Consider the following 131,922-nt stretch of genomic DNA (forward strand, 5'->3'; position numbering starts at 1 on the left):
AAAATCATCCACTTCTAACAATGGAAGGCAAGGGTTCGGCGCTTTTATACTATCAGCACACAAACATACTCACATCTAACACTCCCCTCCCCAACCTCTCAACAGAGTTGAACCATAATTTGGGGTTAAATCAATCTTCAGTGTTTTAATTATTTTATGATTTACCAATCTGCACTAAGTCCCATATTATGATTACATTTCCAATTTTTCTTTTAACTAGCTTGTTATAGATTTAATAGTGCCTTATTTATTTTCATTTGCCTAGTTTTTCTGTACCTATTACTCATTCATCTCCAATTCCACCAGAAGTGTAAGTCTCTTCTCAGTATATTCAAATACTTCAAGTAAGGTATTGATTTAGTTTTTTGCCTGGAGATGTCCCACTTAGAACCCACCATCATCCTTGTCATTCTATTCAATCATACTGCTCTCCAGGCCTACTAAGAAGAGTCAGCTGAGGGTTACCTAAAGTCTTGGGAATTCTCTTTGCCTTTGTCCTGTGGTGGAACTACTGTTTTGTTTTGTTTGATCCCACACCTTCCGCTCTTATTTTGGCCTTGCCACACCACGCAGGCTTCTAGTTCCCCAAATCAGGGACCCAGGGAACTAACCCACGCCTGTGCAGTAGAAGTGCAGAGTCCTGACCGCTGGACCACCAGGGAAGTCTCCTTCACCTTTTAAATTTTTCATTCTTGTTAGAAGACTACACACTCCAATAACTTTCTACAAATGCACATGTGGAAAATAATTTTTAGACTTTGCCCATCTAAAAATGTCTTTATTCTACTTTATGACTGTTTAATGGTCTGACTGGGTACAGAATTATGGATTGAAAATAATTTTCCTACAAAATCTTGTAGCTTTCAACATTGTTATTGAAAACCTCATTCCATTCTGAGTCTAGATCCTTTGTATCTGATTTTGTATCCTTAAGAGTCTCCCCTTTGTTTTAAATGTCATATGCCAGCAGAATATGCCATGAGATGAGCCTTTGGTTCACTTATTGTGCAACTCTAAGACATGGACCCATGAAACTCATGTCCTTTAGTCCTGAGAGGTTTTCTTGTTTTCTCTCTTTAATAATTTCCTCCTTTCATTTTCTTTTGTCTTTTTTTTTCTAGAACTCCTCCATCTGTTGTATGTCAGATCTTATGGAATGAATTTCTTATATAAATAAATTTCTTATATTTGCTATAGTTTATCTCTTTGTCTTTTTGCCCTTTCTGGGGGAAATTTTCTTGACTTTCTCTTACAAACCTGCTATTGCATTTTTAATGTTTGTTATCATATTTTTAATTCCTTAGAGTCTTTCTAAAACTTGTTTATGGGTGCATTATTATCTTTTCTTTCTCTGATTATATAACTTTTATACTTATTTTTTTAGCTTTCTTCTCCTTGAATTTTCTGTCCACTTGGGAGTTCTTTTTTTTTTAAATATTTATATATTTGCTGTGCCAGGTCTTAGTTGAGGCATGCAGGGTCTAGTTCCCTGACCAGGAGTGGAACCCAGGCTCCCTGCACTGGGAGTGTGAAGTCTTAGCTACTAGACCACCAGGAAAGTTCTAGGAGTTTCTTTTTATGTATTCTTGTTAGGTCTCTTTCAAGTTGGAGGACTTCCTTCAATTGTCCAGTGCTCCTTGACTGGCTGTTAATAGTTAGGAGTAAGAAATTAATATATTGATTAGAAACCCTTGTCAGCACACAAGTAGGTCAAACGGTATCACTTTAAACATGTCCCATCCATTTCACTGATCATCCTTCCTAACCTTCTGTATTTTTAAGACTTCTGTTTCAGGCTCTTCACTTCTCAGAGAAGCACACTTTGATCTCACTTAGGAGGGCACTTAGTAAGTCCAGCTGCCTGCATTTAGGGGACTAAGTGGAAGAGGGAGCAGGAGGTCTCACTAATTTGGATGAAGAATTTCACTTCATCCCCTTTCAGCTTGCCTGGAGTCTGAAATCCTAAGTTCCATTAGTTCAGCCTCTAATCATCTGCCAGGACCAAGAAGATGTTTCACTCTAACCATGCTCCCAAGTGCAGGAGGTGATCAAGCAATCCTGCTCTCAACTCTACCTACGTCACCAGTTTCATAGACTCCCGGTGCCTCCAATTCCCAAGACTAGCTGGAATCCACAGTATGAATCAATTTGCTTCTTTAATCTCCATTGCCAGCCTAGATTCTAATTTCCTTGGTCTGGTACTTCCATTATCACTCTTCAATGTGTTTCCTGCTTCCAAAATGATGTCATTATTGTTTCCTCACTCATCTTTGACAGTTTGTGCATTAAAAAAAAAAATCCCTCTATTGCCTTCAGGAAGAAATATGTATATTCAATCTGCCATGTTAAACCACTACTCCTTCTGTGAAACATCACCTTCTCTTTTGTGAGAAACCACTGTTTGGTGCCCTACCTGTATGGTGTTCTTCCCCAATCTTCCTCACTTCCTGACAGAGAAGGGCTCCCCCTCTCTGTTCAGCCTTTAATATGGAGGGCCCTGGGGCTTGCTCCTGGGCATCTACTCTGCTTTACATTCTCTAGATGATCTCACCTGCATCACAGTTACAATACTATCTACAGGAAAAGAGGCTTTAGCTCCCACCCTGACCTTTGCCTAATAGACTTCTCTTGTATATCTCTAGGCATTCCAAATGTAGCAGAATTCTTGATCTCCTACCCAAAACCTGCTACTCCCTAAAAAATGTTCATCTCTTAGTCTTCTGTTTCATTTACTCAAGTCAAAACCTAAGCGTCATCCTTGACTCCTTTTCCTTCACTCCAAGCATGTAAACCATCAAGACTCAGCAAGTCTACTTCCAAAATATATCCAGAATCTCTCTCTTTCTAACACTACTAGTACCATCAAAGTCATCATCTTTTATCTGGCCTCCTACAGTAGCCTCTTAATGGCTCCCCTGCTTCTCTTCCCCTCCTCCTGCTTCCCCCTCTGTCTCCTCCCCACCTACACTGTGTAATCTCTCCACAGTCACTATCTTTCAAAAGGACAGATTATGCCACACCTTGGCTTAAAACCCTCAAAGCCTTCCACTGTACCTATCATAGCTTGGCTTAATAAGGCCTTATATAATTTTACCCTTTCCAATTTCTTTAATCTCATCTCTACTCCTACCTCCCCCCATGCTCTAGCCATATGGGCTTTTCTTAACATGACAAGCTCATGCCTATTTAAAAAATTAATAAACAGAAACCTCAATTAAAATAGAATAGGAGGTCAGAAAGGAGACATTTCATGCCCTGTGACTGTTGTTATTTAGCTGCTAAGTCGTGTCGACTCTTTTGTGACTGTTTGGACTTCTCTGTCCATGGCCAGGCTCCTCCGTCCATGGTATTTTCCAGGCAAAATACTGGAGTGGGTTGCCATTTCTTCCTCCAGGGGATCATCTGACCCAGGGACCGAACCTGAGTCTCCTACACTGGCAGGCAGATTCTTTACCACTGAGCCACCTGGGAAGCCCAGCTATAGCAGGGCCCAACAGGAAGAAGAGGGAGTTCTTACCGGGCATGAATGCAGTCAATAAAAAGCCACAATACTTCAAATTCTCAGTTCCTTCAATGGACTCTGTTTATTATAGTCCTTCCAACTTCCTTTTCCCCTCTCTGTAAGAGTCCTCTAGTGGCATGGAACTTGTATGGCTTGCCATGGATACAGATCCCAAATTGCAAGTCTTTGTTGATTGTGAATAAACCCATTTTTGCTGGAGAAATAACTGGCAGTCTATTTTAGGGCAACACTATCATTGGGTTTTCACAGACTATTTCCTCTCTCTGGAGTGTTTTCCTTCTTGTCACTTAAGCCTCAGCTTAAATGCCAACTTCTCAGACTATCTCTCACCCACCAAGTGTAAGCCAGCTACCAAATGGCTCTATTTGAATCCCTTGCTTTTTCGTCTCTGCCTTGCACTTAGTACTATCTGATTTTTTCCTACTGTACTTATTAACTTAGTTTCTCTCCTAGAATGTACACTCTCCTGGAATACACACTTAATGAGAGCAGGGATCACACCCGTTTTGTTCAGAGCTGTTTTCCTAGCACCTAGAACATTGCCTAGTATGTGGTTGGCACTAAAAACCAGGCCAGGGGAGAGAACATGGAGTAGTTCACCCAGGAGAAAAATCAAGTTTTTAAGTGTTATAAAGAAAGGAGATGATCCATGAAACTTGTGTTAATTAAGCATCAAAAGTTAACATTCTGGTGATCCAGTGGTCAAGAATCTGCCCTGCAACGAAGGGGTTCAATCCCTGGTCAGAGACCTAAGATCCCACATGCCTTGGGGCAAATAAGCCTGAGTGCCACAACTAGAAAGACTTTTTACCGAAAAAGATCCTGCATGATGCAACAAAGATCCCGAATGCTGCAACTAATGCAGCTAAATAAATAAAAAACAAACACAGCTCCTAAAAACAGATGTTAACATTCTCAATAGAAGTGACTCATAAACTACGAACACAATTTGCAAAATTTCTCAAGCCTGCGCTCCTAAACTGTGTACATTTGCTGTGCTTAGTCACTCAGTTGGGTCCCACTCTTTGCGACCCCAGGTACTGCAGCCTCCAGGTTCCTCTGTCCATGGGGATTCTCCAGGCAAGAATACTGGAGTAGGTTGCCATGCCCTCCTCCAGAGGATCTTCCCAACCCAGGGATCAAAGCCAGGTCTCCCGCATTGCAGGCAGATTCTTTACTGATTTGAGCCACCAGGAAAACCCAACTGACATTTGGGGCTGGATAATTATTTATGTGTGTGTGTGTGTGTTTAGGGGGTAAGGCTGTTTTATACATTGTAGGATGTTTAGAAACCTCTCTGATCTTCACCTACTAGATGGCAGTAGCACCTTGCCAGTTGTGACAATCAGAAATGCAAATCTCCCCCTCCCTGCAGCCTCTCCCACCCCGAGACAAAATGTTCACCAGTTAAGAACTACTGTGTTAAAAGAAGTTCCACTGTGCAATGTTCACAAAAGGGTTGTTACTTAGGTCTGCTAAAGGCCTGGCATCCTAGGATCATTCAAAGTGTATGCTTTTTTTTTTTTTTAAATCAGCTTCAGCTAGTGGGAGAGGGCCCATGGCACTGGAACAACAGTGTCAACATTTCCTAAGCAAGTGCTGCTGCTTGGGGAGGTGAAACCTAGGGGGAAATCTGATGAAAAGCATGGTTCTAATGTGTCTTCCCATAGACACTTTATTAGTTGTAAGAAACAAACAACTAAATACAGTGGAGAAAGGAGGTAAAAGCGTAACCATGTGATCAAAATTAATCTCATTTATGGAGAACACGTGAACACCATGTGTCTGCAGAATTAATTCCCTGAGAAGAACACGATGTCACCTACGTGGCTTAACAGCCAAGAATGCAAATCACAGGGAACAATTATACAAACACAAAAATAAGAAAGTTCTCTTTTCTAAAAAGTGGCAGGGAGTACTGTATTCTTCAAAACCATCAGTATTATAAAAGAAAAAGAAAAGCTGCAAGAATTGTTCTGGACTAAAGGAGACTACATGCAACATTGCCCCTAGCTGGGTCCTGTACTGGAGAAAAGAAAATGCTGGAAAGGACATTATTAGGCCAACTGATAAAAATTGAATACAAACTAGGTTGAATACAATGTTGTGATAAAGTAAATGTATGAAGTTGATAACTGTTAGGAAATACACACTTAAGAACTGAGGGATAAAGGGCCATGATAACTGTAACTTATCCTCAAGTATTTCAGGGAAAAAAATTTATATACAATTATATAAGGGAGAAATATCAATAACCTCAGATATGCAGATGACACCACCCTTATGGCAGAAAGTGAAGAACTAAAGAGCCTCTGGATGAAAGTGAAACAGGAGAATGAAAAAGTTGGCTTAAAACTCGACATTCAGAAAACTAAGATCATGGCATCTGGTCCCATCACATCATGGCAAATAGATGGGGAAACAGTGGAAACAGTGTCAGACTTTATTTTTTCAGGCTCCAAAATCACTGCAGATGGTGATTGCAGCCATGAAATTAAAAGACGCTTACTCCTTGGAAGAAAAGTTATGACCAATTTAGACAGCATATTAAAAAACAGAGACATTACTTTGCCAACAAAGGTCCGTTTAGTCAAGGCTATGGTTTATCCAGTAGTCATGTATGGATGTGGGAGTTGGACTATAAAGAAAGCTGAGCGCCGAAGAATTGATGCTTTTGAACTGTGGTGTTGGAGAAGACTCTTGAGAGTCCCTTGGACTGCAAGGAGATCTCATTAGTCCTAAAGATCAGTCCTGGGTGTTCATTGGAAGGACAAATTTTGAAGCTGAAACTCCAATACTTTGGCCACCTGATGCCAAGAGCTGACTCATTTGAAAAGATCCTGATGCTGGGAAAGATTGAGGGCGGGAGGAGAACGGGACGACAGAGGATGAGATGATTGGATGGCATCACCGACTCAATGGACATGAGTTTGGGTAAACTCTGGGAGTTGGTGATGGACAGGGAGAGGCCTGGTGTGCTGCGGTTCATGGGGTGGTAGAGTCGGACACGACTGAGCGACAGAACTGAACTGACACATAGATGGGTAGTTACATACATAAGAAAGAGATTAAGTAAATGAGAAAGCAAATGGGATAAAAGGTTAAGGATGTTTGAATCTGGGTAAAGGGTATACGTGTGCATTCCTTGCGATATTTTTGCTTGCAACTTTTTTGTTTGAAATTATTTTCAAATCAAAAAGTAAAACATTATTTTCAAATCAAAAAATTGGCTTTGGGAAACAATCTGATTGAAATAATCTGGCAGGTTAAGAGGCTGGCAATATTCTTAAGAGACTATTAGTGTTGTGGAAACATCACGGATCTAAAGAAATCTATGTTTAGTCCCGTGTTACTAACTTATGATCCAGAGAAAGTCACCCAAAGCCTCTCTAAGCTTCAGTTCCTCCACCTTAGAGAGCTGTTGGGATGATCAAACGAAAGAACGTGTATATAAAATTCTTTCCTGCTACATGCCACTGCAGAAGAGGAAAGTTTGTTTAACAACAGGCAGGACTAAAGCCATAACTGTCTCTTACGGCAAGCCAGCGGCTCCACCATGTCTTTTCCAAGGCCCTGAGGCCAACTACGGTGTTTAACAGTCTCACCTCTTCAAGGGGGCGGTGAAGGCACCACTTCCCTCTCCAGGTGGATACAGCCGCTGCCCGAGGGCGCAGGCGCCGACTCAGACCACGTGACGGCCTGGCCCTAGCCCCGCCCCCGCCCGGACGTCTTCGCGGGATCGCCCTGGAAATGCATTCTCAGAGGAACCAGCCGCCGCCAATGGGAAGCGAGCGAGTGCCACGAACAGGCCAATAAGGAGGGAGCGGTGCGGGGTTTAAACCTCAGGCGGGGCCGATTCCTCCCGGCGTGCTGCGGAGGAACGGCTGTTGGCCTGTGGTTGATTCAAGCTCCCGGCTGGTCGGGGGCTCCAGTGCTCTCCTCCTCACTGAGCTGCTGCCTGGTGCAGAAGAAGCCATGGCGCTCCGGATCACCAGGGTGAGCTGCGGGTGGTGAGCAGACGCGGCTCTCGTAACTGGCTGCGCCTCCTCTCCCTGTCTCTCCTACCGGAGTTTCCCTGGCAGGAGCGGACCGGGACCGAGATTGGGGGGAAGGATGTGGAGGATGGGCGCCGGCGAGCCCCTAAAGTGGTGGGAGAGCTTGGGGGGCGGACGGTCGGATAGAAGATGAAAAAGGGTAGTGGACAAGCGGGGGAGGGGCAGATGGAGGGTAGACGCGAAACCTTTTGTAAAAAGGCAATGGAAACCCCTGAGCGAGCTCCCACCAACTGCGCAACCACCCACGGGAAGGTGCCTGCAACTGAAGGCTTTTTAGATTTCCTTTCAAATGTAAATTCATGGTATTTTAGGTCCGGCAGGGACTAAGCAGGCGATCCCTCAATAGGTGAAATACAAGGTTCCGGAAGGAAATTGGCTTGTCACAGCCTTAGCGTAGCCCCTGGAACCCTGGTTTTCCCTGGGAACCCATTTACAGTTCGCTTTCCTCCTGAAAGCTTCTGTTTTGCCCCCATTTTAACCCTTGATTACTCTAACCTGGCTGAGCCAGCTCTCAAAGTGGTCTTGATTCTTACAGAACACGAAGATTAGTGCTGAAAATAAGGCGAAGATCAGTATGGCAGGGGCCAAGCGCGTGCCTGTGGCCGCTGTTGCAACATCTAAGCCCGGGCTGAGGCCCCGAACAGCTCTTGGAGACATCGGTAACAAAGTCAGTGAACAACCGCAGGCCAAACTGCCTCTGAAAAAGGTATAACTGTCTCCCTGATTCAACTACTCTGTGAGAATGCCTTCCAGCTGTGACCCGTGATGGAGAAACATTCCATTCTCTCCTTTTCATCCACAGGAAGCAAAAACTTTAGCTTCTGGAAAAGTTACTGCTAAAAAAGTACCAAAACCTCTGGAAAAGGCTCCTGTACCTGTGCCGGAGCCCCAGCCGGAGCCAGAGCCGGAACCCGAGCATGTTAAGGAAGACAAACTTTCCCCCGAGCCTATTTTGGTAAACTTGACTCTACTATTTGAGAACCTGTTGTTTCTTTTCCTTCATTTTACTAATGGATGGCACAGTATTTGAATAAATATAAATAATAGTAATAGTTACAGAGTGCTTAGGAGGTAGGCTCTGCTAAACACTTTGCATGAATTAGCTCACAAAATCTTACTCTCAGCACTGGTATTGTCATCTCTAGCTTTGTAGATAATGGTGTAGAGAAGTATTAAGTTTGAGCAAACAATTCATAGGGTCGTAAAAGGGTCGGACAGGACTTAGCCACTGAACAACAAACTCTCTTTTCTTTTCAAACATTCTTTTGAGTCACTTCTCATCAGTGGCACAAAATTGGGTTCAAACACAGACTATCTGGCTTCAGAATCTGTGCTTTTAATTGTCATACTGCCCCGCCTTTGTTTACTGTATTGAGCTGCCTGGACTAAAGATTTGACTGTATTTGGGTACAAGCCATCTCTGTCTGAAATTTATTGATTGAAACAGATTGTTCTCTTGAGTCCTTTTTTTTTTTAAAAACTCCATAACGTGGCCTTCAAACAATAAGCCTGTAACTTTGGAATTTATATAAGGATGTAAAGCAGAAAACGGAGCTCTTCAGAGTAGGCAAGAAGATGAGTTAACAGCCTCAAAACCAAGAATTTTTAAATTAAATATCAGGCATGTAAATGTATTTACTTCTGTGAGGGAGACTATACCATCTTTGAAAAGGCTGCTTTCCTGAAATTGCAATGAACTCCATTCTTAAGTTTTAATTTTTAAAACTTTATTAAAGCTGGTTGGGCAAAATAGTCATTTTGCCTAGCTCTCTATATCTAAGGGAAGTGGATATGAGGCTATGGCTTTAGTATTGACCTTGTGAACATAGCACAGAAACCTGTAGCATGCACAGTCTTTAATTGGCCATACTGAGCTTTTCATCAAAATCCCATACTGATTGTTGCCTTTGCTTTCCCACCCTCTTTTAACTGATAAGCTTTTCACCCTTCAGAACAGCTCATGCATCAACATTTAAAGCTTTCCCTAATTTTCCAAATTCCACCCTAACTCTCCTCACCCCTACTTTTGTTCCTAGAATCAATTTCTTTTACTTCATTTACTTATTTCTTCTGAATCCAAATCCCCTTGAGGACACCATAAAGCCAGTACTTAACACAAAGCTTGACTTGATGGACGTGCTCAATAACTGTTTGGACAACGGGGTAACTGGAGCTTGAAGAAAATGATTCATGATAACGAAGTCAATTAATCCTTAGTAGTCCGGATAGAACTTGTGTTCTCCTGTGCAGTGGGAAGCAGTCCCTGTTTTGAAATAAAGACTGAAAGCTAACTTGTCATTCACTTGGATTAACTTTACATGACCTTGCTAAACAACGCATTACTAATCAGCTCCCTTTGGAGGAAAGTCTAGATATGAACTTGCTTCCTCTCTGTTTTACCTGTTAGCATGCTCATGATTCTAAATTGGTTCAGTCTAAGTTGGCATCTCACTTTTCATATTATTCACTTCCTGAAGACAAATGGAATAATAGATTTGAGAAGATGAAAATAAACTGCACGTCTATCCGGCAGATAGTCTCTTGAGTTGATACCAATAATCTGTCCATTCTCAGACAGTATGCTCCTTTTTGCAATTATTTCAAAAAGTCTCTCTGTTTCCAGGTCGATACTCCCTCTCCAAGCCCCATGGAAACATCTGGCTGTGCCCCTGCAGAAGAGTATCTGTGTCAGGCTTTCTCAGATGTAATTCTTGCAGTGAGTGATGTGGATGCAGAAGACGGAGCGGATCCAAACCTTTGTAGTGAATATGTAAAAGATATCTATGCTTATCTAAGACAACTTGAGGTCAGTAGTATTAAACCATTGTTTTTTTCTAAACTGCATCTAGTTTGGAGATTTTCCATTAACAGTTTTAAGCAGGATACAAGCAGCGTTTCTTAACAGTAGATTCCACTTTGAAGTTCTTTGCAAAATGTCAAAAGTGGCACCAAATGCCAAGAAGGTGGGATTTGGGGCGTTTTTTTTTTTTGGTGAAAGTCCTAACTGTTGGACTGCCAGGGAATTCCCAATGACAGCTTTATTTGCCATTTTGAATGGGGGAAATTCAAAGTGAAAGATATTACCATGGCTTTTCTAAAGGAAAGTCCACAGATTGAAAGATATTTTATATCCATCACAATTAGGAGTGTTCAGTTCAGTTCAGTCGCTCAGTCATGTCCGACTCTTTGTGCCCCTGTGGACTGAAGCATGCCGGGCCTTCATGTCCATCACCAACTCCCGAATTTTACCCAAACTCATGTCCATTGAGTCAGTGATGCCATCCAACCATCTCCTCCTCTGTCGTCCCCTTCTCTCGCCCTCAATCTTTCTCAGCATCAGGGTCTTTTCCAGAGAGTCAGTTCTTCGCATCAGGTGGCCAAAGTATTGGAGTTTCAGCTTCAGCATCAGTCCTTCCAATGAATATTCAGGACTGATCTCCTTTAGGATGGACTGGTTGGATCTCCTTGCAGTCCAAGGGACTCCCAAGAGTCTTCTCCAACACCACAGTTCAAAAGCATCAGTTTTCTTTATAGTCCAACTCTCACATCCATACATGACTACTGGATAAATCATAGCTTTGACTAGACAGACCTTTGTTGGCAAAGTAATGTCTCTGGTTTTTAATATGCTATCTAAGTTGGTCATAACTTTCCTTCCAAGGAGTAAATGTCTTTTAATTTCATGGCTGCAGTCACCATCTGCAGTGATTTTGGAGCCTAGAAAAATAGTCTGTCACTGTTTCCATAGTTTCCCCATCTATTTGCCATGAAGTGATGGGACCAGATGCCATGATCTTAGTTTTCTGAATGTTGAGCTTTAAGCCAGCTTTTTCACTCTCCTGTTTCACTTTCATCCAGAGGCTCTTTAATTCTTCACTTTGTGCCGGAAGAGTGGTGTCATCTGTATATCTGAGGTAATTGATATTTCTCCCCGCAATCTTGATTCCACCTTGTGCTTCCTCCAGCCCAGCGTTTCTCATGATGTACTCTGCGCATAAGTTAAATAAGCGGGTGACAATATATAGCCTTGACGTACTCCTTTTCCTATTTGGAAAAGGAGTTGTTGTTGTTCCTGTTCCTGTTGTTCCATGTCCAGTTCTAACTTGTTTCTTGACCTGCATACAGGTTTCTCAGGAGGCAGGTCAGGTGGTCTGGTATTCCCATCTCTTTCAGAATTTTCCACAGTTTATTGTGATCCACATAGTCAATACAGCAGAAGTTGATGTTTTTCTGGAACTATCTTTTTCTATGATTCAGCAGATGTTGGCAATTTGATCTCTAGTTCCTCTGCCTTTCCTAAATCCAGCTTGAACATCGGGAAGTTCTCTGTTCATGTACTGGTGTAGCCTTGCTTTTGGACAATTTTTAGCATTACTTTGCTAGTGTATGAGATGAGTGCAATTATGCAGTAGTTTGAACATTCTTTGGGATTGGAATGAAAACTGACCTTTTCCAGTCCTGTGGCCACTGCTGAGTTTTCCGAATTTGCTTGCGTATTGAGTGAAGCACTTTCACAGCATCATCTTTTAGGATTTGAAATAGCTCAACTGGGATTCCATCACCTCCACTAGTTTTGTTCATAGTGATGCTCCCTAAGACCCATTTAACTTCACATTCCAGGATGTCTGGCTCTAGGTGAGTGATCACACCATCGTGTGAAGATCTGGGTCCTGAAGATCTTTTTTGTACAGTTCTTTGTATTCTTGCCACCTCTTCTTAATATCTTCTGCTTCTGTTAGGTTCATACCATTTCTGTCCTTTATTGTGCCTATCTTTGCATGAAATGTTCCCTTGGTATCTCTAATTTTCTTGAAGAGATCTCTAGTCGTTCCCATCTGTTGTTTTCCTCTATTTCTTTGCATTGATGGCTGAGGAAAGGCTTTCTTATCTCTTCTTACTATTCTTTGGAATTCTGCATTCAAGTGGATATATCTTTCCTTTTCTCCTTTGCCTTTCGCTTCTCTTCTTTTCACAGCTATTTGTAAGGCTTCCTCAGACAACCATTTTGCGTTTTTTGCATTTCTTTTCCATGGGGATGGTCTTGATCCTTGTCTCCTGTACAATGTCACGAACCTCCGTCCATAGTTCTTCAGGCACTCTATCAAATCTAATCCCTTGAATCTATTTGTCACTTCCACTGTATAATCGTAATGAATTTGATTTAGGTCATACCTGAATGGTCTAGTGGTTTTCTCTACTTTCTTCAGTTTAAGTCTGAATTTGGCAATAAGGAGTTCATGATCTGAGCCACAGTCAGCTCCCAGTTTGTTTTTGCTGACTGTATAGAGCTTCTCCATCTTTGGCTGCAAAGAATATAATCAGTCTGAATTCATTATTGACCATCTGGTGATGTTCACGTGTAGAGGAGAAGTAATGGAAAAGGCTAATTATCCTTTGCTAGTTTTGTTTTGGTTCAGATAACTAGTCTATTTTAATTTTATGGGCACAATGATAGTGTTTCTCTCAAGAAGGCAGGTCAGTAATCTTAAAAATCAAATTTGTGCACTGCCTTGCGTCAAGTGTCTGATGTTAATTTTGCATAGTCTTACTCTGGACTCCATCTTATTTATTTCATTACTCTTACTTCCCATTCTCATAATTAATTCTTCCTTACTTTTAAATGGCTTTATTTTGTTCATACATTTATAAGCCACCATGAATCATTAAATGGCTTATAAACACATTTTGTTTTACTTTGGTAGCTCATTGTAAATTCTAACAGCATTCTTTAATCACTAGGCTCTCCAACGAAAACTGATAAGTGCTACTGGTTTGTATTAACTGGAACCTTCAGTTCACCTCTGTGCTCATATCATAGGGTTGGTTATAAATTATATATAAATTATATATCATAGTGTTGTGTATGGAGAAGGTGGTAAAAAACCATAGCCCAAACAAGGCATTTTGGGTCAGTGTGGCTTATGAACATGTGATATCTGGGAAATTGTTTTTGTCCAATAAGAATATACTCAAAACTAAAACTTTTGGTCTTCTTCCATTTCATCTCATTTCTGAAACTTTCTATTGGTGTCCTTTGTCCTTTCCCCCAAACAAGGAGGCATTCTGTATGTTAACAACATAAGCAATACAGTTAGCAAATTTACTCAGTTGCTTGTTTATAATGCATTCTATTGTAGTGGCATCATTAATATCTTCAGCAGGCTGTTGCCTGGTTATTTTGGGTATCTCCATCTTCTACAGGATTGTCCTGTAAGACTTTCGCCAGAACCAGCCTTCTCTGAATTTTTTCTCCTTTGTTTTTGTTTTTTATTTATTTGGCTGCTGCTAAGTCGCTTCAGTCGTGTCCAACTCTGTGCAACCCCATAGACGGCAGCCCACCAGGCTTCCCTGTCCCTGGGATTCTCCAGGCAAGAACACTGGAGTGGGTTGCCATTTCCTTCTCCAATGCATGAAAGTAAAAAGTGAAAGTGAAGTCGCTCAGTCGTGTCCGACTCTCAGCGACCCCATGGACCGCAGCCAACCAGGCTCCTCCGTCCATGGATTTTCCAGGCAAGAGTACTGGAGTGGGGTGACTAGGTCTTATTTATAGTGCTCAAGACCTAGTTTCCTGACCAGGGATCAAACCCAGGCCCCCTGCATTGGAAGCAGAGTCCCACCCTCTCGACCACCATGGAAGTCCCTTCTCCCTTGTTTTTAAAGTTAGTGGTCTAACTTAGCAGGTGTGTGTGCTGGATTTTGATGGTTAACTTTTCTTACCCATGCTGTTTGGGGGGTTAAACCTTGAAGCACGTGTGGTAGCATATTAGTTCCAGCTGATCTGGGAGCTGCTACTATTATTTTCTCTTAACTCCGTGAAGCTCAGGGGCTTCCCAGGTGGTGCAATGGTAAAGAATCTGCCTGCCAATGCAGGAGGCACAAGAGATGCAGGTTCGATCCCTAGGTCGGGAGGATCCCCTGCACTAGGAAATGGCAACCTGCTCCAGTATTCTTGGCTAGAAGATCCCATGGACAGAGGACCCTGGTGAGTTATAATCCGTGGGGTTGCAAAGAGTCTGACACAACTGAGCACACACACATAAAGCTCAAGGTTCTGGGTTTGGAGTCTTAAAAAGATCTGAGGTGATAGTACGGTATCTTTATTTGTGAAGGAGGGACAGGATGTGGGCCAGTAGTAGTGATGGTGAATTGGGTATAGTAAGATTTGCCAACATGAAAACCTGTCACACTGTCCTGTTTGACATGTGCTTTCTTTGTTTCTCGGTGATGGAGCTGTTTGCAATGACCAAATGATAATAGAGCTTAGAGCTATTAAAGATTTTAAATGTTCCAGAGCTGTTCTGAGGTGACCAGTTATTTCTGGTCAGAAATGTAACGTGGACTCTTACTTCTTAGGATAATCAGCATTTCTTTTGCAGGAAGAGCAAGCAGTCAAACCAAAATACCTAATGGGTCGTGAAGTCACTGGAAACATGAGAGCCATCCTCATTGACTGGCTAGTGCAAGTTCAAATAAAATTCAGATTACTGCAGGAGACCATGTACATGACTGTTTCCATAATTGATCGGTTCATGCAGGTGAGTGTAATTCAGCAGTTGAGGGTTCTTCCTCTCAGGGTCCTCTCTGAATCATAAGAAACAGACCTTTTCAGCTAAAATCTGTCTTGAGGCATGGGGTGTCTTTGAGATTTTGTTGTGGGAATGTGTCTTTCCTATCTCTCCTTCACAGTTCTGTGCTTCCTTTTTCAAATACCGATAACTTATTCATTGACTTGATATTCCCACTGTAGGATACCTATGTGCCCAAGAAGATGCTGCAGCTGGTTGGAGTCACTGCCATGTTTGTTGCAAGCAAATATGAGGAAATGTACCCTCCAGAAATCGGTGACTTTGCCTTTGTGACTGACAACACCTACACCAAGTTTCAAATCAGACAGATGGAAATGAAGATTCTAAGAGCTTTAAATTTTAGTCTGGGTCGCCCTCTACCCCTGCATTTCCTTCGGAGAGCATCTAAGATTGGAGAGGTACAGGTTTCTTGAAACGTCTGGTATGGAACATTAGGGAATACTGCTGGCCATTGAGATCTAATTCAAGTGCATTATATTTATACCTAACTGCCTGAAGAAGGCATAAAGGTAGTCTTTATTTCCAGTCGGTCTGTGTGTTAATATTATTATTAAAGCCTTTCATGGGCAATTGCATTTGAGAATTTATAGGCAAACAATTGTAGGTACAGTGATGGGCATACTAGTTACTGCCAGTGCAGAATTCTCTGACAGAACCTGTGGGTTTTATTCCAGGTTGATGTTGAGCTACATACCCTGGCCAAATATTTGATGGAACTAACTATGCTGGACTACGATATGGTGCACTTTCCTCCTTCTCAGATTGCAGCGGGAGCTTTTTGCTTAGCACTGAAAGTTCTTGATAATGGTGAATGGGTAAGCTCTGTCCCACAAACTGAGATTATCCTGAGCTTTGAAATTTCACTATTTGCTCAGGATAGAGCTGTTGTCATTAAAGGACAATTCATATAGCTCCTACATATGGCATCTTCTGAGGCAATGATTAGAATATCTTGTGATATTTTCTTAGAATGCTTCCATTTCATTGCCTAATCTCATCTTGCTATACCCCTTTGAGAAAGGCAGAGCAGCTGCTGCTGTTTATAGAGAGAGTAGCTCAAGCAGGTCAAATAACATACCAGAAGTTCATTCATATTCGTTGAGTCAATGAGTATTTCTCTTATATGTCATTTGATAATACTATAGGCCCTAGCAATAGAGTTGTAAATGAGAAAGTCAGCTCCATAACTTGGTCTAGCTTTGGGGTGGAAAATTCGGCAATTACAAAAGTGTAATTAAGTTTGAGCACAGGATCCTAGAGAAGCCACAAAAGAGGAGTAATTGGGGAAGAAAGGGTCTTAAGCTTGTCTTAAATTTCAATTATAATCATATAGAGTATCTACTTCCCTACCTACTTTTGAAGAACATCTAGAAATTTTATGAAAACCCTTGGTGATGAGCATTTTCAACATTAACTTTTGTTTTCTTAGACACCAACTCTACAGCATTACCTGTCATATACTGAAGAATCCCTTCTTGTTGTTATGCAACACCTGGCAAAGAATGTGGTCATGGTGAACCGTGGGCTCACAAAGCACATGGTGAGTCAATCAGTGGTACTATAGGGTGTCGGGGAAAGTGGAAATCATTGAGACTTTATGCCTGCCTGTAAATTCATAGCCTACTTTTTTAAGGAATTGATTTTTAACTGAATATCTGTATCATTGATTCTTATGTTTTCCTCTTTTCCATCATTAACTTCTGTACTTTTCTCTTCCAGACTATCAAGAACAAGTATGCCACATCTAAGCATGCTAAGATCAGCACTCTAGCACAGCTGAATTCTGCACTAGTTCAAGATTTAGCCAAGGCTGTGGCAAAGGTGTAACTTGTGAACTTTGGAATACTATCTGCAAATAAAATTGGCACCATGTGCCATCTGTACATATTATATGTTACATTTATTTACTTTTAATAAAGTTGAAGTTCTTTTTACTTATCCTTTAACTATTTGAATGTGGCTACTTTGCGCTTGAGGATAAAAGTTGTTTTAAAGGTATGGTGGGGATTGCTTAAAAACAGTTTTCAGTTACCTGGGGACCCAACTAATACATACAATTGGTTCTTCTTGGTTTTTGTTTTATATGCCTGGCTTTACTTATGATGATTTACTAAGCTCTTGAAGGCACTTAAAATCTAGATGTACTTTACATGTCATACTGTATGTAAGCCCAAGTCACCTTAAGAAATTCTGCTGCCTAGTTCTACATAAGGAAAAGTCTACCATTTCATTCCTAGTCCTCCTGATTCCTATTTACTCTGGTGGTTGCTACCATAATTCTAAGTAATCTCCTAGTACCACTTTCTTAAATTATCAACTTTAGCTAGTATCAGCATTTTCACTTGGAAAAATAAGAATTTTAATTTATATTCAAAGCCTAGTTTTTGTTCATTAGTTAAGAAAATAAAACACTCCTTAAATATGAAAGTATCTTAAAAACTTTATTTACCCACCTGTTCTTACTGTCCTGTCTCAGTCGCATGTGAAGGATATAAGGAGTTAGGAGTGTATCGATCCATGAATATGTGCATAGACCTGCGTATGTAGTATTATGGGATGTATTAAAAATGGGGTCATTTTGTATACTTAGCAATTCATTTCAACATGGACAGGCCTTACCTGTATTTGGGCATTACAGTCCATTGTATGGATATGTTATAATGTATTTAACCGTCCCTCTGTTTACATTGATTGCTTTTTCTCTTTGTTCCTATAGACAATGCTGTTTAAATGTCATTATATGCCATACTTTCCTTTATGTACATTGACTGAGTTCTCCAAAGAATGTGTGTTCTAAGTTCTGGCCGGTGTAGCCAGCTGACGTTCTCAATGTCATCAGCAATAAATGTACAAAAGTTCTGGTTTTCTCAGCATCTGTGCCTGAACTGAAGCTAATCATTCGCTTTAGTTTCTGTGACTTTTTTTGTGGCAAAAAATACCCTATTTTTTTACTGTCTTAACTTATACTTTTCATGACTAGTTGAATCAATTTTTGTTGTCGTTAACAATTTGTAAAAGCTTTCCCACTTTGTCATTTGCCCTAAATCTGATTATGCTGTTTTTCCCTTGCAGACAGTTTTAAACTTGGGTCTTACTAGATATATATTTTTTGTAGTTGCTTTTAGATTTTCAGTGTTAAGTTCAATTCCATCCCCAAACCATTAATATCTCTTAAATTTCTAAATTTTTCCTGTTAGGTGTGTAAGCCCTCAGTTAAACTTTTTGCATGTGGTATGAGGTAGGACTCTTAACTTGCAGATGGATACCCATTTGTGCCAGTACCATATGTTTAAACCCCCCCTTGGACAATTGAAACGCTAGTTTATTGTTCCCTGATCTACTTTTTCCCTGTGATTAATATAGTTTTACATTAAGTTTATCTGGAAAGATGAGGCTACCACTATTTTTCAAATATTTGTGGGGAAAATTTCAAAGAGGAACTTTGCAGTTACTGATAAGTGCTTTTAAATTTTGACTGAATGTTGTATACATACATATGTGTTAGCTCTGGATAGACTGACATTGTCTTCCATTCAGAAACTTTTCTCCAGTAAGGCTTGTTGCATGCCCTTCACTGCAGTGTTAGAATTTAATTATGTAATTGCTACACTTTTCTTGTCAAGTTAATTGCTGGGTTTAGGCTCTGTTACCCACCCCTATTTTTTATTGCTTTGTGTATTTTTTCTTACCTAGTTGATAGTTTCCTTCATTTTAGTGGTTTTCTAGGTTTTAAATCCCCAAAATTTATTTTTTCAACTACATGGTTTTTAGGTTATTGTTTTAGAATCTCCAAAATAACATTGTGAATCGGTAGATCGCTGTCTTATTCCTGGATTGTACACCTCCTCAGTATTTTTACCATCTAATATTTTTGCTGTTAGTCTGTAAGTGGTCTTTATATTTTAGGTATTTTTCTCTTACTGTTGAGAAAGGCTGTGGAATTTTATTTACTCTTTCAGCTTTTGATAACTTTTAAAAATATTACATTAATTTGAGGTTAATGAATTCTTGCTTACGATATACAGATTTAATCTGCTAGTATTTCATTTAGGAAGTTTTGCGTTTTGTGGGTAATTGGCTCAGTTTTTGTAACCATTTTCTAATTTTTATCTCATCTACCAGCTTTAAGGTGGATTAAAGAGGTTTTCATATTCAAGTGTTATAATTTGAAATCTTTATTCATTTGTTGAAAACTAGCTAAATCAATATGTAAAGTCACCTGGCCTGTGCTTATAGTGGTAGCTTTCTATGGTTTGGTGTTTTTTAATGAATTCCCCTCCTGTATCACCACCACTTTAAAAGAAAATCATCCATTCTAGATTTTCTTAATTATAGCTGTAGAGGTATAGGATATTAGTTAACCTCTTCTGTATTATAGTTATATCTTCTTAGTTCTGATGTTGAATACTTGTGTTTTCTAATCATGCTTGCCTAGAGGGTATTATTGGTGTTTTGAAAGAATCAGTTTTTGGTGTTATCATTTCTACCACCTCTGGTAGTTTTAGCTACCAAATGTTAATTCTCACCGTCTGCTTTTCTCAGTTATTTTCTAGTTAAATACTCAATGTATTTTTAGTAATAAAAGCCTTTGTATATACATTTTCCTCTGAGATAACTCATTTGTAAAGTTCTCTTTTTCATCAATATGGTTTTTAGAATTTCTTTTGTAATCCTTTTTGATCTGGAGATTATTTTACTGCTTATTTTCTTAAGTTTATTGTTTTTTGTCAGACACCTATATGTTGGTGTTTTCTTATTTCATTGGAGAAGTCCGTGTAGTCGTGTCCAGCTCTTTGTGACCCCATGGACTGTACCCCGCCAGGCTCCTCTGTCCATGGGATTCTCCAGGCAAGAATACTGCAGTGGGTTGCATTGCCCTTCTCCAGGGGATCTTTCTGAACCAGGGATCTGAACCCATGTTTCCTGTGTCTCCTGCATTGCAGGCAGATTCTTTACCGTTGAGCCACCCAGAGATGGTCTGTAAAAAGCCTTTTGAAACTTCTATGCGGATTAAGTACATGATTGACTTATGTAGATAGTCAAAAGAAAGGGTTTTATTTCCTAACAGACACAGTTTTAGTGATTGAGGATGATATTCCCTTAAAATACTTCCATCGTGTGTCTAATGTCCTAAGAATTAGGATCCTCCAGAGCTGCAATCTTTTTGTCACACTAAAAAAGTTAACTATTTGGCTGTACCTGGTCTTAGTTGCAGCATGTGGGCTCTTAGTTCCCTAACCAGGGATCAACCCCGGGCCCCTTGCATTGGGAGCAGAGTGTTAACCACTGGACCACCTGGGAATTCCCCGTTTCAATTTTTTTTTTTTTTTTTAAATTTATTGTTATAATCCACCACTGCAGTGGTTCTTAAAGTGTCATCCTCAACCAGCAACAGCAATATCACTTGGGGACATGAAGTGCAAATCAGAATCAGTAACGTGGAGAGGCACCTAGCTATATGTTTTAACCAGTCCTTTCCATGATCCTCATGTATGCTCTTGAGGAAAAGCATTGTATAACCTTTGGCCCAAATTTGGCCTGTGGACTCCTGATGGGCAGCTGCTTAAAAGGATGAGGTTGATGTGAGATACCAGAGACATGCTGGATAAATTAGTTCTGAAACATTGTAAGACATCCCCGACAAAGTACTTAAGTGAAAAAAGAAAACAGTAACTTTCTTGTAAAAGGAAAAATGAAGCAAAATGTTCTTCCAAGGAATTTGGGAGTAGCGAAGGCAATGGCACCCCACTCCAGTACTTTTGCCTAGAAAATCCCATGGACGGAGGAGCCTGGTAGGCTGCAATCCACGGGGTCGCTAGAGTCGGGCACGACTGAGCGACTTCACTTTCACTTTTCACTTTCATGCATTGGAGAAGGAAAAGGCAACCCACTCCAGTGTTCTTGCCTGGAGAATCCCAGGGACAGGAAGCCTGGTGGGCTGCCGTTTCAGGGGTCGCACAGAGTCGGACACGACTAAAGCGACGCAGCAGCAGCAGCAGCAGTGGTGAACTTAACATTTTACATCCTACTATGCCTTTTGCATCTTTTACCAGGAGCAGAATTACTTTGATAATAGGAAAAAGGGTACAGCAGCAGCATTGTGTGAACAAGTTTAACTCTGGAGAAACTAGAGACTCTCCTGTTCAAAGAGCCCCGAGCTGCTTGTGCCACAAAGATCGTGTCACTTATGGGACTGATCATAGTGAAAAACTGCAAACCAATCAGGCATTTATGCCCTGCGTTTTCTCCATTACCTGGTCACTGCTCAGCTAAGCACTGGAGCATTAAATTCAGCTGAGAAAGGTCGATTGTAATCTGTCGGATCAAAAAACTGACACTCGGGGGCACGCAAACCTGTTGCAGCATGTGGGATCTTAGTTATCTAAGCAGGGATCAACCGCCTCTCCCCACAAAAAAGTGAAATAAAAAGTTCGAATCTTAAGCTGAATTTCACACTGAGAGTCTGCACTGCCTCCTGGAGGGCAGTGGGTATCTCTAACTTGGGCCTCTGGTTTCTCTGCCAAACGAGGGGCCTGGACTTACCGAGCCCTGAACAGAACTCTCAAATGCGTTTCTCTACCAGCCTGCCCTCCACACCCATCTTACAGGGCAGCAGATGGAAGGAGAATTCTAAAATGGATCAAGAATCGCTATCCCAGCTCAAAGGCTGAAAGACCGTTGATGTTGGGGTTCTCCCCTCCAGGTCGCAGTGCCACAAGCCTGAGAGTGCCCCCAAATGGCTGCAGCATAGCGCTTAGCCCAGCTGGACAGAGCTGACGGTTAACTTTTACTAGTCGTCTGTAATTGATGCCTTCAAACTGTGGTGCTGGAGAAGACTCATGAAATCTCTTGGACAGGAAGGAGATCAAACCAGTCAACTTGAAGAGAGATCAACCCTGAATATTCACTGGAAATACTGATGCTGAAGCTGAAAGTGGAAAGTGAAAGTCGCTCAGTCGTGTCCGACACTTTGTGACCCCACGGACTAAACATTCCATGGAATTCTCCAGGCCAGAATACTGGAGTGGGTAGCCTTTCCCTTCTCCAGGGGATCTTCCCAACCCAGAGATCCAGGGAATCCCGCATTGCAGGCGGATTCTTTACCGGCTGAGCCATAAGGAAAGCCCAAGTCCATCTGATGCGAACAGAAGACTCACTGGAAAACTCCCTGATGCTGGGAAAGGCTGAGGGCAGAAGAAGAGGGCGTCAGAGGATGAGAAGGCTGGATGGCATCACCCAGGCAATGAACTTGAACTTGGGCAAACTCTGGGAGACAGTGGGGGACAGGGAGGCCTGGCGTGCTGCAGTCCACGGGGTCGCAAAGAGTCAGACACGACTGGGCGACTGAACAACAACTTTAATTACTAAAGCTGGAATAAAAGAAGGTACAGCCGCAACTATGGCAACCAGAGACGGGGGGAGGAAAGGGCGGGGCCATCAGGCGGAAGGGGTGTGACCGCGCGCGAAGACCCTCCGGCTGGTTCCGGGTATCAATTTTGTGGCGGGAAAAACGGTCCCTTCTGTGGTAGAGTCCGCCAGTCCTGAGAAGTAACTCTTCGCGCCCGGAATGGAGACGCAGTACGAGGAGCAAGCCGTCACCAAGCCTGCGGACTCCGGAGGGGAAGGCGGGCCGCCGCAGGTCGCCGGCGCCCAGGCGGCGCGTCCGGAGGACCGCATGACCCTGCTGCTCAGGTTGTTCCCTCTGACCGACTGGGCAGGAGCCAAGTGGGCGTCTTGGCCAAGACTCTTTGCCGAAAATGTCTAGGGTTCTAATTCAGTGTCGGTCGCTTAATGGCTGGCGACTAGAGCATTCACTTAAGCTCTTTAAGCCCCTTTCTTCGTCTTGGAAAAGAGAGGGAAAATGACAGCTTCCTAGCTAAGTTGCCGTGGGAATTAAAAGAGAGATTATGGGGTCAGCGTTTAGCAAAGGGCCTACGGAGCTATAATTAACATCGCCTTTCTTAACCACTCATGCCCTGCGGTCCTGATTTTCAAGCCCTTTGTGGGTTGCATCCAAGCCCAGATTTATACTGGAGGGAGGTTTCTCTGCCCTTCTCTGTTATAGCTATGACCCTTTTCAATCCAGAAGCTGCTTGTTTTGTATTTTCTACCAGGAAGCAATGTCTGTACGTTGCTAAGGAAAAGACTTAATGAGAAAGGTCATCAGTCTTCTACTCCAGTGGGCAACTATGGTCCTGGGCCTTATCCATCCTACTCTTTGTTTCTGTGTGACCCCTCAAGCTGAGATTAATTTTCATGGGTTTAAATGGTTGGGGGAAAAGTTACAAGATGTTAATAACAGGTGAAAATTATATGAAATTAAATTTCAATCTCCTATGTAACGTTTTATTGGAACACAACTTTCAAAGAAAGAGTTGAGTAGTTACAGCAGATACCATGAGTGAGAGTGAGTAAAAGTCATTAAATTGTGTCTGACTCTTTGTAACCTTTATGGACTGTAGTCTGCCAGGCTCCTCTGTCCATGGAATTTTCCAGGCAAGAATACTGGAATGAGTAGCCATTCCCTTTTCCAGAAGTCTTCCCGACCCAGGGATTGAACCTGGGTCTCCTGCTTTGACAGGCAGATTCTTTATCATCTGAGCCACCAGGGAAGCCCACAGTAGGAAGCCTATAGGATCTACTATAGGACTCACAAAGCCTAAAATATTTACTTTCTAGTCCTTTACAGAAAAAAATTTGCAGACCTAAATTATAACAAGGGAATTTTTAAAAAAAATAAGCTTTGTAACTGTATGTATTTCAACTTCATCACTGCTTTGAAAGGCCTCACCTAATAATAAACCTCAGAACCTCACCTTCAAAATTACCCCCCTACAAATGCACAACAGGTTCCTGCAAACGTGGAATCTTATAGCCCAGGTCTTACCCTTCCTTCCCCACTCCCACAGTTTTCCCCTTGCTCCTCACTCATGAAAGTTGCTAGGCAAATTTTTCACCTACAAGGGACTGAATATCTTCTATTAAAGACTCTGTGGGTATGGTTGGAAGTCTCCAGATAGTCATGCTTTTACATGGCTTTCCAACATCCAGCTCTGATTGGTACAAGACTTGGGTAGTTCTTCTTACCCTTAGATTTCATCAAGTGATTGCTCTTAATTTCTTTGGCTTTGGCTTCACTGACAACCAGAGCCCAGACTATTCCATTTGGGGGCAGGTCAGCTTCTTGGAGGCATTTTTGCAACCTCTGGTGCTCCAGAACCACAGGATCAACCTTTGTCTCATGATTATTGAGATATTGTTGCCCAGGAGCTGTTCTGTGGGTTCAAGTGGAATTGATCTGGCTGACTTACCATCAAGAGTCTGTCAAATGGAGTTATATTTACCAAGACTCACCATCCTTTCCTTCAAAATTTTCTCATGGAGGCATGCTGTCACCCATCCTCACGTGACTGATGAACTTCTTTGTATTCTCTCAAAGTCTCACCCCAGTCTTTGGGCCATACACCTAACCCTCTGAGAGTGAGTTGTGGGACCTGTGGGCAGAGATGGGCAACAATGATGGGGATTTAATTAACAATAGTCTCTTAAACAGTATATATAGGAAGAAGTTTAGAAGACACTGAGTGGGAGTTCTTTCCTTTTAACTATTCCCATTCATTTTATCTATGGGCCATCGGACCTGGTGAATTCCTATCCAGAGTTCTCAGAGCTATATAGGAAGTGCTCATATAGTCCAGGGTCAATTCCAAATGACCATAATAGCCACTGTTCACAGCTAGAAGATCCCATGGGTTTCTTGAAGGCATATAAGGGCTTCATCAGCTCCTGAACTGGAACGAGTAACTTTCCTGTATTACTTTCCCCTGTTCCCATCTGTTGTGTATTACACTTAGGAAGAAATGCCCCAAAGAGGTCCTGGCCACCAGACACTATTCTCTCACAAAAGTCCACCTGACTCAACTGGTGAACAGCATTTAGTAAAAAAGGCAGCAGAAACTCTGGGGGTGACATAATAGCCCACTTCCCATTCCTTTGACCTTTGACCAAGTGTGTGGACTTGCCTTCATCTTTTTGTTCTCAGAAAACGCTGATGAACACTACTCACTGATGAAGAAAGACATTCTTTTGTGTAAAAGTCTTTGAAACAGTTCTAAAAAATGAATAAAAATCCTTTTCTACCTACAATATGAAATAATAAAATATTAAAGATATAACATCTCCTTTTCCATCTCAGCTAAAAATGAATTATTGTTTCAGTGCGTCATAAAATGCTATCTTAAAGTCTTAAGAAATTGCCCTTTTCATTTGGAATTTTAAAACAGGGAACTTAAGCTGCGAAGCTTTAAAATTTTGTCTAATGTTCCTTAGCTGCTTAACTAGATCTCAGAGTCACAAAACAAACTCAGAACTGGGGAATTACCAGGTAAATATGAAACACCTAATAAGTAGTTATCATTTTACCCATAGCTCTTCTACCCATTTTTTGTATGATTTTTAAGTAAGTAGAGTCATAGGATGACTAAGAAACTATATAAATTACTTATTTATCCAAGGGTTAGTATCTTTGATATTTTTCTGTATCTCTTAAGAATGTTTCAATCTGTTTGTAACTCATTACTGTGTTTGGGAGTTTACCACTTTGATCTATTTCTTTATGTAGTCTTCTCTTTAAGCTTTATTTCAGTGTGGCCCATTAAAAATAAATTTAAAAATCAAATTTTTAACTTTTCCTTACAGATGCTGTTTTCCTACTGTATTTCATTTTGTGTATTTTTCTGAGGCATAACATCTTGTATGCCTATTTTAAATGAGGCCAACCTGGAAGATCTGTTTTTTAAATATATATTTACTTATTTAGCTGTGCCAAGTCTTAGTTGCCATGTGTGGGAGGGAGCTTTCATTGCAGCATGTGGGATCTAGTTTCCCATCCAGGGATTGAACCTGGGCCCCTTGCATTGGGAGCACTGAGTCTTAACCGCTGGACCACCAGGGAAGTCCCTGGAAGATTTTAGTGCTGTTTATTTATACTCATTTTGTTGCATCAGATTCCAAAAAAGATGAGTTGATTTATCATAGTAATGAATAAAACCTCAATAATTATATAACTCTCTTCTTATCTGTTTTCAGGCTAAGAGCACAGACCAAACAACAACTCTTGGAATATAAGTCAATGGTTGATGCAAGTAAGGATTTCCATTTTCAAATAAGGTTTTATGAGTTTGATGATGAACAGTACTCCAGGGAAAAGATCAATTTTACAATTATTTATCTAGGGAAGTGGGGGTGTTAGGAATTCAGGAAAATTAAGTTCTATTGATTGGAAATTCCTGTAGGCTTAGCTACCATCAACAACTTGAACATTAAATTAGGAGATTAGATGATTGTTGAACAAGTGATCTGAGATCTATACTTTGAGAAACACTGGGTTAATGACATGAGAGCAGAAGGGAGATAGGCATAAAAGTGTGATAGACAATTTTCAATTCTATATAAAAATTTTTAATTTATCTTTTACAATTATTAATCCAAAAATCTCAGGGCCAAGAGAGTAGTTAAATGATGGGTTTAGTCATCTTAAGTAATAAGCACCACCTGATTTATTATAAGCCCTTGGGTCACAAAGATAGATTTTGGTTACTTTTTCTTTCTCTATGAAATAAGCTTATAGAATAAAACCAAATAGTACACTGTGTTGAATCAAGAATTGTGGAAAAGCCTAGGCACCTCATAGATGTTTTAGTTACTTCCCTGAGTCCATGTTTGAACCTCGATAATTTTTGTGGTCTGTTCAAGCTCACTTTAAGGCTACAGATCAGAAGGCATTTCTGGTATGTTTTTCATCCCCATTTTAGGGTTTCTAAAGTCATCTTAGGCAAAAAACAGAACGAAAGAAAACAAAACCTTAAAAAAAGATGGGCCCCCAGCCTCTCTTCTGCTTACCATAGCTAGTAACCATAGGAGTTAGGAAGTGAATCAGACCTTACTGGCTCTAAAGTCATGTCCCTTTTGTAACATCAATAATGCCTATATAAGAATATATATTATCTATAAAGTACTTATATTTATATATATATAAGTATATATGTATTACAATCACTTTGCTGTATACCTGAAACTAACACAACATTGTAAATCAACTATAATTCGATTAAAAAATGCTTACCTCAAAGATGATCAGTAGGTCACTGTCCTTCCCCTGGAGGAATTAATGGTGTCCTTCTTTCCAAAGCCTGTGTTCCTTTTATTAAACAAATTATATTTATCTTAGAGAAGAGAAGTAGGACTTGTCTAATCCTTTTACTGGCATGAGAGCCCACATAATACATAAAAAAGTATAACTGATGTTAGACGATGAGGTGTAGGGGAAAAGCTATTCAAAATTTGAACCACTGAGGAATTATCTCTAGAGGTAATCATGCAATCATAGTTGAATGAATGGATGCTAGGAATGGAGATATGGTGTTGAACAAGGCTGACTTTATCCTCATGGAGCTTAAATTCTATGTAGCAAAACAGGTAAGTAAAGAGACTTGAGATAATTATGAGGTGAAGTAAATGTGAGATGAAGGAAATAATGATATGATAAGAGGGAAGGGCTACTTTAGATACAGTAATCAGAGATGGATTCTTCAAGAAGATGACCTTAGAGCTAAAATCCAAGTGATAAGAATCTGCCTCCTCTTGCAGTTCTTGTTTGCCCTGTATAGCTAATTTTAAAGGAGTTGTGACATCTGAAAACTTGAGTAGATTTAATAGTCTGCACTCTAGAATTTCTACAGCTAAAGGAGAGGACCGATTGCTATGGCTTCCTGGTGGCTCAGATGGTAAAGAATCTGCCTGCAATGCAGGAGACCTGGGTTCGAACCTTAGGTTGGGAAGATCCCATGGAGAAAGGAATGGCAACCCACTTCAGTGTTCTTGACTGAAGCATTCCATGGACAGAGGGCTTAGTCCATGGGGTCAAAAAGGATGGGACATGACTGAGCTCCTAACACACACATAAGAAGTTAGGTTTTAGTTTTGAAGAGAAGATATGTATCTAAAATTGATTAGTTTTTACCACTAAAAAATACTGAGACTTTATTGCTTGAAGGCTTTTTTTTTTTTTTTTTTACAATAAGTGCATCTATTTTGAGGGTATAATTGGATGAGTTTTTTGTTGTGATGTTGTTTTAAAGATTTGTTTATTTTTTGGCTGTGGTGAGTCTTCATTGCTGCACACTGGCTTTCTCAAATTGTGGCAAGTGGGGGCTCGTCTCTAGTTGTGGTGTGCAAGCTTCTCATTGCGGCAGCTTTTCTTGTTTCAAAGCATGGATTCTAGGTGCGCGGGCTTCAGGAGTTGCAGCACATGGGCTCAGTTAGTTGTGGCTCCTGGGCTCTAGAGCATAGACTCAATAATTGTCACACAGGTTTAGTTGCTCCACATGTGGGATCCTCTCGAACCAGAGTTCAGACTGATATCCCTTAGCTTACAAGGAGGATTCTTAACCACTGGATCACCAGGGAAGCCCAGTTTGATGAGTTTTGACAAATATATACATCTCTTTTGGAGAAGGCAATGGCACCCCACTCCAGTACTCCTGCCTGGAAAATCCCATGGATGGAGGAGCCTGGTGGGCTGCAGTCCATGGGGTCGATGAGGGTCGGACACAACTGAGCGACTTCACTTTCACTTTTCACTTTCATGCATTGGAGAAGGAAATGGCAACCCACTCCAGTGTTCTTGCCTGGAGAATCCCAGGGACAGGGGAGCCTGGTGGGCTGCCGTCTATGGGGTCGCACAGAGTCGGACACGACTGAAGTGACTTACATCTCTTTAATCAAGATCACCACTAAAATCAAAGATGTAAATAGAAAGAGACTCTCACAGACTTAGAAGATCAACTTATTTGATGTGTGACTAGTACAACTATTTTACTTTAGTTTTACTTTAGTTGTACTACTCATATATCAAATGCTTCAGCCACCATGTGGCTGGTGGCTACCATATTGGACAGTGCAGATATTAAGCATTTCATTTATCACAGAACAGTGCTTTTGGACAGCACTGTTCTAGAATTTGATGTAAATGTATTTATATGGTGGTTTTGTTTTTTTTCCAACATCTTTCTTTTGTGACTTAATTCACGCAACAAAATTCACCATTTTAAAATGTACAATTCAGTAACTTTTAGTATTATTTACAATGTTGTGTAACCATTACCACTATCTAATTGCAGAACATTTGCAGTACTCTATAGATCAGATCAGATCAGATCAGTCGCTCAGTTGTGTCCGACTCTTTGCACCCCATGAATCGCAGCACGCCAGGCTTCCCTGTCCATCACCAACTCCCGGAGTTCACCCAGACTTACATCCATCGAGTCGGTGATGCCATCCAGCCATCTCATCCTCTGTCGTCCCCTTCTCCTCTTACCCCCAATCCCTCCCAGCATCAGAGTCTTTTCCAATGAGTCAACTCTTCGCATGAGGTGGCCAAAGTACTGGAGTTTCAGCTTTAGCATCAGTCCTTCCAAAGAAATCCCAGGGCTGATCTCCTTCAGAATGGACTGGTTGGATCTCCTTGCAGTCCAAGGGACTCTCAAGAGTCTTCTCCATCACCACAGTTCAAAAACATCAATTCTTCGGCACTCAGCCTTCTTCACAGTCCAACTCTCACATCCATACATGACCACAGGAAAAACCATAGCCTTGACTAGATGAACCTTTGTTGGCAAAGTAATGTCTCTGCTTTTGAATATGCTATCTAGGTTGGTCATAACTTTCCTTCCAAGGAGTAAGCGTCTTTTAATTTCATGGCTGCAGTCACCATCTGCAGTGATTTTGGAGCCCAGAAAAATAAAGTCTGACACTGTTTCCACTGTTTCCCCATTTATTTCCCATGAAGTGATGGGACTGGATGCCATGATCTTCGTTTTCTGAATGTTGAGCTTTAAGCCAACTTTTTCACTCTCCACTTTCACTTTCATCAAGAGGCTTTTTAGTTCCTCTTCACTTTCTGCCATAAGGGTGGTGTCATCTGCATATCTGAGGTTATTGATATTTCTCCCGGCAATCTTGATTCCAGCTTGTGTTTCTTCCAGCCCAGCGTTTCTCATGATGTACTCTGCATATAAGTTAAATAAACAGGGTGACAATATACAGCCTTGACGTACTGCTTTTCCTATTTGGAACCAGTCTGTTGTTCCATGTCCAGTTCTAACTGTTGCTTCCTAACCTGCATACAAATTTCTCAAGAGGCGGATCAGGCCCCAGACCTGTCAGTAGTCACTCCCAAAGGGTCTGGCTACTTTTTGCACAGTGTAGCATTTTTGTGATTCATCCATGCTCTTTTGTTTCAGTAATACATTCCTTTTTATTGTGAAGTACATTTTATGATGACTGCACCACGATTTGTTAATCCATTTACCTGTTGATGAACATTTGAATTGTTTCCAGTGTTTGCCCCTCATAAATAAAGCTGCTATGGACAGTTGTCATTTGTATATATTTTTGTGGACATTTGCTTTCATTTCTCTTGGTTAAATACCTAAAAGTGAAATTTCAAGGTGATATGGTAAGTGTATGTTTAACTTTTTAAGCAACTACCAAACTGCTAAAATAATTATACCATTATGGCAGATTCCTCCCCAGCAGTGTATGAGATTTCCAGTTACTCAATATCTTCTCCAAAACTTTGTACTGTCAGTCTTTTTAAATTTTAGCCACTCTAGTAAGTATGTAGTGATATATTTATGTGGTTTTAATTTATATTTTCCTAATAACTAATGTTGTTGATCATCTTTTCATGTCTTATTGGTAGTTTACTTTTTTGAAGTGTCCTTTCAAATCTTTGCCCATTTTTGGTTAGATTGTTAGTCTTACTGAGTTTGAGTTTCAATTAAAGGTGAAAATATTATATATTCTCTTAAACATTCACTTCAAAAAATAAATACAGTCCTGTTTCAGATGAATAAATATATATATATGTGTGTGTGTGTGTGTGTGTGTGTGTGTGTATATATATATATGGTAGAAATTTTCTCCTAGTTTTTTTGCTTTTTTATTTTCTTAACAGTGTCTTTTCAGGAGCAGAAGGCACTAATTTTTATGAAGTGTTGTTTTTTTACTGTTTTTCTTTTGTGATTTGTGGTTTTTGAGTTCTAAGAAACTGACTACTTCAAGGCTGCAGAGATTTTCTCCTGTGTATGTTCTAGAAGTCTTAAAGTTTTAAGTTCAGCATTCAGTGCTGTGATTCATCTTGGGTTAAGTTTTGTGTATATAGTGTGAGCTAAGTAAGGGTCAAGACTCATTTTTTTCGTGTGTGACCCATTGTATATGTGTAGGTCTATTTCTGGACTTGTTCTTCTGTTGCTTTGAGTAATTTGTTTGCCTTTACAATGGTCCCACACTGTTCCGATTACTGTAGCTTTATAGTAAGTCTAGATTATCAGCCACTATAAGTCCTTCAAGTTCATTCTTTGTCAAAATTGTTTTTACTGTTCTCAGTCCTTTATTTTTCTATATGCATTTTAAAATCAGCTTGTCAATTTCTGGGATTTTGAGTGGGACTATGGTAGCTCAGCTGGTAAAGAATCCACCTGCACTGCAGGAGACCCCGGTTCGATCCCTGGGTCAGGAAGATCCCCTGGAGGAGGACATGGCAACACACACTAGTATTTTTGCCTGGAGAATCCCCATGGAGGAGCCTGTTGGGCTACGGTCCAGGGGGTCACAAAGAGTCAGACCCGACTGAGCCACTAAGCACAACACAGCACGTAGATCAGTATGGGTGAGTTCGTTATATTAGCAGTTGTTATATTAGCCATGATTCTCCCAGTACGTATAGGTAGTATATCTTTCCATTTTACTGTTTGATGGTGTTTAGTGTAGAGGTCATACATACATGTATTTTGTTAAATTTATCCTTAATTATTTTGTGTTTTTGGATGTAATTTTACATATATTTAAAAATTTTTATATATAGACATAGTTTCTATATTTTTACATTGATCTTGATTTTTTTACTCTCTTTTTGTATCATTCTAATCTGTGCTGTCTAATATGTTAGTCACTAGCTCCATGTGACCACTGAACACTTGAAATATGGTCATTCCTCATTGAGAAGGACTAAATGTAAAATATGAACAGAAGGAGAGATTGTGAACTATTTCAACAGTAATTCTAAATGGCTTACATGTTAAAGTGACAATATTTTGGATCTACTGGGTTAAATAAGCTATATTAAAATTAATTTCACTTGTTTCTTTACTTTTGTAATGTGGAAACTAGAAATTTTAAATTACATATTTGGTTTGCATTTGTGGCTCACATTATATTTTTGTTGGACAATGCTTTTCTGAAATATTACTAACTTCAAAAATTTATTTATTTGTAGATGAAGAAAAGACTCCAGAACAAATCATGCAGGAAAAGCAAATTGAAGCGTATGTCTTAATTTTAAATTTTTAGTTGTGGTTTTTACAGATTTAATAATATTATCCATCTTATAATATTGTCTTTCTGTTTCCTTTCTTTGTTTTTCCACGTAATTTGTCATGCACATGTTGAGAAGTTACTGATGTGGGATGTCGACTTAGATGCACACGAGTGAGCTACCACTAACAAGATATTTATCAAAGTAACTCAGTGGGAGTCAGGTTACCAAATCCGGAAATGTGTCAGTATGGGATCCTGTAGAATACTATTATTTAGTTAACAGGCATTTTACTTTCTTCAAAGATTTACTTTAAACCTTTATTCCAGTAGTTACTTTATCTGACATTGCTGACATTCTTTGGTTCATGCTTCTTTGGCAGTAAAATTGAAGAACTAGAAAATGAAGTTGAAGAGGCAAAAACTGCTTTTGAAATGAAAAAGCTTGCGTTAGACAGGTAATTATTACATTTTAAGTATGCAAGATGGGTATGGCTCAGGGTGGGGTGTGTGTGTGCTAAGTCGGTTCAGTCATGTCCAGCTCTTTGCTACCCTATGGAGCCCACTAGGCTCCTCTGTCCATGGGATTCTCTAGGCAAGAATACTGGAGCAGGTTGCCATGCCCTCCTTCAGGGGATCTTCTCGAGCCAGGGATTGAACTGGAATCTCTTATGTCTCCTGCTTTGGCAGGTGGGTTCTTTATCACTAGTCTGAATTAATCAAAATGATGATTAGTTGATGGTCCCACAAATTTTGAGCCCTGAGAGAAAAGTTACATCATTAATGTTTTCATTTGAAGAAGTTACATAAGACAGTGTTAATAAGAAAATGTCAATCAAGACAATAGAAGTGTGAGGTTAAATCACATTCGGTGTTTGAAAGGATTATACGATTTATTTTTGGTTGTGCTAGGTCTTAGTCGTGGGACGAAGAATCTTTAGTTGTAGCATGTGGGATTTAGTTCCCCAGCCAGGAATTGAACCCAGGCCCCTGCATTGGGAGCTTGGAGTCTTAGCTACTGGGCCACCAGGGAAGTCTCATATTTATTCCAGTAACTCTTAATGGAGTAAGGGAATTGTCATTGAGTTTAAATGTATTTTTAATTTTAGACTTTGGATCTATATTTTAGAATTCATTCACCAAATATTTGAGCGCTTACTGTGTCAGAGCTTTGTGCTGGACGCTGGTATACAGCTGTCAGTAAGACAAATGTAGTCTCTATTATAGACTTGTGATCTGAATTAATAATCTCAATTCAATGAATGACTCTAATTGTCTTTCCCTTGTATTTCTGACCTTCCCAGATACATTTACTTATATTTAATTGAAAATAGTTAAAGTCCTTTTAATTACTTCTAGCAGTGAACTTTTTCCCCTCATTTAATGTGCTGGCTCATTATATAGATGATATTTTTTGACTAAGATCAGAGCTATTAAGATATCCTCTTTAATGAAATGACTAATATTGCTGAGCTTATTGCCTTTTTATTATTATTTACTAGCTATTGAATTTAAAAACAAATTATAGTGCTTGCTTATACATAGACATATTTTAAAGTTTATAGTCGAGTATGGCTTTGTATTCCCTAACTCTACCTAATTTGAGCCTGCTGATCTGTATGCCTTTTTTCCTTCTTCCAGTTTTATTGAGATATAACTGACATACAGCAGTGTATAAGTTTGGGCTTCCCTTGGCAGCTCAGTGGCAAAGAATCCGCCAGCCAATGCAGAAGGCATGGATTCAATCCCTGGGTCAGGAATATCCCCTGGAGAAAGGAAGTAGTAATCCACTCCAGTATTCTTGCCTGGAAAATCTCATAGACATAGGAGCCTGGCAGGCTACAGTCCATGGGGTCACAAAAGAGTCGGACACAACTTAGCGGCTAAACAATAACTGTATAAGTTTAAGGTGTAGAACGTGTTTTGACTTACATGCATCCTGAAATGATCATCACAGTAGGTTTAGTGAACATCAACCATCTCATATAGATAAAAAATTTAAAAAATAGAAAAAAAAATCTTTTCTTGTGAGAATTTTTAGATTTATTCTCCTAACTTTCATATGTAACTTATAGCAATGTTAATTATATTTTATCATATTGTGCATTACATTTTGTAGTGCCTTATTGCTTCCTCCCAGCCCTGCACCTAGGTGGATGGTTTAGAGAGCAAGTTCAGGCAGGGTGTCAGGTCAGCTCAGCCCCTCTGCCTGCCCATGCACAGCCACATGTAACAGCCCCCTCCCTCTTGGTGCTACTTCATGTTTCTATGACTGACTTATCAAATTATTTCCCATATAATACTGTTTAAAAACCTACTTTTGTTTTATGTTACATTTAAATAGAAATCAATCCATGTTGTATTTTTAAATATTCTTTTCACTGTACCATAAATGTTACCCATGTTTTATAATGGATTTTTTTCCTCTATAGGATGCAACTTTCAACTGCACTTAAAAAACACCTGGAGAAGGTTGACATCAAGACTAGGTATGTTTTTTTTTTTGTTTTATGTTTTCTGGATTTGGTAAGGATGGCAGTAAGGGAGATCACATAATGATTAGTTCCATGAATTTTTTTTTTTAATTGTCTGTCACTGTTGACCACCTTTATCTGGGAAATAAGAAAAGTAGGCTCGTCTCATCATTACAAACTTTATAGTCCTACTGACATCCTGTTCCAAATGGATGGGACCCTGAGAATCAATGGAGGTTTTACCCAGATGATCTATAATTTTGAAGGAAGCTTTTGAAAGTTAACTTTTGTTTGGTACTTACTGTAAGACAAGAACAATGCTATCTCATTTAAGCCAACAATAACCCAATGAGGTAGGAAATATACTCCTCATTTTTCATGGGCAGAAATGAGCAACTTATATAATTTGCCAAGGAATATAAAATAAAGACTCTGGCATTCAAGGTCATCTGTGATCCGATCCTAAGACGGGAAGCTGGCAACCCACATATAACAAGCCTCCCAAAGGATGGTGGCACTAGGAAATACGAGAACCGCTCTTCTTGCCCAGTCTTATTTCTGCCCTTTTACTCCGGCTGTACCAAACTGCTTGTTAGGTAGTCTTCATAATTACACTTGACCCTTGGACAGCATGGGTTTGAACTGCTTGAGTCCACTTCTATGCAGGTGTTTTGTGTTTGTTTGTTTTCAATAAATATAGTACCTGTATTTTCATTTTACAGATCTTTAAGTATGGGGGAAAGTTTGTATTTATTTAGAGGTCACGGTATGTGGAATCAGTGAACTGGGGTTTGATCCAGACTGTTTCAGCTTTCTGTCCTCGGGTGAGCCATTTAATTCCTGTGTTTTTGAGGCAGAGGTAGCAGTGCTGTGCACTGTGTGGACAGTTGGTAACTAACCACCCACTCTACCTGCATTCTTCAAGGATCAACTGTACTTTTCCATCCTTTAAGACTCAGGGTTTCCTTGTTCTACCCTTTCCACAACTCTTACACAATCCATTACTGATTCTAATGAAGTCATAACGATGGTTGTGGATTTATTTTTTTCCCCCATAAGATTCTTTCCTCTTTGAAAACAGGTACTGTGTTTTATTCTATTTTATAATCTTGGTGCCTGGCACAATCTTGACATGAAGTAGTCTCTCAGAAATACTTGTTGAAGAAATGGGGAATAAAAGCAGTTGATTTAGTGAAACTGTTCTGTCTGATATAGTTAGATACATGTCATTATACATTTGTCAAAATGCATAGAATGTACAACATCAAGAGTGAACCCTAGTGTAAACTCTGGACTTTGGATGATAATGATGTGTCAGTGCAGGTTCATCATTTATAACAGATGGGCTACTCTGGTGGGGGAGGCTGTGCAAGTGTGGGGCCAGAGGATGTACAGGTTTCCCTTCCACTTGGTTTTGCCCTGAACCTAAAACTGGTCTAAAAACTAACATCCAGGGACTTCCCTAGTGGAACTGCTGCTGCTAAGTCACTTCAGTCATGTCTGACTCTGTTCGATCCCATAGACGGCAGCCCACCAGGCTCCCCCGTCCCTGGGATTCTCCAGGCAAGAACATTGAAGTGGGTTGCCATTTCCTTCTCCAATGCATGAAAGTGAAAAGTGAAAGTCAAGTCGCTCAGTCGTATCCGACTCTTAGCGACCCCATGGACTGCAGCCTACCAGGCTTCTCCGTCCATAGGATTTTCCAGGCAAAGGTACTGGAGTGGGGTGCCATTGCCTTCTCCATCCCTAGTGGAACAGTGACTAAGAATTTGCACTCCCTATGCAGGGGGCCTGGGTTTGATCCTTGGTCAGGGATCTGGATCCCATGTGCCTCAACTAAAGGTTCCACATGCTACAATGAGGATGGAAGATCCTGTGTACCGAAACTAAGACCCAGCACAGCCAAGTTAATTGATTTTTAAAAAATCCTAAAGTCCATTTCCAAAAAAAACACTATGTATTAGCAAGTTATTAGGGTTTTTTTCTCCCTAAGTATGAGATTTTTAGAAATGTTCCTGGGGACTTCCTTTGCAGTCCAGTAGTTAAGACTCTATGTTTTCACTGCAGAAGACACTGGTTCAATCCTTGGTCAGGGAACTAAGATCCTGCATGCTATGGGGTATGGCCAAGAAAAAAAAAAAAAGAAATGTTCCTACATGCTTAAATTTTATATTCTTTGTTGTCTATGAGCAAAAATTTTTCTAGGGAAATGCATCAGAAATTTAGTTTACACCAAACTTTTCTAGACTTATTTTGTTAAACAATGACTATATTGAAGTGTACATTGGATATAATGAAAGTATATATATACTGATTTCTTAATTAATGAAAATTTTTAAACTTAATAAATCATATTTTTTATTCCTTTTCAGTGTGCTCATGGATAACATGAAACAAATACTAAATCTGAATAAATTAATAATGAAATCACAGCAGGTAATTTTGAACATAAAGCTGCTTATGCATTCTCATGATTTCAGTAACACATTCTTGCTGGTAACTGTATGTGACTAAATAGGATTGCCCAAAGACTGGTATGTTTGGAATTCAGTATCCTTAAGTTTTCTCTCTTTTCATAGTTTCATTATTTCTAATTATCTGCTTATCATTTAAGCTACTCTTTCTTTCCCTTTTGTTATGTAAAAATAGAGGAATTGAAAACTGAAGCTCTAGAAAATATGAATAGATAAAATTCAATGATTTCAATATTATAGGTGTATTCTTAGGTTATGTGCCTTAATCTTTTTATTTCTAATAACAGGAAACTTGGGATTTGGAGGAAAAATTGCTTGATGTTAGAAAGAAGAGATTGCGTATGTAGAACACTTTTTGGCTCTTTTTTTCGAGAACACATTTTTCACTTAATACGAAGATCTCCCAATCACTGAAAATTTTAATTTTCAAATTTTCTTAAAACTTTGGACGTGGCAATTTAAAGAGTAGTATACAGAGTGCAATTTGTTTGATCCATTGTTTTAGAACTTTAAATCACAAAAATTAATACTTTCTCAGTGGGGGTAAAATATCAAGTGATACAGAAAAGTATAATGTGAAAGCCATACCTCCTTGTGTGAGCACCATTAGATATACATCATTTCAGGCCTTTTTCCACATTCACGTTAACATTTATAATTTCTTTTAATTATTTATTTATTTTGTTTTTTGCGAGGAGTTTTCACTGACTGTGGTGAGCAGAGGCTATATTCTTTGTTGCAGTACTTCACTTCTTATTGTGGTGGCTTCTCTTGTGGAGCACAGGCCCTAGGTGTCAACGCTTCAGTAGCTGCAGCACACAGGCTCAGTACTTGTGGTGCTAGGGCTTAGTTACCCCACGACATGTGGAATCCTCCCAGACCTGGGATCAAACCCATGTCCCCTGCATGGCAAGCAGATTCCTGGGGAAGTCCATACATAATTTTATTTTTTTGGTACATAATTTTTAAATGATCACTTGATACATAAGGTTCTATAGTTTAACTTAACATGAGATGGCTTTTTGTATTGAAATTATTGAAATGTTTTATTGAAATCTATTTCAGAGAGAACTAAGGCTAGTTCTACATATTCTCTATAAAGAATTTGAAAACAAACATATACATAAGGAAAATGTTTTATTTTATCAAGAGATAATCAATCTTCAGTGCTTTTTATTTATAAAATTGGCATAATTTTATTCTGTAGTACTCTTTTCATTTAACAGTTATAGGCATGATTTATTATTTTAAAATACTATGTATATTTCCCTTTTAAAAATTATTGATTTATTTTTATTATTTTTGGCTGTGCTGGGTCTTCACTGCTGCACGGACTTTTCTCTAGCTGTGGCAAGCGAGGGCTACTCTTAGTTGCCATGCCGGGCTTCTCATTGCAGTGGCTTCTTTTGTGGAGCAGAGCCTCTAGGGCACAGGGGCTTCAGTAGTTTGGGCACATGGGCTCAGTAGTTGCAGTGCCTGGGCTCTAGAGCACAGATTCAATATTTGTGGCACATGGACTTATTTTCTTCCACGGCACATGGGATCTTCCTGGATCAGGGATCGAACTTTTGTCTCCTGCATTGGCAGGTGGATTCTTTACCACTGAGCCACCAGGGAAGCCCCTAGATTTGCCTTTTGTAAGTAATCTCAGGGTCAGAAGTAGTCCTGTCACCTGTCTAATCACTCTTTGCTTTTTTTTCCATTGCATTCCAACCTACTTTAGATACATCAGTGTCAAGGAACTGAGCTCCTGAGATATACCCATTTATATTTTTAAATACTGTCTGTCCCCAACTTACGATGTTTCAACTTACAGTTTTTTTACTTTATGATGATATGCATTCGGTAGAAACTGAATTCAGATTTTGAATTTTGCTTTTTTCCTGGGCTCATTATAGTCTCTCATGTGATGCCAGGCAGCAGCAGCCAAGTGATCATGAGAATAAACCACCAATACATTTACAACTATTTTTCACTTTTAGTATTCAATAAATTACATGAGATATTTAATATATTGTTATAAAGCAGGCTTTGTGTTAAGTGGTTTTGCCCAATTGCAGGCTAATGGAAGTGTTCCAAGCATGTTTAAGGCAGGCTAGACTAAGCTGTGATGTTTGGTGGATTAGGTACATTTTTGCCTTAGGATATTTTCAACTGAGGATGAAAGGAAGATCTCTAGTGTAATTCTTAGAATATTTCAGGAACAACAAAAAAAATGGTTGATGATATTTATCCCTGGAGAAGGGGATCTTACCTTTCCTTGAAAATTTATTAATATGTAATTTTTGTAAATTAAGGGGGGGGAGCATTTCCTTACTTATATCACCTATTTTTTGGCAACCCAGAGGAAGTCCTCTGACATGATGCCATGGCAGACATTTGTAGACAGTATCATTGTCATGCATGCACACTTGAACATCTCAAACAGGGCATTGCCAAGTATGAAATTAAAATATTGGTGTTTTGCACCAGAGAAATCATTTCATGTCAGAATGGAACTGCAACCTAAAATGCATATTAAAATTTTTCTCTTGACTGAAATAATGAGGAACTGTTCTGCTTCATAAGCTTTCAAGATTCTTGTTTATAGGAGCTGTCATATATAGTATATTGCTTTATTTTTAATCCAACAGAATTAAAACAAGCTTCAGAAAGAAAGCTTTTAGAAATACAGACTGAAAAGAACAAACAGAAAGATGATTTGGATAGTATGGAAAATTCAGACAAAATAAAGGCCATACAACAAAACCTGGAGACAGAGATACAGATTACTACAGTTATTCAACATGTGTTCCAGGTAATGTTTATATAAAGTGGGAAGAGGGATAAAGAACTTTTAAAAAAGCGATTAATTCTATTGTTTTCAGGCTTCATATTTTTATATATAACTGAATTAACTCAGTATCATTGAGCTGCAGTTTTTCAAAGACTAATGACCAGAATTTTCATTAATTATAACCCTAATCAGTCCTCCATTGCCTACCACAAAAATAATCTTCACCTTTGTCAAAGTCTTGGAACTTTGCAAGGGCTGAGAATTAAGCTCTTTAACCTCTTGTCAAAATAATGCATGTTACTTACAATTTAATTGTTTTTCACTGCAGAAATGCAAAATGAACTCTGAACCATAACGGTAATCTTTTTCCTTTAGGAAACACTGCAAATATCCTTCCTTAAGAGGTAAAAACTATTCACAAAAACTGGCAAAGTAGAAAAATTGTTATAAACATTGTAAATATTTCCCTAGCATTATGGCGATCAAGGTTGAAGCCTTACTGAAAATAGAAATAAAGATACAAGAATGTATTTACTGTTTTTTCCCATCATCACAGAGTAAATGTTCACACCTACTTCTGTAAATATTTGATAAATGAAAGATGACTTTTTAAAAATACTGCTGAGAACTTTAATTTTAAAACAATTTTTTTTTTTTTTTTAATTACAGAACCTCATTTTGGGGAGTAAAGTCAACTGGGCAGAGGATCCTGCCCTCAAGGAAACTGTTCTGCAGCTTGAGAAGAATCTCACAATGATCTAACAGGAATTCTAGTTTGATATTTTTTGTTTCTGTTTTTAATGTCATTTAAATAGAAATTTCAAGTGAAATGCTTTTCAGTGTTTTTGGAACGATTCTAATACTGCAATTATTTTTTTTAGCTTGAGTTAAGTGTTACATGGAATCTATTGTTTTAAATATAATAAAGTGACTGGCATAGTCTAAACCTGAACATCTTAGCCTTGGAAGGGTCCCAAAAGACATCTAGTCCAGCCTTCTACTGAATATGGACATTTTTTCTACAGCATTCCTGGAAATCTCAGCTCCCATTTGTAATACTTCTGTGTATTTGTTTATCAACAAAATATTAGAAAGTTAGAAAAGCATATCCACACACATCTTTGTTTTTTTTTTCAACTGTCAACTGTATTTTATTCAGGTAAATCTCATTTTGGTTCAACTCACTACAGATTTTTTTTTTTTTTTTTGCCTTTTTTAAAAAATCGAGGGGACTTCCCTGGTGTTCCAATGGCTGAGACTCCATGCTCCCAGTGCAGGGGGCCGAGGTTCAGTTCCTGGTCAGGGAACTACATCCCACATGGCTGCAGTGAAGAGTGTGCATGCCACAGCTGAAGATCCCGCATGTGGCAGCTACGACCAGGTGCAGCCAAATAAGCAGTTTTTGTAAAAAAATTTAAAAACTGAGATATAATTGATACCTAACACTGTGTAAGTTTAAGATGTACAACATTGTTGATCTGACCACCATTAGCTAACATCTTCATCGTGTCACATAAGTATCATTTCTTTATCATGGTGAGAATATTTAAGATTATCCTCCTAGTAACTTTGAAGTGTGTAATGCAGTATCGTTAACTAGAATCACAGTGTTGTATGTTACATCTCCAAAAGTTATTCATCTTCTAACTGCAAGTTTGTACCCTTTGACCATGATTTTCTCAGTTCTCTCACCCCTCCATCCACATTTTTAAACAGATATCCAAATAAAGCACCTCAGTCATGCAAAAAGAAGAAAAAGAAAAACATACTCTGATTATAGAAAAATTGTGACTTTATTTTGCATTTTTAGGTTTATTATGTTATCACTTTTATTTAAAAAGTAAATGTTATTCTATCTTATTAAAAAAATAGAACTTGAAGCCTTTTATAGTATCCAATTTCATTTTTTGAAAACTCTGATTTGAGCTCTTTATTAATTTGGAGCTGTTGATAATTTTTATAGTCACTGTAGTCTTTTCAACATTATTTTAAGAAAGACTTTAAATTTGAAAAGATGTACTACAATGGACAACAGTATTAGAAATCTGTTCTTTAGATCAGTAACAAAAATGATATTTGCCTAAATTTGAATTCTGAAAGCTTTTCTTTGGAATATTTATAGTTTGGCTTCATTTGTTTTGATAAATCATAATTTGTGTAGCTTTTTATACGTACCCTTTTTTCCACAGTGTATTCTTGGAAATTGTCCATGTGAATTATAAAACAAGTTATATTTTTCTCATAGAAAAACTTTCTGGAAAATACTTTACTGATCCAAAGACATGGCATTAAATGTTATCATAGATGCACACTTTATTAGTGAGTCCCAACTCAGAGGATTATCACCATCCTCAAAAAAACTTGCTGCATTTTCCTAAGAGTTTATTGTCCTGTAGTGTGCTCCCTCTTAAATCTCAGCTCTGAGAAAGAAATTGTATTAGTTATCTTTCTTGGAAATCATGCTGAATAACCACCTCAAATCTCAGTGACTTACAAGAAATACATTCTCTGTTGGATCCATGGTTTGGCTCATTATCCTAGGACCCAGGCTGAGGGAGCAGCCACTATCTGAAACACATGCTCATGGCTTATGAGGCCAAGTCAAATTATGCAAGCACATTTGATTTCTACTGAGAGCAAGTGTACATATCCACCCAGGTTCCATTGACCAAGCTCAACACTCAACCTCTCTCACAGCAGGAAGTGCTGAGTTTCAGAGTAGGGGAAAGCAAATGGATATTTGCTGAAAAGAATATAGTCTACCACAGCCTGCTACCTTGGTCTTAAATATTAATTTCCCTTCTGCATGTAGAAGATGCGCCTTTCCCCAAAGATGGTAAGCCAACAATGTCACCCAGGCATACCAGTTTCAAAGAGTCTCCAGTTATGTTCAGATGGATTCTTCCTGATCTGAAGACCCTATGACCTGAAAAGACAAATGATGTTGCTTCACACAGTCAGCAAATAATGGTGACTGGGGCAATTCTGAAATACTGCTTGGCAAAGGAAAGGAAGAGCCCTTCTAAGGGGACAGGGAATACCTTTGGGTTTGGCTCTTGTTCTTCTGTCAAGAAGCAGTTCTTTATCTGTGGTCCTTCACTCTGCCCTTTGGGAGGTTCTCCCTGTCCATTACTAACTTGGACCATATCTGAAGAGGGCATCAGAGATTATGCCCATCTGAAGAGCTTTCTCAATTGGGGACCGAAATATTTTACATCTCAAACACAGTCTAAAAATCCAGGCTAGTGGTGTCTGTGCTAATACACTTTTTCTCAAAAATGTGGGAATGATGGTTGTTTTGGTTGGCTATTTCCTCATATCAAACTGATTTACCAGCTGCCTGAGTTTGTAAATAAAGTTTTATTGGAACAAAGCCACACCCACACGTTTACATATTATCTATGGCTGCCTTTCTTCTACAATAGCATACGTTGGTCCCCTGCTTATGATGGTTCAACTTAGGATTTTTCAACTCTATGATGGTGTAAAAGCTATATGCATTCGGTAGAGACCATACTTCAAATTTTGATCTTTTCCTGGGCTAACACTCTCAGGATCTATAGTAATGGGGGCAGCAGCAGCAAGCCACATCTGTCAGCCACACAGTCACAGAGGCGAACACCGATATACTTACAACCATTCTGGTTTTCACTTTCCGTACAGTAGTCAGTAAGTTACATGACATACGCAGTACTTTAGTATAAAATAGGCTGCATTAGGTGATTTTGCCTAACTGTAGGTTAATGTAAATGTTCTGAGCACATTTAAGATTAGGTATATTAAATGCTTTTTGACTTAGGATATTTTCAACTTAGGATGGGTTTATTAGGATGTAACCCCCTCATAAGGAAGATCTGTAGTTGAACTGAACTGAGTAGCTGCAACAGATTATAGCCTCCTTCCCCCCACCCACCCCCTACAAGTTCTTCTTTTTTTTTTTTTTTAATTTTATTTATTTATGTGGCTGCTCTGGGTCTTAGTTGTAGCATGTGGGATCTAGCTCCCCGACCAGGGATCGAGCCTGGGCCCCCTGCACTGGGAGCTCAGAGTCTTAGCCACTGGACCACCAGGGAAGTCACCCTACAAGTTCTTAACAGTCATTGTCAGAGGAAGCGATTGCCCTGTAGAAAGGTCTCTTCTGACTTGTCCAATTGCTTCCTAGTAGTTTACATAGCTTGTTTCACCTCTGTTTTCTGGCAAACCAGAAGTTAGATCTAAGTGCTTTATTAAATGTAGTTTCAGATTTTTTTTAATCAAAAAAATCCACAAGTTGTTCTGGGCACTTTGTATTCGATCACATCAGGAAGCTGTCATGCATACTGAGTTCTGCCCCACAGATGTACGGCCACTGTCAGGAACAAGGTACATGGGACAAGGAAGGAGTCAAAGGCTAGGTAAGATAAGGATATTAAGAAGACACAATAGATGAGGTAGAACTGGGTGCTGTGCTCCACAGGTCCATGAAAACAGCCAAAGAACAGCAGTCAGGGTATAGACTGTTGACTAAAGAAGGATGTACAGTGTAACAGCTGAGAGTTGAGTTTTAGTCAGTGTCTTACTGAGCACTAATAGCCTCTCAGATAGCTCTGAGGAAGTGCTCTGAAGAGGTAGGGAGGAAGAGGCCAGTATATATGAGATTTTGGCTACAAAGTATGTGCAATCCAGCATATATCTTAGCAGTTTAGTTAAGGGAAACAGATACATCAGTTAATGATATTTTAGTGCTTTTCTAAGTATCGGAGGATGCAAGAATCCAGATTCATAAAACACGTCCTAAAGTATATCTAAGGGCCGTTTTTGTTTGCCTGTTCTCCCAAAGCACTGAGTGCTCCTGTTCTTTGTCCTGAATTCTTACACAGTGTCCTAGAGGTTAGCAATCAATGACTTGATCCTTGTAGAACTGGAGGGTAGACAACATTCATTGTTTCATTAATACAAGACAAAAATCACAGGACCTGGACCTCCCTGGTGGCATAGTGTGTAAGAATCCGCCTGCCAATGCAGGGGACACTGGTTCCATCCCTGATCGGAGACGATTCCACATGCCACAGAGCAACTGAGCCCATGCACCGAAACTACTGAAGTCTGCATGCTCTAGAGCCCGTGAGCCACAACTAATGAGCTTCTGTGCCACAACTACCAAAGCCCAAGTGCCCAGAGCCTGCCAGTCGCAACTACTGAAACCTATGCACCTACAGCCTGTGCCCCGCAACAAGAGAAACCACCACACTGAGAAGCCCTCCACTCGCCACGACTAGAGAGAGGAAGACCGCACACAGCGAGGAAGACCCAGTGCAGCCAAAAATAGATACAGCAGTGTATACGTGTCAAAAAAAAGGGAGAATGAGTAATCAAATGGTATGATGACAGGAGGGTGATTAAAATTGAGCAGGAAAATAAAATAGAATTTGGGAATCGAGGCAGTTTGCTGTCTCAGGTTCAGCTCCTATTGTCATTTCCATCCTGCTGCTGCTGCTAAGTCGCTTCAGTCGTGTCCAACTCTGTGTGACCCCATAGACGGCAGCCCACCAGGCTCCCCCGTCCCTGGGATTCTCCAGGCAAGAACACTGGAGTGGGTTGCCATTGCCTTCTCCAATGCATGAAAGTGAAAAGTGAAAGTGAAGTCGCTGAGTCTTGTCTGACTCTTAGCGACCCCATGGACTGCGGCCCACCAGGCTCCTCCGTCCATTGGATTTTCCAGGCAAGAAAAGTGGGGTGCCATTGCCTTCTCCGCATTTCCATCCTAGAAAGAACTAATCAAGAAGGGGCCTGGATGAGAACTCTGTGGAGTATGAATGCCAACACTTATTAAAAAAATCCACAAGTAGAGAAAAGTCAGAGCATTTTCCTGGTAGTCCTCCCCAAACAAAATTCATACCAATATGACCAGTAATTTATCCTGCATTTGACATTTTCTAATCTCATCATCAGGTATTCTGGTGAAACTTCTTGGAATTAGAGGACTTGGAAAGTTTATATTTTGGTAAAATCTCTAAACCATGGGAATTCTTTTTCCATTTTCTTCATTTCTTTCTTAAATATAATCATAAAGGAAAATGAAAAATATTAGTAGAAAAGTAGCCAAAAAGGCTACCTGTGTCTCTCGAATGACTTCAGAATGAGAATCTAGCATTGTAGATTTTCACACAGAAAGTTGCTGTTTCTCTAAATGTAAATGAAGTGTCTGTGTACTAGAAATCTAAGCTGCTGTTGCTTTTGAGCTTTCTTCCCTGCCAACTTTACTGAAGATACGGGTGGCAGACTCTTTGCGACCTCATGGACTGTGGCTTGCCAGGCTCCTCTGACCAAGTGGTTCTCCAGGCAAGAATACTGAAGTGGGTTGCCGTTTGTCACTGACAAATAAAATGCAAAATATTTAAAACTTACATTGTGATGACTTGATGTATGTGTATACTGTGAAAGGATTCCCACAATCTAGTTAACACATCCAGCACCTCAAATATTTACTTTTCCTTTTCTTGGTGAGAACACTTAAGTTCTATTTTCTTAGTAAATTTCAACTGTACAATGCAATGTCATCAACTCTAGTCACCATTTTTTTTAAAAAGGAGTTTTATTTTTTTTTTCAACTAATTTAACTGGAGAATAATTACAGTATTGTGATGGTTTTTGCCATACATCAACATGCATCGGCCACAGGTATACATGTGTGCCCCCATCCTGAACCTCCCTCCCCACCTGATCCCTCTGGGTTGTCAAAACCCAGGGGCTTTGGGTGCCCTGCTTCACGCATTGAACTTGCACTGGTCCTCTATTTTATGCCTGGTTATATGCATGTTTCAGTGCTATTCTCAAATCATCCCACCCTCTCCTTCTCCCATTGAATCTAAAAGTCTGTTCTTTACATCTATGTCTCCTTTGCTGCCCTGCATGTAAGGTCATCGGTATTGTCTTTCTAAATTTCATATATATGCATTAATATACAGTATTTGACTTTCTCTTCCTGACTTACTCCACTCTGTATAGTAGACTCCAGGTTAGTCACCATTTTTGAACTTCAAGAACACATTAGTTTTTCTGCTTACAGCAATGGGGCCTTTAAAATTTTTTTTAATATACTTTATTTTTTTTCAAGCAGTTTTAGGTTCACAGCAAAATGGAGCAGAAAGTTCAGAGAGTTCCCATATACCTACTGCTCGGACACATGTACAACCTCCCCCACTGTCGTCCCCCACTACAGCGGTAAGTTTGCTACAACCGAACCTTAACATTAACGTGTCGCTATCATCCAAAGGTTGCATATTCTATGAATTTTGATAAATATAATGGCATGTACCCACCATTATATTGATACTATCATACAGAATAGTTTCGCTGTCCTAAAAATTCCCTGTGCTCTGCCTGTTTGTCCCTCCCTCCCCCCAACCCCTGACCACCACCCTTATTTTTATTGTCTTCATAGTTTTGCCTTTTCCAGAATGTCATATAATTGGAGTCACTCAGTATGTAGTTTTGTGGGGTTTTTTTGAGTACCATCTTTTACTCCCACTGTTGATGAAAATTCAATGAATTACTGAATAGTTAAGGTCTGTGGGGGTAGGGGGGAAGGAATTTTATATAAACCAAACTGAAGATTATAATCAGGAAGCAGATTCTCAGAAAGCTCTGAGGACTGTTCTGCCTGTTAGAAGTCAAAGGCACAATCATGTACCTTTTTGAGACAAAGGACTGTATATATAAATGACAAACTGATACTTCACATGAAGTCCACAAAGCATGCTTAGTCCAGGTAAGCAGGTACAAACTGAGCGACAAGTCACTGTGACCCCTTACAGAACTGGAAAAGAACCCTATTGTTTGAAGAAGTTACATTGCCAGCCTCAGAAGAAAGAAAGAAAAGGATATGGTTGAGCAGGTGCTTCCATCTTTGAGGAGCTGTGGTTAATGTGTAATGGAGACGCACACTGCATATTAATCCACAGAGAGAATTTTGTTTAATTTTTCTTGTCCTGCCTTAAACTAAAATTTAAATGATATACATCAGTGCCTCTTTCCCCACAGCCTCCCCAGATCATATTGTCCAAACTATGGCTATTGGCCAATTTGATGGATTAAAAAAATAGTGTTTCAATGTAGTTTAAATTTTTCTTACAATAAGGAAGGTTGAATGTCTTTTAGTATTTTTAAGGGAAATTTGTTTTTCTTTTTTTTTAATTTGCCAGTTCATGTGGTTTGCCCACCTAACCACTTTATCAATCTGATTTTAGAATATGCTGCTGCTGCTGCTAAATCGCTTCAGTCGTGCGACCCCATAGACGGCAGCCCATCAGGCTCCCCCGTCCCTGGGATTCTCCAGGCAAGAACACTGGAGTGGGGTGCCATTTCCTTCTCCAATGCAGTTAAGTGAAAAGTGAAAGTGAAGTTGCTCAGTCGCGTCTGACTCCTCGCGACTCCATGGACTGCAGCCCACCAGGCTCCTCCGCCCATGGGATTTTCCAGGCAAGAGTACTGGAGTGGGGTGCCATTGCCTTCTCCATAGAATATGCTATGTGCTGCTAAAACAAGCTTTGAAAGCATTAAAAAAAAAAAAAAAAGATTCCTGGTCTCCAGAAATTCTGAATCAGAAGGGCCCATATTTAGGTTAAATAACTCCTAGATTTAGAAAACATTGACTTAGATCATCAAAACATTTGTTGCTCTAAATATTTACAATAATGTAAGGTGTTACATTACCTACAAAATGGCTGCAACATATTGTACTGTGTATTAAATTTTTAACATTGTAAACACTAATATTTACCATAGAATTTAACATTAATACAACTTGGGGGAATGATGGATGGCTCATGTTTCAAAAAAAAAAACAAACTAGAACTTCTGAGTTTTCTCAAACCCGAAGCAGGCAGCAGTTTAATATCAGGAGTAATGGTAGAGAAAGGAATCAGAAAACCAAATCAAGCAATGTTAATAAGCAACGGGAATGAACACATTGTAAAACAACTATACTTCAGTAAAAAAAAAAAAATTAACAAATTTCTAAAAACCAACGGAATATGAGACCCATAGAACCTATAGAGTAGGAATTGGCTACCACTCTTTGAGTTTGCTTCTTACTCCCCAAATTTTAACAAGATTGTTCATTTTAGGTAGCCAAAAGAATTTATATTACTTATTTGGTTTCATATTACATTTTGGACTACGCTGAAATTAAAAACTTTTCCGGGGAAGAAATGGTCCTAGGTCACTCATAGGCTGATGAACAAAATAAATCCAACATCACAAATCTTTACCTGCAAAACGAAAACAACGGGAAACACGTGGGTCAGCACCCCAGCGGGAAGAGAGGCGGGGCGGAGTCAGGCACAAGGGGGTGGGGCTAGCTCCACAGTGGAGGAGGGTCCTGCCCGGGCACCCGCCCCTCCTCCGTGACGTCACAGGCAGGGCCCGCCCCCAGCCGCGCCGGACGCCTGTTAAAACCGCGGCTCGCAAGCGCCCCGGAAGCTGCCCCTTCTCGGGGGTCATGATGGGCAGCAAGATGGCGTCTGCCAGCAGGGTCGTTCAGGTAAGGAGACTCGGTCGCCTTTCTGCGCCGTGGGCTATAGGGAAGGTGCTGACTGTAGCACCCGCGCTGGGGAGGAAAGGCGGTGGTGGAGGCTGCGCGATGACCGCGGCCCTGCCTAGGGCCAGCAGCTGCTTCCCCGGGTGTATGTGAGAATTGGACCTTGCGCTTGTTGGGACGGGCAGTGAAGCCTGGGATGGAGCTGACGATTCGAGCCAAGCCGAGGGAGTGCATCTCCGCAGGTAGGCACTTAGCTGTTGCAAAGTCCCTGGACTGCCCTCCACCGAGACCTCCTTAGCCTCTTAGCAGGCTGCAGGCTTGGCTGCCCTGGCAATATCCTGGCCAATCAGCGACCGGTATTGTCTAGGTTGTCGCGAATCAGCCAATCGGAAGGAAGGCGGTAGAGGAGTGAAAGGAAGCGAACCTTCGCTCTGACCCAGTGTCCCTTCAAGGTCTTGGGAATGGCCAGAGAACTGGCCCCGCGAGCTGCGTCCTCGCCGGATACTCTCCTCCACCAACCAGCGTCTGGTTATAGGCCTGATGGGGGAGAATGGAAAAAATATATATTTAATTTTTTCTGTAATGTTTTTTCCCTGCGTTTAGATTGGCGCTAGAGGGACTTTATCAATCCACTTATCAGTTACTAACTCCTGACAGCTTTTGTTTTTGCTTCTCCAACTGTGGTCTTTAGCTTAAGTAGGAAAATTAAACTTGGTCTATAAAGGGCTACAACCTCCACTTTTGTGGTTGTTTTACTCGAGTTTTTTTCCAACTCAAATTGCATTATTGTACAATTAACTTTTAACTTTGATATGAGAAGTGCATTTCCCTTTCCACAAGTACGTCTCTTGAAAGACTTTTTCTTACAGTTATTTCACTCTGGAATATAATCTTAGATCCCAGTCTTTGCTCCTATTGCAATGAATGATCCTCACTTATTCATTCAGTGTGTAGTTATTAAGCCTTAATTAAAGATTTTGTGAAGACAGAAGAACACCTGACAAAGGACTGGTATCCTTAATAGATAATTATATATATCAATAATATATAGCCCAGTTTTTTAAATGGGTAAAAAAACTTGATATTGCACAAAGCAAGATATTTGAATGAGCACTAAGCCAGTGAAAGGATGTTCAACATGATTACTTTCCAGGGAAATGCAAATTAAAACCAGGAAACCACCAAAATTATTAAAAAGACTGACACTGCCAAGTGGTGATGAGAAAACAAAGCACCCGAAACTCTCATACATTACTGGTGGGAATATAAAAAGGTATAGCCACTTTGGAAAACTGTTTTGTGGGCCTTTACTACTAGTTAGACATACCTACCCTATGTCCCAGCAGTCTTACTCATAGGTTTATACCCCAGAGAAATGAGTGCATATACCTATTTAAAAAACAAGATAAAAATGTTCATAGTTGCTTTATTCATAGTAACACCTAAACCAGAAAATATCCAAATATCCATTAGCAATATAAAGTGTGGTAGACTTGTTAAAGTGGAACAGCACACAGCAATAATAAAGTACTATTAATACATGCAACAAAAAAGATGCTGTGAGATACAGAATAAGGAATGGGCTGTCCACTTCTAACAGAGCTGCGAAGACTTATATTCACATTCATAATACAAAGCAGTACGTGCTGACAACATGTTAACATTAGCAAAATGTGTTGGGTACCTCTGTGCCAGGCCTGTGCTCAGTGCTGGGACCACAGTGCCAACAGGATAATACATGGTGCTTCCACAGAGCTTAGAACTTGATCGGTATCTGAAGAGAGAGTAGTATTTCAGCAGACTGGCACAAACTGATAGGAATTCTCAAAGCATGGTGTCACCATTAAGTAGAGGAATTTGGCTGGATGCAGGGTATTTAAAAATAATTTTAGAAGAGTAAGTTATAAATGCTTGCTGAATGCCAAGCAGTGTATATTTGATACGTTTGGGATGATGCAGTAGTAGAGAGGAGATAATCATGTAGGAAATCATTTAACTGTATAAGACAGGGGAAGAAGGTAGGTAGGTGGGTTAATTCAGGGTTTGAGATTCACAGCAAGGCAGTTGAGAGTGCTAGGAGGTTGCTCAGTGGATTGTGGGTCTAGGCTAGATGAAAAAGGAAGTAAAGTCAAGATGGAACCAGTTGACTGGGAGAAAAGGGAGAGATCAAGGAAATGAAGGGCTGGCTGAAACTGATAGTGGGAAATAACAAAGAAGAGAGTTAAAAGGCTGTAGTTGAGTTTGGCTTTTAGGTTAAGATTTTAGGGATGCTACAGCTCTGAACTCAGTAAAGAATTAAGAATAAAAGAAAAGAACCTTTCAGGAATAGACGCTAAACTGGAAAGAACACAAAGGTCAATGGGCAACTTAGAAGTTTTCCTGAAGTAAATAGTAGAGGAAAGGAGAAAAAGGATTAAAAACACACAGATAATGATTGAGGCCTGCGCAGGTCCCAACCTGTCCGTGGTTTGGAGTTGCTATCCGCCTCATAAAGCAAAGTAAGTAGAGGCTTGGTCTTCTGGGAAGGCAAGAGTTGTCTTCTCCTCTGAAAAAGCCTCTAACATGGTCGACTTTGGCATCTTCCAAGAATCGTAGGGCAGGGATTGAGGCGGCATGAGGCTGGGTTTTCAGTTGAGGTAGAGAGAGAAGACAGTAGTTCTAACCAGAAGGTCCAGAGTGGAGTGTCGTTTCCTCCAGAACGCGTCACTTTTAACTTAGCCTGGGCTTCATGAATCATAGAAGTGGATTCTTTCATAAAATAAGTTTCCCCAAAAAATCAAAGATCATGAAAAAAGATTAAAGGGATTCAGAGAATGCCATAGAAGTAGATAAAGACAAGATGAAGCAACTTTTGTATAGTAAGTCTCTGAAAAAGTGAAAATAGAGTTGACCAAGTCTCAATACCTATAATTTAATAGAACTTTCCTGATACAAAAAGAGACTTAAAGTTATACCTTGTAGTTGAGAGATTTGACCTAGTTTGTTGACCAACGGGTATATTCTAGTAAAATCATTGACTTATAAAGAAAAGAATTATTTGGTGATCCAAGCAATAAGACCAAGCACTTACTAAGTTATCAAAGTTTTCAACAATAATACTTCTTAAAGGAAAACATGTGGATACCACATTTAAGGTAGTTAAGGAAAGAAAATGTAAACCTAAGCTTTATCTAGCTGCACTAACCTTCAAGTATAAAGGCCACAAACTCTTCTAAACCTTTAATAACTCAGGGAATACTGTTCCCCAAAGCTCTTCCTACTAGCTCTCCCAGGGAATGAGCATCAGACAACTAAGGAGTACTTAGTTCTACTTGTAGCTGTTTTAACACAGGAACTGGATATAATCACTGAGTGTATTTAACTGTAGAATTAAGGCTAGATAATGCAGAGAAGGGAGAAAGACTTGTTGGTAGTATTTGCTCTGACAGTATATATCTAGTAAGACTTTTTAAACGGAGGAATAAGAGGAAGAGTATACAGAAAGTAGAATAAACTTGTAATTGCCTCTAGTTATTAACTGGTAGTAAAAGATGGGGAGGGGTGGCAGAGACGAGATTACCATCAATTACCTTCATTCTTTCTAGTGATAATGAACCAATAGATAGTATCTCAGAAACAGGCAATTAAGAATATTATCTAAAGGTAACAGCATAATATAAACATTATACAAAAGTACAGCTCTTTCTAAATACCAAAAAACCACCAACCAGCCTACCAACCAACCCCACAAATGAAAGCAAAGAAAAAGATCATAGGACAAAGAATGTTAAATAATGATATGACAGAAAATATACCAAGTTTATGAGTTATAAATGTAAGTGGTCTCACTCCCCTTTTAAAAGTGTTCTCAGGTTGGCCAGCAAATGAATAGGCAGTGTTATATGAGGCACAGCTGAAACTAAGAGACTTAGAAAGGTACAAATAAAGGGAGAGCCAACTGATCTGTAAAAGCATATTACTATGCTTTTAAGTGTACAAAAACTGTTGAAATGGACTCTTTCTCTCTGGTATATGTACATACATTTAAGTGTGTGTATACATATTCACTTGCCTGTAGAGTTAACCCTGACTGACAAATGGTCTGTTCGCTCATTTGTCTGATGGTTGCTGAGCATGTACTGGGTGCTGCTGCAGAAGTACTTCATTTTCCATCTCTGCCCTTCCAGGAACTTTGCTGTCCTGTAGTCATTGGCTCATTAAGGTGTCCTCTACACAGTACTCTTAAGATGTTCAGGTTGCTGTGGAAACATAGGAGTCTTTTTTAAATCGAATTTAGGGATGGGGAATCTTCTTAAGAGTGACAGTTGAGCTGTTTTACAAGATAGTCAGGTAAAAGCAGAGACATGGACTTAGGGTGGAACCAGGGAGAGATTTCCTGCCAGAGCACGTGAGCTCTCAGTTGAATGAGGGTGGAAATGGTCTGATGAGTTAGGGAAATAAAAAGTACTTCAGAGTACCTGGAGTGAATGGTACCATGGTGGGGAATGAGACTGGAGAGGTAGGGAGAGGCCAGATCATGATGGACCTGTAGGTGCCAAATGCCAGTTTGAAGTTTATCCTGAAAAACATCAGCCTGGAAGATGGATAGAACACTCTTTCAAGAAGCCTGGCTCTGAAAAGAAAGTTACTAGACAGTGTAAGAAGTTATTTTTAGGGTTCTGTTTATTAGTCTTAGCATTTTATATATATTCAGATGATTTCATACTGAAAGTTCTGCTTAAGTTCCTCTATAGCATTATCTGGAATTTTTAGTGATAAAAAATTAATACTCTTCAAATAGCTTATTAAAAAGTTATGTAAATACATGTATTTCTATGGGAGTAGGAAAAAGAATAAAGTCAAGAGTTATCAGATGTTTAAAGCTATTTTATGTGTGTTTTGAGCTTATAGATGTTTTTTTCTTTCTGCTTTTCTGTGTTTTTACCAGTTTTTTGTACATAGAACATGTATTACTTTTGTTGTCAGAAAAAGTTTTTTTGATTACCTGATTTTCTGTATGCTTTTTACCCTATTCTAAACTGCTGCTGCTGCTGCTGCTAAGTCGCTTCAGTCGTCTCCGACTCTGTGTGACCCCATAGACGGCAGCCCACCAGACTCCCCTGTCCCTGGGATTCTCCAGGCAAGAACACTGGAGTGGGTTGCCATTTCCTTCTCCAATGCAGGAAAGTGAAAAGTGAAAGTGAAGTCGCTCAGTCGTGTCAGACTCTTGGCGACCCCATGGACTGCAGCCCACCAGGCTCCTCCATCCATGGGATTTTCTAGGCAAGAGTACTGGAGTGGGGTGCCATTGCCTTCTCCGATTCTAAACTACTAAGTATTAAAACATAGTACAGAGACAATAGTCAGTACAAGTCAAGGAAACTTCCAGTTCTTACCAGTCAGCAGGGTGATTTAGAAGTCACGCAGTGTAAAATCCATGTCACCTTATACGGTTGTTCTGAGGTCAGTTGGCAGTACAGTACAATGTTTTGTGATGTATGAAGTACAAATTTATTATGCATATCAAATAATATAAACAATGAATAGTTCATAGACTAGCTATCCTTGCTGGGGAAGAGTAAAATTATGTATTCCTTTGTGGCTGTACTGGTTCTTCGTTGCAGCCCAGGCTTTCTCTAGTTGCTGCGAGCAGGGGCTGCTCTTCCCTGTGGTGCGTGGGCTTCTCACTGTGGCGGCTTCTCTGGTTGTGGACCATAGGCTCTATGTTGGCTCCACGTGGGCTCCAGTTGTTGCAGCACGTGGGATGAGTAGTTGCAGCTGATGGGCTCTAGAGCACAGGCTTTGTAGTTCTGGCGCTTAGGCTTAGTTATTCTGCATCATGTGGAAATTGCCTGGACCGGAGTGAACTGTGTCCCCTGCATCGGCAGGTGGATTCTGAATCCATTGTGCCACAAGGGAAATACAAGAATAAAATTTAAAAGTAATTTTTTTAATAGAAAATTTAAAGTTGCTGTCAAGTACTAAGTTATTTTAACAAAGGTATCTGCTTGTGGGATTCAGTAGATTATTTCTTATGTAGTTAATGAGGTTATCTTAGTACTTCATTTCTTTCTCATGCATTATATTTTTCTTTTAGGTAGTCAAGCCACATACTCCATTAATAAGGTTCCCTGATAGAAGAGACAATCCTAAACCAAATGGTAAGCTGCAGTTTATTTAGGCTAAAAAAATATGTACAATCAGATCCATATATGAATATTTTATTATAGACTATTTTTCATTTTAAAATCAGGTTGACAATTGTAGCTTAGGTCACAGTGGTATGTTAGGTTGCGTTAACTAACTTCTGTTACTTACTTTTAAAAAGTAGTAACTTAACAGTAGGTATTTCTGAATTTTTGGTTATATTGAGTTTATATATGGGAATTTTTGTTCTACCTTTTCTTCTGTCCTTCAGAAGAATCTCCCATGTTTATATCTGCAGACTTTATGATGAATAATCACCATTCTATATCTTTCTCCCAGCTAACCTCTTTCTCATTCACTGATATATGTGTTCATTCAATCAGTAAATATTTCTTGGATTGCCTTAGAACTTAGTAGTCATTACCCATTAAAAGTAACTGAAGATTCTGAACAAGTTCTGTTTTTCTTTTACTGATCTGTCACTGTCTTTATTATAAGATACCCAACCTTTAATTCAGGGAGAATTTTAATAAATTTTATATGGATATTTTTAACTTATTGTAACTCTTGAAGAATTTATAGGTGACAGACAAGTCTGGAGAAAACAAATCTCATCTCCATTTTCCAACTTTTTTATTCTCCATTGTATGATACTACCTGTAATCTCTACCATAGGGCAAAACTTAAGTAATGTCAGTTATCCACATGGATTGAACTCCACTACCTAAAAATTTCATTATTTTATGAACTTACTCAATTTAGTAGTTCACTCACTTAAAACTACCTCATTTGCTTTAAAACCAACTTATGAAACTACATAGCTACCCAACCAAGTTACTCTATAATACTTACCTCTTGGATTTATAATACTTATCATTTTAAGAATACCTTGATGATTCAATAATAACTCAAAATAGTATTTTAAGACTCTGAACAATCCCTCTAAGTTGGGGTTTTTTTAAATTTCAGTATCAGAAGTTCTACGATCAGCAGGACTACCATCTCATACTTCTTCAATTTCACAGCATTCTAAGGGAAGTAAATCGCCAGACTGGCTGATGCATCAGGGTCCACCAGACACGGCAGAGATGATAAAAACTTTACCTCAGAAATACAGAAGGAAACTTGTGTCTCAAGAAGAAATTGAATTTATCCAAGTATGTTGTTGCTCTTTATCCCAATACTGTGGAAGACACCTTCACATTATTAGCTTTGGAGTTTCAGCTGCTGATTTACATGTTCTTCCAATTGTCTTGTCAAGGTGTGTCCATCCTAAGACAGGGATGGTCAGGTAGGCCAGGCCTATGAGAAGTAAATGGTGTTTGAGCCCTTGGTGAATGTGCTTGGAAGAATATATGTGTAGAAGTATATAGTATGGAAATAGCAAAATACATATACCCCATGAAAAAAAGCTCTTTATGGTCCTCATTAATTTTTAAAAAATATTTAGTTTATTTTAAATTCTTTATTTGGCTGCATCTGTTTGGTTTTTGTTGTTATTGTTTTACTTGTAGGCATTTTGAATCTTTGATCATTGAGGCATGTGAGCTCTTTAGTTCCAGCATGCAGACTCTTAAGTTGTGGCATGTGGGATCTAGTTCCTGACCAGGGTTCTCATTAATTTTTTTATAGCGTAAAGGACCAAGAAATTCGAGGACCATTGACCTACGTCAACCTTGAGTCCCTTTCAGATCTGAAATTCTTTATAATATTGATAGGAGAGCCCAAAAGCTATGAAAAGTCTGAAATTGGTTTTAAGACCTAAAGATCATTGCTTTAAAATGTCTCAGATTTGTACAGTTGCCATGAATATTTTCTTTGTAAATGAAACACCTAATCTTATTGCTTTATTTCTTCTTTTTCAGCGTGGAGGTCCAGAATAATCACTGATAATGTGGCTCTAATATTTGTCATCAGATAAAGAAGAGTCTTTCTAAAAAAGGACTTCCAGAATGACAAATGAAAAATTGTATATTAAACAACTTTAATAAATATTCTGTAAAAAGGAAAAAAAAGATGAAGTATAGAAAATTTAGATGGACACTTATGTCTCCTAATTTATGTATCTTGGTCAGCTTCTCTATAAGCTTACCTGATTGTTTATATACTTTATACCTTAATTAAAGTATACATTTTAAAATGTTAGCCTATTAATTTACTCTTGATTATCAAGCATAACAGTGTTGAACTATTGAAAGCACTCAATGTCTAGTGAACCGTCAAAGGCTTCCAGTAATTTCACTTTTCTTTCAGTTTCCATTTAAACATAGAAAATATTTGGCAGAATTGCAGCTTTCTAGAAGTAATTTTCCTGAACTTGAATGAGGATCCGTGAAATAATAACTCCATTATTTGTTCTTACTTCTCAGTGTTTTTGCATTCACAAAATTACTGGAGTATAACTCGCTTATTAACAAGCATATCCTACTTTAAATGATAAAAATATACCCATGGTAAAACAGGTGACTTTGTGATATTAAGACTAGGGAGTTAACACATAATATTATATGTAACCTGTATTCAGAAAAGAAATGCCAGAGTATAAAATGGAAAATGAGATAAAAATAAATATAGCATACAAGTAACATTTGACCAGAAATTGTAATTTATTATGTTTTCAGGGGGGTTAAGAAAGTCTTGTTCTTTGGTTTATCTCTTTCTTTTGATTGTGATCATGTATACAAATCCTGATAATCATAAACTTTCTCAAACTTAATTGTCTGAAAGTCTCATAAAATCAACCTATTTACCTTAAGTCAATTAACAGAATTTTGATAGGGTCTTCCTGTGCCAAGGGTATGTATAATTGTGAAAATAAAGCCTCACAAAGTGAAATAAATTCTCTTCCATACCTTTAATGATTTGTAGAATATACTTTAAAGAAATCATCCCTAATAGTAAGGGTAATTCATGAGTAATAGAGTAGAATTGTTGTGTTTGCCCAGTTACATATGGATTAATCTTTATACTTATTTTGTTTTTTCTACTGTTTCAGAGTTGATCTGCTCTTTGTGTAAATTCTGTATTGTGGCCTATTATAAATGTTACCCAACTCAAATGTGAGATAGGAATTTGGTGCTAGCAATAAGCTACTCTGGTAATGCATGAGAAATAAATGACTCAGGATTTCTTTTTTATTATTTAAAAAATGTATTTGGAAAAATTTCTTAAAAACCAGTACTATTCTCTTTTTTCTCCTTAGCTTTCTTATTTCAGTAAAAAGAAGCTCATGGCAAGTTTTTTCTTCTTTCAGAAACAGTAGGTTCAGGAGATGAAGAGTGGCTTAAGTAATACTGTGGGCTGGCAGTTAGAAACCCCAGCACTGGAACTGAGGGCCACCTTTCCTACAGCTGCTGCCATGAAAGTTCCAATGAAAAAATATATCACTTTTATATAATTTATGACTAGAGGCATGACAAAAGGATATTAGTGGGAACTGCTGTCATAGGATGAGCTCCCAAGGAGGATAGTGTCATAGAAAGAATTTGGGTTTAGCTTTAATAGCTTGTATACTCATGTAGGAGTTAAACACTTAAGTATCTGTAACCATTAGTGAATTGCTTAGTTTGTCCAACTGGCAGTTTTTTCTCCAGTACTATACAGTTTGATAGGCAGGATCAAATTAGTGTATTGACTGTTGCTGTTGCTGTTCAGTCCCTTAGTTATGTCCGACTCTGTGACCTCATGAAATACAGCATGCCAGGCCCCTCTGTCCTCCACCATTTCCCGGAGTTTGCTCAAGTTCATGTCCACTGAGTTGGTGATGCTAACACCTTCTGCTACCCCTTTTTCCTTTTGCCTTCAATCTTTCCCAGCATCACAGTCTTTTCCAATGAGTTGGTTCTTCACATGAAGTGGCCAAAGTATTGGAGCTTCAGCTTCAGCAGCAGTCCTTCCAATGGATATTCAGGGTTGATTTTCTTTTGGACTGACTTGTTTGATCTCCTTGCTGTCCAAGGAACACTCAGGTCTTCTTAGTGCAGTTGCTCAGTCGTGTCTGACTCTTTGCGACCCCATGAATCGCAGCACACCAGGCCTCCCTGTCCATCACCAACTCCCGGAGTTCACTCAAACTCACATCCATCAAGTCAGTGATGCCATCTAGCCATCTCATCTTCTGTTGTCCCCTTCTCCTCCTGCCCCCAATCCCTCCCAGCATCAGAGTCTTCCAGTGAGTCAACTCTTCGCATGAGGTGGCCAAAGTACTGGAGTTTCAGCTTTAGCATCATTCCTTCCAAAGAAATCCCAGGGTTGATCTCCTTTAGAATGGACTGGTTGGATCTCCTTGCAGTCCAAGGGACTCTCAGGAGTCTTCTCCAACACCACAGTTCAAAAGCATCAATTCTTTGGTGCTCAGCTTTCTTCACAGTCCAACTCTCACATCCACACATGACTACTGGAAAAACCATAGCCTTGACTAGATGGACCTTTGTTGGCAAAGTAATGTCTCTGCTTTTGAATATGCCATCTAGGTTGGTCATAACTTTCCTTCCAAGTAGTAAGCGTCTTTTAATTTCATGGCTGCAATCACCATCTGCAGTGATTTTGGAGCCCAAAAAAATAAAGTCTGACACTTTCCACTGTTTCTCCATCTATTTCCCATGAAGTGATGGGATCAGATGCCATGATCTTTGTTTTTTGAATGTTGAGTTTTAAGCCAGCTTTCTCACTCCCACCTTCATCAAGAGGCTCTTCAGTTCCTCTTCACTTTCTGCCGTTAGAGTGGTATCATCTGCATATCTGAAGTTGTTGATATTTCTCCCAGAAATCTTGATTCCAGCTTGTGAGTCATCCAGCCCAGTGTTTCGTATGATGTACTCTGCATATAAGTTAAATAAGCAGGGTGACAATATATAGCCTTGTCGTACACCTTTCCCAGTTTGGAACCAATCAGTTGTTCCATGTCTGGGTCTAAATGTTTCTTGACCCATATATAGACTTTCTCAGGATGACAGGTAAGGTGGTCTGGTACTCCGTTCTCTTTTTAAGAATTTTCCACTGTTTGTTGTGATCCACACAGTCAAAGGCTTCAGTGTACTCAATGGAGCAGAAGTAGATGTTTTTCTAGAACTCCGTTGCTTTCTCTGTGATTCAACAAATGTTGGCAATTTGATCTCTGGTTCTTCTGCCTCTTCGAAACCGAGCTTCCACATCTGGAAGTACTTGGTTCATGTATTGTCCATTACTTTGTAACAAAGCACCCCAAAACTTAGTGGCTAAAAACAATAATCACTTCACAGCTCATGGTTTCTCTAGGTCAGGAATTCTGGAACAGCTTGCCTGGGCAGTTCTGCTCAGTGTCTCTCATAAGGTTGCAGTCAATGCCACCTGGGGCTGGACCATCTAGCTCCAACAAGATAGCTAACTCACTTTGCTGGCAGGTTGATGCTGGCTGTTGGTAGGAGGCCTCAATTCTCTACCTAGGCCTCTCCACAAGGCTCCCCAAATGAATTCACAACATGATGGCTGACATCCCCAGAGGAGGTGATCTAAGTTAAAAGCAGAAACAGCAATCCCTCTGATCTACACCCACTATACAAATTCATTTCTGCTATACTCTGTTCGTTACAGAAAATAGTCCATTTCATTGAGGAAACTACCCAAATGCATTCATACCAGAAGGCAAGAATCATTAGGACCATCTTAGAAGCTGATTTCCACTGGTGTGTAAAAGTGCCTTGTTAACTGTAAAATGCTATACACATGCTTAATGGTATTTCATATTTATACAGTGACCTAATGGACCCAGAATATCACTTAGACATTGCCTTTGTTACCCTATTTAAAAAGTTCCAAAATAGAAATTCACTTGTCTAAAGTATGGTTTAGTGGGCTTATCAATTTATATGCCATGGCACACTTGGGAACCTCAAGCCTCAAATTTAGTTCACTATTTAGCTTGTTTCTACAAGTGAGAATAGATTACTGTTACAGTGATGTCTTTTAGAAGGAACTGTGACCTAAGTCACACACCATATATCACTAGCTATGACTTGCCACAATTAAGAGAGAGAGTGATAGAGATGGTGTGTTTTCTATGATGTAGGAGAATTTTGCTTACTGAATATATCAGCACTCAATAAAGACCCAAGTGGTGACAAAGAGTTGGAAGGTGACCAATAACAGTTATTGCTAACATAAACTGAGCACTGTTGGACAGTATCCTAAGGGTTTTTGAAGTGTGCAGTCATTTAAGCCTTGTAGCAGCCCAGTGAGCAGGTCCTATTACACAAGAGGAAACTAGCAACAGAAAGGTTAAATGATGTGCCTAAATCATAAATCTAGTAAATGAATATTTGTGGGTCCAATATTCATATGCAGGTAGTCTAGATCCAGAGCAAGGACTCAACTTTTACACTATATTACCTTGAGTAAGTTGTCAGCTTTTGTATTCTGCTGCCTTCTTCAATATAACTCTGAAAATCAGGATTCTCAACTCTCAGAAACATTAAATCAGTTCAGTTGCTCAGTCATGTCCGACTCTTTGCAACCCCATGGACTGCAGCACACCAGGCTTCCCTGTCCATCACCAACTCCGAAGCCAGCTCAAACTCATGTCCATTGAATCAACGATGCCATCCAATCATTTCATGCTCTGTCATCCCCTTCTCCTGCCTTCAGTCTTTCCCTGCATCAGCGTCTTTTCCAATGAGTCAGTTCTTCACGTCAGGTGGCCAAAGTTTTGGAGTTTCAGCTTCAGCATCAGTCCTTCCAATGAATATCCAGGACTGATTTCCTTTAAGATTGACTGTTTTGATCTCTGTGCCATCCAAGGGACTCTCAAGAGTCTTCCCCAACACCACAGTTCAAAAGCATCAGTTCTTCAGTGCTCAGCTTTCTTTATGGTCCAACTCTCACATCCATACATGACTGCTGGAAGAACCATAGCTTTGACTGTATTTACCAACTTTGTTGATAAGTAATGTCCCTGCTTTTTAATATGCTGTCTAGGTAGGTTATAGCTTTTCTTCCAAGGAGCAAGCATCTTTTAATTTCATGGCTGCAGTCACCATCTTCAGTGATTTTGGAGCCCAAGAAAATAAAGTCTGTCACTGTTTCCATTGTTTCACCATCTATTCACCATGAGGTGATGGGACCAGATGCCATCATCTTTGATTTTTTGAATGCTGAGTTTTAACCCAGCTTTTTCACTTACCTCTTTCATCAAGAGGCTCTTTAGTTCTTCTTCGCTTCCAGACATAAGGGTGGTGTCATCTGCATATCTGAGGTTATTGATATTTCTCCTGGAAATCTTGATTCCAGCTTGTGCTTCATCCAGCCCAGCATTTTGCATAATGTACTCTGCATATAAGTTAAATAAGCAGTGTGACAATATACAGCCTTGATGTACTCCTTTCCCAGTTTGGAACCAGTCCGTTTTTCCATGTCCATTTCTAACTGTTGCTTTGTGACCTGGACACAGATTTCTCAGGAGGCAGGTAAGGTGGTCTATTTCCATCTCTCTAAGAATGTTAAATTCTTAAAACATTAAATGCTCCAGCTCAAAACCTTAGAATTATCCTTTTCTTTTCCATAACCCATATTAAGTGTCAGCAAATCTATTGTCTAGAAGCTAAACTGGTACTCTCAATACAATCACCTGGATCACTGCAAAAATTATTTAACTGGCCTTCTTGCTTCTCCTTGCCCCTCTAAGTTTATAGTGTAATTTCTCACAACAAAGGGAGGCTTTTAAAACATTAAGTCAGATATCATTTATCGGCTCAAAACTTTGCAGTGGTTTTTCAGTAATATCTTTCTGGTAACACCCTATTTAAAATCACAAACCCTACTATCTATTCCCTTTCCCTGCTTTACTATCTCAGTAGCACTGGTCACTATGTATTATAGCGTATTTTAATTGTTTTGTTAGCTCCTCCCATTGGAAGGCAGGGATCTTTGTTTTTAGCTGGCTGATTTCTCAGAGTCTGCAACAGAGCCCAACATACAGTAAGCACTCAATATATATTCTTTAAATATATGAATTAATGTGTTTGTTGATTTGTATGAAAAGCGAATAAAGTCGGGTACTGATTACAGTTAACCATTGAGCACTATGCCTAAAACTTTGTGCAAGTATCATTTAATCCTCGCAACCGCCTACGATGAAATCTATTAGTTCCTTCCACCTTACAGGGTGAAAAACTGATGGTCAGAAGTCTGTTCCACAGCACGAAATTGTTCAGCTTACTAGGAATTTGTTTGCCTGAATGTGCTTCTTCATAAAGGACTAAGAATGCCTCTTGACCAGACCTTAAGAACTAGCACTCGCTTCAGTTCAGTTCAGTCACTCAGTCTTGTCTGACTCTGTGACCACATGGACTACAGCACGCCAGGCTTCCCTGTCCATCACCAACTCCCGGAGCCTACTCAAACTCATATCCATCCAGTCGGTGATACCATCCAACTCTGCTTAAGTAACTTGAAATTGTCGGCTTGGGGGGGGGGGGGGGGTCCATGGTAACCATGGTGACAGGATAGCCTTGAGCAAAAACCAGAGATCAGAGACAAGGCCAAGCCTTCCACACCCATACACACCTATTAAATCCTGAACTCAGAGCGCTGATCGGTCCTCAGTAGTGAAGAAAATACCTGTTGAAACGGTAACAGGGCGACACACTAGCTACCTGTAAGAGGACCACGCCTCCGGTACTATCTGCGGTCACGTGAGCAGACGGGGCCGAGTCAGGGAAGCCCGGGAGTCCCGCCTCGCCTCGCGCAGCTTCCGTAGGGAGGGCTCTGGCCGGACCTACTTCAGAGCATCCCCGCCCACCCCGGAAGTGGGGGCGGAGCGAGTGAAGCGTCGGCGCTCAGTGGGCGGAAGTGGCTGTTGGAGGCTTTAAGGTAGCTTTAAATTCCTGCAGTCTTGGCAGCTCACCCCTTTCAGCTGGAGACGGGCTCCTCGCGACGGATGGCAGTGGACGTGAAGTCGCGAGCGAAGCGTTATGAAAAACTGGACTTCCTCGGGGAGGGACAGGTGAGGCTCTCGGGCGGGGCTCGGAGGGCCCTGAGCAGGGAGCGCCGGGCCGCCTCACACTGTCCAAAGTTTTCTCGTGGAAGCCAGCGGACGGGCGCTCCTCGTTCTCCTCGGAGGAGGCTGCCCAGACGCCCCTGCCGCCCCTTGGTCCCCCCTGGACCTGAGTCCCTGAGCGGCCCTCTCCGCTCAGTGGACTGGAACGGGACGTGGACGACCTCAGCACGTTGCCAGCCGCCGCGAATTTGCTCTGAGAACCCTGGATTCCTTGCTTCCCCAAATCTAAAAAAAGTGAAAAGACCAACACAAACCAAGAAGTCCTCACAAACCTAACATGACTCCTGTTTTTCTGTCTAGTTTGCCACGGTTTACAAGGCCAGAGACAAGAACACCAACCAAATTGTCGCCATTAAGAAAGTGAGTTGCAGTTTGTTTTTGTGTCTTGAAGGTGTGTGTGTGTCTGTGTGTGTGTTAGAGCCGGTGACTCGCCTTGTTACTGGTGCGTGTGTGTGTGTCTGTGTGTTAGAGCCGGTGACTCGCCTTGTTACTCGTGTGTGTGTGTGTGTCTGTGTGTGTGTCTGTGTCTCTGTGTTTGTGTGTTAGAGCCGGTGACTCTCCTTGTTACAGGTGCATGTGTGTGTGTCTCTGTGTGTGTGTCTCTGTGTGTTTGAGCTGGTGACTCGCCTTGTTACTCGTGTGTCTGTGTGTGTGTGAGAGCCCGTGACTCGCCTTGTTACTGGTGTGTGTGTATGTCTGTCTGTGTCTGTGTTAGAGCCGGTGACTCGCCTTGTTACTACTCTTGACTGTGCTCTGCTAATGAGTTACTTATGTCATTTTCAAAGAAAATAGAATATCTTAGTGTCTTGTGTTCCAGGGTGGAACTCGGGTTGAACTAGCGTTTTGTTCTATCCATTGAAACTGAGATGAAGAAGGTCTGTATCTTGTTTGTTTTATAAACGCACACATTGACAAAGGGGACAAATATGCTCGTCTGTTGGGCCCTCAGAACTACTCATCTTTCCAGGTCCCTATTTCTTCCTCACCAGCGTCCACTCTATATCTGTATTTTTCTGAATACATATTTACCATTAAAGGCTTTTGCCAGCATTAATGACATTGATGGGGTGCCTTTTTTTAATGGTTTAAGTACCTTTTTTACTTGCATTTCATTCAAGAAACTTAGGTCATATTTGGCTTTCTATATGCCAAGCACTCTGACCCTTGTTTTTTCATTTGACCCTCATAAGAACCAGGTGACGTAGGTAAGGTATCTTGGTTTTATACTTGAGGTGCCTGAAGCTAAGGGAGATGAGGTGACTCATCAAGATGGCACAGGTAGTAGTTGAGAGAGCCAGGCTTTAGATCCAGTGGTACTGCTTCCAGGCTGATTGCCTTTCCCCATACTTCTGAAATCAGTAACCCTCTCAGGAGAGGCTGGCTTCCTCACACCTCATAGATAGAGGAACCTGGTGGGTCCGCGGCGTTGCAAAGAGTCAGACATGGCTGAGTGACTGAGCACAAAAGGCCTGTTGGTGGCTTAGGTAGCCACCTTCCTATTGTTCCTGTTGCTGCTCTGAACCTGTTTTTCCTTCAAAACCCCTAATTCCTTTGAAGCACATACCTCTCATATTCTTAACACCTGCTCCCCATTCTTCTTTTCTACAATTATTGCTGTCATAGTTATCTTTTTTACTTTTTCTAATGTGTCTAATCTCCTTTTTCAGTTTGTGTTCTATAAGTCAATGCTATTTATAGCTACTCCCTTGTAAAACCCTTAACTTCCTAATCCTTTTTAAGTTATTTTTCTGATTCTGCCCCTGGTTCACTTTATTCTAGCCACACTGACCTTTCTATCCCTTGAGTATATTAAATGCATCCCAGTCCCAGATTCATTGCATTTGCTCTGGCTTCCAGTTGGTGTATTTTTCCTCTAAAACTTGGCTTGGCTGGTTCCTTATCATTTAGATCTCAGTCAGATATCTCTTGTACATACAGACTTATGCTGGTCATTCTAGCTAAAACAGGTGTACCTGCCTTCTTCCCTAGTGTTCTTTTCCATATTTCTGTGTTATCTTCATAGCATTTATCAAAATCTTTTATCTTTGAGTTTATTTTCTATTTACTACCACTCAAATTATATTTAGGACTGTGGCTAGTACCTTTGCAGACACTCTTAAAAATGTATTGGCTTGACTAACTGATACGGTCTCTTCAAACTGTTGGCATATTGAGTTCTGTGGGTTTTCTGAAAATCCCAGTTGGTTTACTTACTTGCTTGCTTTTATCATAAATTAGGATTTAGAATTCATCCTATTTCTCAGTGATGGGCTTCCCAGGTGATGCTAGTGGTAAAGAACTTGCCTGCCAATGCAGAAGACATAAGAGACGTGGGTTCAGTCCCTGAATCGGGAAGATTCCCTGGAGAAGGGCATGGCAACCCACTTGAGTATTGTCTGGAGAATTCTGTGGACAGAGGAGCCTGGTGGGCTCTGGTCCATAGGGTCACAAAGAGTCGGACATGACTGAAGCAACTTAGCACTATATTTCTCAGTGATAGACTGCTACCCCTTGAAAGTGACTCATTATGGAATATTCATTTACATTTAATTTTTATTTCAAATAGTACATCTTTGTAGTTTTATGGAATGTAACCTATATATAAATGGAATATATAACCTTTAAATCACTGTGTTGTACACCTGAAACTTACATAATGTATGTCAACTGTACCTCAAAAAAAAACCAGGAATATTTCTCCTTTTACCAAACCCCATTAATTCTCAAAGCATTTTTTTTATTTTAGTCAGTTACTAGGCCAAGCATGCCTCTGGTTTTCACTCATTGGAGCAATGCCTTTCAACTCCAAAATTGTTTTCTCTGGTATTTACATCCATTTTTTTAGATAGCATACTTATGATTCCCTGAATGGCCTTCTTCCTTGGTTCAGACATTGTCTAGACTTAAACTATAAACCCTAGAGATTTGGTGCTTGTGCATCTTCCCCTCCCAATACTCAATTTCTACTCACACTCATTTACTGGCTTCCCTGGTGTCTCAGACAGTAAAGTGTCTGCCTACAATGCGGGAGACCTGGGTTCGATCCCTGGATTGGGAAGATCCTCTGGAGAAGGGAATGGCAACCCACTCCAGTACTCTTGCCTGGAAAATCCTATGGATGGAGGAGCGTAGTAGGCTACAGTCTATGGGGTCGCAGAGTCGGACATGACTGAGTGACTTCACTTTCTTTCTTTCTTTTCTTGAATTTAACAGAAAAGGAGTAATAAGCATGTATTATTTCACCTGTTGTATTTTGGACCTTTCAGATCAGATCAGTCCCTCAGTCGTGTCCGACTCTTTGCGACCCCATGAATCGCAGCACGCCAGGCCACCCTGTCCATCACCAACTCCCGGAGTTCACTCAGACTCACGTCCATCGAGTCAGTGATGCCATCCAGCCATCTCATCCTCTGTCGTCCCCTTCTCCTCTTGCCCCCAATCCCTCCCAGCATCAGAGTCTTTTCCAATGAGTCAGCTCTTCGCATGAGGTGGCCAAAGTACTGGAGTTTCAGCTTTAGCATCATTCCTTCCAAAGAAATCCCAGGGCTGATCTCCTTCAGAATGGACTGGTTGGATCTCCTTGGACCTTTAAAATATCATTAATACACCTTATCCTTTTTAAACAGTTGTATTGAATTTACGTTTCCCAGTTTAACCAGTCCTCTGTGGTAGCTTTTTGGAGCAGTTTTCACTTTGCGGTATTTGTTTTATATATCTCAACAATACACATTATTGTATACTTCTAAGCTCTTTCTCTCTTGCTACACACAGACACACACACACACACACACACACACACTCTCTTTTGCAACTTGTTTTTCTGAATCAGTATCGTTTCTGAAATCTTCCAGATGGATACATGTAGATCTGTTTATTCATGCTCTTTGATGATCAGATTCTATTCTATGACTACACTAAAATTGGTCTATCCAAACTCTTGTTGATAAACATTTAAGCTGCTTTTTTTTCTTTTTAATGTTTTACTCTGATACAGTCTTTCCACAGACATACATTTGTGCATTTCTCTAGAAAATGTATCTACAGTTGAAACTAATTGCCAATTGTTGCTGCATAGAGAATACCCTGATGTTGAGAAAGATTGAAGGCAGGAGGGGAAGGGGATAACAGAACAAGATGGTTGGATGGCATCACGAACTCAGTGGTCATTAGTTTAAGCAAACTCTGGGAGATGGTGAAGGACAGGGAAGCCTGGCGTGCTGCAGTCCATGGGGTTGCAAAGAGTTGGCCATGACTGAGTGCCTGAACAACAGCAAGGGAATACACATCAACATCCAGATACTATCAAACTGCTTTCAAAAATGGTTGGCTCAGTTTAACCTCCCACCGCACTTTCACCATGTTTGTATCATCAGACTTTACAACGGTTGTCAATCAAATGGATCTAAAGTGGTATATGGATGTTTTTTCAATTAATATCTCTCTGATTACCAGTGAGCTTGATCGTCTTTTCCTAGATTTATTGGCTTTTTATACTTTTTCTGTTAGGTTGCCTACATTTTTTTCCTTTCCTGTTGACTTGGTGGAATTTCTTATATATTTTGGATACTGAACCTTAGTCAGAAATACGCACTACAGATATCATTGTCAATGTAAATCTATAATAAGAATAGAAGAGTGTTATTCGAGCCAATCTTAGGATTATAGCCCAGAAGGCAGTCTCTCAGATAGCTCTGAGTTCTGAAGAAGTATGGTTTTCAGTGTAGTTTATATCTTGTCAGAACAGAAAACATCAAACATGACTGGGGTACATTCCTTCAAAGTTTAAAAAAAAAAAAAAGATCAGAAGACAGATAATTGTATATAGTGAGTCAGTATGACCTTGGCTCCTGGGAAGGGGATCTTATCAAAGGAGTACTACCTTTGAAGTCCCTGAAAGGGAGGTATTTATCCTTATCTTCAAAATAGGCATTCTTTACAGTGGCTCAGATGGTTAAGAATCCTCCTGCGATGTGGGAGACTTGGGTTCAATCCCTGGATTGGGAAGATCCCCTGGAGAAGGGAATGGCAGTCTACTCCATTATTCTTGCCTGGAGAATCCCATGGACAGAGGAGCCTCTCAGGCTCCATGGGGTTGCAAAGAGTCAGACACAACTGTGCGATTTTCACTTTTGGTAGTGGACCCTTTTATTCCAATATTTAAAGCAGATAGACAGTATGTGTTTCATAGACGACGAAGCAGGCTGTTCTGGTTAGCATCAGATCAGATCAGTCGCTCAGTTGTGTCCGTCTCTTTGCGACCCCATGAATCACAGCACGCCAGGCCACCCTGTCCATCACCAACTCCCGGAGTTCACTCAGACTCACGTTCATCGAGTCAGTGACGCCATCCAGCCATCTCATCCTCTGTCGTCCCCTTCTCCTCCTGCCCCCAATCCCTCCCAGCATCAGAGTCTTTTCCAATGAATCAACTCTTCGCATGAGGTGGCCAAAGTACTGGAGTTTCAGCTTTAGCATCATTCCTTCCAAAGAAATCCCAGGGCTGATCTCCTTTAGAATGGACTGGTTGGATCTCCTTGCAGTCCAAGGGACTCTCAAGAGTCTTCTCCAACATCACAGTTCAAAAGCATCAATTCTTGGGCGCTCAGCCTTCTTCACAGTCCAACTCTCACATCCATACATGACCACAGGAAAAACCATAGCCTTGACTAGATGAACCTTTGTTGGCAAAGTAATGTCTCTGCTTTTGAATATGCTATCTAGGTTGGTCATAACTTTCCTTCCAAGGAGTAAGCGTCTTTTAATTTCATGGCTGCAGTCACCATCTGCAGTGATTTTGGAGCCCAGAAAAATAAAGTCTAACACTGTTTCCACTGTTTCCCCATCTATTTCCCATGAAGTGATGGGACCAGATGCCATGATCTTCGTTTTCTGAATGTTGAGCTTTAAGCCAACTTTTTCACTCTCCACTTTCACCTTCATCAAGAGGCTTTTTAGTTCCTCTTCACTTTCTGCCATAAGGGTGGTGTCATCTGCATATCTGAGGTTATTGATATTTCTCCCGGCAATCTTGATTCCAGCTTGTGTTTCTTCCAGTCCAGCGTTTCTCATGATATACTTTGCATATAAGTTAAATAAACAGGGTGACAATATACAGCCTTGACGAACTCCTTTTCCTATTCGCAACCAGTCCGTTGTTCCATGTCCAGTTCTAAGTGTTGCTTCCTGACTTGCATACAGATTTCTCAAGAGGCAGATCAGGTGGTCTGGTATTCCCATCTCTTTCAGAATTTCCCACAGTTTATTGTGATCCACACAGTCAAAGGCTTTGGCATAGTCAGTAAAGCAGCAATAGATGTTTTTCTGGAACTCTCTTGCTTTTTCCATGATCCAGCAGATGTTGACAATTTGATCTCTGGTTCTTCTGCCTTTTCTAAAGCCTGGCTTGGAGAATTTTAAGTATTACTTTACTAGCGTGTGAGATGAGTGCAATTGTGTGGTAGTTTGAGCATTCTTTGGCATTGTCTTTGGGATTGGAACGAAAACTGACTTTTTCCAGTCCTGTGGCCACTGCTGAGTTTTCCAAATTTGCTAGCATATTGAGTGCAGCACTTTCACAGCATCATCTTTCAGGATTTGGAATAGCTCAACTGGAATTCCATCACCTCCACTAGCTTTGTTTGTAGTGATGCTTTCTAAGCCCGACTTGACTTCACATTCCAGGATGTCTGGCTCTAGGTCAGTGATCACACCATCGTGATTATCTGGGTTGTGAAGATCTTTTTTGTACAGTTCTTCTGTGTATTCTTGCCGTCTCTTCTTAATATCTTCTGCTTCTGTCAGGTCCATACCATTTCTGTCCTTTATCGAGCCCATCTTTGCATGAAATGTTCCTTTGGTAGCTCTGATTTTCTTGAAGAGATCTCTAGTCTTTCCCATTCTGTTGTTTTCCTCTATTTCTTTGCATTGATCGCTGAAGAAGGCTTTCTTATCTCTTCTTGCTATTCTTTGGAACTCTGCATTCAGATGTTAATATCTTTCCTTTTCTCCTTTGCTTTTCGCTTCTCTTCTTTTCACAGCTATTTGTAAGGCCTCCCCAGACAGCCATTTTGCTTTTTTGCATTTCTTTTCCATGGGGATGGTCTTGATCCCTGTCTCCTGTACAGTGTCACGAACCTCAGTCCATAGTTCATCAGGCACTCTATCTGTCAGATCTAGGCCCTTAAATCTATTTCTCACTTTCACTGTATAATCATAAGGGATTTGATTTAGGTCATACCTGAATGGTCTAGTGGTTTTCCCTACTTTCTTCACTTTAAGTCTGAATTTGGCAATAAGGAGTTCATGGTCTGAGCTACAGTCAGCTCCTGGTCTTGTTTTTGCAGACTGTATAGAGCTCTCCATCTTTGGCTGCAAAGAATATAATCAGTCTGATTTCAGTGTTGACCATCTGGTGATGTCCATGTATAGAGTCTTCTCTTGTGTTGTTGGAAGAGGGTGTTTGTTATGACCAGTGCATTTTCTTGGCAAAACTCTATTAGTCTTTGCCCTGCTTCATTCCATATCTGGTTAGCATAAAGTTTGTTAAATAAGCCAGAATGACTTGTTTGTACTTTAGTATGTGAAAATTTCTTCAATCATTGTCTCTCAGACTTTGGGCTTTTAGTTTATTTATGGTATCTTTTGAGGTACAGGTATTTAAAATTTTAGTCTGGTTAAATTTGTCTATTTTTCCCCTTTTTTGGTTCCCTTTTTTTGTGTGCTTCCCTGCTTCTAGATTATAAAGAATTCTCCTGTATTTTCATCTGAAAATTTTAAAGTATCGCTTTTCACATTTAGGTCTACATTCCATTTGGAGTTAAATTTTCTTTGTTGTGTAGTATGAAAATCTAGTATTTTTCCCCCAGCTCTCAACATTTTTTTAGTACATTCTTTTCCTGGTGAGTTGTAATGCCAAGTTCCAGTTTATACTTGGATTTGTTTCTGGGCATACTATTCTTTTATTGGTTGATTTTCTTTTTCCCTCCATTCCTGCTGCACTGCTCTAGGGTCTGTACTTACGGTTGCCTTGTAAATTCTCGAGGGCTTTCTGTAGTTGTGGTATGGGGGCTTCTCATTGCAGTAGCTTCTCTTATTGCAGAACCTGGTCTCCAGGGTGTTGGGCTTTGGTAGCTTCAGTGTGTGGGCTCAGTTGTGCCGCAGGGGCTTAGTTGCCCCATGGCTTAGTTGTGAAATCTTTCCAGACCAGGGATTGAACCCCTGTCCCCTGCATTGGCAGGTGGATTCTCAACCATTGGATTTCCAGGGAAGCCCAACTACTCTTCTTCGAAATTATCTTGGCTTACTCTATGAGTCAGTTGAGAAATTTGAACCAAATCAGAATTTGAATATGAACTAGTTATTACATGCTGTATGGCATTATTATTAATTTTATTAGGAGAATGGCATTATGGGTATATAAGAATATGTCCACGTTTTAGAGATCCCTGTTGAAGTATATAGGGATGAAATAATACAAAGTCCAACCACAGCATAAAAAAAATGTATGTTGTAGCCAACAAAAAAGAGGATGGATGAAGTAAATATGGCAAAATATTGGTAATTATTGAATCTGAGTGATGATGTAGATGGCTTCATGAAACTAGTCTATTACATTTCCTAAACACAGTAAAAAGTAATGTTTTAAGTTATCTGTTCTTAGCTCCTTACTTTTCTGTATAAAGTTTAGAATCCGTTTGTCAGTGTCCATGAAAAATGCTGTTGTACTTTACATCTAGTTTAATTAAAGAGAATTGATGTATTTATGATATTGAATCTTTCTATCCATGAACATGCTGTCTGTGTTTATTTTGATCACATTTCTTGAACATTAAAACATGTTCAAGAGTGTTCTATAATGTTCTTGGAAAGCTTCATACGTCTCTTATTGGCTTTAATTCCTATGTGCCTTATATTTTTTGGTGCTGTAATAAATAGCCTGTGGAAGTGTTAGTCGCTCAATTGTGTCCGACTCTTTTTGACCCCATGGACTAGCCCACCAGGCTCCTCTGTCCATGGGATTCTCCAGGCAAGAATATTGGAGTGGATTGCCATTCCCTTCTCCAGGGTATCTTCCTGACCCAGGAATTGAACCTGGGTCTCCTGTGTAACAAGCAGATTCTTTACTGGCTGAGCCACCAGGGAAGCCCAAGATAAAATAAATAGCCTACCTTTAAGTTAAAAGTTGTTTGTAGTATATAGGTGGGGAGTATTTTAAAAGGTAAAATAGCTGATTTTCTGGAGTAGGATTTTTTTTTTTTTTTTTTTTTTGTATTCTTGGCTACATTGTCATTGCATAAAGTAGTAAGCTCTTGTTCTTTAACCTAGTAGTTGGGTTTGTGTGAGACTGAACCTATTAATGCAGTTCACTGTGCTTGTATATAGTAGCAAAAGTTTAACCATTTTCTGTATCCATCACAATCTGTAATTTTCCTTCTTGGAAAATGTGGTCCCTGGGAGCATATTAAGCATGTTATTTATATGTTACATATTTCTTCCCAAGTAGTCTTAACTTGAAGTGCTTGTTTTGTTTATTGGGCTTCCCCTGGTGGCTCAGTCAGTAAAGAATCTGCCTGTAGTGCAGGAGACCTGGGTTCAGTCCCTGGGTTGGGAAAATCCCCTGGAGAAGGAAATGGCAACCCACTCCAGTATTCTTGCCTGGAAGATTCCATGGACAGAGGAGTTTGGTGGGCTACAGTTCATGGGGTTGCAAGAGTCAGATACTGACTTAGTGACCAAACCACCACCACCCACCTAGATTATCTCCCTAAGTTCTATATGTATCACAATCTATAATTTTTCTTCTTGGAAAATGTGGTCCCTGGGAGTATATTATTGGGCATATTAAGCATGTTATTTTATATGTTACATATTTCCTCCCAAGTAGTCTAATTTGAAGTGCTTCTTTTATTAGCCTGTATGCATTTAATTTATTCCACATTTAATCTTACAAAGTTGTGTAATTCAAAACTTGAGGGGAAAGGAATGATAGGTACTTGATCCTTTATTATATTGTTAATTTTGCCTTTCTGACTCGTGATTCCTGCTCCCTCCTTGCCTGCTAATATTAGCTACATATAAGTAGTTATGTATTTTTGCTTTAAGCATTTGAAGTGTTTATGTATTACGCATTTGTCTAAATAGTTTAACACGTTTTTATTGTGTTTTCCTCTACCAGATCAAACTTGGACATAGATCAGAAGCTAAAGATGGTAAGTAACTTATTTCATGTAATCTGACAGAACAGAAAAGGTGGTTCTTCTCACTGAGGAAAAGAACAAAGTATTAATTAAGTTAACAGTGGTTTCTGGGTAGAGTTATTGCAGGTCCCAGAAGACTAACGATAGACTCAGGATAGAGATAGGATATTTGTACTTTTCACCATTTGGGTGTTCAGAGGATATTCAGATCACCTAAGCAGATGGAAAACAGCAAGGTTATTAGTGACTTGTCTTACTGTCTTCATTACTGCTTTAGTTGTTTTCAAGCCACTGTTTTTCTGAGCTTCTGGTTACTTTGAAAATTCAGGATTCATGGAAGTATACAAAGCTCACTATAGAATAAATGTATAGGGATGGGGGAGATTTTTGCATCCCTTCTGCTAAAGCTCTGTTTGAGCGCTAAGTCCTATTTAGTCATCAGGAAATAGTTTCTGTGTAAAGGATCCATCATCTCTCTAATACTAATACCAGGTCGTTTTTTGTTTTTTTTTCCCCAGTACTTATTTATTTGGCTACACTGGGTCTTAGTTGCAGCATGCTGGATCTTTGATCTTCATTGTGGCATACAGGATCTCTTAGTTGTGGGAAGCAAACTCTTAACTCGCGACGTGTGGGATCTCGTTTCCTGACCAGGGAGGGTCAAACCTGGGCCCCCTGCATTGGGTGCACGGACCACCAGGGAAATCCCATCAGATCTTATTTTAAAATGTTGGGTTTTGTCCTTTGCATTGGGAAAGATGGTATTTAATCACTAGTTTTCTGTTAGCTTAAAGAATCTGCCTCTAATATTCATAAGGCAAGAGAAGAAAAGCTATTAACTTCTCAGCTATAGGCTACATACTTGTGTACATATTATTCCAGGAGTCTTCAGATCTCATATTCTATAGATGAAGTGAATACTTTTTTCATCATTTATCATAGTCTGTCCTAAACTGTTTTAAAAACAAAGCAATATAAATTGGAAACAGGTATGTTATAAAAATTGTTATTTTTTTTTTCCTGAGGAATATTCATTGCTATTTCATCAGAGACTGATCTTTCCCAAAAAATATGTTTATAAGAAGGTTTGAGATTTCAGAATTCTTTTTCACTTTTTTCTTTGCCTTTTTATCTAGGTATAAATAGAACAGCCTTAAGAGAGATAAAATTATTACAGGAGCTAAGTCATCCAAATATAATTGGTGTGAGTATGATCTAAGTTTCTGGGGTTTGGGACCCTGCCTTTCCAAATGTGGATGTTGATTGAAGGCTCAGGAAGGAGTTGTCCTAGGTGAGCCTTACAAAAAGGCTGAAATGTATTTTTTATCCTAATTGTTCTTATAGGCAGTGTTTTAAAAACTATACAGCTGCTGAAATAAATTAAATATGGGCATACAGGCTGACTTTATCAGAAATTTTGAAGTCTAGAGAGCTCTAGCATGTGTAAGACCTTGAGCAGTTTCCCTTGAACTCTGCCTCATAGTCTCTACCTCATAGGGTTGTTATGAGACTAGTTCACTGAATACACGTCTAGTAATGGTAACTCACTCCAGTATTCTTGCCTGGAGAATCCCATGGACAGAGGAGCCTGGTGGGCTACAGGCCATGGGCTCACAAAGAGCCCGATATGACTGAGCAACTAACACCTACTTACCTGGGATAATGTCTGGCATAGGGAACACACTCATTCAGTGAATAATAGCTATTGCTGCTGTTTGTTGGATTTTCTTAAGTACCAAGGTTGGGAGTTTTTCTAGATTATAGGGACTTCAGTGAGGTTCTCATTAATTCATTACTTAATTATAATTCCTAAAATTTGGAGGGAGAGGTTAAGTATTGGTGATTTTTTTTTTTTTAATAGTAAGGCTTAATATCTTGTGCTTCAAAGTACTAATTCCTAGCCAAAAATGGATAAATATTAAATTTAATAAAATTATTTAAACTTTACAGTCCAAATGCTTAAGTTTTTAAAGATTAAAAACTTAGGTATAATGTCAAGTATTTATTAAGAGTATCACATGTTGATTTTTTTTTTAAATTTTGCTTTGTAGCTCCTTGATGCTTTTGGACATAAATCTAACATTAGTCTTGTCTTTGATTTTATGGAAACTGATCTAGAGGTAAGACTAAGATTTCTGGAGAAATTTATTTTCCTGTTTATCAAAAGAGAATCTAAATGTTTATTTTCTACCTTTGAAGAAGGTAGTCAAAAGAATGCTTAAATTTTGTTGAAATCTAGATGTGGTCTTAAGTCAAAGATCTTCTGAATCATTTACCCATATTCCCAGTGTTACATACAAGATTTGGATTTCGATAGCATTTGTTGTCTGCCAAGTTCCCAATACCTTATTAACATTACTTTTTAGAAAAATAAGTGTGTGGCTTTGGAGGGTTTGGAACTTCCTTGTGGTATTATCACAGACTGTCCTTTTGAAAACCAAGTTTCTTTTTGAGAAGAATAAGATTTTAGGCTTTTCATTAATACTAATTGAATCTCAATGATGGACAGTCTGGAGATGTGGAACAAGTGGAATTCTTATACACTGCTGATGAGAATGCAAAGATACAGCCACTTTGGAAAAAACAGTTTGGCAGTTTCTTACACTAAATACACCCTTAGGATATGATCTAGAAATCCATCTATATATTTATTTATCCAAGAGAAACAAAAACATGTCCACACAGATGTTTAGCTTTCTTCATAATGACCCAAACTGAAAACAACCCAAATGTCTTTCATCAAGTGAATGTATAAACAAACTGGTACATTTATAAAGTGGAATACTATTTGAGAATAAAAAGAAACAAACTATTAACATATGCAGTAGTATAGGTAACTCTCAGATACGTTACACTAAAGGAAAGAAGCCAGGCTCAAAAGCTACTGATGCTGTATGATTCATGTATGTTTTTTTTTTGGAAAAGGAAAAACTAAAGGAACAGAAATCAGATCTTTGGTTGCTGGGGTTAGGAATCGAGGGGAAGATTGAGTAGAGAGAGGCATGGGGGAGTTTAGGGGAAATTGTAAAACTGTTTTTGGTTGTGGTAGTGGTTACACAACTGAAGTGTTAAAAACTGAGATTAAAAGTGTCTTTCACCTATTTGAAAAAAAGAAAATTGCATTTTTAGCTCGTATAACTAAAAGTCTGGGAATAAACTGACTTGAATCATAGTTCACAAATAATGCTAGCAGAACACAATTTTTCACTTGTTCTCTGTTGCCTCGTTCATGGGTAAAATTTCTCAATATAGTGGCTCAGGTGCTTGTAGGCTTCTATCCTTAGAGCTTAATAATGCCTGAGGAGAGAAAGTATTTTGTTGCCTTTGATTCTAGCTCAAGTATGGCTTGGCTTGGCTCACATTTCTATCCCTGAACTAGTCTGGAAAGCAGGCTGTAGAGTGGTGACGGAGCATGCCTGGATCATGTGTCCGCTACCTTTGGAGGCCACAGGTAGTGCACAACGTGTAACCACGTGGACTAAGCTGGGAACCCGAGGTTTCCGAAAGGAATGTTGAATGCTGTTATCAGGAGGGGCTGTATATCCTGGGGCAAGTGAAACGGCAGATGATTGCTACATGGATGCCTAAAAACAAAGCAGTAGGAGACAGTACTGCTTTCCTTCTAAAGAGACTTTGCCTAACCACATAACTGGGAGTTCTGACCGTGCTTCCTAAGGAGAGTTAGGCAAGAATCTCTTTTCTTTCATAAAGAATCTCCTTTATGAATAAGTCCATCTTTTGTCTATAAATGATTTGATATAGTAGAATTTATTTGGAATGATAAAAGCGTACCTGTATACTGTCTGCCTACTTTACAGGTTATAATAAAGGATAACAGTCTTGTGCTAACACCTTCACACATCAAAGCCTATATGTTGATGACTCTTCAAGGATTAGAATATTTACATCAACATTGGATTCTGCATAGGGTAAGGTTTTTAACCAAGTATGATTGTGTCTTTATGTTGTAGTCAGACTTTCTGCAGCCAGTTTATTACACAAAAGGCCTAAGTATGTAAATTATAAAAGTAGAACTGGACTGTTCTATCCACCCTTCTTCCTCTCTGCGCTCCTTCAGTTAAACCAGGTGGCGCTGTGAAAACTCTGTGTTACTAGGTGGAATTTAGAAATGCAAGAGGCCAATTCCTTCATTTTTTTCATACTTGAAGAGTTAAGTTGCTGACCCAAAAGTTACATTTTTTTTTTTTTTTTGAGGTCAGCAGCTGTAGTGACTGACAAGAGTATTAGAACCTAGATATTTTGGCTTGAAGTTCAGTGTTTTTTGTGCTATACTGTTATAATAGAAAACAACAACAGTGGGCGTCTGGATTAAATTATACAATGCAAAAATACTTCTGGAAAAATATTTCTGGTAGCTCTGAAACTCTGGGAAGTAATGAAGTAAAATTTCTGAAATGGCTGAGTCATTGTTAGGAACATTCAGCTACTAGAACAAGGCTGATGATTTAGATAGGTAGATGTTTGTAGGCATCCTATTTATCAGTACATAAAGTAGCTAAAATATATATAATAGTAATTGTCATACTTAAGCTTGGAATTCCTTTTAGGTTAAGGCTAATATCTTTTTAGCATTGATTGTGAAGACTATATTCTTCATCTTTTATAAACACATAATGTTTTTATTTACTAAAGTTCATATATTGTGGTGTTTATTGTTTTGGGCCTCACGGCTTGTGGGATCTTAGTTCCCCAACCAGGGATCAAACCGGGGCCCTCAACAGTGACATGCAGAGTCCTAACCGCTGGACCACCAGGGAGTTCCCTGTATATATTGTTATTGAATTAATAGCAGCAGCTGTTTTTTGAATGCTTACTAGGAACCAATCATTACACTAGGCTTTTCATAGGAAATATTAAATTTAATCCTCACAGCAAACCTGTGAAGTATATAAATTGAAGTTCATTGAAAAGAAGTACCTTGACCCAAGGCCTCACTAAGAAATATAGCTAATCTTATTTTGATTTTTAGGATTTTACATCAATGAAAAAAATTTTGGTGGTGGTTAAATTTGGAGTGTTACCTGTTTCTGCTAGATTTAAATATAACTAAATGTATTACTATGATGCTCTCCTTCACCCCGCTTATTTGTTGGTTTAAAATCTCCATTATATAGGACCTAAAACCAAACAACTTGTTGCTAGATGAAAATGGAGTTCTAAAACTGGCCGATTTTGGCCTGGCCAAATCATTTGGGAGCCCCAGTAGAGCTTATACACATCAGGTTGTAACCAGGTAAGGATTCCTTAACTAACTAAAGCTTGTATTGTGTAGGATATTAATCACAAATGAGCCTCATTTGGCTTCTTTGAATTTTGGCTGAGTTCAGGAGTTATTGTTGGTATCTTATTAAACAGTGAAAAAATATTCAGCCCTTCTTTCTAATGGAGTTGAATTAATTCAGTCCCCAGAGATTTACCTAGTAATTTGGGGGGACTAATTTATACTTCTTACACAGTTTAGTTAGGTAGGTTGGAACTATAGTGGCTGTTCTTTTACATAACCACCTGACTTGGGGGGGGCCTGTGTTTATTTTATTGGTCAGTTCTGATTCCATATTTTATATCATTGAGTGTGAATGAAAATTCCCTAAACAAAGCAGTGCTTTTATTTGGATTTTTCATTGCTAATATTTTCTGTTTATACATAAAAAGTATAAACAGAAAATAAAAACTAAAAATCACATTATATGGATAGGGACAGTAGATTTTATAATTCTTGTCCAGATGGCATTTGTTAACTTCCCTGACTCTTAAGAATCTGAGACGATCTTCAGATTTTCTGTCCTTTAAATTACTTTGTCACCTTCTTCCAAATAGATCTCATTGAGTGTCAATCACCTGATCCTAGAGTATAAAGTAAGGGATATAAGTAGTTGTTCAGGTAATTTCTGGAAAAATTAGGCCCGTCGTTCAGGAACTCTGGGAACTCAGGAAAACAAGGACCCACATACATGAGCGTTGCGTTTCACTGGTTTTCATCTACCTGTTTCTGACTTTCTCTACTTTGAAATCAGACACTACTAATAGGTCAAATTAAAATGAGGACTGAGAATTAACAATTTAGATTAGTGATAGGGATATCTTGATAACCTAGACAAGAGCAATTTTGGTGGAGTGGTGTGGGATGAAAACCTGACTGATGGAGTTAAGAGAAGAGTAAATGGAGACAGTAAGAACATACAACCAGAGAATGAGGGGTGTTAGGGGCAGCAGGGTTCAGAGAAGTTTTTGTTGTTTGTTTCTTTGTTTTTTAGTTTATTTTTTTAAGGCTATGAAAACAATGGTATGTTTAACATTGATAGTAATAAATCTAGTAAAGAACAAAAAGCTGACTGTTGTAGGAAAAAGAGAATTGCAGGAGCAATATCCTTGGAAACAGGCAAGAGTGTTGTATCCAGTGCCCAAGTTGAGGGACTGACTTTAAAAACACTAAAGGCTAGTTATGTAGTTATGAATGGGAAGGTGGATTGTGAGTGTGCAGATGACTGTTGGTGAGTCTGTAGAAATTTTTTTTCATTACTTGCATTATTTTAGTGAAGTAGGAATTAGAAAATCAGCTAAGAAGTAGGATGGTATTTAGGGTTTTGGGAGAAAGAACATGTTCATCGTCTAAAAGTGAGAGGATGAATGGACTGAGGGTGAATTTCCTGCAGCAGTAAGGAACTTTTGATTTTATAGCCAATTTTTCTGAGTTAATATATCTGTAAAAGTACATTTCATCAGTGTATGATGTTTTTCTGAGGAGTTTTCTCTAAGAAGTACTTTACTAATTCCACTCTAAAATGACAATGTTTATTTTTGTTCTCCAGGTGGTATCGGGCCCCTGAGCTACTGTTCGGAGCTAGAATGTATGGTGTAGGTGTGGACATGTGGGCTGTGGGCTGTATATTAGCAGAGTTGCTTCTAAGGGTGAGTCTTGAGTTGATGTACACTCTTCAGTATTGTTATAGGTATTTGTTCTTACAATTTGTGTAAACATTATCTTCTCAGAGGTAATTTCCCAGAGGTAATTACCATCCTTGAAATAAGAAACCAACAAACAGGCCAATTAAAAAAACCTCCACCAAGTACAGCCTGTTTATTAACACCATTTAGGACAATAAAGGTTTATTATTGCTCATTCTGTGTTCTGAAATTCGACCGTCATAAAATTATTGGATTGTAATATGGTACTATCTCTAAAGCAACTAAAAGGGTTAGGATAAACGTCTGTATTTCTGGGATCACTGGGGAAGTCCCACCCTTAGACTAAGTTTTTATTTTTGTTATTGTTTAATGTTTCTTATTAAATTTATCATACTATTTGTGTAACAGCTATCACAGATCATCTTGAAATATCTGCTTCTTACTTTCTTTTAGGTTCCTTTTTTGCCAGGAGATTCAGACCTTGATCAACTAACAAGAATATTTGAAACTTTGGGCACACCAACTGAAGAGCAGTGGCCTGTAAGCTTTCATACATGTTCTTTGAAATTTAGAGTAGTGTATAGTGCTATAACATGAATATTACTTAAACAAATGCATTAATTGTCTTAATTTACTAGTAATAATTACTCTTTGCAAAATTTACACAAAGTAAAAGTTAAAATTGTGATATACCATCCAGACTCCTATATACATATAGCCCTCACCCATCCCAGTAATTTCTACCCCAGTGTTAATCATTATTTTGCTGTAAAGCCTTGCTGTGAGGACACACGCCCACATAAATACATATGACTTGCTTTTTCTTTGATTCTTTAAAAATGTGATCACACCATGTAAATTTTTGCAACCAACTTGCTCCTAATATTGTTCACATTTTCCTTTTTAAGTTATATAATATTTCATTTTGTGGCTGTTTCATGTTTATCAACATCTTGATGGATTTATTTATTGCATTTTCACTAACACAATGAAGGTTTATTTTTGGTTTTGTTGTTCATTATTCCCCAACCAGAGATTGAAGTTGGTCCTCCAGGAAAGCCTGGAATCCCAGGCCACCAGGGAACTCATTATTTATTTTTAACCTATTAAATTATCTCAAAAAAATAAATCTGTGATAAAATTTATTACAGTTTAAGTTGCTAATTTTATGTATTACAGTTCAGTGAAATTCTCACTTGTTCATTATAATTGTAGACCTTTTGATTTTCCTTTCTGTTATAGCCTCATCTCCTGGGGAAAAAATAAATCCTAGACAAGACATTTTAATCAGCCTCTTTACCTTCTGGTTAAAACTGTAATGAAATTGTCTAAAACAAATTAAGGAGTTTCTTTTGCGTTATTACTTCCTCAACTTTCTAACTGAAGGTTAGCTATATGTTCTAATTGTAAAACATGCTCTAACAGCATTCATTTATTGAACTTACTCTATGCCGTTAATGATAGGGTTTCATAAATTGTATTTAATTCTCCCAACAATCCTGTTAAGGTAGGTGCTGTTATTCACACTTTATAGATGAGACAGCTGTGGCGTGAGGTTAAGTAGCTTACCCGAAGCTACCTAGTGTCAGCTGCTGCTGCTGCTAAGTCACTTCGGTCGTGTCCGACTCTGTGCAACCCCATAGACGGCAGCCCACCAGGCTCCCCTGTCCCTGGGATTCTCCAGGCAAGAACACTGGAGTGGGTTGCCATTTCCTAGGACTCCAATTTGAGTCTTTCTGACTCCAGAGCCATATTCATAGCATTTATCCAGTACTTTTCATTTGACATGATTTTCTAAATAGTAGTTGCTTATGATGGTTTCCTTGGATTTTTAAAAATTCTTATTTTGATTTACATGTAGAAGGAAATAATACAGATATATCCCTTACTTCCTTTACTTAGCTTCTCAGAAGGGTAACATCTTGCAAAATTAGGATAATATCACACGCAGCATGCTAACATTGATACAGTTAGTATCACCACAAAGTATACCACATTGATACAGGACATCACCACAAAGAGCCCTTTTACCATCACACCCACTTTCCTTCCACTCTCACCCATTCCTTAACCCCTGGCAATCACTAATATGATTTCCGTTTTTATAACTTTGTTATTTCAAGAATGTTATAAGTGGAATCATATAAAATGTAAGCTTTTGGAATATGATTTGTAAGCTTTTTCAATATAATTCTCTAGAAATTCATCCAAGTTGTCAGTAATTCATTCCTTTCCTTGTTTTGCTGAGTGGTGTGAATGTGCCACAGTGTGTCTGACTGTTGACTCATTGAAGGACATGTGCATTGTTTCCAGCTTGGGGCTATTACAAATAACACTGGTATTTGTAATAACAGTGCATCGTGGCTTCCCTCATAGCTCAGTTGGTAAAGAATCTGCCTGCAATGCTGGAGACCCCTGTTCAATTCCTGGGTAGGGAAGATCCGCTAGAGAAGAGATATCCGCTATCCGCTATCCTCTCCAGTATTCTCGGGCTTCCCGTCCCATGTGGCTTAGCTGGTAAAGAATCTGCCTGCAATGCGGGATGCCTGGGTTGGGAAGATCCGCTGGAAAAGGGAATGGCTACCGACTCCAGTATTCTGGCCTGGAGAATTCCATGGACTGTGTAGTCCTTGGAGTTGCAAAGAGTCAGACACGACTGAGCGACTTTCACTTTCATGTCCAAAGGCGGTCTGGTGGTTAGAACTCTGTTCCTCTTGCCAAGGGCCCAGTTTCCATCCTTAGGGAACTTAGATCCCACAAGCTACGTGGGCAAAAGAAAAAAAAAATCATGTACAGGCTTTTAGGTAAGCATACATCTTTATTTCTCTGGGACAGATGACCAGGAGTGCAGTTATTAAGTCATGATAGTTGCATATTTAGCCAGAAACTGCCAAAAAGAAAATGAAATTCGCTTAGTCTTGTCTCTGCAATCCTGTGGACTGTAGCCTGCCAGGCTCCTCTGTCCATGGAATTCTCCAGGCAAGAATACTGGAGTGGGCTGCCATTTCCCTCTCAAGGGGATCTTCCCAACCCAGGGATCAAACACAGGTCTCCTGTATTGAAGGCAGATTCTTTACCATTTGAGCCCCCAGATCAGATTAAATCAGTCGCTCAGTCGTGTCCGACTCTTTGTGACCCCATGAATCGCAGCACGCCAGGCCTCCCTGTCCATCACCAACTCCCGGAGTTCACTCAGACTCACGTCCATCGAGTCAGTGATGCCATCCAGCCATCTCATCCTCTGTCGTCCCCTTCTCCTGCCCCCAATCCCTCCCAGCATCAGAGTCTTTGCCAATGAGTCAACTCTTTGCATGAGGTGGCCAAAGTACTGGAGTTTCAGCTTTAGCATCATTCCTTCCAAAGGAATCCCAGGGCTGATCTCCTTCAGAATGGACTGCTTGTATCTCCTTGCAGTCCAAGGGACTCTCAAGAGTCTTCTCCAACACCACAGTTCAAAAGCATCAATTCTTGGGCGCTCAGCCTTCTTCACAGTCCAACTCTCACATCCATACATGACCACAGGAAAAACCATAGCCTTGACTAGACGAACCCTTGTTGGCAAAGTAATGTCTCTGCTTTTGAATATGCTATCTAGGTTGGTCATAACTTTCCTTCCAAGGAGTAAGCGTCTTTTAATTTCATGGCTGCAGTCACCATCTGCAGTGATTTTGGAGCCCAGAAAAATGAAGTCTGACACTGTTTCCACTATTTCCCCATTTATTTCCCATGAAGTGGTGGGACCGGATGCCATAATCTTCGTTTTCTGAATGTTGAGCTTTAAGCCAGCTTTTTCACTCTCCACTTTCACTTTCATCCAGAGCCTTTTGAGTTCCTCTTCACTTTCTGCCATAAGGGTGGTGTCGTCTGCATATCTGAGGTTATTGATATTTCTCCCGGCAATCTTGATTCCAGTTTGTGTTTCCTCCAGTCCAGCGTTTCTCATGATGTACTCTGCATATAAGTTAAATAAACAGGGTGACAATATACAGCCTTGACGAACTCCTTTTCCTATTTGGAACCAGTCTGTTGTTCCATGTCCAGTTCTAACTGAACAGTTGCTTCCTGACCTGCATACAAATTTCTCAAGAGGCAGGTCAGGTGATCTGGTATTCCCATCTCTTTCAGAATTTTCCACAGTTTATTGTGATCCACACAGTCAAAGGCTTTGGCATAGTCAATAAAGCAGAAATAGATGTTTTTCTGGAACTCTGTTGCTTTTTCCATGATTCAGTGGATGTTGGCAATTTGATCTCTGGTTCCTCTGCCTTTTCTAAAACCAGCTTGAACATCAGGAAGTTCACAGTTCACATATTGCTGAAGCCTGGCTTGGAGAATTTTGAGCATTACTTTACTAGCGTGTGAGATGAGTGCAATTGTGCGGTAGTTTGAGCATTCTTTGGCATTGCCTTTCTTTGGGATTGGAATGAAAACTGACCTTTTCTAGTCCTGTGGCCACTGCTGAGTTTTCCAAATTTGCTAGCATATTGAGTGCAGCACTTTCACAGCATCATCTTTCAGGATTTGGAATAGTTCAACTGGAATTCCATCACCTCCACTAGCTTTGTTCGTAGTGATGCTTTCTAAGGCCCAGTTGACTTCACATTCCAGGATGTCTGGCTCTAGGTCAGTGATCACACCATCGTGATTATCTGGGTTGTGAAGATCTTTTTTGTACAGTTCTTCTGTGTATTCTTGCCATCTCTTCTTAATACCTTCTGCTTCTGTTAGGTCCATACCATTTCTGTCCTTTATCGAGCCCATCTTTGCATGAAATGTTCCCTTGGTATCTCTGATTTTCTTGAAGAGATCCCTAGTCTTTCCCATTCTGTTGTTTTCCTCTATTTCTTTGCACTGATCACTGAAGAAGGCTTTCTTATCTCTTCTTGCTATTCTTTGGAACTCTGCATTCAGATGTTTATATCTTTCCTTTTCTCCTTTGCTTTTCGCTTCTCTTCTTTTCACAGCTATTTGTAAGGCCTCCCCAGACAGCCATTTTGCTTTTTTGCATTTCTTTTCCATGGGGATGGTCTTGATCCCTGTCTCCTGTACAATGTCACGAACCTCCGTCCATAGTTCATCAGGCACTCTATCTATCAGATCTAGGCCCTTAAATCTATTTCTCACTTCCACTGTATAATCATAAGGGATTTGATTTAGGTCATACCTGAATGGTCTAGTGGTTTTCCCTACTTTCTTCACTTTAAGTCTGAATTTGGCAATAAGGAGTTCATGGTCTGAGCTACAGTCAGCTCCTGGTCTTGTTTTTGCTGACTGTATAGAGCTTCTCCATCTTTGGCTGCAAAGAATATAATCAGTCTGATTTCAGTGTTGACCATCTGGTGATGTCCATGTATAGAGTCTTCTCTTGTGTTGTTGGAAGAGGGTGTTTGTTATGACCAGTGCATTTTCTTGGCAAAACTCTATTAGTCTTTGCCCTGCTTTATTCTGTATTCCAAGGCCAAATTTGCCTGTTACTCCAGGTGTTTCTTGACTTCCTACTTTTGCATTCCAGTCCCCTATAATGAAAAGGACATCTTTTTTGGGTGTTAGTTCTAAAAGGTCTTGTAGGTCTTCATAGAACTGTTCAACTTTAGCTTCTTCAGCGTTACTGGATGGGGCATAGACTTGGATTACTGTGATATTGAATGGTTTGCCTTGGAAACGAACAGAGATCATTCTGTCGTTTTTGAGATTGCATCCAAGTATTGCATTTCGAACTCTTTTGTTGACCATGATGGCCACTCCATTTCTTCTAAGGGATTCCTGCCCGCAGTAGTAGATATAATGGTCATCTGAGTTAAATTCACCCATTCCAGTCCATTTCAGTTCGCTGATTCCTAGAATGTCGACATTCACTCTTGCCATGTCTTGTTTGACCACTTCCAATTTGCCTTGATTCATGGACCTGACATTCCGGGTTCCTATGCAATATTCGTCTTTACAGCATTGGACCTTGCTTCTATCACCAGTCACATCTACAGCTGGGTGTTGTTTTTGCTTTGGCTCCATCCCTTCATTCTTTCTGGAGTTATTTCTCCACTGATCTCCAGTAGCATATTGGGCACCTACTGACCTGGAGAGTTTCTCTTTCAGTATCCTATCATTTTGCCTTTTCATACTGTTCATGGGGTTCTCAAGGCAAGAATACTGAAGTGATTTGCCATTCCCTTTTCCAGTGGACCACATTCTGTCAAATCTCTCCACCATGACCCGCCCGTCTTGGGTTGCCCCTTGGGCGTGGCTTAGTTTCATTGAGTTAGACAAGGCTGTGGTCCTAGTGTGATTAGATTGACTAGTTTTCTGTGAGTATGGTTTCAGTGTGTCTGCCCTCTGATGCCCTCTTGCAACACCTACCGTCTTACTTGAGTTTCTCTTACCTTGGGCGTGGGGTATCTCTTTATGGCTGCTCCAGCAAAGCGCAGCCATTGCTCCTTACCTTGGATGAGGGGTATCTCCTCACCGCCACCCTTCCTGACCTTCAATGTGGGATAGCTCCTCCAGGCCCTCCTGCGCCCGCACAGCCACGGCTCCTCAGGGAAGACCAGAAACTGCTGAACTGCTTTCCAGAGGGGCCTGTACTATTTTATATTGTCACCAGCAATGTAGAAGTAATCTGTTTTCTCTGCATCCTCACTGGCATTTGGTGGTGTTGCTTTTTTATTTTAACCATCGTGAGAGATGTGTAGTGATAGCTCATGGTGGCTTTAAGTTTCTCTTCCCTGATGACTTATGGTGTTGAATTTCTTTTCATGTACTTATTTGGCATCTATATAGCTTTAATGGAATGTCTCTTGCCTTGTTTTTTAATTGGATTGTTTGTACTTTGGCTGAGTATTGAGTACTTATATAAAGTACTCATCCTCTGATTGTATATGTGGTTTGCAAATTTTGTGTTACTCCGTAATTTGTCTTTTCATCCTCTTCCCAGAATCTTCCCAGCATAAAAGTTTTTAATTTTGATTAAGTCTGTCTTATCAGTTTTTCTTTTTATGAATAATGCTTTTGACAGCAAGTCAAAGAACTCTTTGCCTAACACAAAGATATTCCTGATGATTTTCTTTTTCCTAAAAATTTTATAGTTTAAGTCTGTGATCCTTTTTGAGTTAATTTTTACATGAGATGTGAGACTAAAAGTGTCTTTATGGCAGGAGTGGGGCTTGTTGTTCATGATACCTCTCCCTCTACCAGTACCAGTCTTAATAAATTATATATTAAGTCTTTTTCCAAGTTGTTTATACTATTTTAGTTCCTTAGCCTTTCCATATAAATTTTAGAATAGCCTATCTATCTAATAATCTTGCCAGAATTTTGGTAGGAATTGCATTAAACCTGTTTACTAACTTGAGGAGAATTGTCAGACATCCTTACAGTGCTGAATCTTCCAATCCACAAACATGGTAGGGCTCACCGTTGATTTGGAGCTTTGATTTATTTCATCAGTGTGGTATAGCTTTCAGTATACGAGTCCTGCGCACGTTTTGTTAGATTTTCACCAAAGCTTTTCATCGTTGTTTTTGAGAGTTTCTAAAGGGCGTTGTTTCTCATTTCAGTGTCCACATGTTCTTTGCTAATACGGAGAACTAAAGTTGACTTGTGTTTATCTTCCTGTAACCTTGTCTGCTCAGTAGTGCTAGGATAGATCATCATATCATCGGTATGACAGTTTTATTTACTCATTTGAGATCTATCTGCCATTCAATCCGTAAGTTTGAATTATAAAAATATTTTTACAGGACATGTGTAGTCTTCCAGATTTCGTGACATTTAAGAGTTTTCCTGGAATCCCATTACAACATATCTTCATTGCAGCAGGAGATGACTTGCTAGATCTTATACAAGGCTTATTCTTATTTAATCCATGTACTCGAATTACAGCCACACAGGTATGTTAGTATATTTTTCTAATTTCTTAAGATTTCCTAACATTCTTTAAATACTGCAAAGATGCTTTTGTTTTAAGAAATAACAAATGTTATTTTTTTCCCTGAGCTATAAGCACTATATGCCTGTACAAGTGCAGAAGAGTATAAAGATTCTGTTTCCTAATTAGGTCATCTACTTGAAAGTAAATTAGAGAAGGAGGGAAAAAATGTTTTGTGTTTGTTAAGACACTGGAATATTTCAGTTAAACTCCTTTTTTTTTTTTCAGTTAAACTCTTAAGTAACTTAAATCTTGTGCCAAAACCAATGCCAAAAGTGTTTTGTGTTTTCGCCCATGAAATGCAGTCCAGATAATGCATTCTGGTCATTGTCACAGTCAGAAAGAGATAATGAGTAGAAAATGGTATAGCCTGATACAACTGTATTATTTACAAGAGATTGAAAGATACTCTAAATAGAAAAACACTGAAACTGCCAGTTACTTAAGGGAAATAAGAATCAACTCAAGAAAAATGTGGAATACCAAGAATATCTGTTCTTATAGAAGAGAGAAATGTTATCCAACATAAAAATATAAGATCTATAGACTTGAAAGTCTTTTTTTTCTTTATTTTAAAAACAAGCACATATAGATAGATGAGTGGTCACGAACGCTTACAGTTGGGGCAGGGATGCAGTGCCAAAATGCAACATGGTACAGTGATTCGGCTTCGTAAAGGAAGAGACAGAAATGTCGCACATCTTCATATCTGACGAAACATCAGTGCACAAAATATCGGGTAAAAAGTGGATTTTTTTTCACATAGGCTTATTATAGACTACCAGATCTTTGTTTAATGTATAAACCTTTACTTCATAGCAGTACATGCCACATTAATACATATATAATAGATATTTTACCATTGGAATCACTCTTCTAATTTCAAACAGTTAACTCATTTTTACCTTTTATCCATGTATGTATACATCTTATCTCTGTCATAAGAACCTTGAGACCAGGTCAGATTGTCAAGAAGGTTGTTTTTATTAATAGTAAAGCTCAAAATTTATAGAAACATATTAGTTGTGATAACTTATTTGGGTTGTATTTTGATAGAATGGGGTTTTTTTTTAGAATTAATTTTTTAATGGGTTTTGGCCTATGGATATTTAGAAGTTGGAATGAGGGACTTCCTTGATGGTCTGGTGGCTGAGACCCTGTGTTCCCAATGCAGGGAGCCCAAGTTCGATCCCTAGTGAGGGATCTAGATCCCACATGGCACAACTAAGAGTTTTCATGCCACAACTAAAGACCCCACATCTTGCAACAAAGACCTGGCACAGCCAGATAAATAAACATTTTAAAAACATAAAAGTTTAATGAGATACCCTTCTTAGATCTCTGTGTAGCTCAAAATTAGCTTAATTTACTTATGGAACTGCTGTGATTTAGAAGTAATATTTTGTAAGTTCAACTCTTCTGAAGTAAGAATTCTCTATCTAAATTATTACTGCAAATATGTTGGCAAGTAGGGAGAGTTGCTTGAAAAGTTTATAGGACTTCTTTTGTTCCTAAGAGAGTTATCCAGAAGGAAATACCTTATTAAATTACTTTGGCTGTTGAACAGTACTATGATGCAAATAAAGTATGAACTTGAGAACTTTGTCACCTCAAATAAACTCTTTTTATTGGAATTTTGGACCTAGATAAAAATATAATATTATAGAACGTTGGACTAGTGGTAAATAGAAATAAACTTGGACAAGTCCTTCCAAGTAAGAATTCAGTTAATTTCTAGTGGATTGTTGGACTTTAATCTGTCATTTCCAACCCATCGCATCTTTTTAAAAGCTTTATTTTTAAGAATTCATATGATTTGGAGTTTGAACACACACAAATGTTGTGACAAATAAACTTGGAAGTTGTTTTTAAGCAAGTTTCTCTGTTTTCAGCTATAGAGCCTATAATGTGTAGAGAGATGAATTTTACAATATCTTATTAAGGATTTTTCATATTTTGTATAGGCTGTCATGGAAAAATTCCATTCTTGTAGTAACACAGTAATGGAATTAGCAATCAATCTTAGGCTGCTAGATATTTGTAATAATGTACATATCCAAATACTCAAAATTAAATTTGTTTGAGACAGGGTATATTTGCTTAGTATATTTAATGCTCCTTACAACACAGTTCAGATATTCACATAAAAGCTCACTATCTCTGGTCTCTTTTCTTTGGAAAGGCGTTGAAAACTAAGTATTTCAGTAATCGGCCAGGGCCAACGCCTGGATGTCAGCTGCCAAGACCAAACTGTCCAGCGGAGGCTCTAAAGGAGCAGTCCAATCCAGCCATGGCAACAAAACGGAAGAGAACAGAGGCCTTGGAACAAGGTAAAACTCTCATTTTCTTACATGAATTCCAAAAACTCCAGTTACCTAATGTACAGCTAGTGACTGGGTAGCCAAGAAATGCAGACTGAGCTGTTTACTTATTATCAATTTAAATTTTATAAAGTAGAGTGTGATATTTTACCTATATTTGCTTCCTTTGAGAATATGTAACATCATGCATACTTAAAATCATGCTTTTTTTAAGGACATGAGCACTTTTGAGTACACCTCAGAGTTAATGAGAACTATCCATGTGTACCCTATTTTTTTCATAAATTCCTAACAATACACTCTATGCTTAATGTTTAGCAAGTGTTATTGGAAAATCAAAGTAAGTATAAATATAGTTGGAATGAATGATTGGTTAGAAGTACTTTAAAATTAAATGTAATTTTATAGAATTACTATAAAATTAAATAACCTCATTTTTCCCCCTAGGAGGATTACCCAAGAAGCTAATTTTTTAGTTACAGAGAAAACTGGACAATATTCTACTACTGAAGGAAACAGTGAAAAAGGCACAATAGTAAACATAAAGTAAATGCTTTACAAGATATTTGTAAATATTCTGCACGTGTAAAATATGTAAAACTTGGTTATTTTTATTAAATGTATTTTAAAACAAACAATTCTGATTTTCTGATTAGAGTGCAGTAGTAATAAAATAAGTCTGCTTCTCTGAAATGTAGAATTGAAAATGCATTAAGGAATCCTTAATAAAGATAATTATCAATTATTTTAATGATCTGGCCTATATAGGATTACAAATTTATAATAAAGGGGGTAGTATTTAAAAATGGAAAATTGGTTTTGGTCTCAAAATTTTATGAGTGGTAAGTAGACTGTAACTCTCATAGAGCATTTTTATTTTTACTTAGAACTTTTAAGTTTCTTCTATGTTATTACCTGTAAATCTAGTTTCTGTTTTAGCTGCCATATAATTTATAGCATATATCACATCTTTGATATCATATCTTACACATGCTCTATTTACAGACCATGTTATTTTTCTTTTGCTACATAAAAGTTACCATAAATGCAGCAGTTTAAAATAACACAAATTTATTGGCTCCCAGCCCTGTAGGTCAGATACCTCTCATTGATCAACTGTGATATTTTTTTTGTTTCTTTTGCATAAGCCAATATCAGGATGGCAGTTGGACTTTGTGCTCTTATTTGAGGCTCTAAGGTAGAATCTGCTTCCTAATTAATACAGTTCATGTCGTTTTAATGCACTTGCCTCTTATCCTTGCTAGTTGAAGGCAGTTCACTTGCCTTGTTGCATGTCACTCTCCATCCGGAAACCAGCAACAGTGTCAAATCTATGGCTTCCTGATCTGCTGCCAGTAGAGAAAATTCTTCCTTTTTTTTTAAGGACTCACCTGATAAACTAATGTCAGCTCACCAAAGGCTTAATTATAAGTCTTAAAATTCCCTTCATAGCAGTTCCTAGATTGAATGCTTGAATAATCAGGACAGGAATCTTGAGAGGGCCATCTTTAAGAATTCTGTCACATGGACGTTTAGGTTATTTAAATTTTTCACAGTTGTAAAAAAAAAAAATGTTTATATGTACATGCAGGAGTTGTACATATTTAGAACTGTAATTGTGAGGTCACAGTTACACACTTGTATATTTTCAAGTAGCATTGATATTGCCATACTTCTGCAGAGTAGCTGTATCAATTTACACTCCCAGTAACTGCTCAGTAGTTCTTAAAAATGGAGAAGCCCCTTACCATACGCTATATACAAAAGTTAACTCAGGAGTTCCCTATGGTCCAGTGGTGAAGACTCTGCTTTCACTTCCAAGGGCACAGATTCAGTCATTGGTTGGGGAACTAAGATCCTGAAAGCCACATGCTGTGACTGAAAAAAATATATCAAAAGACCTAAACATGAGACTTAGAACTATAAAGATTCTTAGAAAATAACATAGGAGGAAAGCTTCATGACGTCAGGTTTGGCAGGGGCTTCCTGGATATGACCCCAAAAGCAGCAGCAACAAAAGTTAAAAAAGGACAGTTTGGACTGTATCAAAATTAAAAGCTTGTATGCCTCAAAGGAACATGATCGATGGAATGAAAAGGCAACTCCTATGGATTGAAAATATTTGCAAATCATGTATCTGATAAGGTTCATAGCCAGAATATGTGAAGAATATATGTTGTTATTGTGTGTGCTCAGTTGCTCAGTCATGTCCAACTCTTGGCCACCTCATGGACTGTAGCCCACCAGGCTCCTCTGTCCATGGGATTTTCCAGGTAAGAGTACTGGAACAGGTTGCCGTTTCCTTCTCCAAGGGGATCTTCCCGAACCAGGGATCAAACCTGTATCTCTGGCATCTCTTGCATTGGCAGGCAGTTCTTTACTAATGGGCCACCTGGGAAGCTGTTGTTACAGCTCAACAACAACAACAAATCCAATTAAAAAATGGGCCAAGAACTTGAAATAGACATTTCACCAAAGATGCTATAGAAATGGCTAAAAAGCATGTGAGAAGATGCCCAAATCACGAATCATTAGGGAAATGCAAGTTAAAACCACAATGAGATATCACTTTAAACCTACTAAGATGGCAGTCACCAAAAATAAACAACTAACAAGTATTAGTGAGCATGTGGAGAAATCAGGAAACCCTTGTACACCATTGGCGGGAATGTATAAAAACAGTGCAGCAGCTGTCGGAAACTAGTGTTTCTTCAAAAAGTTTAAAATGGAATTACCATATGATCCAGCATTTTCACTTCTGAGTATGTACCCCAAAAAGTTGAATGCAGGATCCCAAATGTATACATTCATTAACTTTTATGTAGGAATCTAGTTCACCTCATCATCTCATCTCTAACACTCATAATCTATCTTTTTTAAAAACTTTATTTTTTAATGGAGTGTAGCTGATTAACAACATGGTGACAGTTTCAGACGAACAGCAAAGGGGCTCAGCCATACTTATACATGTATCCATTCTCCCCCAAACTCCCCTCCTGTCCACGCTGCCACACAATGTTGAGCAGAGTTCCCTGTAGCACTCAATCTTTGAGGTCTTTGCTAATTTATCTCATTCTAATTTAGTTTTCTTTGATTTCTACTGTGTTGCTAATCATATATGATTCCGCCTTTGTGAACTGTTGATTCAGATTTTTTTTATACAATTTTTAAAGGTTACTTTCCATTTAGTTACTACAAATGTTTATATATGTGTGTGCTATATACATGCTCAGTTACTCAGTTGTGTCCAGCTCTTTGTGACCCGAAGAACTGTAGCCCGCCAGGCTCCTCTGTCCATGGGGATTCTCCAGGCAAGAACACTGGAGTGGGTGGCCCCACCCTCCTCCAGGGGGTCTTCCCAACCCAGGGATCAAACCCAGGTCTCCCACATTGCAGGCGGATTCTTTACTGTCTGAGCCACCAGGGAAGCCCAGGTATTACAAAGTACTGGTTGTATTTCCATGTTATACAGTATACCCTTATGCCTGTCTCACACCCTGTAGTTTGTACCCCCACTCCCCTACCCCTGGATCCACCCCCATAACCACTACTTTGTTCTCTGTATTTGTGTCTCCTTTTTTGTTATATTCACTCGTTTGTCTATTTCACATATTAGTGACACCTTGCAGTGTCTGTCTTGCTCTCACTTCAGTTCGCATGATGCCCTCTGAGTCTGTCCATGTTGCCTCAAATGGGGAGATCTTTTTTATGGCTGAATAGTATTGCACTGGTTTTCTAAGACAACTACGTACTGTTTTCCCCAGTGGCTGTACAGATTACATTCTCACCAGCTGTGCACAAGTGTCCCCTTCCTCCACACCCTCACTGCTTGTTACGTGTGTTTGATGATGGCCCTTCTGACAGGCGTAAGGTGATATCTCATTGTGGTTTTGATTGGCATTTCCCTGACGATTAGTGATGCTGAGCATCTTTTCATGTGCCTGTTGGCCATCTGCATTTCTTTGGAAAAATGTCTGTTCAGGTTCTTCTGCCCATTTTTAAATTGGATTGCCTTTTTTTTTTTGCTGTTGGGTTATATGAGCTGTTTATGTATGTTGGATATTAAACTCTTTGTCATATCATTTGCAAGTATTTTCTCCTATTCAGCAAGTTGTTTCTTCATTTTGTCTATGGTTTCCTTTGCTCTGCAAAAGCTTTTATGTTTAATTAGGCCCCATTTGTTTATTTTTGCTTTTGTTTACTTGATGAAATTTAATTCTTTGTCCTTGATCAGTTGGAATATTACAAATTTTATCAATTTATGTGTTTGTTTTAAACACATTTAAAAAGAACCTTTCTAGTTTTTGCAATTTGATTTTTTTTTTATGCTTCTCATTTTGGTATTATTAAATAATCCCAGATCCTTCCTTTCCCTACCTTAAAAATTATTATATGTACTAGACTGTGTATGGACTTTATCTTATTCTCATTGACCTGCTGTTTCCACACTGCTTTGAATAATGTAGCATTGTATTACTGTCAGGACAATATATTTTTTAATTAAATGTAATTTTTATTTTGGAGTATAGTTGATAAATATACTTTGATATCTGGTAACAGTAGATCCTCATTATTCTTCCCTTTTTCAAAATGTATTTGCCAATTTTTCAGCTTTTGTTAGTAATGACTACCAGTGTGGTTCCTGTAACACAACTATAAATGGTTTATATTGTTACCTTATTACCCTATTGTGTTCATCTATTTAAATAGTAGTATCTTTTCGTAACTGCTGAAAGTGCAGTGCATTTCCTGTGCCATCATTGTGATGCTTTGTGATTAATATGGTAATATTCCCAAAAGGTATTGAAAATTATTACTATGTAATATTTTTAGGAAGAGAACATTTTAAATGGCCTAAAATTCAGCATTAAGACCAAGAAGTTAATTTAGAGGTATTTATAAGTGCCAGAATTCTGGGTAGATCTGGCTATAAAATGTCACTACTCTAACAAAAAAATCAGCTGTAAAGGAAAGTTGCTAGCAATGACTTTGAATATACTTCTGCCAAATTCCTATCATAATAACTTTTTTATTGCAGTTAAGGAAATTATTTTTAAGCTTTATATGGGAAATAAAAAACAGAACTAGAACAAGATAAATGTATTCCAAAAATTAACATTGAGTCATTCCTTTTGTTGCTTGAGCCAAAGATCCCTATGGTCAACAATCTGTTTAGTCAATCTAAATAAATATTTTTTCCTCAAAAATCACTATTTCTTTTAAGATTTTGGGAAATGCTGAAAATTTCATATAACATAGTAATGTAATTTATAAATAAAATGCATCAACACAGAATACTAATAAATTTCTTGTAGAAAACATTTATTTAATTAAGTTGCCTCCTAAAATTTAGAAATACCTAGAAAACATACAACTTCTGAAAATGTAGCAATATTTACAAGGCCCTTTTTCAAAGTCTCAATATAAACATCTCTCAGTTCTAATTTCATCTGATTTATCTTCAGTACATATTTGATGGCAAAGAATGGGACCTTTTAAGAGTTCTTGTGTACTTTTGATCTGTTTGAAAGTGCTGAATTGAACAAATGCAGCCCACAGAATTAAAAATTTGAACACCTGAATGTACAGGATCACATGAAACAGGGAATTCTAAAATTTTCTGCCAGGGGTTTTTTAATGTAAAACTGTCTTTCATAGAATTTCTTTCTTTAATCTCTTTTGAAGTGGTGTCTTTGTTTTCCAAAGCCCGAGCAAGCATGTAACTCACTTTCCTTTGATGAGCCAAAGCTTCTTCTTTATCATTCAACTGCATGCAGAGAAATTAAAAATGTACCAGTTAGTCAGTAAATCAGAATACAGAGCTGTAGTCAGGAATATTTCATGAAAATTAAATTTAGTCTTCAATCTGTCCAGTCAGTCAATATGAATAAATTAATTTAGGTCCACTAATTCCTCAGCATTGTGCTACATGTTATTGAAGATTTTCTCTTTTTTAGGAAGAATAGAAAACAGCATTCCTTCTGCTGAAAAAAATGTTTAAGTCGTTTGGAGAGAAGTATATATTTACATGGGGTGTGTGTATATATGTGTATATAATGCTACCATGTACTTACCTCTGAAAGAATGAAGTTATTTATAAAATTGTGTTATATATTTATATGCAATAAATAACTTTAATAATACTCTTCTATAGATACGTATGTTCATATAACATGAGTTTCTTAGTTTAGTCATCTATGAAATTGAGGATAACAGGACTGATTACAGTGTTGTGGTAATGATTACAGGATATGATGCATGAGGATGTGCTTTGAACACTTAAAAAAAATCCTAAATATATAAAAGTCTTGTCATGAATTATGCATAAGTGCTGATGATGGAGATGCCTGGACTTAATTACAGAGAGCCTCCTCTTTTTCAGAGGTGGAACTTTATTAAAGTTGCACAGGAGGAACCTAGAAGGGGGAATTGGAAAGCGTGTGTGGGGTGTTCAAGAAGATAAAAATTTCAGAAAATGGTACCTCAACTGGGAAAAGAGCATAAATGTCAAGTATACTGCGATAAAGAGTTGAATTAATAGGAAGCAAAAAGATTAGCTCATCCACAACCTCTAACAACAAAGAAAGCAAAGATACTAACCAAGTCTATTAGCATCTTAAAGATTTCCTGAGGATCGTCCTGGTCATTGGTACTCTTAGAACTGTTTTCTGAAGGGAGCATACCCGACAGTTTCTCCCCTAAGGTCTTCTTACTCCCTTGGGATAGTGACCCTAAAATAGAACATGAAAATCCAGTTGAGACATAAAAAGACACACACTGACATGCTTCCAGGAAAAGAGGTAAGTGTGAACCAAGGTTAATTCATTCCTAAATCAATCAGGACCTTGTCCTCTTCAGGGACCCTCTAGCATGAGTGAGGCAGGCAGCACAGTGCAGTGGGAAAAATGGACTTTAGAGCCAGCAGCAAACGCAGGTGAGAGACCACAGTTTGAGAACCCAGAGCAGCGCCTGCACTCATTGCTCAGCCCATGGGAGAATGCAGCCCTTGCTACCCAACTCAAGTCCTCCAGAGGAACCAGCGATCCACATTTGTATGTGAAATCTTCTGATGTAAAGGTCAGCCACCTACCCACATTGAGAACACTCCCAGCAAAACATACCTGCAGACAGGTGGCCTCTGAACCATGCAAACTATGCTTTAGAGCCAGAAAAAAACCTGGACTTGAATCCCCATTTAGCCACTTCAGAAGGGTATCACTTTAGAATGAAGTTCTCTAAGCTACACGCCCTCAGCTCTAGAACGAGAATAATAGTCCCTATGCTCTATTGCTGGGCTGCTGTGCCATTTAAATAATAGAGCATGGCTGGGAGAGGGGAGTGGTATTGAACGAGTACAGGGTTTCTGTTTGGGAAGATGAAAAAGTTCAGATGGATGATGGTGATGATTATACACAACGTGAATGGACTTAATGAGACTTAAAAATGGTTAAAATGCTAAGATTTATGTATAATTATCACAATTAAACCACACAGTTGTGAAAGCACCTAGCCCGGGTACTGACATAATGCTTAAAAGTCCACATTTCTGCAGTATTTATGCTGATATTCTTCATCCATCAAAAGGATGCAGTTTGTAGCAGAAAATACGAAGTCATAGATTTATATACCAAGAAAGTTTTAGATGAACTCCAAAGGGACAATTCCCTTTCTACCCATTCCTGATAAACCACAGTGACGGCTTCACACCTGACATTTGCCAGTGGCAACTGTGGCAAAGGGGGAAAGCCAGACAAGTTGACTGGCTCATCAATCCTGAGAGTGAATGAATGTGTCTCTATTTTTAATCTAAAAAAAGAAGAAATATGTTTATGAGCTATCTCTCAGGACTTGTCTAAGCTGCCAAATCAAGAAAAGTTAATATACTGTTAACCACAAATTAAAAAAATGACCTGTAACAATCATTTTGCAACAAATTATTGAAGAATATTAATAAAGTGAATCAAAGTCTTGTCACTAAGAAGGGCTTCCCCAGTGGCTCAGCAGTAAAGAATCTGCCTGCAGCGCAGGAGCCAAAGGAGGCGTGGCTTCAGGCCATGGGTGGGGAAGCTTCCCCTGGAGAAGGGCATGGCAGCTCACTCCAGTATTCTTGCCTGGAGAATCCCATGGGCAGAGCCTGGCGGGCTACACTCCATAGGACCACAAAGAATCAGACACAACTGAAGCGACTTGGCACACATGCTTGTCTCTAAGAAACTCAGAGCTAGTAACGCTTTTATGGACTTGTAAAGACTTTTCAGAGACGAACCAATTATTTTAAATATTGCTTCCAGTCTCAGTACCTTACGGAAAGCAAAGATTGTACCTCTCAAATCATGTTTTCAATGGAAAAGTTCCTGAATTCTGTAAATAGGCAAGGCAGGAATTCTGGAATATAAAATGAATACAGGCGCTGAAATGAATATGGATCTACCTCTCTTGTTTCCTCTTTCTCCCTATTCTCTCTCTGCATGTGTGTTCAGTTGTGTCCAACTCTTTTCGTCCCCATGGGCTGTAGCCTGCCAGGCTCCTGTGTCCCTGGGATTTTTCCAGGCAAGAATGCTGGAGTGGGTAGCCATTTCCTCCTCCCGGGGATCTTCCCAACCCAGGGATTAAACTTGCGTCTCTTGCGTCTCCTGCATTGGCAGGTGGATTCTTTACCACCAAGCCACCTGGGTAGCCCATGCCCGTGGAGGACTTAGCCATTATACTTGCTCATCAGCCTCTGTAAATCTCAGAAGAAACAACTTCAAAAGTTAGTTTCAGGATAAAGTGGAATGCTTGTTGAAGAATCAGAGTTGACGAGTATCATTTTCCCCCATTTGTCCTGACTTCCACCTGACTCTAAATACACAGCTTTTATAATCTGCTTTCACCCACTTTCACAGTTCTTCTTTACCACTTCTGTTTTTATTATCCCTTATTTCTTACCACTTCAGCAAAGAGATGGGTAAAGCTTAATGAAGCTAAACTTCACAACACTTGACCCATATACTAATACTAATATGCACTGTTTGAAAAGAAATATTTAAAACAGAATAAGTATTATATATTAAAAGTTTCATATGTAAATACTGTAAGATTCTTATTGGTCCTAAATTCATCTGAAAATGAGAGATACTGGGATTAGGATTATGGATTTTAACAAATTAAAAAAGATTTAGAAATAGGGTCATTTCAGAATTTTAATAATAAAAATTTACACTTCTTAATAAACCACTTTAATCATGACTGATAAATGGTTTCAAATTGGAATTTTAAATGGAAACAAAATTGAGTTCTACTGAATAATACTTATAAATGAAAATTGAGATTGACCATTAAGAGAAACTAATTTCTAAAAAGTAATACCTATTTGTATATATTGGACAGTCTACATACTTCAATGACAATTTGATTCTCTCATGGCATTTTTATATATTTTGTTTACACTTATACCATAATGACTCAAAAATGGCCATGAACTTTTTGACAGGCTTGTAAACCAAAATCTAAACCTTAATTTGTTTCACTTTTTATAAGAATATATTGATTTGTCCAATTTGAGTTTCCTCTACTGCTCAGTGTGTCCTTCCAGAAACACACATTTCAATAAAGTTTACTTAGGTAAGTTTGATGTTGGTTTTCACTCTCATTTTTCCCTTTAATCATCTAGCACTCATTATAAATTCTTCCCACTGAGCACAGTCTTGTTTAAATGAAATAGAAGAGTACTAAAGTAGAGTCTCCTGTTATTTTATGATTTCATTTCCATAGGTAACATTCAGCGACCCACTTTGTCCCCACAGTTGCTAAATTTTTAGATAAGTCATATCTGAAATTTCAATTATAGTCACCATATTATGCTTAATTATAACTAAAAACAAATTATACCTGATTATTACCATTATAATTCATATTTACCATTTTCTTTAAGGTGCTTCCAACTTATCCATTTTGTTGCTTTCTTACACATTTTATCTGTTTGTGTCAATCTTAGTGCCTGGTCATTTTTCCTCATTAATTGTTGCTCAAATGCAATTCTGAATGCATCTGCCATTATGTAGGCTTCTTCTTTACTCTTCTGCAGAAGTTCCATCTGGTTTTGAAAGAAAGTTTGAGAGGTGTTAGAGGCAAAGGCAGTGGCTCTCCACTCCAGTACTCTTGCCTGGAGAATCCCATGGACAGAGGAGCCTGGGAGGCTGCAGTCCACGGGGTCGCTAAAAGTCAGACACAACTGAGTGACTTCACTTTCACTTTTCACTTTCATGCATTGGAGAAGGAAATGGCAACCCACTCCAGTGTTCTTGCCTGGAGAATCCCAGGGCCGGGGGAACCTGGTGGGCTGCTGTCTCTGGGGTCACACAGAGTTGGACACGACTGAAGAGACTTAGCAGCAGTAGCAGCAGCAGAGGCAAAACCAGGGCGTCCCAGGTGGCTCAGTGGTGAAGAATCTGCCTACCAACACAGGAGCCGCAGGAGATACGTGTCAGCAGGTTCAACCCCAGAATCAGAAGATCCCCTGGAGTAGGAAATGGCAACCCACTCCAGTATTCTAGCCGGGATAACCCCATGCAGCCTAGCGGGCTACAGTCAGTGGGGTCACTAAGAGTTGGACGCAAAACCAGAACAATTTTTTTTACCTTATTACCAAATGCTGAGTCAGGATAGCAAATGCAGTCTTACCACTGAGTGGAGTTGAGTGCATATCCGTGACCTATTGCATCTGTTTAATCTAATTAGTACTTGCCAACTAGATTACTGGAACTTTCCCTTATGCCTGTCAGCTCCTTGGTAATCCAACTCTCAGACTTCATTATCAAGACAGGCCCTGTGTGTGCCCTTCCCAACAAGGAAGCAGGGAGGATGCCAAATGCCACATTTCAGTTCTGCCTTGGGCCATTCCAGACAATACCACTAAAATAATTATGAATACCATCTTTCAGATACCTCCCACTGGTCTTTGTAATCTTATGCTTTTCCTAATGAATTTGTAATGTTTAGCTGCTTGCTTTCACATATATACTGAAGACTAAATTCCATACCTTCAATAAATATATTCTAAAAATTATGGTCCACATTATATTTATTATTAAAGCCTAATAATGGCAGCTATCATTTGATTAAATGCCAGGCATGGCCATATGCTAAACATTGTAGGTGCTGTATTTCTTACAACAAACCTCCAAGCCAGTTATTACCCTCCATTTAACACACATCCAAAGCCACAAAGGTGGAAAGTGACGGAGCTGAGATTCCAACCTAGATCTGGCTGGCATAAAGGTTCCTTCCACTATACCTTGCAGCTTTTCTAAGACGCTTCATGTTTATCTGTTAATCGGTGCTGTGCATCCTGATGATTTTAAGCACTTTTCCTCCATGTATAGACAACAGAAAGAAGAACTTAGGCAATACTAACTAATACATAGGCAAACAACTTCACAGTTACAGTATCGTGCCAAGTACTATCTGTATTTTGGAACCGTGTAAACCTGTTTTTTATACATTAATGTTACTAATATCATTTAAAACTAAGGATAAGTTACATAGCCAGTGACTACCAATGAAGCTAATTACTGCATATACTTCCATTTATTCATCTTCATACAGTAAGTCCCCTACATACAAATGAGTTCCATTCCAAGATCACATTCATAAGTGCAACAAAGTTAGCCTAGGTACCCAGATAATACAATCAGCTATATACCACTGCTTTTACACTTGCTTCCAGACATCCTGGGCTTGAAATAAAGATCTGTACTCCATATAGCCGTGTACAGTAATGTACACAAAAGCACAAGCCCTTGTAGAGGATGCATGCACGTGACTACACCAGACACATGTGAACTCACGTGACTGGACGTGGGAAGGCACACTCGCATCTCTCAAAGTTAGCAACTTGAAGGCTCGTATGTAGGGAACTTACTGTATGAACAGAGAAACAACCAAAGCTTTCACTGTTTTTACCTCCTGTTTGAGCTGCAGGAGCATTTTCCGAGTGGACGCAGCCAGTCTGGCACAAGCACAGGGGCTCCCTCTGGGACGGTGACAAAGGCAAGCTCCCAGCACTGCAAGCTTCAAATCCCAAAGAATTATCCATTACCAAGTGTAACAGTGCTGACCCATACACAAACACGGGGCACACACAAACCCACTGCACATTTCAGACAAGCATCTCATTCAAAGAAACTATGAAGGAAAACAAAAATAGGAAGTGAGACCATGATTTCAGGACCCAAGTGGAAATTAATTACAAACGAGCAGAGACTGGTATTACAAAACAAAAACCTAAAGGAATTCTACATTCTTTTCAGTCTCCAAAACCTTTCACTTTGTATCAGTTTCCTATACCTCTGAGTCCTTGGCAGGAACTTGACCTAACGAAGTAAATATAAACCTCTATCATATGGATTTCCTGTGACTGGGCTTGGCCCTGCCGCCCAGCATTGATTACTGTCAGGTCCCGCAAATGGTAGTTTTTAACACTGATGAGGAATACGATCATCCTGCCACTCCTAAAAAAGACGCCCTGTGATCATGTAATACATTTTTAAATACTTCCTGGCTCACCCAATGTTCTGGAATTGCATAAGGCCCGGATTCCTCAAAACCTGTCTTTGGATCACAATGAAGAAACTAGTCCATCTGGGTCACTTAGAAGAAAAGTAAGAACTGTTGTACTTTTTCTTAAAACTCATTTTGACAACTAACCCCAAGTTGCTTCCCCAACATACTCCAATTTAATGGGGACAGTCTATGTAAGATATTGGGCCATATCTTTTAAAGTTTCATGTGAAACTTACTACAAATTATTGTCGAAGCTTCCTGCTGCTGTCAATTTTATATGAATGGACTGGCTTAAAATAGAATCTTATTTTACAGACTGTTTAGAGAAGAGTCCACTGTCTCTCTTAGGGTGAAGGCTATTTCAGAAAATTCCTTCTCGCATGGAAGATAACTGAAGTACATAGCTTTCGGCTGACTTGAGTGGTTATATGGCTGATTGGTATCTTCCCTCTTCCCTTTTCAACCTCCAACCACTCATATTGTTCCTGCAAAAGTTGCCAGCAACCAGTTTCAGATCGCAAGTTTTCTGCAAGGACCTCTCAGTCCCAGTTCTCTGCCCTTACCTCAGTGCCCCTCCATCAGCTGCCTCAGGGCCCTTGTTCCTGCCTGTTATAAGGTTACTTATGATAGCCTACTCAGGATTATAATAAAGCACACTTATTCTGAACTCTCTCTCAGTTCAGTTTCTTGTATGTTTCTTTTTTTTTTTCTGCCAATACACTAGTTTTCCACCCAGGCAGTAGAGCATGGTGATCAAAAGCACAGACTCTAAACTCTACCTGGGTGTAAATCCCAGTTCCACCACTTACCAGCTCTGTGACTGTGAGCAAATTACTGAACCCTTCTGTGCTTCTGTTAACCTCATTTGTAAAATAAGGATTTAATAGTACTCACCTTATTTAGTAGTTGTGAGAATTAAATGTATAAATCTATGCAAAGCACCCAGAACAGTATCTGGTGCTTACTAAGGACTATGTATTTGCTATTATGAGTAGTAGTTACTTTATTTGAAGTTCTATAATAAGTGAATGGCTACTCCCTCTCACTGATGTTTATTTCTCATGAGTCCCCAGGACCCTTTTTATCTTATCAGCCAAACTTCTACCTTGTAAGACATTTCACACCTCAGCAAGCAAACAGCAAGGCATCAGCAGATCTTTATCCTGAACCTGGCTCAACCCCAGACTGACTGCGTCACTTCAGGGAGGTAAATGAAACTGAGCCTGAGTTTCCTCTGTAAAATGGGGCTGATACCTGCTTTGCAGGCTTCACAAGACCATTACAAAGATCAGATTTTAAAATGTGTGGGAAAGTACTCTGCCATGGTAAGCCTCTACCCGGAGAGATACTACTAACTAGTTTCTCCTGAAGCTAGACAAAGGAAATAAAAGGAGCAGGAAGCAGCAAGCTCATCCCCTAATGCCCAAAGGGTACAGTACCTGCAAGGTTGAAGAGGGGACACAGGCCTCTCACCCTCAGTCTCAAGGTGCTAAGCACGCTGCTGTTGTAGACATGGAGGTGATGGCGATCACAGAAACAGAACACAAGTGAAAAATTCCCTTCTGCTAAATTTTCATAACTGCTTACCTACCTCAAGGCCTGAAACCTCTGAAAAGCCACTTCTATCCTGGCAGGTGTCTTCCTGAGCCATCTGCTGCTGCTGTTTAATATCAAGCATGGCGAGTACCTCCAAATACTGTTGATTCAAAACTGGGGAAGGGCCATGTAAGAAAGTGTTAGTCACGAGGTCCAACTCGAGCTTCACCTAATCCACCTAAACTAGCATCATATACTTATTTCCTCTAAGCAAGGGATATACAGTTACCCACAAAATCTGCCTCCAGCCAGAAAATCTACCTGAAAGAATAGTGGGTATTAAGCAGGTATTAATACACATGTGCATGCGTACTTAGTCATGTTCGACTCTTTGCGACCTCATGGACTGTAGCCCGCCAGGCTCCTCTCTCCACAGGATTTCCCATGCTGGAGTAGGTTGTGATTTCCTCCTCCAGGGGATCTTCCCAAGCCAGGGACTGAACTCCAGTCTCCTGCATCGGCAGGCACATTCTTTACCACTGAGTCATGTAAATACACGTGTTCAGTTCAGTTGCTCAGTCGTGTCCAACTCTGCGACCCCATGAACTGCGCACTCCAGGCCTCCCTGTCCATCACCAACTCCCGGAGTTCACCCAAACCCATGTCCATCGAGTCAGTGATGCCATCCAGCCATCTCATCCTCTGTCGTCCCCTTCTCCTCCTGCCCCTAATTGTTCCTAGCATCAGTCTTTTCCAATGAGTCAACTCTTCACATGAGGTGGCCAAGGTACTGGAGTTTCAGCTTTAGCATCAGTCCTTCCAATCAACACCCAGGACTGATCTCCTTTAGGGTGGACTGGTTGGATCTCCTTGCAGTCCAAGGGACTCTCAAGAGTCTTCTCCAACACCACAGTTCAAAAGCATCAATTCTTTGGCACTCAGCTTCTTCACAGTCCAACCCTCACATCCATACATGACCACTGGAAAAACCATACCCTTGACTAGACGGACGTGCAACACTAGATAAAAATGTTAATTAAAAAAAATAATTGTATTTATTTTCGGCCAGGCTGGGTCTTTGCTGCTGTGTGGGCTTTCCTCTAGTTGCGGCAAGCGAGGACTGTTCTCTAGTTTTGGTACACAGGCTTCTCACTGTGGTAGCTTCTCTTGCTCCGGAGCACGGGCTCCAGGGCACATGGGCTTCAGTAGTTGCAGCTCCCAGGCTTGAGAGCACAGGCTCAGGAGCTTGGTGCACCGGCTTAGCTGCTCCAAGGTATGTAGGATCATTCCCAGGCCAGAGACTGAACCCACGTCTCCTGCATTGGCAGGCAGATTCTTTACCACTGAGCCACCAGCGAAGGCCAAAATGTTATTTTTAATGTGGAAGGATCTTAACTGCAACTGAAGTCTGGTCGTCATTTGCTCAAAAAAAATTTGTAGGATTTTCAAAAAGAGATATACAGTATCCACACTGTGAGACAATCAGACAATGAAATCGCATATGCTACATTAATGTACTGTCTGTATTAAATTAATGTACCGTACCAGCTCTCTAAATGCTATCAGACTTTTGTTTTAGTTAAGAGTTTTCATAAGAGGCTCTCAACCCAAATACTTAGAACAAGAGGGGTCCTGGTATTTACTGCAGAGCAGAAAACAGAGTAACTTTTCCTCTCTTCTTGCAGGGTAGAAGGATGGGGAGGAAGGGCAGGGCTAGTGGTTAGCAGTTTCTGTCCTGGCATGAACCCAACAAGAGGGAAATCACTATCTGCTCAGATCACTGGTGTGGAGAAGCATGTCTGTGCCTGCAGTTCTCACCCAGGCATCGCCACACTTTACTTACTACACTGTGGAAAGTGCTGCTCTTGGGCCCGTGGCCCAGTTGAGCACTCATCCCTTTCAAGCCACCACTTTAAAAAATAGCTTCTGCTGGGAATTCCCTGGCGGTCAAGTGGTTAGGACTCCAGGCTCTCAGTGCCAAGAACTCAGGTTTGATCCCTGGTCAGGGAATTAAGATCCCACATGCCGTGGGACAGCTAAGCCCGGGCGCCACAACTGCCGAACCCTTGTGCCTAGAGCCCGTGCTCTGCAACAGGAGAAGCCACTGCAATGCGGAGCCTTGCACCGCAACAGAGTAGCCCCTGCTCAATGCAGCTAGAGAAAGCCCTAGTGTAGCAAAGACCCCGTGCAGCCAAAAATATATTTTTTAAAAAAGAAAAAAACTAATTGATGCATTTCTTCTTTCATTCTTAAAATATATTACTTCACAATATTCTTAACATAGGACAAAACTGGTCTTTTAACATAATATTTTTAAAAAATTATCAAAATACCATTCTACTTACTTGCATTTTCAGACTTGAGCATTTTAATTTCTTCTGTTTTTAGTTTCAAAGTTTCTTTGAGGACTGCATTTTCACAGTTTAGCCTGGAAAAGAGTACCCTCCAAATCATTAAAACATTAACATTTTGTAGTTGAATATTTAATCCCATAGTTAGAACATTAAAACCCAAATATAGTTTTTCTTACTTCAAAATTGTCTAGAATTTATATGTGTAACAAAAATTTAAAGGTATGTGGTAAGATTCTGTACTTACTCTTAACACTTCTGTATATTTAGCTGAGAAAATCAGAACCAGAAATAACTGTAAGGCATCTATCTTGAACACTCATATATCTTTACTAAAGTTTCAATCAACTTAATAACTATTTGAACACCAACTACATGCTTAGGACACCTTCCAAAATTTACATAAAAAGCTACATAGGAGGTACCAACTTTCAGTTAAAAATAAATAAGTCCTGGGGCTGTAATACACAGTGTGGAGACTATAGCCAACAATTACTGTGCAGTATTTGAAAGTTGCTAAGAAAGTAGATCTTAAAAGTTCTCAACATAAGAAAAAAATGTAATGATGTATGACAATGAATATTAACTAGATTTATTGTAATGATCATTTTGCAACATATGCAAATACTGAATCATTATCTTGTACACCTGAAATTAATACAATGTTATTTATATGTCAGTAATACCTTAATTTAAGAAAAAGAAATATAGGGAGTTTTATCTATTGAATGAAAGTTGGAATTACTTACAGGAGTTCTTAAATTGCCCAACACCAGAGGCTTAAAAAAAATTGCTTTTGTAATTAAAAACAGTAGCCAGATCATCTGGTCTAATTTGTAACTTTAAATAAAATACCTATCAAGACATGTTGTGATATGCCTAGGGAATATTACATCCTGTGCTTGGGATATAATATCATTTATCCCAAATGCTATAGGCCATAGGCCTCATATCATTAGAACAGTGGTCATGAAGCTCAAGTTTCTCAATTAAAAAGTGAAATGTGGTTCACATCACAAGAAAAAATATTCTGTAACCATGCATGGTGACGGATATTGACTAGACTTACTGTGGTGAACCTTCTGCAACGTGAACAGGTGCTGAGTGCATTGTGTTGTACACCTGAACTAATGTAGTATGTTGGTTGCATCTAAAAATATGTAAACCTAAGGCATCCTCTTTCCATGAATTACCTAACAAATTAATAAAACGTGAAATCACTTTTTCAAGCAGTGTCTATAGCGCTTGAACAAAGCAGAAAAATATTACCTCTATTTATATTTATGTATTTAACTACAAAGAGAGAAAAAGAAAGGTAAAAAGAATGATAAAGTAAATGTGGTAAAGAGTTAAAATTTGGAGCATCTTGGTGAAAGATATATAGGAATTATTTGTACTATTCTTACAACTTTTCTGTAAGTCTTCAATTATCTCCAAGTAAGAAGTAATAAGTTAAAAAATTAGGTACTAAAGCCATCTATAACCCCAGGTATCAATTTCTCAATGACTGACCTTGTAAATATGCTATAAAGTTATTAAATAAATTCACGCTGATAAAAAAGTTGTTCAGAAGACTGTAAAAAACAGTGCCAATGCTAAAATAACTTCAGAAACACAATTCTTAAACAGTATTTTAATACACAATTTATACTGTATTTTTTAAAAAAGAAAACAGTAACAGTAAAATATGGAACTGGTAAGTAGATAAGCAACATGAATTTCATTTTTTATTTTGGCCACACCACACAGCTTGCAGGATCTTAGTCCCCTGGGCAGGGATTGAACCTGAGGCCCCAGCAATGAAAACACTGGGTCCTAACCACCAGACTGCCAAGGGAATTCCCTGAATTTTATGTTTACAATTAGGTTAAAGAAGAAGAAAGCCTAAGCTACACTTAAATTATACACAGTTTAAAATTTTCCAAAGAAAAATTATGGAATAATAATATACAAACCTGTCATATTTTTGGATCCAAGATTCCTCTATATTTTTAAATCTATTCTGATCAAATTGTATTTCCCACTGCAAGGCATTTATTTCCTACAGAAAAAAATAGCACTTTCAAGGAAAATTACTACAATTAAATCATTCTATGACTTAACAAATAACTGAAATAAATCATTTAGTCATTTCACAGAACTAGGCTAAAGAGAAAACACTAATTATTGCTCAAAAAGTCTGTGACATTTGTAAACACATATAACATGCCTCTTTAGCACTCAAAAAGCTTTACTGAAGGTTACTTATCATTAGAAAAATTTCAAATTGTCTAGCTTCAAATTCTGCTGGCTTGAGCCTAGATTTTTCATCACCTCCAATCCATGCAGACCCCAAAATACACTCATGGAAGTCTGAGCCCAGGACACTCCCATCAAGGGAGAGAGAAACGGACACAGGAATGTGACCACTTAAGAGTGATTCCTAACCATGATGGTTTATCACAGGACAGTGAGTTCCCTGTGCTATACAGTCAGACCTTGCTGTTCATTCTGTGTATAACAGTTTACACCTGCTAGGCCCAAACTCCCAGTCTGTCCTTCTCGAACCCCTGACCCCTTGGCAACTACAAGCCTGCTCTCTGTGTCTGTGAGTCTCTTTCTGTTTTGTAGATAGGTTCACTCGTGTCATATTTTAGATTCCACATAGAAGTGATAGCATCTGGTATTCGTCTTCCTCCCTCTGACTTACCTCACTTAGTATGATAATCTCAAGCTGCTTCCAATGCTGCTGCCTAATTACCCTTTTAGTGAAGATGAAATAGAAAGAGGCAAGCACTGCAGGGCAAGTAGAGGAAGAAAAATAGAAAAAGAAGAGAAATAGAAGTGTCAGTTTGGCAGGGTTAGCCCATGTGACAATCTGTTTTGGATTATAAGATCCAAAAGGGAAGGGACGATATGAAGCTGAAGCACATCTGGTAGAAGGTAGGCACAAATGACATAACCATTGGTATGGGGATTTTTAAGGAAATTCTATTGGAAAGATTATTGAATTGAACAAGTCCATTGCCAACAAAGGTCTGTCTAGTCAAGGCTATGGTTTTTCCAGTGGTCATTCATGGATGTGAGAGTTGGACTGTGAAGAAAGTTGAGCACCGAAGAATTGATGCTTTTGAATTGTGGTGTTGGAGAAGACTCTCTGCAAGGAGATCCAACCAGTCCATTCTGAAGGAGATCAGCCCCGGGATTTCTTTGGAAGGAATGATGCTAAAGCTGAAACTCCAATACTTTGGCCACCTCATGCGAAGAGTTGACTCATTGGAAAAGACTCTGATGCTGGGAGGGATTAGAGGCAGGAGGAGAAGGGGACGCCAGAGGATGAGATGGCTGGATGGCATCACCGACTCGATGGACGTGAGTTTGAGTGAACTCCGGGAGTTGGTGATGGACAGGGAGGCCTGGCGTGCTGCGATTCATGGGGTCGCAAAGAGTCGGACATGACTGAGCGACTGAACTGAACTGATGCTACAAGTGATCAAATACCTTCTCCAAGGATCTCTTGTGTTCCACAGTTTTTTGAAGCACTGCCTGGGTGTGACTTGTGGCTTTGCCAAATATTGCCTACAAAAAATAAAGACATATCAGTATAAATTAAATATATGACCACCCTTATATACAAGGTGAAGTTCACATCTTTATTCTTCATATTTTTATTTTAAGACAGCAGAAAACTGCCTTGAGATGAGAATTCCCACAGAGACCACCTTTCGTATAGAGTTTGATAGTTCAAAATCAGAAGATCTTGGTTCATTTCTTTCCCAATGAATGTGAGAATGAATGAATGAATGGATGGATTTCCCACACAAAAACGAATCCATGAACATTCACAGCAGTATGATTTATAACAGCCAAAATGTATTAATATAAACCACATAAATGCCTATCAACTGGTGAATGGGTAAGCAAAATGTGGTATATCTATACCACATTTTATTATTTGGTAATAAAAAAGGAGGCAAGCACTGACACATACTACAACATCCATGAACCTTAAAAATATGCAAACTAAAAGAATCCAGAGGCACAAGAATCTAGACACATATTGTATGATTCTATTTATGAAACAGAAAAGGCAAAGCTGTAAAACAGCAGATACTGCTTTTGGGGGGATAGGAATAGGAGTAACTGCTAATGGCTAAGAGGTTCCTTTTGGCAGGTGATGGAAATAGTATAAATTAGGTTGTGATGATGGTTTCACAGGTCTAAATTTAGTAAAAGTAAATTGTATGCTTAAAACAAGTGAAATTTATGACACATAAGTTTTATGTTAATAAAGCTGTTTTTAAAATCTGTAGCTAAAAAAAAAACAACTGTATTAAGAATTGATGCATTTATTTTAAAAGCTAAAACCAGGGAGTTCCTTGGTGATCTACTGGTTAGGATTCAGCACTTCCACTGCCATGGCCCAGGGTTCAGTCCCTGCTTGGGGAACTGAGATCCTGCAAGCTGTGCAATACAGCCAAAAATATAAAAATAAAGATAAATGAAAAACAAAAGCTAAAAATCATACTACTTATCACTGGAATGTGTACCTGATGAAAGTTTGAAAATAACTTCTTACCATGCTTTGAAGAATTTTCAATGCTTCCTCTTTACCTTCAAGTTGTCTTTGAGATGCCTCAAGTTCAGTTTTTAAAATTTCTACCTCCTGAGGAGAAAAATATAGTCAGTCTTCCTATCTGTAATATATGCAACCCCTAATGATCAACTTAGTTTACATTTAAGCTCAACATTCACTTTGACTCAAAGCACTCTGACCTTACAAAATGAGGTTGGAAATTCCTCCAGGCTATATAAGGGGACTAGAGAGGCTAAAACTGAGATCATTACTATCAGGTATCAGTTATGGCTAAAAGCCCAAATCTTTTGCTTTTACCTATGTAGGCCACACAGTTTGTGTGTGTATGTGTGTGTTTGCTTCCGCTTTTTGGCCACACATGAGGCTTGTGGGATTGTGTGTGTTTGTGTGTGTATTTGCTTCTGCTTTTTGGCCACATGTGAGGCTTGTGGGATTGTAGTTAATTCCCCAACCAGGGATTGAACCTGAGCTGCTGGCAGTGAGAGTGCAGAGTCCTAACCACTGAACCACCAGGGAATTCCCTAGGCTCCACAGTTAATAATTTGGAGAAAAATCTTTAGACCATGTAAATTAAGCACATGCTCATCCATACAGCTCCATGAGCTATTAATATTATGGCTGAGACTGTGCTCTCTATCCCAAAAGATATGTTCAAGCTTTAACCCCTGGTACCATAAATTCGACCTTATTTGGAAATAAGGTCTTTGCAGATGTAATTGAAGTCATACTGGATTAGGGTAGGCCTCAATCCAGTGACTGGTGTGATGCGGCTACAAGTCTGAGACTGTTGGTGGCAACCACCAGAAGCTAGGAAGGTTGTAAAGGTCCCTCTAGACCCTTCAGAGGGTACATGGTCCACCCACACCCTGATTTCAGGCCTCTGAAATTAAAAGACGCTTACTCCTTGGAAGGAAAGTTATGTCCAACCTAGAAGCATACTCAAAAGCAGAGACATTACTTTGCCAACAAGGGTCCGTCTAGTCAAGGCTATGGTTTTTCCTGTGGTCATGTATGGATGTGAGAGTTGGACTGTGAAGAAGGCTGAGCACCGAAGAATTGATGCTTTTGAACTGTGGTGTTGGAGAAGACTCTTGAGAGTCCCTTGGACTGCAAGGAGATCCAACCAGTCAATCCTAACGGAAATCAGTCCTGGGTGTTCATTGGAAGGACTGATGTTGAAGCTGAAACTCCAGTAGTTTGGCCACCTGATGCGAAGAGCTGGCTCATTGGAAAAGACTCTGATGCTGGGAAAGATTGAGGGCAGGAGGAGAAGGGGACAACAGAGGATGAGATGGCTGGATGGCATCACTGACTCGATGGACATGGGTTTGGGTGAACTCTAGGAGTTGGTGATAGACAGGGAGGCCTGGCGTGCTGCGGTTCATGGGGTTGCAAAGAGTTGGACGTGACTGAGTAACTGAACTAAACTGAGCCTCCATAACTGAAAGAGAATCAATCTGCTCTTTTAAGCCACCAGTGTGTCAAGGCAGCTCTACGAAACGAGTAGAGCAGCTTTCACCAGAAGAGTTCACAAATGCGCCTGAAGACAGCTTTCCTGTCCCTGAGAGGACAGCCACCCGCATTGAAACTCCTACTCCCAAGCAAGATGGATGACCTCCACAGACCCCCTGGGCGCTTTCTGGTCCTCTGACTTGAAAGAGGTTAAATTAAGTCAGGTTATTTCAAGCCACACACTCTGGGAAGACAGATGAAAGGGAGGGACTAGTATTTTCTCTAGGAGATTAGAGAAGTAAGGTGGAAAGGAGAACAGGAAGGCATGTTTACATAAACAGCCTTTTTGAGAGATAAGGAGGTCAGTTAGAAGTTAGGAGCTTGCCACCATGGCTCGAGAATGTCTGGAAGGCCAACAACTGCATTCCATGCCATGTTAGTATCACTTAAACAAAATGTCAGTGGTCTTCATTCACATGCGAATTTGTATATCGGCCTGAGTACCTACCTCTAAAGTTTCATGAAGACGTTGCCTTAATTCCACATTTGACAACTCTGAATTAGAATCTATTAGAGGGAGAAAAAATTAAGTATTTATTAAATATTTTCTTAAATTAGTTAGATATAGGACATTTGTTTACAAGATATCAAATACAGGCTTTCCCTAAATTGAAAAGAGAAAATAATTGTAATAAAACACTGATGATAAAAACAGGTAGCTTAAAACACTCCACAAATGAAAAGCACATACTTTTGAATCAAAAGATTTTTTAAAAAAAAGGACTCTTAAATAAAACTGTTGTTAATGAATTGGTTAACTACTGTAACCACATACAGTATCAGAAAACATGAATGTTCGTGAGTGAAATAAATGAATTTTGGTGTTTGGCTTAAGCCTATTCAATATCATGATATAAATATCTAAGAAATAACCTAAATTTAGTTTCTTTCCAAGCGGAATGACGAGAACTCTCTAGTAACTTCAATTATTCTCTCCTTAATGTGATCAATTGAGACATTAAACTGAGTTTCCCAGGAACTTCATTTTCATTGCAGTCTCACTGGCAACAGAAAAACACTGAACTGGTAAATTAGAGCAAGAGGGCAGGAAGTAAAAAGAAGCAAAACAATTAGAATATTTGAAAGTATATTAAAGATTTCTCCAAATTTTTTTTGCTATTCTGAACTTTCACGAACATGACAGTATCCAAGGGAAAACCTAAGTCATGTTTTTACTCTGATAATTCAGGGTTCCAAGGAAGGACAAAAGCGCCTCTGGGCTGACAGTGACAAGTTCTATTCTATTCTACTTGTGGTGGCAGAATAATGGCCCCCAACAACGTCTACATCTGAATCCCAGAGCTGTGAATACCTCGCAAAAGGGATTTTTGCAGATGTGATTAAGAACTTGGAGACAGGAGATTATTCTGGATTATTCTGGCAGCTGGGCCAGATGTAATCACAAGTCTCCTTACAAATGAAAAGAGGAGGCAGGGGAGTCAGAATTAGAGTGATGATGCAGCGGGAGAAAGACTCGACCGGCGACTGCAGGCTTCAAAGATAGAGGAAGGGGACCATGGACCAGGGGACTCAGCCTCTACAAGGTGGAAAAGGCAAGGGACAGGATTCTCCCCTGGAGTTTCCAGAAAGAAGGCAGTCACGCTAACACTATGGTGTTAGCCCAGTGAAACCTACTTTGGGCTTCTGACCTACAGAACTGTAAGAGAATAAAATTTGTGTTGTTTTAAACCATTACATTTCTGATCATTTGGAAACTGCCTATTAGCAAGAGGAAACGAATACCATATTCTTACCTAGAATCAAGTCAACTCTGATGAAAAGACAAAAGTCCATAAACTCCCAAAATAGGAGCTCATACCATTGCTATTTTCCTGGGTTGGGGAGATCCCCTGAAGAAGGAAATGGCAATCCACTCCAGTACCCTTGCTGAGAAACTCCCACGGACAAAGAAGCCTGGGAGGCTACAGTCCACGGGGTCGCAAAGAGTCGGACACAACTGAAGGACTTCACTTTCACTTTCACCATTACTATTATTTCTTATTTATATCCCAGTAGTTTCCTAAAGTTTCTAATGCTCAGTTTTCAACATCTTTCTTGCAAAACAGTATCCATCCTCTATGCATGATAAAGACTTTGAAGAAAAATATGTAAATAATCTCAATTTCAAGGATTCTGAAGGATAGACATCAGTCCCTAGCTGCAACATGTTATTTGTACATCTGAAACCATGTTTCTTAAATTATTTTCATGCTGTTCCACTTTGGAGGGGAAGTTTTACAACAGTGGATTACAAAAGATCCAGCCACACCAGAGCTGTGCCCCAGTGCAGGCAGGGGCTCATCCACCAGCTCCCAGTCACTTCAGGGATGTTAACATTCTATCACAAGATGATTCTGAATGTTAGTCTCTCCTTAGTGTACAAGCAGAATTTATGTTTCAGATCAGACCAGATCAGTCGCTCAGTTGTGTCTGACCCCTTGCGACCCCATGAACCGCAGCACGCCAGGCCTCCCTGTCCATCACCAACTCCTGGAGTTCACTAAGACTCACGTCCATCGAGTCAGTGATGCCATCCAGCCATCTCATCCTCTGGCGTCCCCTTCTCCTCCTGCCCCCAATCCCTCCCAGCATCAGAGTCTTTTCCAATGAGTCAACTCTTCGCATGAGGTGGCCAAAGTACTGGAGTTTCAGCTTTAGCATCAGTCCTTCCAAAGAAATCCCAGGGCTGATCTCCTTCAGAATGGACTGGTTGGATCTCCTTGCAGTCCAAGGGACTCTCAAGAGTCTTCTCCAACACCCCAGTTCAAAAGCATCAATTCTTCGGCGCTCTGCCTTCTTCACAGTCCAACTCTCACATCCATACATGACCACAGGAAAAACCATAGCTTTGACTGGACAAACCTTTGTTGGCAAAGTAATGTCTCTGCTTTTGAATATGCTATCTAGGTTGGTCATAACTTTCCTTCCAAGGAGTAAGCGTCTTTTAATTTCATGGCTGCAGTCACCATCTGCAGTGATTTTGGAGCCCAGAAAAATAAAGTCTGACACTGTTTCCACTGTTTCCCCATCTATTTCCCATGAAGTGATGGGACCGGATGCCATGATCTTCGTTTTCTGAATGTTGAGCTTTAAGCCAGCTTTTTCACTCTCCACTTTCACTTTCATCCAGAGCCTTTTGAGTTCCTCTTCACTTTCTGCCATAAGGGTGGTGTCATCTGCGTATCTGAGGTTATTGATATTTCTCCCGGCAATCTTGACTCCAGCTTGTGTTTCTTCCAGTCCAGCATTTCTCATGATGTACTCTGCATATAAGTTAAATAAACAGGGTGACAATATACAGCCTTGACGAATTCCTTTTCCTATTTGGAACCAGTCTGTTGTTCCATGTCCAGTTCTAACTGTTGCGTCCTGACCTGCATACAGATTTCTCAAGAGGCAGATCAGGTGGTCTGGTATTCCCATCTCTTTCAGAATTTTCCACAGTTTATTGTGATCCACACAGTCAAAGGCTTTGGCATAGTCAATAAAGCAGAAATAGATGTTTTTCTGGAACTCTGTTGCTTTTTCCATGATTCAGCGGATGTTGGCAATTTGATCTCTGGTTCTTCTGCCTTTTCTAAAACCAGCTTGAACATCAGGAAGTTCACAGTTCACATATTGCTGAAGCCTGGCTTGGAGAATTTTGAGCATTACTTTACTAGTGTGTGAGATGAGTGCAATTGTGCAGTAGTTTGAGCATTCTTTGGCATTGCCTTTCTTTGGGATTGGAAGGAAAACTGACCTTTTCTAGTCCTGTGGCCACTGCTGAGTTTTCCAAATTTGCTGGCATATTGAGTGCAGCACTTTCACAGCATCATCTTTCAGGATTTGGAATAGCTCAACTGGAATTCCATCACTTCCACTAGCTTTGTTCGTAGTGATGTTTTCTAAGGCCCACTTGACTTCATATTCCAGGATGTCTGGCTCTAGGTCAGTGATCACACCATCATGATTATCTGGGTCATGAAGCTCTTTTTTGTACAGTTCTTCTGTGTATTCTTGCCATCTCTTCTTAATATCTTCTGCTTCTGTTAGGTCCATACCATTTCTGTCCTTTATTGAGCCCATCTTTGCATGAAATGTTCCTTTGGTATCTCTGATTTTCTTGAAGAGATCCCTAGTCTTTCCCATTCTGTTGTTTTCCTCTATTTCTTTGCATTGATCGCTGAAGAAGGCTTTCTTATGTCTTCTTGCTATTCTTTGGAACTCTGCATTCAGATGTTTATATCTTTCCTTTTCTCCTTTGCTTTCGCTTCTCTTCTTTTCACAGCTATTTGTAAGGCCTCCCCAGACAGCCATTTTGCTTTTTTGCATTTCTTTTCCATGGGGATGGTCTTGATCCCTGTCTCCTGTACAATGTCACGAACTATGGAACCTCATTCCATAGTTATGACAAATTAAGATTAATTTTATTTTGAGAATTTTATGATATCCCTAAAATAATCTGAAGCCTGTGTCCTGCCTTGTAACACTCTTTCCCCAGATGAGCTCCGGGCCTGCAGTGCTCAAATGTCACCTCCTCAGGGAGGCCCTCCTGGATCTCTGCTTGAAACAGCAGCACCTCTGCCCTCCAATCACTTACTGTCTTTCCATTTACTACTGCCTAATGTTATATAGTTGATCTGCAGGTTTATTTTCTGTGTCCTCTACCATGAATGTGACCTCCATGACCTTAGAGCCTTTGACTATTTTCTTCACTGATGTTATTCCCAGAACCTGGTACTGTCGTGGGCACCTAATAGGTACCCAGTAAACGTTTATCAAATAAGACCAAAAAATTTAAAAATGAAATATACCACTACTTCGCAAGAAAAGTAAGGTAAGTAATCACTTATCGATATTACTAACATATATGTCAGGTAGTCAGTCCAGTCGCTCAGTCGTGTCCAACTCTTTGTGACCCCATGGACTGCAGCAAGCCAGGCTTCCCTGTCCATCACCAACTCCTGGAGCTTGTATGTAATGCCACAGAATAACTACTTCACAATTTGTATAATACTTGGAAACAGAAAGATCAATTACTTTTATACCATCACCAATCAATCTCTAGAGGTGAATAAAGATAAATTTCTAAAACCCATGATGGTTTTGGTGCCCCATCTTCAGGCACTGGAAGGGTGACAGCCTTGATCGCACTCATAACGGAGAAAAGAGGAGGGCAGTAGGCATCCTTACCGGTGCTACTTTGTTGCTTGTGATAGGGAATTCGGGGCCCTTCCAGGTATGTATCTTGAAAGCTCTTCTGTCTGGAATACTGAAAAACGGCACTGTTTCTTTTGTCCCCATTTCTTGAAAAAAGGGGAGGACTTGAATTCTTTCCATCTGATCTTTTTCTAGATTTAAATAAATGTGAAACTGGCACTTCACAAATGCCGCCAGGCCTTCTTCCAAGGCCATACCCTAGGTCGCCTTCTGCCGTGTCATCGTCCTCTGTTTCCCAGGCCTGCCCCTCCGCCTCACTCGGCAGCCTCGCCACTCTGCTCATCAGTCACGTGCCTTCTTTACAATGGGCTGCCCTGCTGGCTCAGCAGTAAAGAATAATCCAAGAATAATCCGCCTGCCAGTGCAGGAAATGCGGGTTCTGTCCCTGGGTCGGGAAGGTCCCCTGAAGCCTTCTTTACCTAGTTACCTGTAGTTAAGAAAAAACAGCAGTTAAAATCCAATCAGTATAATCAGAGTTGGGTTTGCCAGGGAAGAAAAGTTCCTTTCTGCATCATGCTGGCAGAGCCAGCGACGCACAAGCACACAGATGCCCCTGGCAACCCAACTGAAGCTATTTAACATTTCAGGACTTTTTAAATAAGAAAAAGAAAAATCTGACTCTATATTTCTGAGGACACAGGACAGACTTTTACTGATTCCAGTAATAACTGATCAGGATGAAGAGATCAGGCTTTGCCAAGGAAACAACAGTCTTGACAAATGAGCTTCCAAAGGAAAGCATTCAGTTTTCACAAGCCTAAGAGCTGTACAAAATTCAGCAGTCTTGGGAGTTCCCTGGTCGGGGAATAAGATCCAACAAGCCGTGAGGTGCAGCCAAATATATATATATAATCCAAAAAGTGTCTGAAAAATCAGTTCCCAATGACTAAGACCATCCTATCCCTGTCCTTTATCCTTCATCTGCCTGAGATACTTAGGACTCTTACACTCTCTCCTACAGCTCTGCTTGGTTCATTGTCTATTTCTGTGCAGACACAATTAGGAGACATTTTGCTGGGTCAGTGACAGGTGGGAGGGAAGAAGGTTCCCTCTCCTGCCCCTACATCATCCCTCCCTCTCTTTTTTCTCAAACCAGGTCACATCTGTGATCAAAACCCTCCACCGTTTCTCAGCACAGAGTACATGTCAAAAAGCCCTTCCAATGGTGAGGGGCCCCAGGTTCATCTCTGCCTGGTACCCTCACCCTGGGCCAGCTGCCCTGACCTCCCTGGTGGTGTGGACCCAGCCAGGCATTCCTGCCCCAGAGCTTCGAGTTCCCCATGCCCTGAACACTCTTTCCCCAGGGGATGCGCAGCTGGTCCCTCGCCTCTTTGGATCTTTCCTACAGTGTCTCCTTCTCACTGCTGCCTTTCCTGGCACCCCACCTAAATTTGCCAACTCCTCCTCTCTCCCCTCCTTCTCTGCCTGATTTTTCTCTTTGGCATTTATGACCTTCTAGCATGCCCCTCCATATTTTACTCATTTTTCAAAGCACACCACCAGAAGGGGGAAAATAGTACAAAAGGGAGCCTAGGGAAGACTATGGTTTTTCCAGTAGTAATGTCTGGATGTAAGAGTTGGACCATAAAGAAGGCTGAGTGCCTAAAAATGGATGTTTCTGAACTGTGGTATTAGAGAAGACTCTTGAGAATCCAAGGACAGCAAGGACATCAAACCAGTCAATCTGAAAGGAAATCAACCCTGAATATTGGAAGGACTGATGCTGAAGCTGAAGCTCCAGTACTTTGGCCACCTAATGCAAGGAGCCAACTCATTGGAAAAGACACTAATGCTGGGAAAGACTGAAGGCAGGAGAAGAAGGGGGTGACAGAGGATGAGATGGTTGAATGGCATCATTGACTCAATGGACATGAGTTTGAGCAAACTCCGGGAGATATTGAAGGACAGGGAAGCCTGGTGTGCCGCAGTCCATGGGGTCACAAAGAGTCGGACATGACTTAGCAACTGAACAACAACAAAAGGGAAGCAGAAGGTGGCTCTGGCTTGTCTGTGATGCTTCTTAAAAAGCAGGGTGTCCTGAACATTTCCTCTGCCGGAGCCCAAACCTGCTCCTGAGGGTGCCAAGTGGAATGCAAGCTCCACGGGGTAGAGACTTTTGTCTGAATCACACTGCAAGCCCAATGCCTAAACAGTTATCAGAGACATGATCTGTGCTCAACACATACTTTTAAATAAATGGATAAAGGAAGGAAGGAATAAACAAACAAACCGAGGGACTTCCCTGGAGATGCAGTGGTTAAGACTCCATGCTTCCACTGCAGGGGGCATGGGTTCGATCCTGGTCAGCAAACTAAAATCCTGCATGCTGAACGGCGCAATCAAAATACATAAATAGATACATAAATAGTAGTGTTAGTCACCGGAGAAGGCGATGGCATCCCACTCCAGTACTCTTGCCTGGAAAATCCCATGGATGGAGGACCCTGGTAGGCTATAGTCCATGGGGTCGCTAAGAGTCAGACACAACTGAGTGAATTCACTTTCACTTTTCACTTTCATGCACTGGAGAAGGAAATGGCAACCCACTCCAGTGTTCTTGCCTGGAAAATCCCATGGACGGAGGAGCCTGGTGGGCTGCAGTCCATGGAATCGTGAAGAGTCGGACACAACTGAGTGACTTCACTTTCACTTTTCACTTTCATGCATTGGAGAAGGAAATGGCAACCCATCCAGTGTTCTTGCATGGAGAATCCCAGGGACAGGGGAGCCTGGTGGGCTGCCGTCTATGGGGTCGCACAGAGTCGGACACAACTGAAGCGACTTAGCAGTGTTAGTCACTCAGTCGTGTCAGACTCTTTGTGACCCCATGGACTATAGTCTGCCAGGCTCCTCTGTCCATGGAATTCTCCAGGGAAGAATACTGGAGCGGGTTGCCATTCCCTTCTCCAGAGGATCTTCCTGACCCAGGGATCGAACCCGGGTCTCTTGCATTGTAGGCAGATTCTTTACCATCGGAGCTACAGATATATAAATAAAAGACAGATAAATAGATAGATAAATAAACAGACAAATTAAAAAACTGAAATACTTGCCTGGGGTAAAAAACTGAACAGTCACCTTGGCAAGGCTCCCTTCTGGATAACCTGGGACTAACTGCAGGTGAAAATGCCATACAGAGAAATGCCCATCACTGAGGCCTCACACAAGGAGCCCACTGTGGCCACCTGCCTGGTGACAGTGGCCTGCCTGTTGGCTGAAGAGCACCGGAAATGCCCAGCCTTGCCCTCCAGTATGAGGGCAGTTAAGAGGACCTTTTACCACCAGGCATTTCAAAACAGCTGCTGTGCTGAAGCTGTTTAGGAACATTTCATCCTTTTCTCAAGACTCACGTTTTTTAAAAAAGGAAAACAATCAGATCTGACATCCTTTCTAAATACCCTGCTGTTTAAGTAGCTGCTTACAAGGACATTCAAAATGGTTAAATCTCAGTCTTGTGTTTTTGCTGAAGTCGCTCTCTTAGTTTGCTGCTATTAAAAGCAGACACAGATGCCAAATAAATCTATCATGTTTTTGAAGGGGATTCTGGTGCCTTTAGGGCCAAGGTACCACATATTTTCAGTGTTTAATAACAAAGGCCCTCAAAAAATTTTAAAAACAAAAAAAGGCCCTTAGAACACTGGAAAAGATACATCATAAAAGAAGGTACGTGGATGGAAAGAGACTCAGCATCATTCATCATGAAAGAATTGGAGATTTAAACCACAGTGAGATTCCACCACCTACCACGGACAATTCCAAGTGTGCCGAGGATACGGACACCACACACACAGCAGGCGGGAGTGTAAGACAGTACAACCACTGAAAAAGTCTGAAGGCTTCTTTCAAACAAGTGACCCGTCAGGTGCATTCACCCAAGAGAAATGAAAACACTGTGCCTACAAATATGTGTGCATGAATGTTCACTTCTTTGGCTGATATTCAAATTAGCCAAAAAAACCCTGAAAACAACCCAAATGTTCAGCAACAGGAAAATGAACATACTGTGGTAGTCCACACAAAGAATATACTCATTAATAGATAACGAACTTCAGACGCATGTGATAATATGAATCTTACATTATCCAACAGAAGAACCATATACTGTATGAAATCTGGACCAAGAGACAACAGATCAATGGTTTCCTGGGGTGGGAAGGACGAGGGAACTTTTCCGGAGTGATGAAAACGTCTTGTGTCTTGACTGGATGGTGGTTTGTCAAATTCATTAAACCATACGTTTACAACGGTACCTTTTATTATATGTAAATTATACCTCAATAATAAGCTATTAAAAAAATTTTTTTAAAGTAAAGGATCTTTTAACTGGACTAGGGGAAAAGATTAGAAGTGTGTTAAGTGGTTGTATTGTGCTCGGTAAGAGAATCATTAAACTGGATGTCTTACATTGGTAACAACTTTTAAACCATGATCTAATAATTGCCAGCACTTGTTGCTTACTAGACACTATTCTAAGTGCTCTACTTAGATTATTCTATTTAATCTCCACAAACACTTTAAAAGACAATACTACTATTGTTTAAGTCTACCTAGAACCATTACACTGAAGTACAGAGAGGTTAAATAACATAGCTAGAGTACAGCCAGATTCTGAATCTAGACTCCTCATGTCAAAGATACTGCTAGACTCTTAGACCTTGCTTTCTATCTTTCAGAGCATTTTAATGAGATTAATATCAGCGTAAACCAAGTTTCTATTACTTATGACATCAAATAAAACTGAGAGTGAAAGTCTAGGATACTTAGTTTGGCCAACACTCAACACAGTATATTGGACCCATTTTCCCCCAAAAATTTTCATGAAATCCTCTTGGTTCCTTTATATGTTTATTTCCTAAATAAGTCTGTCTATTTTTATTTGTCAAGGTTGATAGGAAATTACTTATTGAATCAGAGACTAATCCCTAAGAGGCTGCACTAGAGCAGATTTCTGCTTATAAATTCAACCTCCTGCCTCTGTTAAGAAGGGTGTGGTCAGGGTCTGGCAGCCAGCAGTGAAGAAAATGGAATTGGTCAAGACAAAGGAAAAAAGCAGTAAGAGGAAAGAGTAAGCAATCACAAGATCAGCTAAGAATATTTTTCAAAGTGCCATATATATTCAGGTATCATAGGTATACCTTGCCACTATTCAGAGTTGAATATGAGATTTCACATGGTCTAATGCTCTAGTGTTTTTTAAAATGTAACTTTGGGACACTTTTATATACTAAGTCTAGAGTGACTTTTTCATCACTCCAGAAAAGTTCCCTCATGCTCTTTGAAGTTATCCTTCCCACCCCAGGCAGCCATTTATAATAGTAATCTGTAATGCAGTCAAACTTGACTTTTAGAACACATTTCTTATAAGAAAGGAGAAAAGACTGACGTTACATTCCATTCAACCACTTTTAAATGCATCCAAAGTTATCAACCAGGGAGGCAGCAGGAGGTGTGACAGAGAAAGCCCTGATCCAGGAGGCTTGGGTTCAAATCTCACACCACCACTTGCTGCTCTGTGATTCTGGGCAAGTCATTTAACCTCTCAGAGCCTATGTCAGAATTTCCAAAACGGGTTTAAGCATGGCTACTTTATAGGTGGATTTGGGGCACTATTAATATACTTGAAATCAATGTTGGTTGATATGAATTTGAGTTTTAGTGTCTTCATTTGTCAAGTCACAGGACTGGATAAGACTCTTTTGTTCTTTAGACCTCTAAAATTCTGATTCTATTGCAGCATTCTTCCAAGGTGTGCCCCAGGGAACCCTGGCTCTCTGGACTATTCAGTGTTGCTAGGAATAAAAGGATCCTTTTGGTTTTATTAAGGGTGTAAAATTATACAGAAACTTGCACGGCAGTGGCAGAGCCAGAACTAGAAACCACATCTCTGGCTCCCAGCCCCCTTGCGAATGGCCCCTGGATGAACAGATGACGGACTGTGACCACACAAGCTCCTACTCTTCCGTTAAAACAACCCTGAATGGGACATGGGTCTTCCTAATTCCTAAATCTAAGACCTAGCCTCCTAATCCCTAAATTTAAGACAGCCTCATCCCTCTGTCTCCTCTACCTCTGCACAAGCTATGATGCTACTGACTCGCCATGTCCAAGTCCCTCTTGGCACACAACCCCACAGGGGTCCCTGACTGCCTCCTACCTGCCCACTCAGACTCCTTTTCCTCTTCCTGTCCCTTTTGTATATATTTGGCTTCCTCTCCTAAATACTTTAAATATACATCTCCAGCTGGTTATCCTGCCAACAACTCAAACACAGGTTGTTCAAAAATACTTTCATTGCGCTCCCCACCTCCACCCCAGGTCTCCTCCTGAGTCCCCCATTTCTGCAAATCCATCAACCATGCTCCAAAACATTCAGGGACAAAAAACTCCAGGATTTAGGCTTTTCCCCTTTTTCTTATTTTCTGGCCTTCAGTTGTCAAGTTTTCCACAAAATTTCCCCAAGCCATGTCCTTCTTTGGGCTGCCTTGGTGGCTCAGTGGTAAAGAATCCGCCTGCAACGCAGGAACCACAGGAGAGGCAGCTTCAGTCCCTGGGATGGGAAGATACCCTGGAGGAGGAAATGGCAACAAACTCCAGTATCCTTGCCTGGAGAATTCCACAGATAAGAGTAGCCTGGAGTGCCACAGTCCATAGAGTCATAAAGAGTCAGACACGACTGAAGCAACTTGGCACGCACATATGCTTGTGTCTGTCTTTGCACATCGACGTCATAGCCCTGGGTGAATTTCTTTAACCTCTCCTGTGCTAAACCAATACTCCCCTAACTGCTGCCAAGTCAATCATCTCCAAGCACACATCCAATAATGCCCCTCTCCTGCCCTAAGACAAGCCACAGCTCCCATGGCATATACAGGGAAAGCAGGTGTCGCCCTTTTCTATAAGGTAACTGCAGCTTTCACCTCCTGTGCCACGTGAACTCCCTGGGCACGCTCTGTGCTTCCGTGTGAGACGTATTTTACCTGCTCCCAGGCCCCCGCAGCCTCATCTCCTTAAAGTCTCTGCTGGAGCCACTCTCCACCCCAGGGATCCCTTCTCGTCTCAGGACCCCTCAGTTCACGACAGCCACTCCCTTCAGTAGCCCTCCCGAGTCCCCGGGGCCAGAAGCGATTTCTCCCACCTCTGAGCCCTCCTAGTTCAGTGTTGTACCTTTCTAACAGTCCTTCCTTCCTTCCTGACTTGTGTTTTTATTGTACACGCCCCTAATGTGTGTGTCTCATTTACTTGTGCATAACAGGTGTTCCAGAGACACTTCATAGATGGAACGGAAAAAGAAAACAGATTCCTGCTTGGAAAACTTGAACTAGAAACACCCACACCCACTAGCCGGACAGCTCTTTCCTTAGCAAACAAGTTGATCAAACAGACACCTAATTCCTGGCAAAAAAGGAAGTGACGTCAGCCCTTTCTGTAAACAATGGTCTACTGCATATCACTGTAGAATTCTGTTTAAATTTTTATGTTAAAATAATTTTAGATATACAGTAAGTTGCAAAGATAGTACCATGAACTCCTGTATACCCTTTACCCAAATTCTTTTAATGAAGTATTAGGGTACATTTATCAAAAATAAGAAATTAACAATGATACACACACTTAACTAAACCATATATCTGTATGTGTGTTAGTAGCTCAGTCGTGTCCATTTGGGACCCCATAGACTATAGCCCTCCCGGCTCCTCTGTCCATGGAATTCTCCAAGCAAGAATATCAGAGTGGGTTGCCATTCCCTTCTCCAGGGGATCTTCCGGACCCAGGGATCAAACCCAGGTCTCCCACATTGTAGGCAGATTCTCTACCGACTGAGCCACCAGGGAAGCCCTAACTAAACCACATACTTTATCAGAATTTCCCCTTTCCCTTTGTTATTGTTCAGTCCCTCAGGCCTGTCCAACTCTGCAACCCCATGGGCTGCAGCACGCCAGGCTTCCCTGTCTTTCACTATCTATCTCCCGGAGTTTGCTCAAGCTCATGTCCATTGAGTCGATGATGCCGTTCAACCATCTCATCCCCCGTCATTCCCTTCTCCTCCTGCCCTCAATCTTTCCTGCATCAGGGTCCTTTCCAGTTTCCCTACTTAAGTCCTTTGCTGTTCGAGGATCCAATCCAGGATACCACAATTCATTTAGTGAGCTACAGTTTTAACGTTCATAATTAGTAGAAAAACTATAGAAAAAGTAATAAAGGAGGAGGGGGGAGAGGCAGAAATAGAGTCTTTCAAACCTATTTCTCATTTCCATAATGTCAGACAAGGCCATTAACTAGCATAAGGGAAAGGAGGAGCCCGTTTACCAGCTTGTCCACAACCTGCGGAGTTACTCGAATTTGCGCAGCTGCGTCCTGGGGTCTGGCTCCACACCCTCCCCAGATCCCTGGCGAGTGAAGAACTGAGAGTGGGGCAAGGCGAGGGGCACCCTGGCCGACTCGCGCCGCCCGCGTCTCGCCCCGACGGCCCCTAAGCGCGCTCACCGGGCGCGAGCTTCCTCGCCGCGCGCGCCGCCGCTCCTCCCGCCACATGACCGCGCGGTGCGGCCCCGATCGGGAAGGCGGCGCGGCGCCCGGGTCCCTGGCCCCGCCCCCTACCTCGGCGCCACCGTCTGAGCTCTCCCGGTTAGGGTGCGGGGACTAGGAGCTCTGTGCGACTTGGACACTCATAATGTCCCCAGATACAGCGCAACCGAGTTATAAATAATAGCTCGAGACCTCGAGAAACGACGAGGTCGTGTGTGCGTCACTGAAGGTAAAATGAACTGGTTCAAAGCTTAAGCCTCTGCTGCTGCTGCTGCTGCTGCTAAGTCGCTTCAGTCGTGTCCGACTCTGTGCGACCCCATAGACGGCAGCACACTAGGCTCCTCTGTCCCTGGGATTCTCCAGGCAAGAACACTGGAGTGGGTTGCCATTTCCTTCTCCAATGCATGAAAGTGAAAGTGAAGTCATGCCCGACTCTTTGCGACCCCATGGACTGCAACCTTACCAGGCTCCTCCGTCCGTGGGATTTTCCAGGCAAGAGTGCTTAAGCCTCTAGGAGTCGCTTAAGAGAAGGATGGAGCTGAGCTGTAGAGGGGCTTTTGAAAAGAAGGGTTTCAGAGCCGAGGAATGAGGAGGCCTTGCAGGCCAAAGAAACTGCCAGGGCGAAGGCTAGGCAGTGGGAGGGAACCAGAGGGCAAGGGCCTGGAGAACTGCTACTGAGGAGATCCATTCCTGTGAATTTCCTGAGAAAGACCCTACCTCCCTTCAACTCCACCCAAAATGTGCCAGTCCTTAGCTTCCTCACCTGGTGCAATGATTTTGATATTTCCTAATACCTCGTGTGAAGAGTTGACTCATTGGAAAAGACTCTGATGCTGGGAGGGATTGGGGGCAGGAGGAGAAGGGGATGACAGAGGATGAGATGGCTGGATGGCATCACTGACTCAACGGACGTGAGTCTGAGTGAACTCCGGGAGTTGGTGATGGACAGGGAGGCCTGGCATGCTGCGATTCATGGGGTCGCAAAGAGTCGGGCACGACTGAGCAACTGAACTGAACTGAACTGAATGCCCGACAGGGCTTCCCAGGTGGCTCAGTGGTAAAGAATCTGCCTGTCAACGCGAGACGAGGGTTCAATCTCTGGGTCAGGAAAATCCCCTGGAGGAGGAAATGACAACCCAGTCCAGTATTCTTGCCTGGGAAATCCCATGAACAGAAGAGCCTGGCGGGCTACGCTCCATAGAGTCGCAAAGAATCAGACTCGACTGAGCACACACGCATGCCACCCTGTAGTAGGTGATGTGGACCTATCCATGGGCCTGTCTCCTAGACTCCATCTTGGTTAAGAGATGCACGCGCACACGTGGGAGGGCCCTACCACAAGGGCAAGACTCTCTCTGAGCCCTCCCATGTGTCTATTCACACATACCTTTTTCTTCCTGTAAACACTTGTTTCACTACTTTACATCTCTCCGTGGGAATTCATTTCTACACAGGTGGCGGGCCAGGGCCTTGTCACTAGTCACAGGTTCCTGGTGGTCTAGTGACTAGGATTTAGCACTCTCACTCCCAGAGCCTGACTTTCAGTCTCTGGCCAGGGAATCGAAATCCTGTTTCAAGCTGCTGCAGTCCGAGGCCACCTGAGATCATATTTCATTCATCCTTCCACTAATACCACACTGACTGACTTTACTCTTCACAGCAAATCCTGAAATCATTTACTTTAAGTCTTCTAACTTGGTTCTTCTTCATCGTTGTCTGGTTATTCTAGTTTCTAGAATACAAATTTTAGATTCAACTTATCAATTTTTATTTTAAAAGAGTATGTTGGAATTTAATTTACACATCAATTTGGAGAAAACTGACATATTAATAATATTGAGTCTTGAAATTCATGAACAAGGTGTGTGCATGCTAAGTTGGTTTCAGTTCAGTTCAGTTCAGTCGCTCAGTCGTGCCCGACTCTTTGTGACCCCATGAATCGCAGCACGCCAGGCCTCCTGTCCATCACCAACTCCTGGAGTTCACTCAGACTCACGTCCATCGAGTCGGTGATGCCATCCAGCCATCTCATCCTCTGTCGTCCCCTTCTCCTCCTGCCCCTAATCCCTCCCAGCATCAGAGTCTTTTCCAATGAGTCAACTCTTCGCATGAGGTGGCCAAAGTACTGGAGTTTCAGCTTTAGCATCATCCTTCCAAAGAACACCCAGGAGTGATCTCCTTTAGAATGGACTGGTTTAGTCGTGTCTAACTCTTTACGACCCTGTGGACCGTAGCCCTCCCAGGGTCCTCTGTTCATGGGATCCTCCAGGCAAGAATACTAGAGTGGGTTTCCATACCTCCTCCAGGGCATCTGGATGCATCTCCTGCATTGGCAGGTGGGTTCTTTACCACTAACACCACCTCGGAAGTCCACATACATGGTATATCCACCTATTTGGATCTTTTGATTTCTCATTTGAGTTTTCTGCATGCAGAGTTTGCACGTATTTTGTTAGATTTATACCTAAAGTATGTAATGCTTTTTGGTACCATTTAAAATGGTATTGTTGTTTTAATTTCCAAATGTTTGTCATTACTGTATAGAAATGCATTGTCTTTTCTGTATTGGTCTTGTATCCTGTGGCCTTACTAATGTGACTTATTCAAGTAGCTTCTGTGTGTATTCTCTTTGGAATTTCTGCATAAACAATGTTAACTGAGAATAGCTGATTTCTTTCTTTCAGCTCTGTACATCTTTTATTTTCTTGCTTAATGAATTGCCTAGGACTTGCTACTGCTAAGTCACTTCAGTCGTGTCCGACTCTGTGCGACCCCATAGACGGCAGCCCATCCGGCTCTGCCGTCCCTGGGATGCTCCAGGCAAGAACACTGGAGTGGGTTGCCATTTCCTTCTCCATTGTGTGAAAGTGAAAAGTGAAAGTGAAGTCCCTTAGTCGCATCCGACTCGTAGCGACCCCAGGGACTGCAGCCTACCAGGCTCCTCCATCCATGGGATTTGCCAGACAAGAGTACTAGAGTGGCTTGCCATTGCCTAGGACTTACAGGATGACCAATTTGCTTTTTATTCACTAGTCTCACTTAACAAATTATATTTTTCTAATCTCCCCTTCCATAAAAATAAACTCCTTAAAAAATAAACCTCTGGATGGATTTTAGGGATCCATAAATCCCTTAAAAATATAACATTTTATGTTAGTATGTAGATCTGTATTTCCTTGAAGGAAGTGGGTTCATAGCTTACATGACTGTTAAAGGATTTATATCATCGAAAGGATTAAGGAACTAAATCTTTAGTAAAAGCACAGGTATAATTTCCATGATCTTGTTTTCCTCATATGCAGCAACCAGTTATTAAGAACAGGGTTTTGTTTTTCAGCTGTGCCATGTAGGATCTTAGTTCCACAACCAA

General features: G+C 40.0%; 6 protein-coding genes, 1 long non-coding RNA gene and 1 pseudogene across 24 annotated transcripts; 6 read left to right on the forward strand and 2 right to left on the reverse strand.

The window, feature by feature from the left end:
* The first annotated feature begins 7,387 nt into the window (after nt 1-7,387).
* CCNB1 (cyclin B1) lies at nt 7,388-17,110 on the forward strand. Of its 2 annotated transcripts, XM_086362052.1 has the most exons (10): nt 7,388-7,519; nt 8,114-8,284; nt 8,381-8,533; nt 10,202-10,384; nt 13,869-13,946; nt 14,955-15,113; nt 15,326-15,562; nt 15,839-15,979; nt 16,594-16,704; nt 16,884-17,110. In XM_086362052.1, the coding sequence occupies exons 1-10, from the start codon at nt 7,499-7,501 to the stop codon at nt 16,989-16,991; spliced, it is 1,362 nt and encodes a 453-aa protein (XP_086218178.1). In that variant the 5' UTR covers nt 7,388-7,498; the 3' UTR covers nt 16,992-17,110. The 2 variants fall into 2 exon arrangements, with proteins under 2 accessions (XP_086218178.1, XP_086218180.1); XM_086362054.1 differs by lacking the exon at nt 13,869-13,946.
* A 4,711-nt stretch (nt 17,111-21,821) lies between these two features.
* CENPH (centromere protein H) lies at nt 21,822-42,144 on the forward strand. Its single transcript, XM_086362059.1, has 9 exons — nt 21,822-22,856; nt 26,253-26,308; nt 32,503-32,551; nt 32,924-32,998; nt 34,973-35,029; nt 37,387-37,450; nt 37,776-37,827; nt 40,122-40,285; nt 40,934-42,144. Exons 1-9 carry the CDS (start codon nt 22,732-22,734, stop codon nt 41,024-41,026), a joined length of 735 nt encoding a protein of 244 aa, XP_086218185.1. The 5' UTR covers nt 21,822-22,731; the 3' UTR covers nt 41,027-42,144.
* LOC147350485 (mesoderm-specific transcript homolog protein pseudogene) lies at nt 23,562-25,325 on the forward strand (annotated as a pseudogene). The gene is made up of 2 exons (XR_015148590.1): nt 23,562-23,571; nt 24,109-25,325. The product of XR_015148590.1 is annotated as a mesoderm-specific transcript homolog protein pseudogene (transcript).
* A 2,044-nt stretch (nt 42,145-44,188) lies between the features above and the next one.
* On the forward strand, nt 44,189-48,761 carry LOC147350486 (uncharacterized). The gene is made up of 2 exons (XR_015148950.1): nt 44,189-47,467; nt 48,493-48,761. It is a non-coding gene; the product is annotated as an uncharacterized LOC147350486 (long non-coding RNA).
* Nucleotides 48,762-49,103: 342 nt separating this feature from the next.
* LOC147350487 (uncharacterized) lies at nt 49,104-64,707 on the reverse strand. Of its 8 annotated transcripts, XR_015148948.1 has the most exons (7): nt 64,449-64,663; nt 55,160-57,212; nt 53,836-54,022; nt 51,469-51,558; nt 51,116-51,173; nt 50,209-50,321; nt 49,104-49,515 (listed from the first exon to the last, which is right to left on the reverse strand). XR_015148948.1 is itself a non-coding variant. In XM_086362061.1 (5 exons), the coding sequence occupies exon 5, from the start codon at nt 50,016-50,018 to the stop codon at nt 49,602-49,604; it is 417 nt and encodes a 138-aa protein (XP_086218187.1). In that variant the 5' UTR covers nt 50,019-50,321; nt 51,469-51,558; nt 53,836-54,022; nt 55,160-55,658; nt 64,449-64,707; the 3' UTR covers nt 49,104-49,601. The 8 variants fall into 8 exon arrangements, 6 of the variants coding, with proteins under 6 accessions (XP_086218187.1, XP_086218186.1, XP_086218188.1 ...); XR_015148949.1 differs by lacking the exons at nt 51,116-51,173; nt 64,449-64,663 and having other exon boundaries at nt 55,160-55,862; XM_086362061.1 differs by lacking the exon at nt 51,116-51,173 and having other exon boundaries at nt 49,104-50,321; nt 55,160-55,658; nt 64,449-64,707.
* On the forward strand, nt 49,739-58,626 carry KGD4 (alpha-ketoglutarate dehydrogenase subunit 4). The gene is made up of 4 exons (XM_086362067.1): nt 49,739-49,787; nt 55,861-55,924; nt 56,880-57,067; nt 57,776-58,626. Exons 1-4 carry the CDS (start codon nt 49,746-49,748, stop codon nt 57,791-57,793), a joined length of 312 nt encoding a protein of 103 aa, XP_086218193.1. The 5' UTR covers nt 49,739-49,745; the 3' UTR covers nt 57,794-58,626.
* CDK7 (cyclin dependent kinase 7) lies at nt 64,708-93,057 on the forward strand. 4 transcript variants are annotated; one of them, XM_086362055.1, is made up of 12 exons: nt 64,708-64,887; nt 65,242-65,301; nt 75,116-75,149; nt 76,274-76,341; nt 77,189-77,257; nt 78,956-79,066; nt 80,273-80,391; nt 81,968-82,067; nt 82,518-82,604; nt 89,798-89,947; nt 92,168-92,315; nt 92,754-93,057. In XM_086362055.1, the coding sequence occupies exons 1-12, from the start codon at nt 64,822-64,824 to the stop codon at nt 92,780-92,782; spliced, it is 1,041 nt and encodes a 346-aa protein (XP_086218181.1). In that variant the 5' UTR covers nt 64,708-64,821; the 3' UTR covers nt 92,783-93,057. The 4 variants fall into 4 exon arrangements, with proteins under 4 accessions (XP_086218181.1, XP_086218182.1, XP_086218184.1 ...); XM_086362056.1 differs by lacking the exon at nt 89,798-89,947; XM_086362058.1 differs by lacking the exons at nt 76,274-76,341; nt 77,189-77,257.
* A 4,554-nt stretch (nt 93,058-97,611) lies between these two features.
* Nucleotides 97,612-128,585, reverse strand: CCDC125 (coiled-coil domain containing 125). 6 transcript variants are annotated; one of them, XM_086362048.1, is made up of 12 exons: nt 128,511-128,585; nt 120,000-120,453; nt 115,273-115,331; nt 113,295-113,381; nt 112,217-112,294; nt 110,692-110,777; nt 108,731-108,813; nt 106,441-106,559; nt 104,250-104,357; nt 102,207-102,381; nt 98,907-99,037; nt 97,612-98,073 (listed from the first exon to the last, which is right to left on the reverse strand). In XM_086362048.1, the coding sequence occupies exons 2-12, from the start codon at nt 120,307-120,309 to the stop codon at nt 97,768-97,770; spliced, it is 1,542 nt and encodes a 513-aa protein (XP_086218174.1). In that variant the 5' UTR covers nt 120,310-120,453; nt 128,511-128,585; the 3' UTR covers nt 97,612-97,767. The 6 variants fall into 6 exon arrangements, with proteins under 6 accessions (XP_086218174.1, XP_086218177.1, XP_086218173.1 ...); XM_086362051.1 differs by having other exon boundaries at nt 111,426-112,294; XM_086362047.1 differs by having other exon boundaries at nt 128,349-128,517.
* Between the last annotated feature and the right edge of the window lie 3,337 nt (nt 128,586-131,922).

Source organism: Bos grunniens, chromosome 20, assembly GCF_055505025.1.
Source record: "Bos grunniens cultivar Pamir isolate PY7600 chromosome 20, Bosgru_T2T1.0, whole genome shotgun sequence".
Classification (NCBI taxonomy): domain Eukaryota; kingdom Metazoa; phylum Chordata; class Mammalia; order Artiodactyla; family Bovidae; genus Bos; species Bos grunniens.

Coding starts and splice junctions, on each gene's coding strand:
- CCNB1 (XM_086362052.1), top strand. CDS start 7,499: ATGGCGCTCCGGATCACCAGG. Junction 8,285..8,380: donor CCAAACTGCCTCTGAAAAAG/GTATAACTGTCT, acceptor TTTCATCCACAG/GAAGCAAAAACTTTAGCTTC. Junction 8,534..10,201: donor TTTCCCCCGAGCCTATTTTG/GTAAACTTGACT, acceptor CTCTGTTTCCAG/GTCGATACTCCCTCTCCAAG.
- CENPH (XM_086362059.1), top strand. CDS start 22,732: ATGGAGACGCAGTACGAGGAGCAAGCCGTCACCAAGCCTGCGGACTCC. Junction 22,857..26,252: donor CGCATGACCCTGCTGCTCAG/GTTGTTCCCTCT, acceptor ATCTGTTTTCAG/GCTAAGAGCACAGACCAAAC. Junction 26,309..32,502: donor TAAGTCAATGGTTGATGCAA/GTAAGGATTTCC, acceptor ATTTATTTGTAG/ATGAAGAAAAGACTCCAGAA.
- KGD4 (XM_086362067.1), top strand. CDS start 49,746: ATGATGGGCAGCAAGATGGCGTCTGCCAGCAGGGTCGTTCAG. Junction 49,788..55,860: donor CTGCCAGCAGGGTCGTTCAG/GTAAGGAGACTC, acceptor TTTTTCTTTTAG/GTAGTCAAGCCACATACTCC. Junction 55,925..56,879: donor AGACAATCCTAAACCAAATG/GTAAGCTGCAGT, acceptor TTTAAATTTCAG/TATCAGAAGTTCTACGATCA.
- LOC147350487 (XM_086362061.1), bottom strand. CDS start 50,018: ATGCACTCCCTCGGCTTGGCTCGAATCGTCAGCTCCATCCCAGGCTTC.
- CDK7 (XM_086362055.1), top strand. CDS start 64,822: ATGGCAGTGGACGTGAAGTCGCGAGCGAAGCGTTATGAAAAACTGGAC. Junction 82,068..82,517: donor TAGCAGAGTTGCTTCTAAGG/GTGAGTCTTGAG, acceptor ACTTTCTTTTAG/GTTCCTTTTTTGCCAGGAGA. Junction 89,948..92,167: donor CTCGAATTACAGCCACACAG/GTATGTTAGTAT, acceptor TTCTTTGGAAAG/GCGTTGAAAACTAAGTATTT.
- CCDC125 (XM_086362048.1), bottom strand. CDS start 120,309: ATGAGCAGAGTGGCGAGGCTGCCGAGTGAGGCGGAGGGGCAGGCCTGG. Junction 115,332..119,999: donor CAAGCAACAAAGTAGCACCG/GTAAGGATGCCT, acceptor TCCCTCTAATAG/ATTCTAATTCAGAGTTGTCA. Junction 104,358..106,440: donor CAGAGGTTTCAGGCCTTGAG/GTAGGTAAGCAG, acceptor TGGGATTTGAAG/CTTGCAGTGCTGGGAGCTTG.